Here is a 111,983-nt window from a genome sequence, read left to right as displayed (position 1 = left end):
GCGCAGGGAAAATGCTGCACCACTGAAATCCATTTGAGGGAAAAAGGGGGGCTCAAGGGGCGCCCTGCTCTCTGCAATGGCACAGCGGTCCTGGCTGTACATCAGGACCATGTTTTGGGGTGAGGTGGACACAAAGTGCATCATGTCATGGTCATCTACAAACTACCAGATGGATTTAGCAGGTTTGTGGCAGCCATTAGCTATTGCAAGGAGATATATAGATCTTAAGGCCAAAGGATTAGATAAAATCACTTAATATGAACTCCTGTAAGACACAGGCCACAGAATCACAAGTCCATAATTTCAGTTTGACCCCAGGCATGACTCTCAGAAAGATCTTCAATCTGTATTTAAAGATATTGAAGGATGGAAACCCTACCAAGCCCGAGTACATTAGTAGATAACCTTAAGCATTAGCAAGGGAGATGTCCCTTTTTTTGCCTGTCTTCATCTTTCAGGCGTTGTATGTTGTTATGCCTTTGTCCTCCAAATTAAACAGCCCTCTGCTCCCAGAAGTCTCATTCTTAAATAAGTACTTAGAGATGATGATCCAGTCACCTCTTAACCTTTCTTTTGTTATGCTAAATTAAACTTCCTTCATGGCTCCCTCCAGGGAAAGTTTTCCAGCCTCTGAACCTTCTTCTTTCCCTGGACAGCCCCTCAAAGCCCCTCGGCCACACTGCCCCACCAGAGGAGCCGGCTGATTGAGCAGGAAGTCAAGGCTGATTAAGCAAATCACTCTGGAAGGTAAGGAAACACGTTCCTGGTCACACCACTGGTTTCCAGAGGCCTCCACAAAAACCTTCCTTGTCCCAGCCTGGACATGCTGACACCCAGCCATCGGTCCCTCCACGAGCATCGGGCCGTTTCCCTGCCCTCTGCCCCTGCTGCTGCCACGGCCGCAGCCCCCTCGCCCCGAGGGCCCCAGGCGGTGCTGTGCACAACCGAGTCTGCAAGGCAAGCAATTAACAACGATAATTAACCTCTTCGATTACTTTTATATGGTCCCATCAAAACTCTGGGGTGCTTTTGTTTACTTGCTGTGTGACAACCGCTTGATGGATTCCAATGAAGTAAATTAATAAATAGGCAGTACCCACGGCAAGAAATAATTGGAAGGACTTAATGTCACTGATTAAATTATCCATTCAAAACCCAAGAGTTCTAGCAAAGCTTTTTTTTTTTCCTCCTACATCCACACACCAGGAGTTCAGTGCCTGCCAGGCCGCCTCTCTGTGAGCCTTCAGTCGCTCCTCAAAAGCCATCTCTACCGCAGCGCTTCAAAGACACATGGCAGTGGCTGGCGGCGAGGACGACATTTTTCACGCTAACCTTTGCCACCGCATCATTTACCTCTGCTGCCCCAACACCCGTTTTTCCGCCAGCTCCTTGGTGGCTGCCACCCAAGCCCCACGCTTCCATTCTTAGCTCCTCTGAGCAGGGGTTATCTGGGTTTAGCTGGAAAATTCAGGTCGCAGCCTGACCCTCGAAGGCGCCCGCCCGGCCTGGGTCCGGACGCAGGGTCAGCCCGGCCACCGCCATCCCCAGCCTCCCACAGGCTCCGCTGCCCGCAGGCGATGCCGGGGCGAGCGCCGGCCTGGCAGCACCGGCACGTCGGCCGGGGTAGCACCCGCGCCTGCTCCATCCTCCCGTCCAGGGCTGCCCAGCGGGCGAGGCGCAGGTGTTGCCCGCAGCCCCCTCTCCCCCGTGGCTCGGCTCTGCTGCGGGGGCCCTAGCCCGGCTGGGCCACCGGGGACATGCCGCCGAGGGAGGGCCGCGCCGGGCCCGGCCGGGCCGGGCCGGGCCGGGCCGGGCCGGGCGATCCGCCGTGGCGGCGGGCGGAGCGCGGAGGCCGGGGGCCGGTGCGTGAGGCCCGAGCTCCACCTAGCGGAGCCGAGCCGGGCCGGGCCCTGCGCCCGCCGCACGGAGTGGGGGGGCGGGCGGCCGTCAGCCCTCCGCAAAGTCCCCCTGGAAATGCCGGGGCTGAGCGGGTGGCAATAGGACGTCGCTGCTGCCAGGATCTCTGTCGGCCCTCGTCGCGATCTCCCCGAGAGGGCTGTGAATCAGGAGCCGCCCACCACTCGGCTGCCCGCAGGGCCCGCGTCTGCGGAGACGAGACCAGAAGCAGGCAGAGAGTTGGGGGGTTTAATCTCTAAGACGACCCCGTAAATACAGGTGTGAGAGGGAGCCCATGCTGTCAAGAAGGGAGCTGGGGGAAAGTCGGCCGGGGAGGTTGGTTTGAGCTGGCAACGGACCTTCCCCGCACAGCCGGCCAGAGGAGGAATGGCCTCCCAAAGACCGTCCACAAACATCACGCTGCCCTCTGGGCACATAGGCACGATGCGCCATGTGCAGGGCAGAGCTGACATCAGGGCGGGTGCGATAAAGTGAAGTACGTACAAGGAGTCCGGCCCGGGTGCCTCCTGTGCCTCGGGCAGAGTGAGCAAGTCCCAGGGTCGGAGTTTGGCCGAGGAACCCAGCGGGGTGAGGAACGCATGCATCTTCCTTCCTTCCTAAACCCCAGTGCTCCTCTCGTGACATAAAGCCAGCATTGATGCCAGCTGCGACCTTTGTAAATCACTCTTTCCCTCTCTTCTCTCTGGCTATCTTTCTTTCAAAGATTCCTCTCTAAAACACAGATGGAACTGTTCACGGGTTGCTTTCACGAGTTCATAGGTTACTTATAATCTGCTGGCTGTGCAAGTATAGCTCCCTAAACTTCCTTAGGTTTCATTTTCTCTGTAAACTTGGAGAAGGGACGCAGACAGATTCAAGGCCCAGGTGGCATTTTCAGACACTGTTCCAACCCAAAGGTCACAAGGTTTGAGCTTTGCACCCCATTCCCCAGGGAAAATTAACATGTCCCTCCCACCAGAGAGGGAAGGTTAGATATAGTTACTTCTGGCATTATGCCTTGCCCAAAGGCCACAGTATTTGGTGTTCCTATGGGTTCCTGAGTGCACACTTTACATAGAGTGAGAGGAGGAGCTGCTGTTCAAACCTAGTGCCCAGGTCATGCTCAGAGCCCACGTTGCAGATCGCCAGTGGGGGAGGTGGGTCAGCTCTCCTGGTTGGGTCTCCTTCCCCATCATCTACCAAAGCTTCCAGAAAACAAGGTTCCAACCCAGAACATCACGAGATTTGCCTTAAAAAGTTAAAGAAAGCAACAAAAATTGGGTTTACTTACCCTCTTTGAGTCTATGGGGCAAGAGTTCCAGTTTTTCTCTGCAGTGCTGAGATCAGCCACTTTTCTCCTTTCTAAGAGAGAGCAGTTTCTCGCTGAGACTTTAGGGAAAGTCCAGCTGTTGGAAGGACTGGGAGCAGAGGGGCCCGGTTTCCTGCAGGATGGAGAAGAGATGCGACCAGCCTCTGTGTTTCTCCAGTTTTGTGCTGACATTTTTATTCTGCGTTGCTCCTTATCAGCTCAGGGCCAGGCTGGCCCACAGGCAGCTGATGACATTTCCAGTCATCGGCATTTTTCCAGTTGAGCTGAGATTAAGCCAGAGCCTTCTCATAAGGGCTTGTACATTAGATGACTGAAAAAGCGCTAACAGCCTCATCAGTAACACAGGCTTTCCCATGGTCTTGCAGTGCTCCTGCTGTCGCGTGCGCTGTGTTTCAGAGCCAGTGCCACACGCCGTGCCTGCATCTGGAAAGGGCCGGGGGGGCTGACGGCCAAGCTAGCAGGGTGCTGCACCTGCACAGAGACCGTAAGCGCTGCAAACTCCTTGGCTGGTTGCTTCCAACTTGTGAATCACCTCCTCCGTGCACCTTTGTGCCAGGAAAGACAGCAGCAAGTGTAAATCTGGGTCTGCAAGAGCTTTGCCAATGGTGTTCCCACCTGCGCCCTGGCCTGCCACAGCAGCATTGGCTCTGACCTTGTTTTATGGAGGCTGCCTCATGGATTCCCTCCACCTACAGATCTCTCCTGGCCTGAGGCTCAACCCCATGCCAGCTAAGTCACTGCAGTGTCTTGCCTTGCTTTTAAGGGAGCCTGACCCCAGTTACCCTTGTCTGTGTGGTTTGGGGCATGGATGTAAATGTACATTGACCCTCCCTGTGAATAGCACCTGATTCCCAAATTGCCTTTGATGCTCCAAGGCAGGAGTCTCATGCAGAGGATGCCAAATGGTCTCAGTTAGGTTTTCTGCACCTGAAAACATCACCACTTTAAAGTCTTTTAGCTCTGACTTTCCACATACAGCCTGCAACCCTGTGAGACACCAAGGCTTGGGCATCCCAAAGGGTATGGAGAAATGCATTTCTCCACATACTGGCGCTCAGTTTTACCCAGTCTGGGCTTTGCAGTATGGAGGAAAGGGCAAGACAGTTAAGAAATAACAGTCTGACTTACAGATGTGTGCACACACACACTCCCACACGCTTGGCCCAGTTCATGCTGCGGAGCCCCCTGTGAATGCCCCCACATCAAGCATGCAGGCAGGGTAGGCTGTGGCTAGCCCAGATAGGTGCCCACAGATTCACAGCTAACAAAATAGGTGCAGGCATTTATGAAGGCAATAAAAATAGCTTGTCTGTCTTGGCAGGAGTCTGTAATAACAAATAATAGTAATAATAATGGCAACAATTACAATAATAGCAAGAAACTGTAGTAAAGGACCTTGTGTGCTGCCGGCTGGACTGTAGTGGCTGTGCAGAGCAGCCCATCAGCTCTCCCACTCCAATGGCAGAGGTGCCGCAACATCAAACAGTTCCTTATCTAGAGAGAGCCAACAAGCACGGGCTGCTCCCCCTGGTGTCCTCACCCCCAATAAAATCTTCTGCCAGCAGTGAACAAATCACTCACGTCATAGGCATTCACCAGAAATCAAAGCCCTGGCAAGTTATTATTGCCCTGACACTCTTCCCAAGAGGAGGCTAATGCTGAGCTCTTTATCCCTTCTGTGTTCCTGCTTTCCCTGACACGCTTTGATTTTTTTTGCATTTGCAGGTAATTCTGCTCCGTTTGATCACAGCTCGCTCGCCTGTCTAATGATTTCACATTGTCCATCTGTCCTGCGGGGCAGCCGCCTCCACAGCAGCTTGCTCTGCCTGTCCCACCTGCGCGCTAAGCCTGGCGTTTTCTCAGCAATTCAGCTTCGGAAATGTAGTTTCCCTCTCATCCAGCACAAGAGCCAGGCCATGAAGCTGTGAACGCCAGCCTTGCACAGCACTGCCCACAGCTGGACCACGGAGGAGATGGCAGCCTCAGCCATTTCTGAGAGGTGAGGAAGCCGGGGCAGGAGAAGGAGGGCAGCTGGCATCCCCCGGCCAAGCACAGGGCTGCTCTGCTTGGGAAACATCGCCGGCCTCAGCTGCAGGAGGAACTGCAGGCAGCCCTTTCAGCCATACCCCTATGGGATGGAGGCCAAGGGGGCTTGGGGTTCAAGCAGCTGCTTCAGCAACCAAATGTTAGAATTAAAATTAGGATGTGCCGTGTGTTGCACTCCACGTGGTCATAGCACTGAAGAGGCGATGTTTGTCCCTGATCCTGCCGGCCCCCACACTGAGCCCTGGAGACAGCCGTGTCCCTGGGGCTTCCAGCTCCCAGTGGGGCAGCAGAGACCCCGAGGGACGGGACAGTGCCACGAGCCTCTGCCTTTCCAGCCACCCACAAAGCAGACGAGGTGCCTAAAACCTCATTTTAGATTCAAACAACAACGTTTCCATTTCCCCAGGAAGTCCCTCTGTGCCCTTGCCCCAGCAGCCCCACAGGTGAGAGCTCGGGGCTGCCACGGGCATGGCTGCGCCCAGCTGCTGCCCTGGCCGGCGATGCAACCCCCTCCCCACACCGCTGCCGAAGCTTTGCTCTCCCTACTCTTCCAGGAAGCTGCTGTGGTCGCTGCCCATCTCTGAGGGGCACTTGGGGCCAGGGAGCGATCTCCACTCCTACTCCCTGGCATGAGGTCCCACTGGGAGGGCTGCAAGGGTGTTGGAGGTGCCTGAGCCCCTGCCAGCCTGGGAGCACCAGGGGACAGCTCTGCCCACTGCCCTGAGCCCCAGGACGTGAGAGAAAGCCATGTGTGCTGCCAGCGAGCGCAGCAAAGGCGTCCCTGTGTGCTGCTGGGATGAGGGTTTGGAGCTGTTATGTTTTCTGTATATAGTGAGATCAAAGTATGAGCTTTCAAAATTACTTCGGATTAGCTGGAGGGAAACAAAAGAGAGGAAGAGCAGCACATCCCTGCTCGATTTAACTGCTTGCACACCATGCACACGCTGCCCTTCTGCAAAGCTGAGGCAATATAGAGGGCCTGGTGGGCTCCAGAAAACTGCACCCTTGACCAAGAGCGTATGGGTGCTCTTCGTAAGTGGCCAAGGCTGTGCTGGGCTCAGCAAGGGCCAGGCACATCTCCTGGACCTAAATCTCACCTTCTGGCTGTGTTGCAGGATCTCAGCTGGGCTAGGGTAACCTGCTGCAAGGTCCAAGGTGAGTCTCAGGTCCTCAGCAAGGGAACTGCGGAGAGCCGTTCTCAAAGCTACTGGAGGACAGGGGAAGAACAGGAGCTGCTTTTTTGGCAGGAATCGCCAACAACACATGCACAACGCTGGACGCGCAGAGGAGCCATCTCCACTGTGCTGTGCACAGCCACACCAACCTGCGGAGCAAATTGCAGCTGTTTACATGCTTAAGATATGCAGATGCATGAGGCACAGGCCTCAGATACCAAAATACCTGATTGTACTTGCAAATGAAGCAGCTCAGTATTTAAGCGCTTGTAACTTGCAGGTGCCATTAATTTTCCCCACAGTTTGGTGTCTGGTTTTAACTGCAGGCGAAAGAGTTGTCAACAGGAGAGCACACCTGCAGGTTTGAGGCTGCCTTAAAAGCAGCGACAAAACAGCTACGAAACCCAGGACCAAACTAAGGCAAGCTGGTGAACCCTGCAGAAGAGCCACACCAGCAGCCGGTGCCGCTCACTGAGCCAGGCAGGCACAGTTGCTCTGTCCCTAAAAGGACCGTGAGACCCACATACCTGACAGCACACTAATGCTGAAGCTGCCGCTGGCCAGTCTGTCTTCTCTCCTGAAGTAGAGCCCAGGTGATGAATACCCAACAGGAGCTTTTTCATCACAAAAGAGGGAAAAAAAACAATCAGCAAGCAGTACTCTCATCTAGTAAAGCTTCTTTCCCATCAGACTGTCAAGGGAAACTGCCAAAAATGTTCAGAGTCGAAGATGAGACAAGGAGAAGCTCAGAGAGGTTCATTACATCTGAAAATGAGATACATGTTCAGAGTGGCGGTTAGGCAGGGAGTAATGTCAACACGTGTCTGCAGGTCTCCAGCGAATAAATGCATCTTACCCAGTGTCACCAGCAAAGGATTTGTTAAAGAGGGGGAAACTTTGCCATAAAACATGTAATTCCAGTGGGGTATGGTGAAAGGGAAGAGCTGGGAGCCTTTCATTTCCTCAGAGAGGCTGGGGGGAGCCATAGACTGCTGTTTTCCAGCTTGTCACCTAGAGCTGATGGAAACTGAAAACAAGGAGAAGCACCCTGCACATGGGATTTCTGCAGCAGACAGATGACTGACTGGGTCAGGACAGCCCCTAGGAGAGGTGGGGTGGCTTGCAGTCATGGCCCTTGTGCGGATGAGGTGAAACAGCTTTGAAAAAAAAACAGGCTTACTAAGGTCTAGGACTCAAATGCAAGATTCTCATTAAGTATAAACAGTCCCTCGTGTTGGTGTAGTGTTTTCTTCTTATGAACTGGTCTAGATTTCCACCTGTGTTGCTTCCTCCCTCATATGGCATGGGAACTCCTCACAGTCACATGCTTTCTCTTCAAGACGTCCCTGAGAGGTAGGAAGGTGCTATTAGAACAGGAAGCATGTGCACAGGAGCACAGGACATTTCTGGTTTAGCTATGAGATAAACAGGTGTCTCAGCATAAGGCCACCCTCCCTCTGGACCTGAGCCTCCTAAAACAACATTCAGAGCACGCCACAAAGCACTGGGAAAGGACCAGCAAGAAGTTGCTGGAGTTACTGAGCAAACCAGCACAGCGAGGGCTGTGCCAGCTCCCCCAGCTGCCACCGGAGAGGGGGCTCAGGGACGATGAGGTGTGGGAAAGGGGAAGCCCATCATCCTACATGCACAAGCAATAGCGCAGAGGAGGAAGGAGGGCGTTGTTCAGGCTGTTGAAGTTTGGGCTCGTCTGTATTTGGTCATAAGTGAAAGCTCTTGTGACAGCTCGCTGCAGGATAATCTGTGGTTTTTCCTCCGGATAGGTTAAGTGGTTCTTGGATTAGAAAGTGCTGAGGAGTGCTCCCTGTAGTTCATCTTTGCTAATGCTTTCTTTAAGATCCTGTTCCAGACAACACAAGTGATGGCTCTTTTTATAAAACTTGGCCATTAGCACAGGAATGGGTAATACAAGTTCACCTATGGAGATCTCTGTGAGTGTGCAAAGCAACGCATTACCTTGTCAGCGAGGGGACAGTAAACCAGTCTCTGTAAACTTTCAGAATTGGCATTGTAAATTGTGTCCTGACACCCACCCTCCATTGGCAGAGCTAAGAAAAGCTCCAAATAAAAGGTCCTCTCTAGGAAGGACATGATAGATGACAGACAGAGAAGTCTCAAGTTAAAAAAGTGTTTGCAGAGACTGCAGGAGCTTCAGCCAGCGAGTCTGGAGCTGTCAAAATCCAGGTTGTCAGGATAATTGAAGAAAAGCAATTTCCTAAAGAGTAATGAGCTAAAGTGAAGGAAATGTATTTCCTTAGCTCTGGAAACAGGATATACTGAATTATCACATAGTGGAAGAGCCTAGCGAGACATTTTGACATACGTCACTCAGGCATTAAAGAGCTGCAACCTCTTTAGGAAATTAAGTAATGAGGATGAATGGGAATAAAGGAAAGTGCCTGTTTGGAGCAGATGAAAGGACCCCAGATGTGTACGTGGCTGTGACTGCTTCATATTGTTTGGGACTTTCAGCCCTGAAAACAAAAGAGACAATCCTGATGAAATATGTAAGCCTTCACTTGAATGCTATCAAGACAGAATCCAACCTAATGTTAAAGCACAAATACAGAAAGGAAACGCAAGAGGAAATGAAAAGTGAAAGAGAATCTCCCCTTGCAAAAAGTAATAAAGATATTCCACTTCCCTACACTCTCCCTTATCTCTCACTGCTTGGGGAGCATCAGTTCTGCACGTGAGCCTCCACACAGACTATACCACATATTGCAGGATGTAATTTCTGGGTTTGAAAAGAACAATTGGAACTGAGGGCTCTGTCCTGCTCCTCAGCATCCCCTGCCTAGCCCCAGCCCTGCAGCTTACACACTGTCACTTCAATTCTGCCGGGTGCTCGCCAGCAGCGCCGTCATGGCTGCTCTGGAATAAACCCAGCGCAGGTCAGGAATGACTTTGGGTTGATTATTAAAAACTCAGGCAATACTTATATTACAAAAACCTCTTACAATGACCTGCTGCTCCTTGCAGAATTTGGGGAATGAAATAAAACCAGGAATGCAAAACTAAAGATGATGGACCAAGTAGGTCAAGTCACCCTCTATGGCAAGCTGCAGCACCTTTACCCCGCCCTTGGCTGTCTGCCTGCGTTCTTGCTGCTTGCTCCTTCCCAGGGCCTGACACCATGTTCAGCAGTTTCCACACGCTTGCTGGGAACCACACTTCTGACCAAGGTCCCTTCAAACAGTCCTGCCAGCCTGGCACAGGTCAGCGGTAGTGTCGGCACCAGTGCTGGTCTGGAGGACATGGCTCTGTTTGGGTGTAGTTCAGACATGGGGGGACTAAATGGGAGACCTGTGTTGCACTGCCAGCAAGTGTTCATCAGTGAAGAAAAGAGAAAATGCAAACCTTTTGATTTGAAGCTTTCTGATCCAACAGAGAGGTCTCGCCATCAGGGAGTGAGTTTGACAGGCGACCATGGTATTGTGGTGCTGTCTGAGACTCAATGCGGACTACAGCTGTAAAATTGGAACGATTCAAAAACATGGCTCTTGGGTACCAGTCTGGGGTTGCAGAAAATAGCCTGAATCTCAAGCAAGAATATACTGCAGTCCTGCCTTAGCTGCACCCGAATCTGTGATGATTATGCTCTTCCAGCATTTTTGTGGGCACAAGCAGGCCGCTTCCACCCAGAGAGCAACTCAGCAGGCATCCACCCAGGTCCTGCTCTGCAGCTGGGGCAAACAGACCTTTGCAGTTAACAGCATGAATGTTAGCTTACATCCTTTGAGAAACTGCGTCTCTGCTGACCATTGCATGCCGTATGCATCCACCAGGAAGGCAGCCGGGGCGACTGCCGAGGAGAGCAGGGCAGCTCTTGGACCTCTGCCCTCCTCTCGCTGCTGCCTTCCTTCTCCACTTCTACCCCGGGAACGGCATTTCTCTCCTGCATAGATCATGACAGCAGGATTATTATGAGTATGCCATGGACTCAGACAGGCCATTAGCAAGGAATGTTGCCGTGGTAAATAATTAGCAAATTACCTGTTTGAAAATAGAAGTAGAAAACGTAATTCTCAATTGTTAACAGTCTGGCATCTTTCACATAAAAATTACAGCCATAAACCAATTTCACAATACAAGCCTTGCACAGTAATACTTCCCCTTGCCAAGCCATTTTCCCAGAGTAAACAAAAACCTCTGAGAATGCTTATCTTGGTAGAAAACCTTGCAAGAAAAATAAACAGAACGATGTCCAAAATGAAAAATAAAATAGGATGTGTTGGTTTTATAGCACTGGGAAAGCCATAAAACTTAATACTCTGAGTGCAAGAGGTTGAAGCCGTTTGCTCTCGTTGGTGTATCCCTTCCGTCAAACACCACCTACCACTGCAAATCAGGTCCCAAACAGCTCCTGGAAAAAACAGAAGGCAGAAGGAAAACAAGGGTAAATTATGAATTATATGAATGAGTGGATTCATTTTTATGGCATTAGAGATGACCAAAGTAAAAAGAGGATTTTCTTCTATAGTTTTGATGTATTAAGAATTATGCACTACAGGCTGCATGTCAGTTACAGGACCAGAGAGTAACATGGAAGGGGTATGATGGTTAAAAACTACCAGTTTTCCAGCCAGGGAGTCTCACACCATACAGGACAGGCTGCCCATACAGGACAGGATGAGCAACGTGGGCTGGGGTGGCTGATGAGGCAGCAAGAGGATGAAAAATACTGTCTGTCATAGCTCCACAAACTGGAAACTGGAGCTTTGGACAAGAGATGAAAGCAGACCAGGGAGAGCTGCTAGCGAGAGCTTGGATCCACCAGAGTATATGTTGGAGTGTAAGACAGCAACATCTGCAGGGTGTCCACCAGAGGAGACAGCCACTGGGCAGCATACAGACAAGGAGAAAGATGTGGAGCGAAGAGCATGCAAGGTGACAGAGAAGCCAGCTGTGCTGCCAGGTGCCACAGGGACGGTGAGGTGCTTGGGGCAATGGAGAGCCTGTGAGATAGGCTTCCAAAATGCATGCAGGCACCAGAACAGAAAGATAAGGACAGTGTCTTTCTGCGTCACCCAGTGATGCTGAACAGATTCAGTCACACTCAGTCACTTGCTCTTTTCTGCTGGTATTCTCCATCATTTTCTGTACAGTTTAGATTACATTTAGAGCCACCAGAAGATTCATGCATTGTTTGTCTCTCACAGACTCAGTTTAGAGCAGCCAGATACAGATTCTGGCATTAGTTAAAAGCATCAGTCATAAAATCGAGGAAGAAGCAGGAAGAGACAGGTAGAAAGCTTGCGGAAAAATATCCCATGTTACTGGGGGGAAATTAAGGAAAACAGTGCCTGCAAGTATTCAATTAACCGAGTAAGAGTTAAGCTGCCACCCACCAGTCCGGCGCTCTGTCACCTGGCAAAGCAGATGGCAGCAGTGCTGCCTGTGGGCAAAGTCTGCCCAAAGCAGGGACGTACTCGAAGAGACACAGCACGGTCTTTGTGAGACACTCTGCTCCCCGTAGCACAGGGCTGTGTGAAAGCAGCCGACATCACAGCAAACCGGGAACCGATAGGAGCAGGACTGCTAGCTTTTTAAGCACTTTTAAAGGGAAACGGTGTCTGATAAAGGCATCATCACTTTAGTGTGTCATCGCAGGAAATTTGCTACAGGCAGCCAGCATTGCAGGGCATGTAAAATACCACAGCAGCTTTGCTGAATTTTTCTAGGAGAGATTACTTGTCAAGATCCTCATCTCCCTCATCTTTGAAAGGGCCTATCTCAGACCACACATATATTTGTATGAGACCTTGACTGATTCTAATTTCTTAATTAGGGGTATTAGGAGTAGTTCTGCCAAGCAAGGCCTTGTACCTGGGCAGAGCTGGTAGAGATAAAGGAGAGGAGTGAAGAGGATAAGGTCTGACAAGGAACAATTCTGAGTTCTAGGAATCTAATTTAGCTTACCAGAATCTCTTCAGCAACAATTTTAGTTGCAGTCTGAGGGGAAAGGAGATAAAGAAGACAAGACAAAAACATTGTATGGAATGGCCAAAGCACTGGATGAAAAAGGAGGAGAAAAAAACCCCCAACCAAACCCAAAAGCTAATATTAAACAGCAGGACCCAAGGGAGAGCAGAAAAAATGAGATTAATAACAGAGGAAACTGGCTGGCTCCACCGACCAAATGCTGTTTAACAGAAAAATTAAATTCTGTGGGATTAAACAAGGCATTAAACTGGTTGGGGCAAAAAAAAAAAAAAAAAACCAAACAAACCAGCAACCAAGTTCTCTTAGATATAAGTCAAATGGTTTTACTGACTTTAAATGCCCAGCTGGACTGGAAAAGCTCTTTACTAAAGCAGTCATAGCAAATGCATGCAAATTGTTGAGAGCACAAAGACTACACACTTAGAGAAGTATCGTCTGCTGATGCCAATACATGTCTCTTAATTCAGGCAGCAACTTTAAATGTCTGCACCAACAGGAATGTGCAGAGAAGAACCCCAGATGTCTCACGTGTCTTGGATTTAACCCATCTGTATGCTTCTAGGCACTTGAAGAGTCACCCTTTAAACCTCTCTCCCCATCCCAGTTGGGTTCATCCTAATGGAGTGATGGCAAAGAACATTTTTCATTAGCAAATGGAAAATAAAATACAACAAAGGTATTATTTTGAAGACCTGCCCAAAACTGGCTGTAGAAACTTCTAAGGCCCCCGCACTCAGGCAGCTTTCCCAGCACTGGAAGGGATCAGGACCACCATGGAGAGACACAGGGAAGCTGTAACTGGGTACCACGTGCCCTGTATAGAAACGGTGACAATAGTCAACTTTGGCAAGTATCTGTGAACACTTCCAGGGTCCAGTTCTGCACAAATTCCACTGGCACAAATGTGGACCAACTCTGCTGATGTGGCAATATTGTAACTGAGATTCACAGCTTGAAAACAAACTTTGGCAGAATGCTGGTCTAAATCTGGCATAAATCAGCCTCTCTATTCTTGCCTATGCTTTGGCACATGCTGAGGCAGAGTTGCTGTTACCCCTTCAGCTGGAGTTTGGGCCCAACGCATTTCTTCATGAGCGCTGCCACCCTCAGCACATGTAAAGCCTCGGTGCAAGAAAGCCACAGCTTGAAAAGAAATGCTCCAACACACTTAAAACCCAAGATTTTTTTTTTTTTTTTTTTTTTTGCATCCATATAGTTCTTTTTAGCACGAGCCATACCCTGTTGTACCAGGTACCACACAGATGCTCTGATGAAGGATTGTATAGACAGGGGAGGGTGCTGAGTCAGATGCCAGCTGTGCTCCTCGCAAGCCTTACTGCCCAATCTGGGGTCACAGCACAGGCTCACAGCACCAGCCTGCAGCTGGGAAGACCCTCTCCCCTCCCTCTCACCACAGCACTTTCTCTCCTGCTGCAAAGGGCCACAACTGCATCCAGCATGGCTGCAATGGGGAAGCTGGAAGTGGCTGAAGTCCATGACACCCTCCCAGGAAACATGGGCTTGCAGAACACAATGGAGCTGTGAGAAAATACTGGTCAGTGTGACAGCATTTACATCCGTACCAGCAGCCTAACCAGCATCAGCTACCTGGTAGGCATCACAGCAGTGGGCCCCACAGATCAGATTCGCAAGAGCCCCCTGGGACAGCTGCTGGCTGGTTACAAGGGGTTTCTTCCACCAAGAGTTGCACAGCATGAAAGCAAAGGCTTTTAATTTTAAATTGAAACAGGCAAGAGCCTGAAGCTGGTGCACAAGCTGAGCAGAAACAGGCATCAGAGCCAGACTGACTTCACATTACAGGACTCTCCACACGGGTGGCTGTGAGCCATCGCAAGTGAGCTGTGAGGGGTGATCAGGACATGCAAGCCTCTTGGTCCTAAGGACATCTGTCAAGGGAGTTACTGGATGCAGGCGTAGAAAGTCTGTACTGCTGTTCCCCTACAGGAGCACAAGAATGCATCTGAATATCAAAGCTACTTTGCTTTGGGGGACATTTTTAGCACACCACTTCAATTTTCTTACTAGATTCAGTGGTACCAAGACTCTTCACTGGCACCTTCTGCAAGTCATAAATTAGCAATAGCAGTAAAACAAGGCAGCCATTCCCGGGCTGAACCTCATGCCACTAAACACGACAATCACCTCTTAGCCCCTTAAAACAAGCATCCTGTATCATCTCCAAATCAGACCTGGCAGCTGCAGAGTACCAGCCCTGCGCTTGGGGTGTAGGCTCCAGGGAGGAGTATGGAAGATGGCCCCCATTATTTCCTGCAGAGGAGACAATTGCCCGTGACTATGGAAGGGGAGAGAGAGGTTTAACTTAATTCAGTAAAGGATTCTCCTTCCAATTGCTTTACGAATACAAGAGCAACACTTGCTCTTGGAACAAAATGTCACCTGCTTTTCAAGTACAAACTAAATGAGCTTTCCTGAGAAAATAATTGCCAACTATTAAAAGGCTACTGTTGGAGCTCGAAAGGGCTGTTAAAACACAAAGAAAGATGTGCCACATTCTTCCTGAATTGATACTTCAAACAAAACCTATTTGTGTTTTGAAATGTGGCACTAGAACAATGGTTGTTTACATTTGTAAAGTTTCAGACTGAGAGCCATGCAATCATTTTCTAAGAGCAGCATTTCTTTGTTGTTCGAGTAAATGCTGGAAAAACCCCCCAGGTGATTCAGTTGGTCTCTGCCTTAGTCAGCAGAGGAGTCTCAAGCCCCTCTCTCGTCAAGACCGTGCTGGAGAACATCCAGCTTGGGACCAGACCAGGCAACTCTGCTTCTGCCAGGGAGTCATCCCCAGGGAAGAGCCCCCATTTTCCTAACTTCCACTTTTTTACTCCCTATTGCGGCCTCAAATCTTACACCAAATAGCAACTTACTTTTGGTGTTTTGTTAAAAGCAGATTTTTAACAACTATTTTCTCCACAAGAATCAATTCTTTCACCTCTCACCATTTTGACTTTGAGTGCTACTTGAGATTGGAGCACTTTGAAGGATCAGCTTTGCAACATCCACATGCACAGCCAGAATTGCACTAAAAACAGCTGACAACTGCCTCATCACTATTACCCCTGTAGTGTCCAAATGCCTCAGGCCCATAACCTTGAAAATTCCCTAGAAGGGACAAACTTGGGGTAGATTTTCTCCAGTCATATTGCACTGAACTTACGCTGCTGCACCATCCTTTTGTTTACTTTAAGTGTCTGATCTTTTCTGTCATCACTCTGTCTTGACAGATGTCTGGAGGTGGCACTTTCAGTGCACTCCCATCTCTCAGGAAGGCAAAGCATTAACGCACAAACCAGTTTTGTCCTTTGCCATGAAACCTTTGCAGCGCGTGTTAGCGTGGAAGACTACATCATTCACTGACACCGCTTACCCCTTGGCCTGAATTGCAACCAGGCACTGTGAAATGCTGCTCTAATTACACTGTCAAGAATGGCTGGGCCTCTGTTCATTAAAAAGAAGTCAAATTACTGAATTCCCTTCTCATCAATCTCTGCTGATCGTTACTCTGATGATCAGGGCAGCACTAAGTGAGCCTGCTTATGAAAAACAGAACCTGGAAGACGCTCTCACCTAGGACATGCTTTTCCCTTGCAAGTCACAACCTCAAACACACTGGAGATGGAGACTAGCAAAGCAAACACCAGTTGAAGCACACACCCTCATGTCAGAAAGCAAAGGGGAAGACTTCACAAAACAAACGGTGAGAGGAAGGTGCAGCAGCCATCTACTTACTGCACGGTGTCCAAGGCATAGTTCTGCCTAAAGAGAGGGCATCCTTCAAGCTACTGTGGAAAGGCTGCTCGAGAGCAAACCTGGCACTGGAAGGTCAGTGCCAGCCAAGGCAGGCTAGTTCGCACCAGCCGCAGCAAGGTGGCAGGAATGGCAGCTTTTCCCCAGCGTGCAAACTGTCTGCGTCCAAACAAGGCAGTGGTGATTCCCAGCATCTGACGAACCCAGGTAGTTACCACGTGCATGCCCTGGCCTCGCAATCCTGCCCGAGAGCTGACCGGAGCCCTGCAGCACCTCAGCAACCATCATTTCTCATCCACATGCTAATCTTCAAAATAACGCCAAACTCCAACTTACCAGTTTCGGTGATGAAGCAGGTACGTATTTTTTAAATCTCAGCAAACGTAACAACAGGTAAGACAAAATTCTATTTTACACTCCTTAAATTATATTTCAAGTACAGTTCTGCAAACTCAAACCAGAAAACAAAATGAAGAGGATCTGGTCTCCAGGCCAGTGATCCAGAGCTAGAAAGCACTATAATTAGAATCAGGACTGAGACTGAAGACCCCAGCTTGTTTGCAAAACTAATTAGCTAAATGTTATTAGAAAACAATAGAGAATAAGCAAGAGCCGAATCAGACTCTACAGCTATCTAAACAAAGGACAGTTTAATAACTATACTTAGGATATGTTTTAAAAGAAAAACGAAATGACTTTACGGATTAGATTTCAGCCTGGGCGATATTCATACATCTCCAACTTAGCAAAATGGCTTGGAGAAGAGGGTTTTCATCATAGTAAACACGGCTACTTCACAGCAAGATTTATTAATACATCCAAAAGAAAGAAAGAAAATCATTTTGTCACACTATATACAGATAATACATACAGTGTTTTATACACATATTACATCAGTTTTTACACAAGAAAAATATACATAAAAATGTAAACTTTTGTATACAAAAACCCTTAAACAAATTAAACAAGGACCAGATAACAAAAGGAGACCAATCTATTATCATTTCATTGATTTTTTTTTTTTTTTAATGGTAATACAGTACATTCATTGAGAAGTATGAGGAACATGTGAGCCAACCTTTCCTATTTAAAGGGAAAGTACAAACACGAGCTTTCCTACCCGCCCCTGGAATGCTGTCCGTGAGCCTCCAGCACTAGAAGCAGTAGTGTGAGTTGCTATCGCTGCCGGGGACCCTGTAGGAAGCGACCCTTCTTCTCTGGGCATCCCCATGCACCGCACTCTCCGAAAGCGACGCATCCGCAGAAGCAACCTGGACTGGGCTTTTTGTGCGTATTAGCTAGTCTTCCAGCTAATATCATGAGACGGGATGCAGCAATGCAAGTTTGTATGTTCCCTTTAAGCAGTCATTAAGTGGATTTAGCTTGCTGGAGTAAGTTGTTTATTTTTCCCAATGTACGGTATGCTGAACACGTGTCAGGGATGAGAGGGAAGAAGGAAGGGGTGTAAGAGACTGCTAATCCTTGCTACCATGCAGTTACTTCAAAATCAGGTACGTTTGCAAGCTACAATTCACTGGTTCAAAATACTCTGCCTCACCTTTGCTTTCCCACTGCAACTTGTTTACATTTTAAACTCTAGTGGCCAAACAACTGTACGAAGCTCTTTGTTACAAGGCTGTTTCTGATATCAAAGCGTGATCAAGCTACCTTTAAAATGACACCAAACACAAACTTCTCTGAGACAGCCTTAAAGAGTGAGCATTCCCTCTAAGCACTTCAGATTGTCCATTTGCCACCTTCTCTTTTATTAAATCTAGGATAAAGATATTTAACCTTAACTACGAAAAGGATATTGGTTGAGATTCTGACATCTGTTTTGCTCCACTTGCAGGTAAACATTTTGGGGAATTGGAGAGAAAAAAAACAAAAACCAAACCCACAACAATAAACCCAAACCCTAAAACCTCAGGCATCAAATAAGGGAACTGCTTAATATCTTGGTGAGAAAACAGTTGCAGAAACTCGTGGGAAACAAACAAACAATAGATTCCAAGGAAGGCTTCTCACATTAAATAAGTTAAAGACTTGTTACAGATATCTTCAATAAAAACATCCATCCTCCACAAAGTATGTTAAAATGTAACACAATAGTGATGCACTGGTATTTCTCCTGAAAAGGACAGAAGGACATGAAATCTCCTTAGTGATGTCAGTACTATTGAATGTAGGAGGTGAACAATGATTTACAAAAGTAAAGTAACGAGGGCAAAAGCTGTGTAAAAGAAACCATGAATCATTAATTATAATTGGACAAAAGGGGGGATGGGGCAGAATGCGATTACCGTACACCTCACAACCCCCGAAGGAAATAAATACTCAGTAACTTGTGTTTCCATTTCTTTCGTATGTCCATCTAAGTGAAGGCGGGAGTAAGGGCTTGTCTGCTTGCTTTTGGTTTTTTGTTTTCTCTTTTTTCTTTTTTTTTCTTTTCTTCTTTTTTTTAAAATAACAACCCTTCTAGTAAAAATTCAAGACAATTACAAATGGCTTTAGATAATTAAGAGTCTCCTTTTTAAAATAAAACTTTGATAACACATTTCTCCATTTCTTCTATATAATGCAGCTTCAGTCAAAATATGTCATAAGGGACAGCAATTTGCAAAAAGTGAGAAAAAATTGCCAACCAAGGTTCATAACATATACACATGTATATGCAGGACATCTACACTCTATATACATATTTAATATACGTATGCATGAGTATATATCAGGAGAGGACCAACAGGTACATTCTCCACATACATAAACTGAAACGGCGTAATATATGTGTGCATATAAATATGTATTATACACACACAGTACACAGACATACCCATACACACGCCCAAACATATGTATTATAGAATTTGTCATGTATGATTGCATGAAAGCTCAGATGGAACAGGACACCGGTTACCTTTTTCTAATAGAAATGCAAGGAAGACAAAATTCCATGGCTGAATTGCGGCCAAGAAAAATCATGCCATATCCATACTGAAAACATGGAATGCTGTACAGCTCTAGGACAGAACTGGAGCAGCATTTTCCATTGAAACTGAAGCCCAAGTTAGCCAGGAGTTTCAACAGTGCTTAAATGTGACTGAGCAGGTTTCTGACAGCTGCTTTCTGCTAAAAGGATATAAAAGCTCCATTTAGTCAGAAAACAGAAAATAAAATACTTAAAACCACAATTTACTTGGATAAGCAAGATCATTCAATACACAGTTAGATGCAAAGTGCTAGCATGTTAATGGTCAACTCTGTAGCTCTTACTTTAAAATCTGTTTAATGGTAAAATATAACAAGCTGTGTTTCTCTTGATATGTTTGATGATAACCCCACTGTTCAGAACAGAGCACAGGCCTGCCTTCTGCTTAGCTTACTGCCTGCACTACAGGAAACACAAACCAAACTCCCTTTTTCTCCCTGGGGCTGAAAATTGAAGACAATGGGGGGGGGGGGTGCATTTTTCTCATTTTGAACATTTAGCTCTCAAATACGATGCTGGGTTAACCATTTAATATGCTAGGAAGCTTTGCATCAGGTTCTAAGAAAAGTTTGTGGTCATCTGCAAATCAATCACAGTCGTACTGGAGCACAATTGAATAGCTGGGAAATTCTGCATGTTCAAGCAAGTGCTCAGGGCCCAATTCAGCTGCCACTACAGTCACCAAGAAAATTTCCCTACCGCCTAAGCAGAGCTGGATTGGACAATTAAAGCTGATTGCTGGTAGGAAGAGAAACTGTAGAGATGCAGGGGTAAGGAGGAACTGGAATGGTGGCACGGGAGCAGAGAAGCAGAAGAGGTCGGCATTGCAAGAGGCCTAATATAGAATAAACAAAAGCAGAAACGTACCAAGGGAACTCCACTGTGAGGGTTGAGGTAACACAAGTCAATGGTGACCAAGCTCAGATCAGTCACTGACATAATCCAAATCCCTCAAAAGAATTAGAACAACCTTGTTTGGCACAAGTGCTTACCTGTTACACACATGTTACGTGGATAGTCTCTCTCTTTAGCTCACACACTTACTCATGTTACAACTAATGTACATGTGTGTGATACAACGTATATTCCATCTATACATCTGTAGGCATGTATATATAGATTTAGGTTGATTGCATCCATACATATTTATTGTACATCATGAGGGCAAGTCCACATTCAGCAAAGTGCTACCAACATCTCATATACAGATATATCTCTCTGTACAGGTATACACAAAAATGGGTTTATTCTTCCCCATAAAGGCATAAAGATTTATGCTGCTAGCTCCCATTACCACCAAATAAGCAGAAGGAAAGGCCTCTGACAACTTCCACCTCCCTGCCCTTTCACTTGTATGCGTATGTGCCAGAAACAAATTGTGGGGAGGGGGAAAGGGGAAGAGATGCCTGGGGGGTATCGACACACTGATAGGGAGGGGGATATAAAAACAAATTTTTGAAAATTAAGTTTTGATTTGCAACTGCTTAAAAAAAGCCTTCAAAAAATTCAAATGTCTGTGCAATACTGGAAGCTCTGTTTTTCTCAACAGATTTTTAAAGTCACCAGGATCATCATCATTAAAAGTGATACTGTATGAATAAATAACAATTAGGTTAGAACAGTATGAAGAGTAAGCCAATCTGTAAGAATGTTTATGACTTCTCACAATTTCAAGTGAGAACTCCCATAAAGATATCTTTCTTCTCCAATTATGAAAAAAAAAAAGTGGCCATAATTAAATTCAGAATTTCACAGCACAAGTGAAACTCCCTGGACTGAAAGTATATTTTGTTCTGCAATCCCACAACAGCAGATTTGGGGCAAAATTAATATATGCAAAGGAAGGAAAGAAAAAAAAATCTACTTTGAAGACAGTCACTCCACAAACAGTGCCCTTACAACCTAATTTGAAAACACAAGTACACTGATTGACAACATTTTCCAAGTCAGACCATAGGAGATTCGGGTATTAATTTGCAAAGACACAGCAATTCCCATGTCTCCCCATTCCACTGAATGCAAACCTTCCCATCTCAGTTTCTCCTGAAAAACATCACTCATTTCTCCCAGCTCTCCTCCTCCCCTATTTGTTTTATTTAAAGGCTGTCTTTGGGAGCTTGGTATTTTCATGGCATTTTAAACAGGGCTCAATGCAACTCATTTAAAAAACAGTAAAATTGACATGATATCAGAGTTAGCCTTATAACAGAAGATTATGTAGTAGAGAGTTTCAGTTATTTGTACAACAGTGAGGACATAACAACCCCCTACTAAATAATCACATTTCTACAATACATTCCATCACCTCTCGACTACTTTTCTCTTTACAAAACTATGACCTACATACAATATACACATTCGTATCGCACATACATCCCCCCCAATGCATATTTTTTGTGTGTATATATAATACATACATGCACACAAGCAGTCTAATTCTATTTATAAGTCACAGTGGGAATTCCTTTGTGAGGAAAGGAGGGAAAAAAATTCCTGAATAAGACACTGTAGATTCCTAATGTTCTGACTTTTCAAATTCCAACTCACAGAACTAACTGGAAATAAATACATTAAAAAAAAGAAAAGGTCTTACAAACTTGGTTCACAACTTCCAGCTACAGTAGTTGGATTTTTTTAAATTTGATCTATTTACCCTGTAACTAAATTTCTAATCATAGGTACAAACCACGGATAAATTATTGCAGAATGTAACACTCAAAATAAAATTTAAAAAGAGTTATAGGAACAGTAATATAAGGGTTAAAAAGAGTTCTATGCTTGTTGATACAGGATACCATTTTATTTTATTTATATATATATATCTATATATAGATATAGATATCTGCAAGGTAGCAAAGAATAGCTGTACACCTTGACACGGCAAAGATCCAGTGTAAAAAGGTGCTTCACTAGTTTGTTTTTCCAAAAAAGCTTGTATATAATTTTATAGCTATTAAAAACACATATGCAACATAATTCATTACACTCAATACAGCTTTAGTATAAAACTTATAATTTATGAGGTGATGTTAATAGCATAAATTAATATACCATTTCTCTTAAAATCTACAATAAGTATTCTGAAAGCTCATTGGGGAAGGGTATCTTTAAATAAAAAGTTTAAAGCTGAGCGTGATGAAAAAGATTCTGTATGTTGAACTTGACATGAGAGCCCCGAGAAGAGAAAGAGTCCCTAAGCCAGACACCATGGACTATAAAACTGAACAAAGATTTCTCCTTCTTGCGCTCTCACTTAGGTGACGCTCTACCTTAAATTATTATTTACTTTTAAAACTATTTACTTTTTTTTTTTTTTTTTTTTTTGTTAACTGCCCTTATTTCCACAAGGAATCCCTGAGACATACCCAAAACTGTACAGTGAAGGTCATCACTGTTCAGAGAAACTGGTTCAACCCCTTCTGGTAGGATGTAGCTATTTTGCATGAGAATTGAACTATCACTTCAGAATGAACCTATTTGCACCGGAACAAACTACACTGTTTAAGACGCAGGTTGGAGAGTTACTTCAGGGTAAATCTGTCCACTCCAAGGTGGAAGCCAACGCCATTGCAGTTAGCTACATCAGAGCAATCTGCACCAAAGTTAAAGTTTTCCAGAGGATATCTGGGAATGTTACCTATCCAGAGTTCACCTCTGTGGGCACCGGCTGATGATGACAGAAAGCAGGTAAAACATTAGCATTACTGGACCAAGTTCAACACGTGTATGTCGTAGATACACGGGTACGCTGGACATCTCACTGTGTGTGTGTCTGGGGGACTAGCAAGGGAAAGGAGTAGGAAGAATGCATTTTTCTACATCGAGTAAGAACAGTTTTAAGGTCAAAAGCCCAAGTTTCATCCTGTTCACTTCCAAACCGAATTCTACGAGCCAGAGTAGACTGAAAAGGTGCCAACACTTACTTCAAGAAGACAGGAAAAGAAAGCCTTCGCCAACTATTGCTGTCAATCTACAGCTAAGCCCACTTTCTCCTTTCAAGCTTCTGCTACCTTATTCCACAGTAGCCAGAGAACGAGTAAATGAAAGCAGAATAAAACAGGGGAAAGCAAAGAACCCAACAACCATGAGACATAGCAGAACAGCAAAGGAAAAAAGCTCCTAAAACAGTCACTACTGTTTTTTTTTAAAAAAAGGCTGAAGACATGAGTGAGAAAGTTGTTCCAAGACACATCTTTTGTAACTCCTTCTCCTCCACAAAGCTTTTTTTTCGCCAATAACAGTGGTTTTGTCTAGTTTTAAAGACAAAACCAAAACTTTACCCGATAGAGCTAAGGTCTCTCATGACCAGACCTCTCCTGAAGTCCCAGTTTAAGTTTAGTAAACACAAATGTAGATTTTTCCAGCAATACTCCTTACTTTTATTTGGGCTTGTGGGTACTAAAAAGAATAATTTAAATTTTTCTTCATGACTTTTTACTGATGCAGTTCTCAAAAGAAGAGATTGTGAGAAGGTAAACTCTTGTTAAAAACGCCTCCACATTCACTGCTAGCCTGTGCACTCCCATGATCAATGTTGTACTCTCAGCATCTAGTTTGTGACATATCAGCACGTTGTGAAACATCATCTTACTCACAGATCTAAGAAATACTTTCGTCTGTTGCACTGTCATTCTAGCATCCAAAAATGTATGTTATGAATTGCAGGAATCTCTCCTTCTTTTCATTTTACAGTCAGATTTGCCCAGGACCACCAAAGACTTATCAGTTGGCATTACTTACATTGGATAAATATCTGAGAATAGGAGAATAAAGGAAAGAATGATGAAAAATGTAGAAAGAGAGGAAATAAAGGAGGTATGTGAAACAGCCCACAACACCTTATCATGAATTGTGACCCAGAAGATCAGCAAGACTGTGACCAGAAGATCAGAAAGACCTAAAGATCTGGTCAACACATTAACCCAAACCTATTCCTTCCATTAATATTTCCACCACCACCGGACCTTGCAACAGGCCTGCACAGGAGACTCCTTCATATGTAACAGTGAAAACACAAAAGCAAAAGTAAACAACCCACCAGGGAAGCTACCCAGACACCCATACAAACACCTCACTGCAGACGATCACTGTAGGTAAGTTTTCTATTGTTTGTCTGCTGAAAGCATCTCCTACCACCCTCCCTGAACCGTACTACTCTTGAAAGATTCAACTGCAGGTAGCTGGCTCTTCTAAAAAATTTTCCCTCCTCCCTGCCCAAAGGCTCATACTGTTGAATTCACCAGTGGACTCAGCTCACTGCAGCACAGAGACAAATACTCCTGGAGCCTTGCCCATGCCTACAGTGAAATGCAGCAGCCACAATGCTGCAGGAGCTCAGGGAGGAGCTAGAACCCAGAAGCAGACTAACAACACCTGTATGTAACCACCAGGGCCAGCTTCTCAGGTAAGACCACCTGCCCACTGTTTATTGTACTCCTTCATGAGACTCTTCTTTCCTGGCAAGCAGATGCAATCCCAGACTGCATTTACATGCAGTTACAGCAAAATTAAGCTTCAAATTGAATTTCACTACTGGTTTGCAGGTTCAATCCTAGGCCCTTTGCCTTGGCCATGCCCCTGAAGCCAGTGGCATCACACTGTGCCTAACAGCTTACAAGAGAACTTACCAATTTTTCAATACTCATCTCCCTCAAAAATAAAATTTTTTAAAAATGTTTTAAAAAGCACCACTTCCCTTGGCGTCTCTTTGCTATTACGGATGACTGTCCTTTAACATTTTTTTCCTTGCATTTGTACTTCCAGTACCATCTCTGATTTTTGCCTAGCAGGTGATAAGCTTCTCGGGGCATTCCAATACTTTCCAAATGAGAACTGCAAATCCTCATTTCACTAACCTGCTGAATGAAGTAGGAAATCTAGCTGTTGCTATCTTCTCCGCAGTGCCTGAGGCAGACCTGCAACTGTCCTACCTCTCAGCATTATCGATTTAAAGCCTTTATGCCCAACCATAAAGAGAAGCATGTTACTAATCAGAAGGGAACTAAGCAAGAACCAGGAGGAACTGGAAGACAGGAGGAAACAAAAGGCGCCATCTTTTCCATATTCTTGCATCATACATCCATCTTCTTCTATTATAGTAATTACGAGGCCAAAGAACAAATCAACCTTGAGATATCTAAGTGCATATAGCTCCTCTCAAAGTTGGCAGAAAGTCTTCCCAAGTGAAAGAAGACACCAAAGCATGTCTTACAGAATGCCCTACCCACAATGCCAGCACAAGGCTGCTCCTGACGAGCCTCTGTACACTGTCAAAGTTCGTCTTGTGTTAAGTACTTTTGTACAAAGACTAATTGAGGTGCTACTATTACCAAAACCGAAGTTACTGGTATTCTAGTCTAACTCTAATTTTTTTTTGCAAGTCTTTAAAACTCAAATCTTGTGTAAAGAAATTAACATTTAGGTTCAACTAGCTTTATTTCATTTGTTAACATGTAAAGGGCACGACAGGTATCGACCATCTCAAATCAATGGACTGAAATTGCTACACTGGCTCTTTGGCGAAAGGGTGAGAGTGCTAATTGCTATACGAGGAGATGATACTCAAAAACCTTTGTGAGAAAGCATGGATTCTACTTGGGAACAACATAAATAACAGCCTCGAGGACTACCTTAACCAGACCTGCAGTATTTCCCAGAAGAAGAGGTGTGAAACATCTCTGGCTGCACATACCTCTCAGACTGGATCTCTCACATCCAACAGTAAGACACCAATTCACTGAAGTCAACAGGTTGTGTGGGTGTAGAAGCCCACCTGGAATGATCCACCTTGTAAAGCTAAGACCAAGACCCGTAACTGCTCGGTAGACTGTAACCATGAAATCAGCGGCAGTGAAAGAACAGGAGGTGAACCAGGAAAAGGCAAGAGTGGTGGCCCATTTCAGAACTCTGTGTCAGACAGGACAGAGGGATTCCTATTTCAAATGTATACAAACTGAAGTTTATTTTTAAAAGTGCAGCTTTATTGCAAACTTAGTTTGCTCATTGAAAAATGTTACGTAGTCACTTTTCAGGGAAGAGTCATCAAGGGATATACAAAGATTGACGTTTAAGTGGGGGAAGAGAGTTGATATCCTAGGCTGCCTTAAAGGAATGCAGGTACATAACGACCATTGATTTCACATGGGAATTATGGACCTGCATAGCTTTGACAGGTTTTGAAATTCCCTGTCTAAATCAATGCTGAGATTAGGAGCTGGGTTCTGTTCTGAGTTAGAACAGTACAAACTCACAGTGACCTTAGACTAAAAAGCTCCTCTGTAATTTATACCAACACGACCAAGCAGAACTTGGCACTCAGTTCCTCTATTCCCTTCCCCCTTGGCATTTGCTAAGAAAGAGAAATGTGATGTGGGGCAAACATACTCTGCAGTAGCCACAGCTTCATTAAAAAGTTTGATGGGCACAAGAATGATTTCAAGACCAAAGTCCTGAAACCAATTTATAGAAATTAACATCCTCTAAAATGACATGAATACACAAGTAGATTAAAGAATTAACCATTTGGTATACTAGTTCTCCACTCTTTTTCAGCCAGTCATCCAAACACATTGAAGAAGGTATACGGACACAACGAAAATCATTTGCAAATCAAACAGTTGTCTCCTCAACAAAGTATGGGGAACATAATACAAAAATAAATAAATGCCTTGTCAGATTTGCCTCATTTCACAATACCACTGGGCATTCCTCAATCAGCAGGACAATCACAAGCAGGATTTCATAGGCTTCAATTCAACTTTTTACATGATTTAAAAACATTTAAATGTTACAAACATATTTAAATCACCACTTAAAAATATTCGGCTTATATTATTAAGATCTATTTTACCAAGTATGAAATAAGGACTTCATAAACAACAGAAGCATGAAAATAATTTTTGTTTCCTCCACCCACATACACTTGCAATTTCAGAAAAGGACATATGCATCATCCATACTCCTTTATATTTAAGGAGGACAAATCTTTCAAGAAAAGAGGGATAGTATGATTGCTACGATAGTAAGAAGACACAAGACCTATCCCATTTAAATTCTGTTCCTTAGCAAGATGGAAGGAGAGGTTTGGGTCAGAGATTTTGGTGTGGGCCTGACTTCTAACAAAATCAATTTCTATAGCAACTAAACTTCGTTCAATGATCCCTTGCTCAAACAATTTATTAGGCCTTCCTATTACATGTGCTTGGTACCTCTTAATTTCCTGAATTAGACTAGAATACATGCAGGTAGGACATTTTACTGTAAGGTAGAATGAAATCTGTCTTCTACAGTAAGAGACTGAAATGTGGGATTTTCTATTCTCTCTCATGTGCATCTCAGAAACAAACCAAGAAGAGTAGAGACTTGTTATAACAAGTAGGAGCTACTTTTACAGTCAAAGTCAGAGTACAGTAGCAAGTTTGAGCCCTATAAAGTCACAAGCAAATTCCTTTTTTCCCTTCCTGATAAAGAGATGCAAGTAAACACCTCAGAACTTCTGCTGCTGCTCCCTCTTGGATTAAAAAAAACATAAAAAAAAATATCTAAAAGCTAGCAGACTCCTTTTTCAAGAACTGAAATTACTACTGAAGAGTCTAAATACTATCTTTAGCAGGGGGGCAGTAAAAGCAAAACTGTCCTGCAGACAGAAGGAATTCTTACCTCTCTCTTTTGCTTTAGTGATTTCTCTTTTGGTTAGTCATGACTGCTGATAGGTACCTGCTAGTTTCTTACATACATTCAGCTTCCCATAAAGAGTATCAAACCCTACAAGTGTAAAAAAAACTGTATGGCTCCTGGGGGAGGGGGGCGGGGGGGGAACTATCCAAAAACGTAGCTAGACATAATTTGAGAAATGTGTCCATTTGAAACTTAGCAAAGGGTCTGACCTAGGCTTGTGTGGATGGGCAGAATACCAATCAAATTCTTCCCGTTTCAGCTGGGAAATACCTGTCAGCCTGTCGGGCAAGGAGTTCTGGACAAAGCCACACTTGAAAAGGCAAATCATCAATGCTGCAAGGCCACAGTAATTCAGCAAGGGAGGGAATTTCTGCACAGGAATCTTCACTAATTCAGAATCTATTTCAATCCTTCTGTTTTTCTTTTTTTTTTTTTTCCTGGGCTAACTTCATATCAGCCTTCAGATTTCTGGGCAACCAGTCAACTGATCCCCTTGCTGCTCAATGAATTAAAAATCATCGTAACAGAGAAACAAAAATCAGCATGCAGTAAGAACAGTGACTAGTTCTGGAAGGGGACAACTCCCACTTCTTCACCAAAAGAAGAAAAGGAACTGCTGCTCCTGCACCCCAAACACACACACGCACACTGAGGAGGTCAAGAGACTATTTTAAGAAACTGCCAAACTCATCCTTGAACCACGATCTTGATTTAGGACTTCAGTGCACCATTCTCAAATCAATGTGTGCAGCCAAGTTTTCCATGCCGGATGCTACCTTCGGAAAAAAGTAAATAAAAAATAATAATAATAATAATAAAAAAAAAAAATCAAGAGACTTCTGCCCACTGGAAAACCTTCTACCAGATGCTAATGGGATGGCAAGCACTGATCCGAACCCTAGGAAACAGTAACATGCATCAGTAATCTGAGGTATCTTCCCATTTCTAGGTCTTACTGCTAAGGTCAATTACATCCAGTAACTGTGCTGTGTCCTTAAGGAATTACTGGGGAACGGTGAACCTGCCTGCAATAAATGAGCACCGGTGCATAACAAGCACATGTGAACGCTACAGCAAGGTTCACAGAGGGCTAACCCTGGTCAGTACTGAAGCAGGGGTTTTCTTCTCAACCCCCTCTTAAAAAAAAGGGAAGGGAGGACAGAAAAAAAAAAAAAAGAAAAAGGAAAAAAGGAAAGATAGAAAACACAGGTCCCCCATCTACCTGCACAGAGCCAGGCAGACAAGCTCAGTTGGAGGTGGTGAAGGGTGCGGATGCATTATTGGTACTGGTAGCGGTGGCACCGGTCACTGCGAAGCCCGTGGGAGGAGCTATGGAGCTGTGGCTGGGCTGCAGGTCCTTGGGGATGCCACTATGGGAGCTCAGCTGGTGCCCAAAGGCTGCGCTGAACTGAGGGAGCTGTTGTTTAGGGGAGGTGGAGGCCATGAGTTCAGCGGAGGCAGGACCCATGCCACTAAAACTGGTCTGCGGTAACCCCGGAAGCACACTGGAGCTGTTGGGGGTCACAGTGGCGAAGGCAGGCTGTGTGGTCTCTGAGTGCGAGGTGGTAGGTGGTGTGGACAGGGAGGTGGACAGGAGGTGTCCATCTGCACCAAGAAGGTTGCTAAACGGAGAGGGGTCCCCAAGATTGACAGGAAGATTTCCCCAGTGAGTTCTGGGGTTGACCACCCCGCTAAGTGGCACATCCAGCTGAGTTGGGAGCAAGTGCTGTGCCATCATGGGCATCTCTGCTGAGAAGGTAGCTGCCAAGTTATCACCAGAAAAGGATGTGGTGTGAGGGGATGTGATATGGTCACTGTAGGGAGACGGCACATGCTCACTATCATAATGGCTTCCATGGGGTGAGGAGTGTGAATGGTCACTGCTGTATTGCTGTCGTGAGGTGATCAGGTCATCTGCCTTGCTCAGCAGCTGGGCAGGGTGGGGCCTCTGGGAGGCATGGCTGCCATCATGAAGTCCATGAAATTGTCCTGGGAAGGCTCTCTCCCCAAGGCCACTCTGGTTTATCAGAGTGGCAGAAGTAAGGCTGACGTTGGCTGGGGCTGAGAATTGCCCCTGGATCTGCCCTGCCAGGGGCGTAGGTGGGTTAGACAAGGTAGCAGAACGGAGCAAGTTCTCATCCAGCTCCAGACCGGAGAAATTATCATGTACTATACGCCCATTCAACAGCTCCCCCAGATCCGTGTTAACCTCTCGACTCAAGGACTGCATTCCTGGAGCTCCAGCACCTGCAGAGAACACCCCTATCCCTCTATCTGACAGCTCCTGAACTGGCACACCATCTGTCTGTGTAAGTACTCCAATGGTACTCAGGCACTCAAGAGAAGTTACAGCCTGCAGGGCCCGTTCCAGTTCTTCAGCCTCTTCTGTAGTCGGAAGAAGATCTCCATTTTTACCTGCAGAAACAGGGACACCAGAAGTTAGTGTACTCCCCTCAGGCGAGCCTGGCACTGGCACTCTAAGGATGCAGATGTACAGACAGTTCAGTACAGAGCTGCACTATACGATAACCTTCCAGAATGGCTTGTGGCACACAGAAAATTTCATTCACCAGCGTTCACTAGGTAAGCAAGGTAAGAAAAATGAGAAATTACATCTTCCTCTTCAATGGAACTCCCTCTCTCCACCCTCCTCTTCTACATGCTACAAGATGCCTACCAAATCTACTAGACTTAAAGTAAAAACGCTTAAATAAGATTTTCTTCAATGCTGCAATAACATAATTAGTCCACGAACTCCCTCCTACTTACCACATTACAGCCTGGACCTAAAATTTACACAGTCAATACAATTTAGGTTAATTTAAACTCAAACACAATCTGATGTCACCTCATATCAGAAAATGACCAAAGAAATCACATACCCCAGCTCTGGGCTGTTCTAATTTCTTTGTTACATGTGATAGATACTGAGCTTTAGAATCAAATTCAGGCACAGTTCTGATCAAAAGCTAGTTTCAAAAATGTATTTAAAGATTTTATTCTTACTCTCTTCTCCTTTTATCAAAAGCCAACACTGACTGTGATTCCAGCCCCACTCGATGGCAGAAAGATGCCATTACTGAGAATACTCTTGATTAAACTGCAACACTGACAGGCAGTAAAAACATAAAATAAATTATTAAAATACTAAACCAACTAGGATTTTCAGAGCAGTAATTATAAGAGCAAGCAGAGAACTACACACATCAGCCTCCTTAAAGCCTGCTTTACTTCAGAGCTCACAAACAATAGAGCAAATGCATACTTCCTTGTCTAAAATTTATTACCTCTGTAGGAAAGCCAGCAACCTCTCAAAACACATTTTAGAAATACTCACTTCTTCAGTTCACTGACTGTGTTCACGTTAGCATAAAATAAAATAAAATGGTACCTTCAAAGAAATCAAAATCTTGCAAGTCATCGGGCAGCCGTGGCAGGACATCAGAGAAGTCCTCCTGATTCAATTCCAAGTCATGTGGAATGTCTGTGATTTCATTGGCGATATCATCAGGCAGCTCATCAGTACTCAGCTCTGGTGTGGAGGGGCTCCTGGACAAAAAGTACCTTTAGTCTCTGGTGTTCAACGACAACTACAAATGCTTATCCATCTATAATGGGTGTTTCCCCACACCTTTTTTTTTTTCCCCCATCATCTAGGAAAAAAATGCTTTTAGATAGTTTCTTTAGGAAGCCTACAGTTAGCCTACTGATTAAATACATCAGATGCGTCATCAGGAGCAAGACATTTTATCCATCAAACCCAATAATTGCTCAAATCTGAAATGACCCACTTTAAGGTTTTTGGTTTTTTTTCAACAGTCACATGAAGATGCAATTTCTAGCCCCGCTCTGGATGCTGATCAGCACAGCAACACCACACCTTTCTACAGTGTTCATCAGCAACACTCAAGCTAGCAGTGGGCAAACTGTGGCAGGGCTTCTACTGACCGTATGTGGGGCATCTCTACTGGCAGTGAGACACTGGCAGGCATGGTGAGGTTCCCTTGGGGCACTGCAGGAGGAATGGGCTTCTGGGGCCGGCGTGGGCCTCGCCTTCTCTTCTTCTTGTGTTTTTTAGTAAGTGCAGGTGGCTTCGTTTTTTTCCTGGGTTTCCTCTGCTGCTGGTGCTGAACTTTACGGGAGCTGTCCCCTCTCAAGAAATTGTCCTTTGGGAATAAAATAATACCAATGGGAGCATATTAAGAACAAGTATCACTTTCCTTGCTTTTTTCGCCTGGTCACTCCACAGACATTCACATGTAATGCAAGAGAGACTGCTAACTTACACCCAGGCAAGGTTACAAAAATTATGCTGTTTCCTTCCTCATTGATCCCAATGGCAAAAATCACATAGACCAAATTATGAGGTATGCTTAACAGGAGATCACGCAGTGTGACTTTAAAAATCACCATAGCAAACTCTAACTAAATCAGTGCAAAACTGTAACCTTTGGCAGCATTTCTGTAAGTATTAAAGATAGAACACTGTTGTGAGGTGGCAGTAATGGGGATAGCACACAGCAGCTGAAGCTAGCATCCTCAAGTACTCACTGCCATAAGAGGGGCAGCACTGAGGAAATGGAATTAATATTGTAGGGCTAGGGTAACGATGTGGGCAAACAACTAAGGTCTTATTGCTTTTGAACAGCAATCATTGACCAAATGAAAAATAAATCAAACCATCATCAGTTTTCAGTTGCCATCACACTGGGAGCGGCAGAGGATTGTATGTCCTACAGAAGTAAACCTTGAGAGACACACTGAAGATTGCCTGGGAGAGGGGGAAAATCCCATACAAATCTGTGTAGCACAGACTCTCGCATTTTAACCCAGAAAACTCCATAATTCTCAAATATTGGAGAAGCTGGACAAAAACAGTAACAAAAAAACCACAACAACCCAACAACAGAAAAAAGCAAAAAAACCCAAACAAGCCCAAAAATGCAGTTTTATGCCTAATGCCCTGAAGGATGGGCAAGACAGAAGTGGGTTTGTGAATTATCCCAGAAGTTTTGCTCTGGAAGATGGGAGGCATAGAAGGAGAGCAGAGGGCTTCATTTTAAATGCTTTTCCTCTGGGACCCACAGATCCCTGAAGGAGGTTAAAGATTAATTCCAATATTTACCAAAAGCTAAATAAAGCAGCAAAACCCATTATTTGTATGCTTGTAATTGCTACCTACATTTCCTCTAGAAAATATTTTGGGTTCCATGTACTGAGACTGCTTGAGATGCAGTCTTCTTACCATACCACATTCATACTATATTCAGATCCAAGAGCCAGGAGTGAGCCCAAATAAAACGACCATGGGATCTCTCCAATGATCTTCTATTTCTTGATTGAAGAGAGGAATCAAATTTCTTCCAGTGAAAGATATTGTCACGCACACTTTATTATATCCTCAAAAGTATGTAAAAGATTTTCACAACATACTTTATACTAATTGGAAATGTTTGTCATGTTTTACCCCCTTAAGAAAAATAAAAGGAAACGAGCTTTTAGGTTCATAAACTTGCTAATTGTCAAGCAAGAGTTCATAGAAAGACTGGGGTTAAAACTCCTGGTCATCCCAATACACAAGTAACTACAGTTTTTGCTTTGTACTTACCATTTTTTTGGCATGTTCTTCGCACAGAGGTGTCTGGTGTGTAATGTCAAAAACTGGCACAGAGCACTGCTGACCGTCTGCGAACTTGGCTGTGCAACTTGAGAAGAGCTGCTGAGAACGGTTCAGTAAGATATCTGTGCAATTCTGCATCAGGAATAACACATGAGGCAACGATGGAGGAACGCCCTTTGATTTATCAATCTGATGAAGATCAGTCTTCAACTCTACCTGTCCAGAGATGCTATTTTTAATGAGTACCCTAACTTTGTTATTCAAGTTCAAAGCTAGGTAAGGCTCAAACCCAACTTTTAAAGTGAAAAACTGCATTCACGCAGAATTTCTAATGATTTTATTATATACTGAGATAGTTTTATAGAAGCAGCCATTTCACTAATGAGTTCTTAGCAAAAAGAAGCCTTTTCCTGGAGTCTTAATCAATAGATCAATAGTAGCAGTTGGAACAGCATAGTCAACAGGACTATTTCCTTACAGACTAATGACAATCCATACTGAAACATTAAAGAAAGAGTATTTCTTAATTCAGTCTTTTAAGGTACATTCTTGGCATTTATCTTTAGAGCACAGAGAAAGAAATTTCAAGATCCTTCCTGCTCCTCTGAAAAAAAAGATGTGCAATCAGACAGAAAGGTCAAGTAAATCCAAATGTAAGCTTGCTGAGATTTCCTTCAGAAAAAAATCCCCTGCAGGAGTGAAAATGTTTCCAGACTCACAGCAAATCAAACAGATATTTCATTGTGTTTTTTCAAACAACATGAGAAGCACTCCTTCCATCTTGAACAGTTCTTAGACCTCACCATCACTATGTATGTTCAGAAAATGTTGAAACGCAAAAGAAAGGACAGAGAAAATGGAAAACCTGCAGAACAGTTCAGATGGCAGACTTGGACGGATGGGTCAGAACCAAGAGCCTGTTCATTTTAGGAGACACTGTTTCCATTGAGGAGAAATTGCAGAGCAAAAAAATGGGCACAAATGCAAAATCACTAGTCTTGACTTCTCTGCTCTACACACACCAACAAGCAACACCACTTAAAAAAAAAATAATATCAGAATCATGAGGCAAATCCCAAACACAGTTGCGCACCATGATGCTCTCTCACAGACAGGTTTTGAACTGCTCTGGAGACTATTTTTAAGGGGCCTGCAAAAATCAGCTAACATAAAAAAGGCACCTGCAAACAAAAAAAGACTGAAAAGGTGCTGCAGTCTGATAACGACTGGAACAGATCAGCACTAGTCATTTAAAATACCAAAACCAAAAGTTCCAACAAAAGGAGTCACTCCAACAAAAGTGCCAACAATTCTTTAGCTAAACAAAAAAGACAGAAGTCTTGCAGAATTCTTAGTATTCCACATCAGAAGTCTGCCTGTTTATAGTCTTCAGAATCAAACCTCACATCTAATGTGCTCCCTCCTTTCTGCGATCTTCATGCACTGACTCTTAACATCTTTTTCAGGCTTTGCTTGAGATCCTGAGCACTGTGAATTCTTCCTCATCTAGAATATGGATTCTGTGACTCCTCCTATTCTGCTTCTTTAAACAATGCAAAGTATCAGATTTCCATCCTTCTAGTCAGGGTAAGCCATCTTTTTATACTATGTGTAAAAACTTGTTCCCAAAAACCCTTCATAAGAAGTTAGTCTCTTGGAACCTACCAAGAACTGTATGAAAGCCATGAGGCTGAAAGCCAGGTGGTTTGTACCGAGTCATCTGTGAAAGATGATTGTTTTTGTAAAGGCTTCTTGTGCCTACTAAATGTAGCTTACAAAGTAAAATGATGTGACTATGATAGATACCAGTGGAAAACTACTTATCTTCACTGTCTACAGACCCAAATCACACAGACAAATTAAAAGCAAAGTAGTTGATGAGACACTAACAAATAGGTATTTCTTTGTGAAAACATATTTGTCAATGCACAAAGCTAACAAACAAAAAAACCTTAAACCAGAACAGCTTCCACATCTGAATGCAACTCCCAAACCGAGTTAAGAGGATACGCTGAAAACAATGCCTGGTGAATGGAAGGGCCTTGTTAGTGCACTGTTCTCCCTTCGAAGTCCCACTACAGGTTGTTGGTTCTGCATCTCTCTGCCTTGCTTGGCTTGCGCTGAAAAAAAGCATAGAAGAGTTTAGAGACAAAAACCCAGTCTCAGGTGGTTACTTAGCACAACTATTGCACGGAACGTGGCGTGGCAGAGTAGAATGAAAAACTAACACACTACTACCAGACTCTACGCAGGGATACAGAATAGATGTCAATGACAGGTGAAGGTGTGACTGCAGTAACAGGATTATTGTTTATTTCACAGGGCCTTAACTGTAATGAGAGGTGCTGTGTGCTACTACCATGTAACTATTACAACAGCCTGCAACAGATCCAAGGACAGCAGTGAGTGAGTGTCAACACAGGTGACCCTTAAAATGAGGTCAATCTTTAGAATACAATGTACTGGGTATGCCTACATGGGCAGTCAAGTGCACTTCCAAGCCTGTTCATAAATCAAAACATGCTGAGCATCCCCAGAGCTTACATGCAAGCATGTGCTCAGACAAACTTAGACTGAGCTCTGGAGGGGCAGAGCCTGAGCGTGCTCAACATGGGTAAAAAGCCCTCCTTCATCAATGTGCTACAGCCCAATCCACCAGCAGGTGCCCAGAGCTGAGCGCTTCCTCATCACAGTCTCAAAGCTTTGAGCCTGAGCTGCAAGCAGGCAACCAGACAGCAGTGTGGATGAGTACTGCAAGCATTACACAGCTCGCTTGTTGTTAGCCTGCTCTCAAGACATTTGTCACCTTCATGTAGATAAAGCTGGTGATTCCAGGACTGACTTTCACCTCTGTACACGTTGTTTTCTAGGGTGACAAAAAGCTGTCTGTAGCCTGACTGTTTTCCTTCAGCCATTTCTGTCATCGACTGCACTTTGACTGAGCAAAGTTCTAGTTAGCAATATTATTCCCATGAAAAATTTTCTAACTGAAAAGACTCTGTGGTTACTTAAATTAACCAGAGCAGTGATGACAGGCATATCTGGCTTTGCCAGCCTACCCAAAACAACATCATCCTTTTTGGGTAATAAAATGCAAAAATAATGGAAAAAAAACAGAAAGAGTTTGCCAGTTCTGGCAAGGTTTTGCTGTAGTTTAAGTTTGGAGACATTTACACAACTTTGTAAACTAGTAATATACTTCTACATTACACCTCTGAGCAGCTCTTCAGTATCATTCCACCTCCCCAACGATAAACCCTCCAACTGTGATGAACCACAGCCCACTGCCCAGGAACAAAAGCATCCCATAACCAGAATATACTCTCAGTACTCCAGCCTGCCTCAGATGTTAGCCCTCCTACCCCCTTGAGTCACACATCCTGTAAAGCAAAACCACAACAAGAAAAGGATGCTGCTGATACCCCAGACATAACACCAGGGTTCAGACTTACTGTGTTTCTGCACAAATATTAATCAACCAACTCTCAGTATGCCGAGAGCTGGAGGGATGTTGACATTATCTAGAAAGAATTCCCACAGAAGGTAACCTTCAGAGTTGTTAGAAGATATTTATTTTGTTGCCAAGTTTCATTTAATGTTAGATTGAGTTAAATCTAACAAAAAACATGAGCTTAAGTTTGATTTACTAGGAAGATAATTAACAGGAGATACAGGCTTTTCAAAAAAAGCTCTGAAAAACGAAATCTGAATTGAAGCAGTGAGCTGCAGACCAGACTGCAGAACTTCTGAAGAACTGGGCTTAGTAAAGTACCAGATATTTGAAGGCAGCCAAAATACATAGATTATTAATAAGAATAAATTTTAGCAGGCCACTAACTTCTTTTGTAGCATTGAAGAAATCCGGCCCAGATACTGCTGAACAAACAATCCACATTTTAAAACACAAAGCTGGAGAATGCCTGTCTTCATGGAAAACACTGTATGCCGTGTTTATTTTACTCCACTGACAGGCATTTGTGTGTCATGGTTTTTCTGCCTTGTGCATGCCTACCAGTTTCAGAGTTCAGCATTTCAGCTGCTGGATACTCTGCCCATCTCCACCCTGTCCCGACTCTGAACTGCAGTCACAGTGGAAGGTCTAACCTGGTATGAGCACATGTAGCTCTTCGGAGTTCTTGTATCAGCTGCCCAGCACGCTCCGGCTCTCTGCTGGCCGCCTGCAGCAAGGCTTTCCGGAGTGTATGCCGGCATTTCTTCTGACGAGATTCTGCCCGCTCCAGGCGGCAGAGGTGCTTGTATTTCTGCTGAAAGTAAGTGCAAAGTCTGGTCACCCTGGAACTCCTGTCATCTGCATTGTCATCATCGGACCTAAAGGAGGGAAAATAAAAATAAAAGGACCTTAAATATCTTTTTTTTCAAGGAAGCTAATTTGTCATTTTAATAGAATTGTTAAGTTGGGATCCATCTCCTAGCCCCACAAACATCCAAAGGCTGAAATCAGGCATGGATACTTGAGAAATGGTAAGAGCAAGAACCCTTTTGAATTCTAAAGGTACTTAACCTTCTTAGTATGTCATTATTAGAGATTACATCAATTTATCATCAAGTCTGACACATTTAAATGTCTGGAGCCTGCTGTTCAAAAGAAATCTATACTGTTAACCTTTATTTACTGTAAACGTCTCAGCAAATGAGACAAACTCTTAAATCAAAGTGCAATTAATGGAGAGGACAAGGGTGGGGAACTACATAGTGGAAATTTATTGAAGAAAGGTCATGCTGGAGAAGATGGTCAAATCCTAAGAAGTACCAAAACTTCTGACTTTTTCCAATTCCTTTTACTCCACCAGGTGGTGTATTCCTTTCTAAACCAAATAGACACAACAGCTAGCAGTTGATATTCCCCTTGCTGCAGAGTTAAAGTGGAATTACAGTACAGCCACAGTGAAGAAATTCACATTTAACTGCAAAGGTACTGAGGGAAAAATCAGACCAGGGCTAAGCAACAACCAGATAAAGGACTGATCCAATTCTTTGTTGCTTAAGAAAGCCTTTTTCCATTTATCTTGCCTTTCTGAACGTCCAGGCACATTATCAACAAGACCATCAAACCATGTCAACACATTTGGCTAAATGAAGTAAAAATCATGACACTTAATAAAATCATCACCGAGACTTGTTAAAACAACAAGGTCCAGGAGGCTACCCAGAAGTCCTCCACGACGAGCATTGGTTTGCAGAATTATTTTTTTGTTCATGGAGCAACAAAGACCGCACACTAAATCTAAGCAAAGCAGACTTTGCTCAGTTTTTCCTTTAAGTTTTTCCTTATAGAACAGACAAACTTTTTCCTAACTTTCCTATCTGTAAAACAAAAAAAGGGCAGGGGGAAGAAAACACGTCTAAACAAATGAAGCAAATCAAAAGCTCCCAAGGTTCAGGCTGCAGAGCTTGGCCAGCGAGATCGAATGAGCTGACATCCAAACCTGTGCACAGCAAAGCAGACCACAACTAGCTGATGATAGAAAAGATGCAAAATACCAGCCATGATGTTTACTAAATAAAGTAAGAAAGATCCAGAAACACAGGCGGAATAGCTGTCCCTGAAAAGCAATATGACTAAGACCTACTTTCCTTTCTGGAAACTCTTATTCCATCTACATGCAGGCCAAATTTAAGAAACTGCATCCATCTCCACTAAGGCTGCCCACAAAAACTCTGCAGGAATGAACACTGCCTTGACTCAAATGCACATTTTTATAAAGTTTTATGTAAAGTCAACCATACTATGTATTTTGTTTCTTACAACAGATTACAGATTATTTTCTGGAAGCATAAATTACAAGTAATTAACCTCAGCAATTAAATGCTTAGCAGCAAACACAACCTGTTAAAAATATTTAACATATGTAATGTTTAAAATATTTTCATATTGAAAATGAAAAGAAAAAACACTTTTAAGATCTCTTAGGGAAAAATGCCTACTGGGAAAAACAACCTGTTTAGAAAAATTTAATTGTGTGCTATTTAATATAGATTTTAATTTTTCCAATGTACTAATAGAAAACAGGAATACAGGGATGACATCACTTAGATGTAGGTAGGTTCAAGGTCTTAGATCTGGGCCAAGATTTTTTAACAAAGTTGCAGACATACTGATTTAGTTTTAATTATGGTTACAAATTAACTTTAAGAAAAGACAAGAATATCCCTTAGAGGAAAAAAAGTGTTTCTTCTGGGTGGAAAGAGTGTTTTTTCCTGCAAATGTCTTCATATTTGACACTTTTTACTTCCCTGCCATTGAAATAGACAGAAAAAAGTCATCCTATGTAAAATATTTTGAACTGCAGTTTATGAGATCATTTTTAAAAAGTAGATGAAGACATATATACAAGATGTAGAAAGAAATCATGCCTGCAATGGACAAGGGCTTATTTTGAGGCAAAAAATTCCTGAAAGCTTATTCAGAATTTTGTTTCCAGGCCAGTAAGATTAACCAAAGCATATTTATATGTTCAAAGAAATCAAAAATATCACAATAACACCTTCTTTTTTTCTTTTTTTTTTTTTTTTTTTGCTAGGCAAGGACTGAAAGTGAAAGGTACTTTTATTGTTGTCATTTCATAAGTAAGTTTAACAACTTCTATTTAGTTTATTCCCTTAAGCTGCATATATAACCTCTGAAGTTCAACTTAATGTGTAGCATTTCATGTTTTAAAAGATTTCTGAAAGAGCACGCAAACCATTTGATAATCCAAAATGCTTCTTCCCAACCCTTCCCTTTAAGACTGTCATGTGTAAACACCAGGGGAGTTATTGCTGAGTGCTCAGGAAGAAAACAAAGGCAGCACAAAGCAACAGAAAGGAAAAGCAAAAGGGTAGCGTGAGAAGTCAGGCACCATCAGGGAACCAGGAGATCGTGCTCTCTACTCTGAGACACCACAGCAACTGTACTTCAAAATCCTCTGTAAGGAGGGATTTGAAGAACCTTCCCCTCTTCCTCTTAGTTCTTCTTGTTATTGGGAGTTATTAAATCCAGCTTTGACAATACATTGTTGATATTTGCTCCTTTGAGTGAGATGGTATGAGAAGGGACTCCAATCCTCACACTCCCTTCTCAAACTCACCACTTGAAACGCTCATTTTATCTGTACTTCAGCATAGGAAGTGAAAAACTACTTTGTTTTAAAGTCATTTGTTTTCCAGTACTTTCTAAGCTACAAGACCCAGTAATCGAATCAACTGGGGGGAAGCTTCACTAATCAGCAGCAGGGAACAGCCCCTGCTTTCCCCCCCGAATTGCTGCTCCTGTGAGCAATTCCTCCCACCCCAGCAGCCTTCCCTGCCAGCCGCCCTGCCTGCACTGCGCCTGGTGCCAACTTCTGCGCTACTATTTGAACTCAAACTTCTGTGCCTGCCTCGAAGCGCTGCATCCTGGAATCCTGCGACCACAGGAACCCGATTTTCCAAAATTAAAGGACAGAATAAAAAAAGCAGACATTTGGCCTGTGTTTCCAACAGAAGATTGCAACAATATGAATTTTACAGATTAAAAGGCCAGAAGGCAAGTGAGCTCAAAAAGAGATTAATTTTAAACCAATTTGGTCAATTTTTGAGAGTTTAAGAGCAGCTAGAGTATCACACAAGAAGTTCAACAGAAAGTTAGAGGATTCCCCCCACAATCATACAACCAGAAATGCTGAGAACAAGCTGCCCAGTAATGCCCAGAAATTAACTGTTTGCTTTCTCTTACTCATCTGTTCTGAGAAGCATCCCTCCCACTGTCTTCCACAGAGACAAATGGAAAAGGACAGAATGGAGTTTGCTGGTGGAGAGTTATCCCTTTCACACAGGGATGGAAAGATCAGACACAGATGAGCAGAGAAAAAATAGCTTTAATTTTACTATGAAAAACAGTAAGTAAATTCCCATAAATTTAGGTATGTGATTTCAGAATCTAAAGGTTTTGGGAAACAATCTCCATTAGTTTTCTGGTAAAATTAGCCTCCAAAATTCAGAGCCGTAACAAGTCATTGGCTAAGTTAGGAGCCACCGGTTTGCACCGCCATATTAGCAAGACAGAGTCATTTTCACAAATCAGACCACCCAAGAAATAGCCTGAACTAATTCATCTTCAGCAGCAGACAGACCACATTGCAAAAGTGTCAAAGTGAAACATTTCAGGTAATAAAAACCTCTACAGAAGCTTACAGAATAGGAATTAAAAAGTTTTAGAAGGCTGACATCAAGTGAATGTATCAATGTTTGTCCATAAACAAAATTAGAAAAGATGTTGAAGAGCTAACACTGGGCAGGCTGATGGAAGTACAAAAGCACCCAGTGCCATACAAAAATTTATGCATCATGATTAGTTAAGACAGTGTTTAATTGAAGTGCATAAAATGCTAGAATAGAACAGAAAATGTCAAGACAAGGTATTATTTTCTCTCAATATGTGAAAAGAGTAGGAAGAATCCAAAGGAAGTTAAGACAAATAGAAGACAAAACACACAAAGATGACCTTCAAAAGCTGACAAAAAAATAGGAATCTATGGAAGAACCAGATCAAATGTCAAAGACAGAAGAGCGTAATAGAAGTTATTTAATAGATATATCTGCTTTGAAAATTATGTATGATTTAAAAGTCTGAAAGTCTGTTCACGTTTTCCCAAAACAGTTTATTTAAAAATTGCCTTTTAAGTTAAAACTAATGTTTGTGATGTAATGTGTGTCTCTCTGACTCCTGATGCCCTAAAAAACGACAGTCATTCATAACAGAAAAAAAACTTCCTTTTAAAAAAAGTTAAGTCTACACACTGCTAATAAGCTCTGATTCACTGAAGGCTCTCAGCATTTAGTATCCTGGTGTCTGTCCTGATGACAGAGATAGAGCTTTGTTGTTCACCTTGTGGACAATATTTAGACATGGTAAGAAGTTCTGGTAAGTTTCAGAATTTCCATGTAACAACAAAATAACCTTTCATTAACATCATTACTCTAATGGTGGTTTAAAAATTAAACAAATGGGAGAGAGTTGTATCAGAAAGTCCAGCTGCATAGTGAAAGAGAATCACATTATAGAAACTACAATAAAATCTTATTGAGATGCCAATTTCGCTGTCAACATGCTTCAGTTTCATTACAATACTATGCTTGGGATGCTTTGCTTTAACTTTGCACCTTAAAATTTACATTAATAGAAATATATTATCATATCCTGCTCTAAGTTCAGATTCATGACCTAGCAGTATATGGAGAACACCATAAGCCTTTCTGTACCAGCAGCTAATACCTGCTCTGCTTATATACTTATATACTAAGCATGACCTTCTATGGTATGGAATATCCCTTTGGATAGTTGGGGTCAGCTGTCCTGGCCATGCTCCCTCCCAGCTTCTCACACACCTGCTTGCTGGCAGAGCACGGGGAACTGAAAAATCCTTAAGACAAATGCTACTTAGCAACAACTAAAACATCAGTGTGTTATCAAGATTATTCTCACACTAAATCCAAAAGACACTGTACCAGCTACTAGGAAGAAAATTAACTCTATCCCAGCCAAAACCAGGACACTAAGTTAGGTAGAAACTAGGAGAGAAGGCGACAAGCTGTTTCATAGCTCTTACAAATGTATTCAAACAATCCTTTGTTTCAGCAAAGCACTCGAACAAACGCTTAGGTTCCACTGACTCCACTTGAAGTGAAGCTCATATTTACATGATTTATTCCATCAAGGCCAGCATGAATACTAAAGAATCATACTCACTCATGTCTCTCATAGCCAAGGGTTTCTCGGATAGACCACGCAACCTGGTAAGGGGAGGTTTGCTCTGAATCCTCCAACTCTTCTCCACTGTCTTCAGACCAATCCAGCCCTATGGGAATTGAAAACATGAAAGCTAGATGAAAAGTGTATACACCTCATGTTAGTCTCTGAGCAACCTATAGCACAAAAGATGAATGTGTAGTATAGTCGCAAGCATAATTATGTTTGATTAAATCATACAATATTCTCAATTACACAGTAAAAGTTACAGTAACAGCTCTATTACAGTGTGCAAATAGCATGCACCGATTTTTGTCAAATTTTAGTTTTCCTTTTAAAAACCTTATAGGCTTCTTTATCCATAAGCAGTGGGAGAAAAATCACCAGCTTTCTTACTCACAGAAAAACATTACAACTTTCATACCAAGCACATGGAATCTTCAGAAATGAGGTGAGAGAAGTCCCTGCTACGAAGAACTGACTGCCTGGTAATTTTTAAGACTATATGATCTAAATAGGCCACTTTAATTTCTGTTTATATTCTGACCCCTGCTCTGTGCCAAAACACAGGGAGAATAGGAAAACCATAAGACAGAGCAGCACAGACAAAGAGATGCACAGCTACACAGGATGTTCCTCTGCTCAGTCTCTGTAATTGCCTGCCAAACGTCTACATTAGTGTGAAAAGAGAGCTAAAGGGAGAGATGCAAATACTCCTGCACTTTTACTAAGCAGCATGCTTTTGCTTAATGATGATACAGTAGGATCAGCTTATTGTATGCACCAGCAGCCTCAGCTGGTCAAGCTAAACACAATCATTGAACAGGACAGCTACTAACGGCATCCAGTAACTTCTCAGGTGGAACATTTTAGCTGGAGCTTCATCTTTTGCAGTTTTTCCTATTCTCTCTCCCACATCCAGTGGAATTCTTGCCAATTCCTTGCAGCAGGTGGGATAAAATCCCATAGCTGCATTTACAAGCCAGCATTGTTTTTTCACTTTCTTGTGTGCTCCTTGAACATGGAGCAGCAGTTGGGATAGAGTTAAAGAGCAATTTATTTTTGCCAAAAATCAACTAAACAACTATATCTGAGATGATTCCGAAGAAGTCAGATGCTCTGAATTTGGGAAATGCATCAGTACTTGGTCACCTCCTTTCAGAGTTAGACACACACACACTTGGAATACAATCATCAGGAGTGCCTTCATCATTTAGAAGCAACACTTTAACATAAACCAGAAATATCAGAAACCCTATTTTTCAGGAACTTCAGGATCCTGAAAATTCTATTCTTTGTTCCTATTTTTAAGATACACATTTGAACTAAATTAAGGTATCTTAAAACACTTGATAAAATGCCAGAATTATACTTTCAACTTAAATGTTTTTTACTCTTGCCCCTTCCATAAAGGAATGAAAAAACAACTTAATCGTTGGATAAAGATGTCCACAGTTGATACCATGTAACAAATTATTTACCCAAAGTTTAAAAATAAAATCAGAGGTTGCGTTGTTTTGCTTCTAAGGGGCACTGCAGAAATGAAGGAATAAAATCTAATCCAGACTCCGCTATACTCACATTGAAGACTGCAGTTACATTAATATCCAATTATATGGCTCCGATGTGGGTACACATAAAACTGGCTGCAACTTTTTAAAGATTCTGTGCAGTCATCTCTAGTGCTACTCTATCATAAAAAAGAAATCCTTAAATTCTCTGAACCAGCATAACTGGTTTTTAATATTAAGGCATATTAGGAAAAAATAACAAATACATTTTCCACTCTCACATAATTAGTATGTGAATTCCATTACTTTGCCAAATGCAAAATGTTCTAATTGCACACACATTAGTTATGCAATCTGCATTACTCTACATTTATGGGTCTAATCAGTTTTTTTACTATGCCTCTTTTTTTAGGAAAATGTATGCTCTTCACCACTTGAGAATGTAAAACATTAAACACAGAAAGTGATCTTTCTACAGTCTTTCAAAACGCAGGTCACTTTCTAAGCTATTGGGGTCTGTGACACTCAGGAGTGCCTCTGGATCTGCCGTTCCTCAAAAGACCTGCATTATATATAGGACCATCAAAGCAATTTTCTCATGAATAATGTCCTTTGGAGGCATACTATGGGATGCTAATTATCTTCTGAACAAATAGTCAAGCTATCCCATGAGTGCCAAAGGGCAGATCTTAACAGCAAATTAAAAAAAGGTTAATTGAAATAGCAAAAATTACAGATGTTTGCAATTAAATAAGATGTTATATGAAGAACGTCCAGATTTATTTGAAATCTTTTTTTTTTTAAACATCATAAAAGGCATTCCTGCTCTAATATCACACACTGACTCCCTTTTCCCTGTCAGTATTTTATTTCTTAGGAAAGTACAATCTAAAACTAAGCAGAAAGTAAGGTAACTTTGGAAGGTGAGGGAGATAACAAGGACAGCTAGGTGTACCTAGGTCCATATTCACAATCAGACAAATAAGCCACAAGGTCAGCTGCCTTTTTAAAGCTTTATAGAGCACTACTACCATAGCAGCAAGTTGGTTATATTTACTTACATTTTCACAAGCAGCAATTGATTATTACGGTTTCTAGATAATAAGCAAGGAGGAGACTATTCTTGCACTGCTTTGTGGACAAGACTCTGCTTCCAATTACCTTCTGTAACAGTGCTGCCCTCCTGCAGCAGTCTTTTGCTTTTGTTCATCCACATTCTGTACACAAATAGGCCCACTCAAGAAAAATTCTCTTACGCTCCAATTTTCCCAGTCAACTGGAAATTTGGATCTGCAGAGAACGATGAGCCAAATCTCCAAACTTTTACTTGCACTCATTTTGTAATGTGCACTTGTCACATATCTAACATTCAATCTAACCTTGTTCACTCATGTAGGTACAGCTGGCGCCACCTTTACTACTCAAGTTGCAAATCTTCTATACAACATCTGTATCGTCCAAGCTATGTTTTCTACACTTCAGTTTGATTTCTCAAATGGTTAACAGAACATTTAAGAAGAATAAACAACCAAAATGCCATAAACCATATGTGATGGGTCCAGGCATTCCCTTCATAGAGAACAGGGCTAAAGAAAACACCAAGAGATTACCTAGTTCAGGGTTATTTTATAAGGACCACACATGAATGCAGGACAGGACTAGGAAGACATTCCCCTTTTGTCTTTTGGTTTCAGGTTAAAAAATAAGGCAGCAGTGCATCTATTATCTACCCACCTAAATGTGGAAACAGATCAGTGTCCAGCTGCTGTTTTCGAGTGCACAGTTTCACCAGTCTCTGTAGCCGGCTCATGCAGGATGAGTGCGGAGAGAAGGCTGTGGCTTTCATGAGGACCCGATCAGTCCTTGGAGGGTCCACGACAGGAGCCCTAGCGGGTGGCAGGAGAGGCAGAGGTCTCTTGTTAGACAACTGCCGGGCTTGTGCTATAGTGTGTGTGGTGGGTGCCACTCCCTGCATTGGTAGGCTGGTGTTCGGAGGTTGAGGTGACTTGCAGACTATGCCCTGCGGTAGCCCTGTCGGCTTTAACGAAGCTGATGAAGGTGGCAGATGGGAGTGCTGCTGCTGCAGAGGCTGCTGCTGCAAAGGTGCAGGAAGGGGGCTAAAGTGCTCTTGGCGAACTTTTAAAATCTCTGTCTCTCTCTGGCGCTGCCGGTTTTGAGCCAACTTGCTCTGCAACTTTTTCCTCACTGTTGCCCCTTTCCTTAGGTCATCATCCTCCTCGTTGAAAGCAAAGGGGTCTTCTAATTCTGCCTCCAGGTAGTGGAGAGGAAGCCTAGCCCCTGGAGGGGAGAGGGACATCCCATCCAGCCCATTCGGCATCTTCAAGGCCAAGCTGGGCACTGTCAGACTGAAGGCCATAGCATCCATCTGATGCCTGACCTTTACCTCCTCTATGGGATCATTCTTTTTCTTCCTCTCCTTTTTCGGTATAAAGCCAAGTACCTGCAGGTGGCTGTTGCAGTACCTTTGAAAAGTAATAGCATCCAGTTATTAACTCAACTCCTCTAAGTAAAATCTGAGGAAAACAGACATCATCCCCCCACACCAATCTCATGCAAATATAAATCGAAACACAAGACATTTTATGTGTACACAACTGCTTCTAATACAATAGATAACTGTGGTATTCCCAACCTGTAACAGAAAACAAAAACTTATACAAGTGACAATTTGCAATCTTAAGATATTAAAGTCTTAATTCATTATTCATAGGAGATTAACACACAACCATTCAAAATATTTACTCTCTAATATGGTACATATTCACAAAACAAAGCTAACAAAACAAATGGACTGTCTGATACATAGAACAGTAAGAACTCAAGCCATTAACTCTGATCATTTCAAAAACTCCCACGAAAAAGTACATTGAAAACTACTTCCTTTTATTTGGCTGTTCTTTCACTGGAAGTAGTTAACTTCTTCATCAACACACACATTTATTATTATGAATTCCACTGGAGTAGGGAGCAGTTTCTTGTATGGACAATCTCACTACAGATACCTGGTGAGAAGGGTTGCTATTTGCACTTAATGAACAAGTAGCATAAACATTTAAATTCTGTTTTAGTAGTTTAACATGATCAATTTTGCAGCCAGAGGATTAGCTGAATGTTCTTCAAACAAAAATCTAGTTTAAAAGAAATTCTCTGCTGCTACAAAATGGTTACACAATGCCAGGAATATGTAAGCATACAATCCACAAACATGGATTTTAAGCTCTTCTAATATAAAAAAAGGCTTTTAAAGTCATGTTATTAAAAGAAAAAAAAAAAGGAAAAAAAAGTCTTTGAAAGTTTGTCATGAAAAGTAAAAGGAGAAGAATTACAATTTATGGCCACAGATAACATACTAAGAAGTAAACAGTTTTTGTCTGATTAAAACAAGCAGGTGATAGGAATGTAGGAACCATGATCTGATCCTTTTCCTGTTTTACACAGGCAGGCCCTCCTGCAGTCAGACTTTTGCCCTTGCAGGATCCCATCTCTAACCTGCAGCTTATAGATGAAAACAAAGATATGAGGCAAGAGTGATGTCTACATCAAGGTATTTATGGACAAGATAAGGAAATACCAATGAAGGTATTCCTTAAAATCTTATCAGTATGAATCTGAAAAAAGTAAGTTTTGTTGAACAAATAGATTAAAATTAAATTATTCCTGGTCTTCATGGAGAAAAAAAATAGCAGAAAAGCCCAAACCAAACCCCCCAAAAGATTTAACACTTCAGTTTAGTGACTTTCAACTTATTGCTTTTTTTAGGGGTGGGTTAACGTGTGAACTGCTTCTAAAGGGTCCATAAAAGGTAAAAAAGAAAAAGCAAATTCATATATGCTCCTTAATGATCTCCATATGTGTTGTTTCCCAAGGGATCCACACCCATAAGGATTCACAAATCAGAAAAGGCTGAAAAGTACTGCTACTTATTATTGTCTAATAATTTCATTATTACATTAAGTTGTAAGTAATAAATCTAGATGAGGCAAGCTGAAAACCAGCAACGTGTGGAGTCCTTGTTAGAACACACTGGAATACTGTAAATTCATACTGAGAGATGTACTTCTAAAAATAAAATTATATAATTAGGGCTCAGTAAAACTTCCCTTAAAGTCAAGAGCACTATTCCCATAATTAAAACTAAGCACTTTTTAAATATTTTGTTTATAACAAGCCTGAGATCATTTACAACAGCACTTTTAGTATGACAGAAGAAAAAACAATAAACAGACAAAACAAACACAAGGGAAATTTTGTCCCCCTTATTTGAATAAAATGACAGTTTTACTCAATGTGAATGCTTCCCTCATATTGTTCAGAACTTAAATATTGCCACCTTGTGCTTGTGCTGATGTGAGGAGGTAAAACTGGCTAGTCTGTTTCCATCGTGAAAAACAAAGAGAAAGCAAAAAAATAGAAAAAGTGAATAAACCTATGAAAAGGTAATAAGCTTGCTCACATTCTCTGAGTTTTAGGCTATTAAGGGGTTTGCTTATTCATTTAACTCTAACAGAATCATTGTTATATGGCAGAGTATAAAGCTTTGGCTCTTTGGCTCTGACCATAGAGTATCACTGAAAGCCAACTGTATCTTACGCAGGCATCACCTCTGGACACAAACCCATAGATGCCAGGCTACAACATAATGAAAATACTGATCACCTGCACTTGCAGACTCCAGTACACATTGACTTGGCTCTATCAACTCAGTCTTCCAGCAGAACCGAGGCCGATACACTTTGGACTAAAAGGAACAAGAAGAAACTGGGAAGAGCACTTAAGTCTTCTCTGGGTAGAGGACTACAGGCAGGCAGTTTTGGCTAGGCATAATTTATCAGCACCAACTCAACCTTGGCCTTGTCAGGCTCTAGTTAGTCCCATGTGGAGCCAGGCAGGCACACGCACCACATCCGCTTCCCCATCCTTCAGGTTCCAGGATGGCTTTTTAGTTGTCCCTGGCCCAAACTGGCTCTGACTTTATGCGGTGCTGCAGAGCCTGGTGCAGATGTTAACCGACTCTGCTGGAACCAGTCTATAACCAGCTGAGTTAAGGCAATAAACTCTTTGAATCACATGTAATGCCAGGGAAGGCATTAGCAGTTCATGCTCCATGGAAGACAGATCACTGGGAAGACTGGAATAGCACCTGCAAGTAGCACAGTTCTTTTCACATGGCTTTGAGCATGCAACCCTTTAGGATCAAGCTGGCCCTACAAGAGCCAAATCTATGTGCCTGTCTTAGTGGCTCAGTTTGTCACTTCTATAACCTGCCTGTGAGTTCTGCTCAGCAGACAGTATCACATTGATTGTCTAATATAGTTTTTTCCCCCGCTTCCTTTCTCAGTGCCAAAGGCACTTATTCTGTGCAGGTGAGGTCGAGCGCAGTCAGCACATATGGTAAGAGTGGTGGTTGATATCCATTAAACCAATGGTAACATGAAGCACACATAAGGTGACGGGCTCTAAAGGCTTCAGCTGGACAGTTTCCCACAACACTGAGAGGGCAACAATCCAGACAGCGAGGTTTTCCACCTATAACTGCATTCTGCTTCCCAGTACATCCCAGATTGGCATCGAGTTCTGTCACTTAAAGGAAGATCCAAGTAAACTAGAGAGCATCTTGCATATTAACAAAATATTTAAAGATTCTTTTGAAAGAGGAGAATTAGAGATAAAATGATGTTTAACCCTGCTAAATTGTAATAACCCTATACTTAAAAATTAAGTTGAACTTCATTATTTCTGTATGCATTTGGATAAGAAAGGATTAGGAGACATTTATTCTGAGGAAATGCAGATCCAGAACCCATGTCTGTATCATCCTGTATATATTCTTTAAAAAAACCCAAGATAGTGAATAGAGAAACTAGACTTCAAATAAGGCAATGAAGTCATGCACTATTAATAGATTTAATTTGTAGAATGTTAATGGTTAATAAGAAATCTAATAATATGGCAGCATATTAAACATCTTTGTGGCCGGTAGCATTTCATTTGTCTGGGGTCAAGTAATAATTTTTTTTAATTATCTGTGGACAGACTATGAAGCTTTTGGCATACTATGCATGCATCCTGTTAAGACATTTTATTTTTATAATCTTTAAAAGTATATAAAAAGATAGCTGTCAGAGCATCATAAAGCCTGCTTCTGATCTTGTACAGTTACATGTCTAAAACTGTGACAAAATGACCATCTGACAGTAATTTTGTTCACAGAAAATTAAAAGCTACGAGTGAAGAACTCAAACGTAGCAAACATCTTTATTTCAAACAGAGTGTGAAAAAAGTCTCCTAAGAAACAGATACAGGTTTGCCTGCCAAAAAAAAAAAAGTTTAGAGCAGGCACAGTCTTATCACTAGCATTCATTAAATTTTATTGTTAAAATTAAACTCTGCCCTGAGAAGCAGTCTTTTAAAATATTCTTTCAAACTATCACATCCTCTCATTTGAAATTAAAAGTTTATCTTCTTCTTCAGACACCTGCTGTCCTCTTCAAGTACTGTAATGTGACACTCGACATGCAACTGAATTATTCTAATATAACATACACCAGATGTCATGACCACACTTCACTTTAACTTGAGAAAAATAAAAAAGAACAAAGTGTGAACTCAATTCAAGGTGTAAAGAAAAATCTCAAATTCCATGGAAACATATGAAACCTAAAAAAGTGTCATTAAGTACTATTATTTCTATTGTTTTTAAGTATGACCCCGGTAAACAGCAACTCTGGCTCAGTCAGCACTTGCATCTGAAATTACAGCATAACATTTGCGCTAACAATTTCCATGATCATTTCTGCGAGCTTACTTCCAAAGAGCCTCAACTGTACAGTAGCAAAGAAACAGTCACCGACTGTCAAATTACAGCTTAAAGTTATTCATCTTGTGCCATTTGAGCATTTGCCCTACAGCTTTTGACAAACATTCATGTTTTTTTCTCACTTCATCAGTCTCCTCAACTGAAATGGCAGGTGAAGTGCAAGTTAATTTAGAGCACAGTCCAACTGTTGTTTCAGACAAGAGAGGGAGCTGTGAGCTGAGAAGGAAGTTATATGCAGGGCACAGTGGGAACACTGCTAATAATGCAAAAGGTTAGTGAATGGCAGCTAATAATGTGAAAGGTCAGTGAATAGTGGTTTCATTCTTTTTTGGCACATTTTGTTTATATTTTAGGTCAAAAAAATAGTTTCTACCAGAACAAGCCTCAGATAGTTAACACACACACATTAACTAAATACTATGTTACTGGCAAAACCTGCAACGACTCTGAAAAATTAAAGTCATATATACCTGGCAGCCAAGATTAGACAAATTCTGCTATCTCAGCCCAAGCAACACCAATGAGACTGGTGTTCAGGCAGTCTTAAAGAGCAAGGAAGAATGTCCTTGTGGTTACAGTATGGGCTGTGATTCAGGAAATCTGGTTTGAATTCCCAGCTCTCCAGCAACCTCAAGTACTATCTCTTGCAAATCATTGAATACCTGGGCACCTTGGGCATCTTCATTTGGGCAGGGAGGGGGAGAGGAAGGAGGGGAGCAAAAGAAAGGGAGTGGACAGCACTTTCTCAGCTGGCTCATCTGTTATCAAGTAGTATGTATTTTATTCCAGTAATACAACACTACAGATCAGTACCAAATCACAAACATTGAATTGCAATTCTGGATTCACCCCTATGTGTCACTGCTCCCTATGGCCAGAAGGTATGCATTTTCAACCATTTGTCCTGAAAAAGCAGATGGGAGTGTGCTTTTGGCACAGCTGGCCAAACAAGCAGGCCTTTTTGAGAGCACGTATTGTGAGTGACAAAGCAAATTAATTAGAACAGCAGGTATTGTATAGCAGGTTTGATCCACAGTTTATAGTGAATTTGAGAAAAGCAATGGACTCTCCCAAAAACTTCCTTGGGAGTAGTTACTGCCCCCTTTCTAAGCACTTGACTCCCACAGAAAATAAAATAAAAGTTTACTGGTCTTAAAACAAAATCCTCAAAGGAACATCCTGGAATTCAATCCACTCAGGCCAGTTCGTCCCTCATACTGAAACCAAGCAGCAGCTTAAAAGAAAACTCATGCCTATGTCCCAGCCGCTTCCCTCTTTGCAGATGGGTAACCACAACTCACCTACGGTCCTCAGATTTGGGGATGGGGTTGGTGCAGCGTTGGCTGTTATACTTGGCCACATATTCACATTGCTTGAAGGGGGCAGTCTTGTCCTCCAGAACGTGTCTGATACAGAAGGCGTAGCCGTTAAGTCGCCTCTGCTTGCACAGTTTGGGGCTATATGAGCACAAGGGCTTATTGTCAACCTCAGAGAAGTGTATGTGTTTGCCTTCATACATCACGTGACTCTATTCCTTGTGAACATCAGCTGAAAGAACCAAAATATTAAGACAAATCACATATGAAAAAAATAATGCACTCAGTTCTAGACTGTGTTTCATTTCAGCAGGAAAGAGGGACTCGAAACAATACCTGATTTTAAATCTTCTGTACCATATCAATCTTAAGAGAGAGCCCCAAGGACACCACTATCCTGGAATGATGATGAATCAAGATGAAGCAGATTGTCTAAGGAAAATATCAAAAAGGTCAAAGTCAGTCAGAATAAAATAGGTATTATTACTGCTTAATAAGTAAAGTGGCCAGATGTAGCCACTAACCCTATGGTTCAGCTAGCATCCAATAAGCCAAATCCACTAGCACAATAGTTTTCAATCAGTAGTCACAGATCTTTGGAAACCGTGAAAGGAAAATTATTGGGGGAAAAAAAAATTTCTACTGCCACTGCACTTATAAACCTGTTAAACAAAACTCCACTCATCTACCAGAAAGTCATTAGGACCTACAAGTTGAAAAAGGTTAAGCATCAGATTAGATCACCTGCTTTCAGGAATCAAGTTGAATGATGATTAATCTATTTGATTGCAGAGATTTTACTTCAAGTATCTTTGCTTACAAAAACGCTGGTGACTATCCTTGCTCTGCAAAATTTTAATTTCATCAGGCAGTGCAAGAAAGTGGTTATTTTTTAAAAAAAGCTTTCTTTACCACACCTGACAAACAGTCTTCAGATCTTGTAGTTGCTCACAGCTTCTGCAAGCATCAATATGCAGTCCCTCCTGAGGTCATCATGGTTCTTCAGAGCTTTTTCTACCTTACCGTACTTATTTTAGGTAAATGTAGGCATTAATAATATCAGCAGTACTCCCATCGATGCTGGGAGGGCTGAAATTTAACTTCAGCAAGAGGCTGGGGGTTTTTTCCCCCCTAAAATAGACTCCTACAGTGCAAATCCATGCAATCATAAGGTACTTCTTCATTTCCCAACACTAGGGAGTCTTTGGCAATCACCTTAAAAAAAAAACATCAAACAACAAAAATGCCCCAATCAAACAAAACAAACAAACAAACCCCACCCCAAGTATCTTCAAATAAAATTAACAGTACATATATTCTGCAGCTACTCTGCTACACTCAGCTTAGCCTGCAAAAGGCAGCTTTTCTTCAGAAAGGCTATCCTGAAGCACTGGAATAAACTCTTTTGAACATGGTATATTCAGTACTCAGTTCAGTTTCATATGTGTTATATACCAAGCAAAGCAATGTACACAGAGGTGATATTCAGGAAATATGTAATAAATTAGAGGCATGTGGCAAATGTACAGATTACCACCTCAATCAACTTGTTCCCAAGGCCCGAAATGGCAAGAACAGGACTGCAAGGAGGGAGCCTACACAGACTTTGCAGGAAAGATGCATTTTCCTCTTGTGAAGGTACAAGCCTTCACCTCCCGCTGTGTAAAAGCACCTTGACAAAAATGACAAGCACTCTGGCACTGGGGGATTTAGAAAAGCAACTTTAAGTCACTAGGGCAAAACAAAACACCCTATCACACCTCTAACAGTAAACTGCATAAACCGGGCCTTTCTTTAGCATATATCTAGCTGTAGAAGCAGAAGTACAGAAGACTACTAAAAATTTAAACACTTAAAATTCATGAAACAGTTGTATATGCACATGTGCAGCATACACAGCATACAGAATGGAGACACATGCTACAGAACATAACTAGCACAAGTGACCTCATTAATCATTGGACAATATTAAGGATAATTTTGTATTTCCTCTTTATACACATAGTTCCCCTTCCATGTACACATGCAAGCACACACCCCCAGGGGCAGGGGCATCATGCTTTGTTTACACCTGACAGGCACAACACAAGCACGGACATCTAATCCAGTTCCCATCACCTTTCCCAACTTCTCTCAATGCATGGAAACACATGAAAGTACAGAGCACATACTACATACACATATATATATATTTGAAACTAATCGTTGGAGTATGAACCTTCACAATGTATCAGTCTTAGGAACAAAAAAGTTCATTGTTGGCTGTGCCCTTCAAAAACACAGAATGGGAAGAGAGAACTATCTCTTTAGCATGCTGAGAACCAAATAAACCTTTCAGACACCTCTACTAAGGCAGATACTGACATACACTTCAGTATTATCCAGCAACAGCATGAAAGAAAAACATAAATCCCATGGTGACATGCCCAATATGGGAGCTGTGATCTGAGTTTGGGTCCCATATGTTTGAGAGACAGCCTCCTCCATTACTATGGCAGCAAAGACTCAAATGAGTCTTAACTAATTGCATCTCATACACACAAAGAAGCTGACAGAAAGACTTTTCCTCTGGAGATTGCTTCTCTCAACAGTTAACCACAGTTTGTATTTGGTGGCATACTGGACGGGATGAAAAACTTGAAAGAACAAGTGCATCTTGCAGTTGGGGTGACTCACATGCTGCTCTCTGTTTCTTTCTGGTTTACTTACCACCTTCTTCTAAGCTACTACTATCACGCTTTGCAGAGTTTTTGATGGATCAATGACCTTCTCCTCCTTTGCACAACCCAGCAACATTTCTTTTCTGAAGGTTATCAAGCAACACACCAAAGAAAAAGAGTTCCTCAGAATGGTTCCAAAGTAAACAGCGAGAAATGCGTATCTGGTGTGCCTCTGTTAAGCTTCTGTAAAGAAACTGTTCCACAGTTCCCAGCCACTATAATCCTGGATTTATTCTTGTGCCCCCAGTCTTATTTTTGGATTTAACTCATAATTAAGTCTTATTTTTGCATTTAACTTGACCGTGTCAAGGCAGGCATAGTACTTTACTTCTCACTTGTCTGAAAGATACAGGACACAAGTACAATGCCATATGAAACTTTTAAGCAAAAATACTGACAATAACCCTCAGGGAAACCAATGAGCTTGAACATGAATTTTAGATCTATATATACACTAAGAGAAGCTCGTGCAAATATAACCATGTTAAAAATCCTGATAGGAATCAATTAGTGCAACTACAGTGCAACAAACAAAAAGAAAGCTAATATACCTAGCAGTCAATGTTATAAAAAAACCCCCAACACCTACAGCAACTCTCTCAAACTTGCAATTTTATCTTTCTTGGTAGATTGCTACACAGACTCCCCAAAAGACAGTGGCACTATGTGGATATACTGCCAGGATCAGAGTCTGAAGTTGTACTTAATCTAAAAAGAGGGTCGTTTGGGTTTTTTTTTTTTTTAACTTCCATAGCATACGAGAGAGAGAGAGAGAGAGATTAAAATAATGAAGACTTTTAAATCTTTTGATTTTTAATCTGATGCGGTATTTTATTTTATTTTGAATAAAATATACAGGAGTTCTTACCAGAGCTTTTTGCTGCTACATAAAAAGTAGCATAAGCATGGAATAGGCACATGTAGCTTAACTGAAGAGAACTGAAACTACAGTTAGCTAAATAGTGGGTGGGGGAGAAATTATTTTTGTCCCACAGGATTCAGTAAGAGATGACGGAAACATGGACTTCCCCTGGAAAAAATCAAATGCTTAAGCAGCTGTACTTCACTGCAAAAATATCAGGGTACAAAACTTTCTGGAAGCTGTTTCGGGTTTTGCATTTATACTCTACATTGAAGGTGTAGAAAGGTTCAACAGAAACATAATTTATGCTTGCATATGCTCAGACTAGCTTTAGCCACAACCCATGAACCAGAGACTGCTTCTTGAGGAACCTAGATTTTCCTTTAACAACTGCTTCTAAATAAAAGATTTTGAGCTAGTCAGAAGCAATGGGGCAAAGAACAGAAGAGAATCCAAAAACGTGTGCCATTGCCAAATGATGTAAGATATTACTGAGGTTTAAAAAAATCATGCTAGGGGATAAGGTGAATATAGAACAGTCATATACCATATCACACAATATTAAAGCTAGGGGTACTTGATGAAGCTAGTAAGAGTTTGACTCAAAACATATTAAAGTAGTACTACTTCTTTTTTACTATTCACAGGTAGTGAACTGCTGGAACTTGCTGTCAAAGAGGCTGTGGAAGCAGACAGTATCATCAGCTTCAAAAAGACAATAGAAAAGTTCACAGACAGTGGGGACATAAATGATGTACCTGCTAGCATGCCTAATGTAACAAACAGGGATAGTGGAGGAGTAAGAGAAGAAAACACTAAGAAGTGGCTGGGCTTTCAGGCTTTTCCTAAATAGCATCACTTACTCCTACTGCCCAAGACAGAACACTAGGTTGGATCGACCCCTGATCTGACCCAGCAGGGTACTTCTTGTATTCTTATGAGGTTATCACTAACATTTGTAATTTGATAACACATTCATTTCTTCCTTTCTCCAATTTTTTATTCCTGAGCAGTTGACTGGAAGAAAATCTCCTCCCTCTGGCAAAAGCCCTATCTGGACATGTGAAGAGCAACAAACTTAGCTTCCCAGCAAGGTTTTATAGCCAGGATAGGCAGGACACAGAGCAAAGCCACACTCTGGGACATCACCACTTAAAGCAGAGCTACTTGTTCTGCTGAGTGCAGCCACTGGTGGTCCATAAGGCAACAGAAGGTGGTTTGCAAAGTGACTGTAAAAAGAGAAATGAAAGACTTAATACACACAGGCACACACCTGCGCAACTGCCAGTACCTGCTGTCAGGCATAGGAAGAAGCCAGCTCCCAACTGCTTTTAGTACTGGCAAGCAGGCATAATCAGTTCCCTTGCAGCGCACATCAGCTCCAAGACAACAAAGCCGTAGCTCTGCACTCCATGTACCCTCTCCCAAAACAGTTAAAGAGTCCTTCAGAGAGGCTGGGAAACAGTGCAGCAGCAAACTTGGGGAGGCAATCTTTGCTAGACCATACTGATTATCAGCATTATGTCATACAGAAATTTGGTACCTGACATCATCTGTAGTCTACAGAGAAGTTAACGGCCTACTCACTATTAGAAAGCCCAAAGCATTATAGCCTCAAAACTCAATTGGTAATTTTGAGAAAACACCGTGCTGAAAATATTAGAGTATTTTAAATCATGTGGGTTGGATACATTCTTAAACATATGCTCAGAACTTGACATTCAACATACATAAGACCCTTTTAGGCAATGGAATCCCCAAATGTGTTGTAAATTGCAAGGCAATTATATATCAGTGGTTAAAAGATGTATAATTAAGAGGACTGAGCTCAGAGCTTCACACGTTGCATCCAAACAAAAGCCACGATTAAAGAGGTCTTAACTGTGTTGTTTTGCATTTGCTAATACCAGCACAGACTTTATGTTAAATTGCTCAGTGTGTTCATGATATCTCACAGACAAGGTACAATCATCTACATATGCTTCCAAAACCATCAGCTTGGGGCCAGAAATGGAACATGGATCTCCAAGAACCTCAGCTTTTCCACAAACACACATAGCATAACTAGCAGTTTTGTTGATTCCTCAACTTGACCAAGAACAATTCCCTCCATTGCCACTGTCTGACCCTTTTGCTGAGACTAACAGTAAATACACAGACTTTAAGATGTTTGGGCAACGTGGAATTTCATCCACTCAGAGATGAACAGAGACCATAAAAATCATTGCAAAAAGACACACATTTAAAGCTACCTTACAGTAAAATCTTTCAGTCAGTATTAGTAAAAACTATACTATCAGAGAGAAAGCAAAAACATTCCTTTTTTCTATTTCATATTAAGACTTCAGGCAACTAGTACCTCTTCTGTGAAGTGCTCTGTGCTATCAAGAGAAGCTGCACCACATCTAATTGTGGTCAACATCAACACCACAAAGTTGTAACTTCTGTCCCCGTTCTGTGATCTAACCATAACTTTGGCTTAGTTCTGGTCATTTAACAGCTCAATTCTCTACTACACTCAGCTACCAAACCAAGCCTGCTACAATTCTGGGAACAAGAGTCTTTTTGTTAGTAAAAGCATCCAAACTGAGACAGAAAACACTGGGAAGCAACCAAAGTCAACTACAAGAGTTCCTGTAGGGAACACTTCTATTAACTACAGTACAATCCTTACCCAAGTCCACCTCTGAAGACCCCCACACAAGTCAAGGTACCGCACACACATGCAAGTACCCTGACAGATCAAGGCACTTAACATGTTAAATCTTACTAGACATTTTGAGTTACCACCTGGAATCATAATTTGGACTACTTTTTTCATATGTTAAAATCTACCTAGGAAGACAGAAGCAGCAACGTTGTCCTCATTCTGCCTTTTTAGAAAGCTTATTACTTCAACTCTGCAAAAAGGCAGTTTATATTGCATAAGGATGTCCGATATATTAACAGAAAAGCAGCAGTATATTTTAGGCAATACTGGTAATATAGATTATGCTTCAGAATACAATGCAATAAATATAGAATTAAATTTATGTATTATTCCTAATAATGGCTAGAGAACTTATAAGACTTGTAAAAAGTTTCAATCAACAGCAGAAAACATAACTAACAGGAGGGAAAATAACTCTTTTTGTTCCAAAGCAGAACAGGTTCTACTTTTTGTTTTCCCACACAAAATGAACTTAAGCAGAAATTTTAATTTCAGCTGATTCACTCATCTGATAAATAGTGCCTTAAAGAAAACATGACAAAGACAGCCCAAAGCCTAAAAAACCCCAAACATTTAAGACTCTTGGAATTTCAGAAACTTCAAAGGACTTCTAGAGAGAAAAGATGTTAAGTAGGAAGATTAGTAACTGTTGCTAAGTGCACACTCCTGTAGATTTCAATAAAATCATTTCCTAAATATGGCTATTCCTGACCTAAGGTTCAAGATGGGCTCCACATCTTTGGAAGTCTTTTGAACGAGGATTTCTCTATTTGAGCAGAAGGTCTCAGGCCCCAGTACTGCAATCACATCCTCACACGCATATTCTCATGCTTGCACAGAAGCCCACTTATTTCAGTGTGGCTATAAACAGGCCCAGGTTTTGCCAGGGCAAGAGGGGCTGCAGAAAGGCGGCCTTCAGATGCAACAATAAATGGAACACTTAGGCCATCACAACGTCGCAGAAATGCACTTTAAAACGTTATCTCAAAATATCAAAACCATGATCCTGAGAGAAAGCAAATACTAAACATACCACAGCATATCTTGCATCTGTACTTTAAGGAAAAAAAAAAAAAAAAAAAAAAAAAGGCTGTACATCCAAGCCTTTTATTTATTTGAATAACAGATAACCTGCACTTGCATATGCGGTTAAACAAAATGCCTTAGTCTTATTTTTAGTCCCAATACTGCAAAGACAAACAAGCTTATTTTCACACAACATAGGAACATCATTCTTGCTTCAGTAGGAATACTCAATAAAATAAAACAGCAGAGCTCCTCACAGAGCAGCCTTTTAGCAGGTATAAGCTACTGAAGTTCAATATAGTATTACAATAAATTCATACGTGAGGATTTACCGTACTGTGAGAACACTGTACATGCAACTCTGTACAGGACCAGGCCCTAACATACAAATTCATTCACTCACCATAATAATATTGAAACATCAAAATAACTCCCACTAAGTAAATTTCAGGTTGCTTTCTATAAATAATTTAGCTTTACAATTAATAAAACTTGTCTGATGTACATATATATTACAAACAAATCACATAAGAGGCTGAAGATGGCTGCAAAAATGTTACCAGGTTATAAGTGACAGCTTCATAAAAAACCACGAGCGCTCCAGCGCAGCAGTCAGCAGCGGTACCTGGTGGGTACAGCCTTAGTGTGCAACACTGCCAGTACAGGGGTGCCCAGAGGAGAGGGCACGCGACTACAGGGGAATGATGTGTTGCCCTAAATTTGCCAGTTTTCTCTTTAAGTCTACCAATTCTCAAAAATTGAGAACAGCCTTAAAATAAACCTTCATCGTATGTTGTTAAGCAACAAAGTTAGAACTAACTATAGATCTACATATTTTAATCAGATAGTATAATATAAGGCTTTAAGGTAAGCGCTACTGTCGTTTCCAAAATTCATTTGAGGTTACCTGTACAAAGCCATTAGCATTTTCAGCTAAAAGACATACTAAGGAACGTTTGATCAAAACTAGACGCCTCCCACATTAGATAGAAACCAGAGAGCTATTTCACCTGTGCGGGGTGAAGCGCGTTGGTGGGTTTTCCAGTGGGCTCACTTCACAACTACCAGACGTTCTTTTCCCTGAAAAAAAGGATCCTTTCATTTTCAGGCCTGGGCTCCAGCGGCACCTCACGGGGACCCCCCCACCCCAGCCGGACCCCGACCCGTGGGCACAGCTAGGCTCCTCCAGCGGGGGACACGAGAGGGACGAGGGCCCAAGTCCAGGCACGGCCCTTGCTGGGTAGGGGCCGCTGAGGCGATCCCTTCCCCCGGCCGCGGGGCCAGCGGGCTGTAGCCCCCGTCCCGCCGACGCCAACCGGCCCTGGGGCGGTGGGGGTGGCCGAGGGACCCCGGCCCAGGCGCTGGCCCCGGCAGGGCCGAGGTGGCTGCCGGCCCCAGCACGTGGCGGGGCGCGAAGGCGAGGCCAAGGCAGCCCCCGCTCCGGACCCTCACTCCCACCTTCGGGGGCCAGGCCGGGGCCCCCGTGTGCCGGCGCCTTACGGGGGGGGGAGGGGGGCACTCTGACGACCTCCACACACCCCCAAAACCGCCCCCTCCCCCCCCCCAACAAAAAAGTTGTGAGGCGAATCAGCCCGCCGCCAGCCCAGTCGAGGGGGGACTCCGGCGGCCGGGGGGGGGGGGGGGGGGGGCGGAAGGACGGGCCGGGGGGGGTGGTCGCGGCCGCGTCCCGGGGCGCCCCTCGCCCCGCCGGCCCTGGCCCCGTGGGCGCGGGGCAGGCGGCAGACGGCGAGAGGGGGAAGCACCCTAAAAACGCCGCGAAACTTTCCAGGCCTTGGCCGGCGCGGCCCCGCACGCCCCGCGGGACCGGCACCGCCTCCGCGGCCCCGGACCGGGCTGGGGGCATTCCCCCCCCCCCACCCCTTCCTGCCACCACCGCTCATTAAAAGTCATTTCGGCAAATTAATGCCGCCCCCAGCCCCCCCGTCCCGTCCCGCGCCCCCCCCGTCCCGTCCCGCCGCTCGGCGCGGGGCTGGGGGGGGGGGGAGCGGCTCCGGCCGAGGCACCCCCGCCGCCTCCCCCCAGCCGCCAGGCTCCGGCGGCAGCGGGGCTCGGCCCGCTTTGGGCCCAGGGCCCGGCGCGGGGGGCCCGGCGGGGCGGGGAGCGGAGCTGCCGGGCCGCGCCGCGCTGAGGCCTAGCGCCCCCCCCGCCCCCGTTCTCCCCCGCCGCCCTTCACCTCCCGGGCAAAGGCGCCGCGGCGCCGCGCCCCGACCCTCCCGCTGGGCTCCGCCGACCGTCTCACCCCCCCCTTCGGTGTTCCTCTCGGCGCCCGAAAGCCTCAAAACCCCCCCCGGTTCCCCTCACCCCCCGCTGCGGCCTACACCGCCCCGGCCGATCCGCGGCCTCGCGTAGCCCGCCTCCCCGCCCGCCCTGCACCCTTCGCACCGCCTGCCGCGCTACGCGAGCCCGGGGATGCAGGCCGGGCCTGGCTTACCTTTCCAGCTGCTTTTTTTTTCTCCTCTCTCTCCTCTCCCCCCTTTCCCTCTGTTGGGCTGACAGATCAGAGTTTCCTCCCCAGCAGAGGGACTGGGAATGGGCTCGGGCTCTGTGCTGAGGAGCTGCTGCCCCCCTGGCTCTGAGAAGATCCTGCTTTTTGTGGGGAGGAAGCTTTGGGGGCTCTTTATTATTTTAAAACTACAAAGTGCTCAGAGGGTAGGTGATTATTAAGGGGAATCCCTGAATATATTCTCCAGCAAAGAAGGCAGGGCTGCTGGGGCTGCTCAAGAAGAGAGCCAGCAGCCTCCTACAGCACCACTACAGGCACTGAGAGGACATAACATCAGAGAGCGGCTCCTCTGCCCTCCAAAACAACAACTTTCCTACCATCTTGGAGGTAGTAGAGAGGGAGAGAGGGAGGGGGAAAAAAAAGTACAGAAGGTTTTTATAAAGTGTCAATTTGGGGGAGGGAGCCACATGGCCAAAACCAATTTTTTTATAATTTATGTGACTTTTTATTTTAAATAAAGATAAAATACAAAGGCATGTGGCTGAAGAAATAATTTTCTTTATAACCTGTTAAGATCAGCTTTCTGGAAAAAAAAAATTAAAAGGAGGTACGGTAAAAAATATATTTTTAGTAACTTTGTTTTTCTTTAAAAATTAAAAATTCGTGGTTTTCTCCTGTAATCTGTAAAGTTGATAACTTTTTTGTCGTTGTGTGGTAGTTCTAAAATTAATGTGTAACTGTGAAAGTTAGTGTAACTTTTTTTTTGGTACTTCTACTCTCAGTAGAACAGCTGAGATTGATGTGGGCTAGTTTGGTGTAACTGTACCATTACGTCTTTCTCTCAAGGCATTGTAAATAAAACTGAATGTACTGGTAGGAAAAAACAGCTTTTTTTTTTTTTTTTTGCCTTTTTTTTTCCTAGAGTAGGCCATATAGAGAAGCTATGGGGGATTTAATGCAAGCGAGTGGAACCTGTGATATATATCTGAGAAATTCTGCTAATCTGTCATAAATTTAGCAATTGTCTGCCCTGCAGGATGGGATGTGAAAAAATAAAGCTCATAGCAAGAAATTTGGAGGCAATAGTTGAGTTTTGGTTTTAATGTTTTCAAAGCACTTTGCAGGCTTCTAAAGCCTCTTTTGGTTCTTTTTAAGTTACTGTTTTGATTTGGGGGCTTTGTTCCTGATATTTATGAATACTATTATTCCTGACTTCTTTACAGAATTGAGAAATGCATTAAATTTATACTACAGTATCTTGTAATATAAAACAGCCGTTGTGTTTTTCTTTGTTGCAGATGTTTTTATTAGATTGTAAAAAAATATATGAAATGCTGTCAAAACAACGTGAGATGCTACGGTTTATCTATAGGTGAAGACACTGATCACTGTATTCAGCAGACCTATGATAATGTTTCTTGCAATAGGACTATGCACAGCCCTGTTCAGAGATGAACTGCAAAGGTTCCTTTTATTTGTCCTGAAGGAAGAGGAAATAATTAGGAAACTAATGAGCTATACATAAAAAAAAAAAAAAAAAAGTTTTTTCCATTGTAGAAATTATTCAGGTGCTATAGCCTAATTGAACTGCAGTCAGACTAAGGTCATATGAATGAATGTATTGAATTACTTAGTATGTTACCAACCTCTCTCCCTCCTCTGTCAAATTTAAAATATGTTGTTTTAGCTCAGTTACTCTAATCTTAAAAAAAAAAAAAAAAGTAAAAATCCTGAATTTAGATACATTCCCTTCTCAAAACATACTTTGTGAGTTTCCTTAGCTAGTATAGTGTGTTTATAGTGGGTTTTTCATTTAGATAAATTAGTTTGAATTAACATATAAGTCAGCTGGTGTTTGTGTCAAACTGTGTATTTTTTGTTCAGTGGGAATTTTTTAAAATTATGGTTAGTCTACCTAGCACATTCTAATAATCCAGTGTTGCGTTCTATGAAGTTATTGCATAGGAGGTGCTTTTCTGTATCATATTATTAATCCATTAAATGCATTATTCTGCTTTCACATTAGAAAAACAAAAAATAATCAAATATGTTGCTCTTATCGTATTTTAAAAGATTTTGTATTTTGTATAGAAGTAATGCGATAATTAGGGCACTTCATAATCTTACCAGTCATTATTGTGTGCTTTGGAGCATGGAGTATAATGATTCTTTTTGTAAGATATTTAAACAAAAAATACTTCTATATATCTAAAATTCATACAGGAATGACAGGGATTACAAATGCTGGTCATATATGAGATGATTAAAAAACTCCTTTTGAAATATTACGAATAAATTATCTCAATGTATTCAGAAATTCAACAAATGCAGCATAAACTAATATTTCCTTTTCTTTTTTTCTAAATAAATAAAGGACCAAATTCTGAGACCCCAGTTTTTCAGGTGCTTGCAGGCCTGATTAACAATTCAGAAGTGTTTGAAGAATCCCTCAATACTTACTTGCGTAAAACTCTTACCAAGTCGGTAGGGTTTTGCTAGAGTACTGAATTCAAGTTTCTGCGCTAAGTGGTCTTCTATCTAGCACTGTGTTAAACAAGAGAATTGCTACTTTTAACTGTAATTCAGTAGTTCTCTATAATTCAACTATAATTCAAGTTAGTTATTTTTATTGCACTATTAAGAAATTTGCAGTGTTTTAGGAAGAGGCATACCATGAACAACTGGTCTATACTGTCTTTCTGTGGTACTCTTGAGAATATCTGTACAGCACACTGAGGGGTATCTTAGTATTTTTTTTAAATGGGATGCGGATGATACATGTTAGAGAAAGGTCTATGAAAGCACTTGAGAACCTGAACACAGAAACAATATTAAACCCTTTATTTGGCTTATGTGCTTGACTTCGCAGATACTGACTTTAATCGCATTACTTGCATGCCTAAATTTAAACATGCATCATAGTAGCATTACACATTTTGGTGACATCCTGAGATCTATTTAATGTGTGTTAGTTGCAAAGCCAGAAGCTTTAATGCTAAGGGAAAGGAGCAACATTTTGAATCTAGTTTGGAATAGGAAAACTGAAATGGGCTATTTTTTAGTGTCTTGTGTGAAAAATCCTGAATCTTTTTATGGAGGACAAAGTAAAGAAGAAAAATTCACTAGATCTTAGTTGCATGGACTATTGTGTAATCATTCAACAGAGAAGTTAAAATCTGTATGTTATGAATGGAGGATTTTATTTAATCAAACTTTGTTTATTTACCTGAGAGGATTAAAAGGATTTGCTTTTCAGTAACTTACTAAAAATTGCAAATATTATTTTGTTATGCTGACAACAGAATGTTACACAGTAACACCTAGAGGAGCAAAGTCTGCTAGCTTTAATAATGGGGAATTAAAAGAAGATTTTAAAAAAAGATTTGTTTGCCTTATCGACAAGACTTAAGTTGGGAGATACATCATTTTGATAGAGTAGAGCAGTGCTCTGAAATTATGTTGGAGAACAAATTGGACTCCAAGATTCCTGTACAAGAACAGTGTGTAAACCCAAAGCAAGAAACATCCCCTGTACAACATGAAGAATAGTATTCTAGAAATTCCATTTCTTAGTTACAGAATAGATCTGTCTGCCTTGACTTTAAAGTGGCCACATCCCTGGACCAACTGTTCCAGCCAATAAACCTACTGTACGCTTGAGCAGACAGTGGTCAAAGAACATTAATTTTCCCTAAATCACTGGTTTCTGGCTAATGAGGCATACTTCGCTGGTGTGTCTCACTGGTACTAATAGTGAGACAGAGGGCAGTGACATAGTGAATAAGCTTTGTGAGTCTAATAAAAGTAATGGAATAGATGCTTTAGGTGGTATACCAGTGACCTGGAGGAAGCTGCATCAAGAAATGAACCTTGACCGTCTCCCAAGGTCAGATGCACCCCAAGTCCAGACCTCAGGAATTTCTGAAGCGTGACTTAGACTCTATGCATGTGGTAAAGAGTCTGGAGTTTTCCGCAAATAGTGTTATAATGTCAACATCTTGCTGTTACTCCTTGAAAGACACATACATTCTGAGGAGACAGTTCCCATGTCTTCAAATGCTTGTGAAGGGGATCAGTTTCTTTAAAATGCAGGTGAATATCGTGAAGGGGAGGAACAACTCTAAGCGTGTACATGTTCATTAGACACTTTTGTATGTAGAGCCACATTTGTATAGAAGATCTTGTTTTAGGCATTTAAACACTGAAAAAGGTGACATTAAATAAAAGCCAAAATTATGATGAGATACATTCTTCTAAGCAATGTCTTGAGCCGCAGTTTTATGTGGTATTGGTCTATTTAATTGTGGTCAGTTCTGTGGTCAAGATAACCATTAAAGCCCAGCATATTAGTATTACTGAAAAATGCTTATTCTTACTTTTCAACAATTCTTTAACATGGAAATTTTATTGCAGTGGTTGTCTCTAGCATATCTGAATTTCAGTTACCCTGTCTGCTGCAGTAGTATGTATTTAATAACCAGCATGCTTTTTGCCACTTTTCAAAACATCAGAGTCCCTATGCTAAAACCATTGTCTACCGTCCAAGGATTTTTCTCTAGCAAATATACCCAAGTTATGGCATAAATTCAGCTCTAAACTCCTTCAAACCCATGTTTTAGCGCACTCCTACGTGGCAGATAGCACAGCTGAAAGTATAGGAGAAACCGTATGTAGAACAGAGTAACTTCGCTTTACTGCATTTAAAGTCATAAATGCTAGCAAAGCAACAAGTACAGATGACTGGCCTTGTTTTCCTGAGTCTTAGGGGCTTCATTAAAGCTTACTGGAGCAATGGGAATTTTGCTGTGGACTTCAGTAGGAGTATAGTTGCAGAAGTATTTAACCAATGGGGAGCAGACGTATGCTAGCTATTGCATGATAATATAATTAATTGATAGTGAACTGTACTGAAAATAGTAATTAACTAAGACTTAACTAATCTGTTCTTCATTATCAACGTGTATTTCAATGTGGAATTAAATACATGGTATTGTCTTCCTAAAGCTCAGCAAAGACAAAATAGTAAGTCTATTAATTGTGGCAGGGCTGTCCAGAGTACATGACGGGCATCTGTGGAGACTTCCTTAAATAGAAAACGAATGAATGGAGTAAACTGTCCCAGCAGAATGCTGTAATACAGTCCCATTTTACTGGGAAGCCCACTGTTAATTCAAGGTATACTATTGTATTTTTACTGTCTGCTTCTGTCTATTGATGTTTCATTAACTGTAATCGATTGTAAGCAGTTAAGAAGCTACACACTTTATCACCAGTCCTTCTTTCTGCTGTTAGTTCAGTTACTCATGTACATTAAGGTTAGAGTGGGTCTTCGGCATCACTGCAAATTGTAAAGATGAGAATTCCCACTCTGGACCAAATCAGCAATCTCTTAGGTATTCTGAGAGTAGCCAGTATAAGATGCTTCAAACACAGGTGTGGAACATCCTGTGACGGATAATTCAGAAATTAAAAGCATGCGGGACAGGATTTTTCAAAATAGTTGGGAGTTGAGCTAACATCAAAGCATTAAGGCTTAATTAGCGTCTAGGGTCATGAAATCCCAGTGGATTTTGAAAGTTACTTGTTATACACAAAGCTTTTTGCTCTTAGTATGTTTCTTTTTGATGCATGGTTCTCCTCTCTGATCCATTTCAAACACAGAGGTGTACAGAAGGTGACAAGAAGAAATAAAATTATTTCTTTGAAATATTAGTTAAGTGTTCAAAATTCAGTATTGGCATCACAGTGAGATGTCTCTACCAGCTATTGTGTCTTACTATGCAAAGAGGCCTCTAAATCTCAGTAGGCTTCTCAGCATTAGGAACTGTGAATGGATGCTTGCATGTAGCTGGAGGAAAACATTTATTAACAGTGGTTAGCGTAGCAGGCTTTACTGATTAGAGTCACTCAGAGAGAGTTTGAATCGCAAGGTTTTATATACATCGCGTATGACTGTGCCATTTCTCTGTTGTGGGGAGTTGGGAATACCCAGGTACTTTGGGACACATTGCTGAGTCATTCCATCAGCTAATATGCATTACTGTAAAGCGTCTTTTGCACAAAACCTTACACAACAGAGAGGACCATGACTTGTGTGAGCCCCGCCCCCCCCCCCCCCAGTGAAGGACTGAGGGTTTGTTTCTGCACAGTTTTCCTTGTGACTCTCTGTAAACTTCAGTGTTTCATTCCCAAACATACTTGTGCCCATTTGACATTTTATGAAGAATAATAATGTTAATATCTATTAATAAATGAATAATAGGTTGTGATGGTTTTTTTTAAATAGGAATTTAAAAACTGCTTCTTGAGCAAGGCAACTTCTCAGGTAACTCTGATAGAACTTACCCCATAAAACATATTCTTGTACTCCTGATAAAAAGCTTACTTCAGTTGTCAGTGAAGTCCTTAACTTTTAGGTGCTCTCCACAATTCCCCACCTACTTATGGCTAATTTCTGTCCACGATGGTAGTCGTAATTAAGTCCTCTTCTATCAGTTTATTTGTTAGCACTTTCTCTGCTCATGTCCTGTCAGTGCCTTGAAAGAGTCAGTCTTTCAACCCTTCATCACTGAAAGTGATTTATTCCAATTGCATATTCAAAGGACAACACAACAAATCATTATTAAGAGACTGTCTTGTTTTGGAAGAGGATGTTTTGGCTTAGCCAGTGTTGTGAGGAGCAGGCATAGAGATGAGGTTTTTATTACCTTTTCTCTTTGGATTAAGGCTGATGCCAGGCTGCTGCTCTGCTTTTTCTTCAGCTCTGTGAATCTGAGCTGCCTTTCTATCAGCTTCAGCAGTAATATACAGCACATCCCTCAACCAAACAGATAGCAGCCACTGTCTTGCAAGAATCTGTCAGCCTCAGAAGAGGCACTGATCCCAAATCTTTTACTTCATGGGGAAATGATAGGCACTTCCTTTTTTGCCTTGAGCTAGACTTCAAAATACATTAAAAAAAATGAGTCAATTACCACAATTTTTATGAAGGGCCTAGTTTTGTTGGCTGTTTCAGAGTCTTGCTGAGAACATACCTCAGTTTGACTCGACTTTCATTTGGGACCACATAGTCTGGTAAGAAGCTCACTAAATTGCCCAGAATTTAAAGCAGTCTCCCTCTGGAACTGCAGGAATGCTGGTGCTTCCAGGAAGGTGGCTATTGAACAGGGTTTTTTAAAAAAAATTTGTTCTAAAATCCCAGCTTTAGACTTAGATGCTTAAATCTGCCTGCAGTATTTTGACAAAGTTCTTTTCTCTTTAATCTGACTGCTGGTGTTAACCTGGCCTAAACTTGCTTGAAAATGGCAGTGCTTAGTAGGGTTTTACCTTGAATTAACACACCCTCTTCCTTCTCCAGTCCCCATAACCTTCTGCTGAAGGCAAGACTACATAAAGGCAAAATTTAATCTAAGCCATGTTTGGGGTTAATTGCTTGCACACAAGAGCTATGTTTATGCAGTGCTGTGTTGAGAAGATGCTTAATGACTAAACCCATCCATCTCTCTCCCAGACACATACCTGTTCTTTGTCCTGCTGTTAGTGCAGGCAGGAGTGTACAGGAATAAGTGAGATGAAGGCTACTGGAGCATAATGGGCAATCCAACCAGTGAGAAATTCTGCCAGTTGGCCACCAGGTGGTACTAGGGCTGCACTTGGGGAATTAAACCTCCTTCAGTTCTGGTCTTTGCTTTAAAATAAAAGTAAAATAAACACCCTGCCCACCCCCCAACAGTCTGGATAAATGCACCCACCAACGCTGCATTTGGAAGTGAGCTGCATCAGCAGAACTGACCATTCAGGCAATGTATCACCTAGCTAACAAGTTCGCTCTTTAACAGTCAAGAGCAATACTTGGGAGCATGTTCATCCCATCATCCCAGCTCTTCATTGCTGCCTTCTTAGCATGCTCTGCTGTAATCCGAGATTGCAGCTTCAGAACCAGCAAGTAGTAGCACTAACCATAAACTTTTTTTAAATAAACAGGACTAAGTTGCATGAATAGCCCTTTTTCTGTAATTTTTGTTCCAATACTTTGCCCAGCCTACAGCAACTACCTTCCTTTGCAGACCCCTACTATCCTTTTATCACTAGCTGGGTGAAAGTCCACATGCATGCCGACTCTCCAGCCACCAGAGCAAACAGAAGAGATAAGGGAAGGGCTACACTGTAAACTCAGTTGATAAGAATGCTAATTTTGATATCTCTTTACTATCTAGTTTCCAATAGTCAAATTTATAGAGAGCCTTGTTGCTATTACCAAGTTTGGCTGAAAAGTTCTATACTTGGTGACTAGTTAGGTGGGAAAGAGGATAAAAGCAGGACAGACAGCACCACATGTACTTCTTATCCTGTTTGCCTTTCAAGGTAAGGGCTAGACACTTCTTGAATAGAAATAAGGATCTCCTATACACACTAACTGAAGGATGCAGAGCTTTCAAAAAAATAAAAAGTCTGTGTGCCAGAGCTCCCAGAGTTAAATAACGCTATAACATTTACAGAAAAAAAAAATATCTCTAAAGCTTTTGAACCTTTATAAATTTTGAAGAAGTGACAACTGGCTTGTTGCACAGCTGAAATTATTCCTCTGTGTTTGTACAACATGGATTTTCAGGGAAAAAAAAAAAGGTTTTCATCCTAGGAACCTGAGAACCAAATGTTTTACTGAATATAGGATTCAGTTACACCCTTTCCTCTTAAACCTACCATCTGTGAGAAAAGCCAACTGCCTTGCTTTTGGCATATGTTCTCACATACATTCTTCTTTTGCTATGTCCCTGCCATAAACCCCTCTTCCTCCTAAAGAAGTAATGTTCTGCAAGGACAACATGGAAGTTTTAGGCTCTACTTGGTCACACACATGGACATACACGCTACGGGGTCCTGTGAACTGCCACATTAAAAACAGACTACAGTATTTCTAGATCTATCATTAACATGCATAGTAGTACCTTTGAATTAAGTGAATAGTTGTCTTTATTTTGTACCACCAAGAGAACTGACCCCATCAGTAACTGGAAGATGGCAGGTGAAGTCAAACAACGTCCAAGATTTAAGACTTAGTCAGCTACTGTAATGACACTGGACTATACCAGGATAACCAGGAAGAGTTTTCTTCCTGGGCAGAAGGAAAACAATTTTTTAAAAAATTACTTGCTTGTTACTGAAAAATTCCAAGCATGGAAGAAAAAAGGAATTTTACAAAGCTAAGGCTTTTACAGCAGCACTGTCATGCACTTAATATTATTCTACACTGAAAAATGTAGCTTTTCCTCATGCAAAATTAACTTTTTTTTTAAAATGAAGTTGGAGTGATGGCTTTATGATACTGTTACTATTTGCATGATTCCTGTAAGGATTATTCTAAACCTTATTACTCTAGTAAGCCTGTTGAAGAGGAAGCTATCCTTCTTCCAAACATACATTAACCAACATAACAAAGTCGCTGTTCTGAAGTAATTCTAAAGCTTAAAAAAAAAAAAAAAAAAGACACCACCACACACAACCCCTTCCCTCACTTTGCTATGAAAAGATCAGCACACAGAGAAACTATTCCAAGATCTTTTCTGTATTTGAACTGGTGTTGCTGAAGGCCTTTATCTTTATGCTAAATTTGTTAAGCAGTTCAATATGAGAAAGCTGTGTGAAAACTGCTTTTCTTTTTCACGCCATGAAAATTATTTTTATTTCCTCCATGAGTAGTTTCTCAGCTGAAATGAAATGGAGAATCATACAAATATCTAGAGCAGTAGCAGGTCTGAACACTGACATAAAGCAGGTATGTTTGACTTAAGAGTGACAACTTGCTCTGAAAGTGCAAAAATGGCACGTTCATACTCTCACCAGTGCTTAAAATTAAGATACTGGAATACTCTGGAAGAAGTTACAACCTAGTATTTTTGCCATGTAGACCTGTTCCTAGCAAATCAAGACTTACTAAGTCCGAGTTGCTTACTGAGTTCTTTTCATGCAAGCAGCATGAGCTATATGAATTACATCAGTAATGGATTGTTTGGTATTATAATTTATTTGTATACAATCATCATGTACTCTGCCTCTGGGTACATACAGCGAGTTGAGTGCTGCATGGTCTCGCAGACACAACAGTCCTAAAATGTTATGGGACTATTTGAACTGATGAAAATGTGAATGAAGAAAAATACAATGACCTAGCAAATAGATTTTGAAAACAAACAAACAAAATATCGGTCACAGCAGGGAACTGCAACAAATACTTGGATGGAGGTGGTAGCAGACTGGTTAGTCTCTAGCAGCTGGCTGGCTCTTCTACTGCATGAGCACCTTCAACAACCGCTTTCACACACTTGGCCATTGTCTGGGATGCTCTACTGATTGAATCTGAAAAAAACAAACAAAAAAACAACCCCAAAACAAACAACCACCACCAAAAAACCCCAGTCAGTGTGTTATAACGGTTCATTTTCAAAATTATACAGACATAATATAAAAGAGATTTAGTACAGGACTGCATACGAAGAGGAAAAAGAAAATGGCTTAGTTGACAAAACAGTCCAATAGTGTGTGCTTTATGCAATTTCCAAATCATTTTACTGGAAAATTTTGTTTCTTCAAAAGACTCAAATCCTACATATATTTTAGTGGAAAGCTTTATATGCCTCATAAGAATCTTTCTGTAAAGCTGAGTAAAATGTATGGCTGGTTTCAGAATGGAAAGGCTATACTATACATACCTGTCATATAAAAGTCTTTTATTGTGAGCTGAGGTGGAACAAGAGGATCAGCAAGAAGCTGTTGCTTCACTAACTGTGGCAGGAAAAAAAAGAAAGTCAGCTTTATGATAGGAACTCATTATCAATGCATTTGTTCAGTAAATTCTGCATTCACTGCAGGTCAAAGAATGCTCATAGTACTACATATGAAGGAGACCTATTTCTTTAAAATGCATCCAGCTATGTAACAGCACTAATCATGCTCAGATGTTTCAGGTTTGGTTACCTTTGACAATTCATTTGCCTGGCTGAAGTAGTTAGCCTCTTCCACATCATCGTATCGAACCAGATTAGGAGATACTTCTTCTAAACGCTTCCGTATTTGATCAAGGTTCTCATAAGGCAAGGTCATACCAGCCAACTAAGAGATTCACAGAAAGAAATGACATCAAGTCTAGGGATTTAATACATAGTGGTTTAGATTACCAATCCATTAACACACCTAAAGTAAAACCAGGAAAAATCTGCACTCCTGAAAACACAGGCAATTATAATATACAAACAGAAGCAAAGTCACAGTATTCTGTTGGACTTCTGATGCCTAGAGTTAACCCCATGTTAAAAAAAAAAAAAACAAAAAACTAGGCTGTCCTGTTTGCTCTACAAATGAAAAAAATAAAAGACGAGAAGTACTTTTCTTTTTCCATACAGATGTCACTTGTACTTTCCCTAGCTTACCACCAAATGACATAAAAGTTGATGCAATTCTCAATGCATCTTGTTCCCAGTGACTAGTAAGCACATACTTGAACTTATCTAATGATACCAGATCCTGTCCTCAGAGTTCATGTTGTTTTATTTCTAAAAAGCAACAAAGTGCATCTTCCCACCAGTTTCTGCTAAAGCGCTTCATGAAGACGAGCAGAATTTGCAGACAGAGCTTCACCTATTATGTGTTCCAATAGCACACAGCAGCTACAATATTAGTGCTATCCTCAAAAGGAAAACAATATGATTTAACTCCCAGAATTAACAAAGGATTCAATACAAAACATTACTTCTTAAGACTACGGTCATGTATTTTCCTGAAAATGTACCTCCTTTTTGGAAACACTTTCAATATATAAGCAACTCAACCTCTCAGTATACTTTTATTAGAAGCAATCTATAACAGCAACAGTACCTCAGACACAGCTCTAATAATTCTCCAGTCTTCCCTCGCCATCCCAGGAGGTGTCACTGCTACTCTTGTCTGCTGGGCCCTACCCTCCGTATTCACATATGTGGCTGCCTTCTCTGTATATGCTGCTCCTGGGAGAATAACATCAGCCATGGGAGCTCCCACATCCCCATGATGTCCTAAATACATAGAAGGAGGAAACAGTATACAACAATGTAAGACATAAGTAAGTAAAAATCAAAATAAATGTTTTACTAACACAATACAGAATTTCTGTGTTCCCAGAAAAAAGGAGTTTCTAAGGTTCACTTAACCAGTAATATAAAACCTATTACACTGACTGTTCTGAGGTCTGTCTTGGCTAATACTTTGGGGAGAATGAATGGACTACAAGCAGTAGTAAATGGTAGTTCAGTCTCTATAGCCACTCAGCTTTGGGGAGCTCCTGGAACAAGGATGCTTAGTGAATTAGGCTAAGACCATGTTTTGTTATGACAGAACAGTTGGGAACCAACGTTGTTTTGTCTGCCAGGTTTGAAGCTATGCTCCAGAAGACCAGACTGGTTTATATTCCCTTATTACTCATCAACAGTTTCTCAGTTGTACCTAAGGAATAGGTTACCAGTATCTCAGTTATGTGTTGGAAGTTCCATTTCTTGGCAGAAAATAAAGGCTAGAATTTATCAGAGGGTCAGGTATGTTTGTAAGAATATGCCACTGTTTAGGCTTTCTCTCCATCTATTAGATAGCAACATTTCTTCATTTACATCTACTAAGTACCTTGATAGATGATAAAACAATCCTTTGGCAAATCCTGACGTGTTATACAACCCGAATCTGCTCCCAAGAGATACAATACTTTGGGAAGATTTTTCCTAATTGCCTCCACTCCTGGTTTGAAACCCAGATCCAAAGCAGCTACCTGGCTTGCAACCCTGTAGGAACAAACACATTACAACTTCAAGTTATTTCAGAATTCTCCCTCTCCCATCAAAACAGACCTAACTTCTTTTTTTAACTAAACATTTAAGAGGTACGTAAGATGTGTCTAACGGTAACAGGACAAAAATGAAGCATAAAGGCAGCTGAAAATTTTGACAGAGTATTTGACAGAATATCAGGCTGGTTTTCCATTTTGACAAAAACTAATGCCATTTGAAGTTTTCACGGGGTACCTCACCTGTTTAAGATGGGATAGCAAAATAAAGGCGGACATTCCGGGTAAGGGCCTACGGGCAGGCAACTCACTTGTGAACCTTGATGTTCCAGATGACATTTCAGCTATGCATTGAACTCAACAGGCCTTTAATTTAAGGCACTCATGTGGAAGATGAAAGACCAGTTACTGGACTGTCAGCTACTCTGAAGCATCTAAGACTTAAGACCACTATTTCAACACTATTCATTTATTCATAAATAAAAATACTTTTAAAAGAATGAAATAATCATTCTCATTTTCTGGCAGTCTTTTTCTTTTCCAAAGAAACAATTTTGCATAATCCTGCATAATCAGGTGCCAGACTTACAATTATATTTAAACGAAAAAAAGATTCTCTCCGTACAGATCTTTCAATGTTACTCGTGTTTGTCTGACCTAGTCAGACATATAGGTTCCAGTAAGTTAAGTTGCTGTTTACACTTAAGGTAGAGAGGATGGTGTACCAAAAGCATGAAAGTTGGTAGCATGAAAGACTGCCAAACCACATGTGAAAAAGGTATCATGAGTGTTCTTTAACTCATCAGTGTTTTGGTATTAAATCTTTTAGTTTCAACAGCAGGATTTTATATTCAAGTTTCCTTCAGAGGACCAAGCCCTGCTCTTGCTATACTAGTTTTACATCACTGAAGCTGCTTTTGGCAGAAGGACTTTGTTGATTCTCTGAATCTGAGTGCCACTACATTTGCTGAAATTATTTTTCCTTTACAGAGATTGTCAATTTGACAAATGGAGTTTTAGAAAGAGAGTGGGAAAGGACTGTCCCAAGAGAAGCTTGCCTATTAAAAGGAGTAATATCCCAATAAACTGAATAACTAAGATCAAAAGCCCTAAAATGAAAAGCTTTGAAGCTTTTCTATTAACTGTTCACTTAAAAGTACAGTAAAAGGAATATTATAAGAAACCATTTTATTTAAATACTTTTGCCATTTTGTTTGTTTTTCTTCCCCTAGCTAAAAAGCAATCATTTAGCAAGTGACACTGGTCTGCTGTGCATTCTACTGAGCACTGTGTTATGTTATTAAGCTCTCTTGTGTTCTATACCTGTAAATTTAAACTTTAAATTCTACACTTAAATATAACAGAATAGCAAAATTGCATGGAGAGCCTGAAAAGTTTGCCAGGTCAAGGAATACATTTTTATTATGAAGTTTCTGCTATTTTGTACTTCCATTTTTTATATTCCCTACAGGTTCTAACCTGATAAGCCCCTTGTGTGTACATAAAGAAATCCGCATAGATACAGTGTGGTAACTTGTGTAGGCCCAGCGTGAACAAAAGCGGCTCCCAAAAACGCTTTAAAGCAAACCTGTGGAGGATGTTCATGACTTTCCAATCAGAACCAACACCGCTCTTAGTCCTGGCATTTTGTGCAATGGTGGAAACGGCAGCATGGATAGCTGCTCCGTCACTGCGCTGCAGTGCTGCACTACCTACCACCACCATTGGCTTTCTGGCCTGGTCGAGGACCTGTGCAAGTAAAGAATCAAGAAATTAATTTCACAGCTCTGAAGACAATTCTTGATACACACAATGTAATAAACTCCATAATTTCTACATAAGTCTTTCATGCAAAGCTACAGTTCTGAAATGGTCTTTGTTTCATTTAGAGATAAAGCCAAGAGAAACTGCTAAAAGCAGTACACTATCCTGTCAATACAGAACTATACTCTTGATAACCAGACATTTAAGTGGAAACAGCAGCAGCTGAAACAGCCTGGTTTATATCAAGAAATATTCCAGGAGTTTCCTGTACTGCGAAGTTTTACACACCTGAATATATTAAACAGTTCACACAGACTTGGTGCATACTAATCATTACCTCATCTCTGCATTTGATTAAAAGCCAATAACCCCATATAAAACATAGTACTTCTCTTCAAATCTGTCTTTGTGGGGAATTCAGATTATTATTCAATACATCTGAAATTTAACAGTCACGCTCTTAGGTTGTGTGTACCTTGGAGAATGCATGTTTTCCAGAAGCAATATCCTCGAGTATCTGTGGGGACTCTCCTAGATGATCATACGTGTAGGTCAAATTCACAGGAGAGCCAACAAGGGCCACTTGCAAGTCATTGTGAAGCCAGCTGAAAACACAGCAAACATTTTATAAAAATCAAAGAAATACAGAGTTTTACTCAACCAAAGCCACTAATTATAATTTTAGCAATAACTTGAAATAGGATGCAAATTCTTTCAAAGGAATTTAAACAGCGTTCATTGCTTTGGTAACATGCGGTTTAGCATTATTCTGACTGTTAAGCAAGTTTAAGGGTTTTTTAGAAGGCCTTTTCTCTACATACATTCTGGGACCAGTGCAGCAACACACCTTACATGAAAAGTTCATAATTCATTTCCCTCCTCCCCTCAAACTTTTGCCAATTCAGTGGAAAAAAAGGTTGCACAAAATGAGGTGCTACAGCTTTAAACCACTTTTTCCAGTGTTAGGCAAAGACAAACAAAACAAAACAAAAAACACCCCATACCTACAGCTACTATTTTCTTTAGCTTGACTTAACTCTTAAGTACTTCAGAACTGAAGTTAAAGTCATTTGTAGGAAGAAAAAATTCTGAATTTGACAGTGCTTATGGTTTTAGAAATCCACTGTTTCTTAGATAAACAGAAAAATTTAGCTGGTTAGAAATTTTTCCTTTTTTGCAGTTTCTTATAGCACAGACTTATAAAAAATATATGAATAATTCATAAATTTCATTGCATTTTTTCCTCTCAAAATTTTAAGGCTACTATTGTTTGAAATTATGTATTTTGGAAGAACCCAGCATTAGGAAGGACAGGGCTTTTATAAACCTCAGTTGTCTCCTGCTGAAATATCTTGTTAAAGTTCAATTAGCTACGTTCAAAAGTTTGGGAAAGCCACATTACTTGAATGACTGCTTCTAAAATCAGCAAGTCTGATTTTTTACAACGACAATACAAAAACCAGCAAACTGATGCTGAAATTAATTCTTTAATGAATATGCTTTAACAAACTTCTGTAAGACAGAAAATCTGAGGTGTCTGTGTAATGTAACAAAGGGATAAATGTCTGAGTATATGAACTTATGTAAAATGTCAAAGTGAGAATGAACAAAACATAGCTATACACTACAGGGAGAAGAGACCCCCCCCTTTTTCTATACATATATCACCATTCCCTTTACTAAAAGGTGAACTAAATCCACTGAGACCATCTGAATGAACGCTCTCAACTTACTGCCTACAGCTCCACCTGAGCATTGTATCAAATCCAGATGGATCTGCATGCTTATTTACCACCAAGGAATACAAACCTCTTTCGAATTCTAGCATTGAAAAGTGGTGCCTCAAAGCGTGGATTAGTGCCAACCAGAAGCAGGACATCTGCCTCCTCCACTCCGGCAATCTTGGTATTAAGCAGGTAGTTAGAGCGTAAATCTGTGCTATAACAAAATGATATAAGAAAGAAAGAGGATGAGAATTCAGTAAAGGGAAGGAATAAAGATATAGTAAAGATTCTAGATGCTCAAAATGTTTTTTCATCTCAAGAAGAAAAAGGGAAAGAAGAGATTTCTCAAGCCGAATTACTAACCCAAATAAAAAGAGCTTCTCCCTTTCATGAATATGAGAGACAGCAAAATATTGAAGGAATTGCAATGTGGCTATTTCCCACAGTTCCAGTTATTGACAGCCTTCACAAACTTCATCTACTATTACTATTACACAGTTTACAAGGTCATAATTGTACTATAGTTTTCACGACACAAATAGAAATAGACTAAATTATCCAACTTACAACAGAGTGTAGCTGGCTTTCAGTAGCCTACTGTTAAACTGCAGCAGCCTGAACATAGTGAAGTGTGCAACCCTTGCTGTCGTAGTCGCTATGTATCAACTCACGATCCATAAATACTCTCTATAAATGAATATTGTAAATTCAAACAAAACCTGCTAATGCATCAGCAATTGCTATCCTTGGTCATTTCAGAATCTTTCCATAAGTCTATTAACATACTAATTATAGACAAACTTTGCCTGAACTCTTACCCAGCTCCGGCAGTAGGGAAGACCTCTTCCGTGCAGAGCGTATCACAGTTTACTCTATTCAGGAGGTCTTTCAGAGCTATTAGCGCTTCTGCATCCACCAGTCCTCCTACAATTGCCGCTACTTCCTTACCTTTGACAGCCTGTAGCTGGAGAAAGTATAAACATAAGCAAAAGAAACCATTTAAATAAATTCCCATTTGGCCCAGGTAAACGTTTGTAACGTTAGGATGTGCCAAAGCCAGCAATGCAACCGGTGGCCTGGAGTAGCACAAACTGATCAGCAGTGTCTGACTTCTGCAAGGCAGCAACTCCAGCTCCTTCAAAAATCATGATAAGCAAAGTACAGCTCTCTATTCTGTGCAGGTCTCTCCCACTTGAGTTATTGCTCAGATGTGGCTAATTCTCAATTGGTGTGGTGAGGAGAGAAAGATCGGTGAATGCTTTTATTTTAATGAAGCTAGAGTCCAGACAGAATACAAACTTCCATAACCCAAGCTCGGGTAGTAAACTCAACTCAAAGGCATTATCTGAGAAGCAATAGCTTTCTTAACAAACCCTGCTACTGTACCATGGGTAAAAACATCCTTGAGGAAAGTTCAATTACACTTACTCAATTCTACTTCATCCCACATAAAATTTTTAATCAAAATCCAAAGCAGTCATGCAGCACTTCATTTGAGCAGCAGAATCAATCACCACACAGAGAAAGCACTGAGGCAAGCAAAATTCAGATATAAGTAATACAGAATTAATGGCTTTGATGGCAAAAGTGGCAATAGCACAGATTATATAAATTTAAAGTCTTCAGATAGATCAGAGTAATTGAGGGAAGTTGCTTCCTCCTAAATTTCTGAAGGAACAGTTTAGTTTCCTATTTAAATAAAAGTAATTTCTCTCCCAATGTCCCAAATGAAATCATGATAAGACAAAGTTCTTGAGATGGTCTAATCCATTAAACAGGAAATAATACTCAAAAGAAGTTTAAGTGGAAATACAATGGATTAGAAGTCAAATGCTCCCTTCTAACCTTAAAGAAAAAAGCTCTTTTCTATATAACTGCTTTCATTTTATTCATTGTAGTATGTCCAGCTTTAGAAATTAATTTTACACTACATATTGAAAATTGTTCTTACCACACCAGCAACACGAGTTAATACATCCTCCCATGAGGCATAAACAAACAGTCCTTTCTCATTTTTGATCATTGGCTGAGTAAGTCTCTGACGCTTCAGACCATCATAAGCAAACCTAAGTGAACACCACTAATATTATGAAAGAGCAAAGACAAAGATAATTGTGTATACTAAATATTTTCTACGACTGAGGTTTTTTAACAACTTGCAACAATTAGAAAAGAGAAACACATGAAATATTTCCCCTGAAAGTTTAACTTTTCCTTCTCAAAAACAAGCAAAAAAAATCCACAATACAAATCAAAAAGTTACTGTTAAAAAAAGCTACAAAAATGAAAACATTAGAAAACTCAGTAGCTTCAGTTACAGTATTAAAAACATGTTTTACCAGTTATTCTTCACTATAGCTTTACAATATTAACAGTGGAATCCAGAAGTCAGTGCTACCATCCACATTTTTGGTTCCACAAAGCGTGCCTTTAATGTGTGCGTAAAGGTACACATGGGTTCAAACACCTCCCACAGACCTTGTTTTGTCAGATATCCATTCCTCGTTGATATCTTCATGCAGCCTTGGCAAAATTCTCATCACTTCTCCAGTTCTCGTGCTCACTATGATGTTGCTTCCAACTGCATCAAGAACATCAATTGACTCTACCTTCCTGTGTAGAAAAACAAATAAACCATTTGCAGTGTTCTATATACAAGCAGCCACAGACTGCGTAACAAACAAAACAAGAACAACAAAGTGCTGTAGGTTTAGCTTTAGATATGCATGTAAGAGCTTGGTTTCACAACATTATTTTAAGCAAGATCCTCAACAATTACTGAGTTAATGAATGTGAATTTTCCTTCATACACATTGTTTTTACTAAGCAATCAGCACAACCTAGAAGTCCAAAACATTTTAGAGTAAAAATAAGGGAAGAATAGTCTACAAACTATAACATTCTTCCTTTCTTGAATAAGCTGTGAGTAAATAACAGAATTTATCTTAGATTCAGTCTACAGAAAAGTCTACAATAAAAATGCAGAGAATGAAAATCAGAGAAAACCCTTGGTATCATAGATAGACGCAAGATAAAGTGTATGACAGAGAAAGCTGCATCTTCAGTATGAGTTAAGATACATACCTTGTCTCCCATGGGCGTGCAGTAAAGGCATATGGCTTGGAGGTAAGAGCACCAACTGGGCAGATGTCAATAATATTTCCTGATAACTCGGACATGAACATTTTTTCAACGTAAGTACCAACTTGCATATCGTTTCCTCTTCCAGTCGTTCCCAAGTCATCTACCCCTGCAACCTCACTAGCAAACCTGGCAGATGCAAAAAGAATGAAAAACAAATCTGGAATGTACAATAGCAACAGAGCACATTTTTCAGCCCTTATCTCATTTTCTTAAGATAAAACATTAGCCTTAGTTCATACACCTGAAAGAAGAAAACAATTGTTTAGATGCATTAGTCAGTGCCACCACATACAGGATTATACATCTCCAGAATTTCATTCAGATGGGGCTACAAAAACTAGGTGGGAGTTAAATCAAAAACCAGAGCAGTTCAGTGCTCATTGAATTTCACAGTCTGCATCCAAGATCAGTCCTAACTAACAAGTTATTTCTAGAACTAGGCGGGTATATTGTATTCTTCTCCATCTGGCTCAAGTACGCTGGTACTGAATCTCAGGACTACAGAACAGCATAAACATAACTACTAGAGGTTGTCAAAAATAAATACATCTTGCAACCATACCTGAGGAAGTCAATATTTTTAAATCCATTCTGGCACTAACACCACAGGACCAGTTCTGCCCTGTAGACTTTCACGTTTTGGCCATCTCTCTCTATTTCCTGTATGACAGCTGTCTGGTAGCTCTGGTAAACTATCAGTCCCTACCAGAAACAAAATTCCTCAGTACAGTCAGAAAAGAAATTTTAAAAAATTGACTGCCCCTCATGGAGTTTCTTTTACAAGTAACAAACTGATATAAATATGCCTGCTCAGTAGTCTCTCCAGTGAAAAATAAAGGACATTACCTGATACATCGAGTGCACTGTATACACCGTGTCATGATTGTTTTGACTAATGGGCCAATGTTCTTGTCCTCCACAGCACGTTTTCCCTCTCTAAATCTACTCCTATCACTGCCAAACATCATTGATTGATCCTAGAACAGACAACAGAAAACAGACATATCCAGGCTGCTGGAAAGCACAATTTCACCTAAGACAATAGTATTAATACATACACAATTTAATTGGATGTTGTACCTGTAGATCACATTCTCCACCCTGATCACAGATAGGACAGTCCAGTGGGTGATTTGCCAACAGGAACTCCATTACACCCTCTCTGTTGGGTTCAGGAATTAAAGTTCAAATCAATTTTACATCATTTAGCAGCTAGTAAAACTAATCAGCTATAGGAGGCTAAAAGAAAGGCACCTTGCTTTCCTGGACTTCTCAGAGTTTGTCAGTATGTTCCAGCCCTTCATAACTGGCATGGCACAAGCAGCAACTGGCTACAATAATCATAAAAAGCAAGCATGAACACAGCATATTTCTCCTCAATGTGGGCACAACCCCCAACCTCTCCCTCCCCCCAAACTCTTACATAGGCATCTGTTATTAATTTAACGTGTTGTAGAAATAAAAAGGTATCTGCAAGGAAAAAAAAGAAGAAAGTCTAACCAATAAAGTCACTAGAAACCATATTTATTAATAATCTGCTATAAAAAAGGTTAAATTAGTTATGATTTAAAGTTAAAAATTTTACACTTTCGGGTTTCAATTCAAGCAGTTACAGCAAGAAGAAAGTCAGTTGTAACAGATATAAGGCAATGAAGACAGCGTTCCATCCTGAAGTCAACTATCATTTTGCAACAGACATCAATGATACATAATGCATTAAAATATAAACTAATAAGTAACTACAATCTCTACTTAGCTAGAACAAACCTGCAGACACTGATCCTACAGCTGAATCATACAGTATCTGAAGTTTACCATTTGTGTCATATCAGCTGAAAATGTGCGGCTGAAGGCTGAATTACAGAACAAAGATATATCTGACTGAAAACACACAGCTATCTAATGCTCATGTCCAGCAGCAAGATAACCCGTAAGAACCCAAGAACTGACTTTGATCCATAGGCAATCACTGTGGTCCAGTGGGGAGAAGGGAAAAAACTGCTCTGAGCAGCTGAATGACAATTTGTGTGCTACCAATAGTACAAACAGTTACTTACAAGATTTTAAACTAGGCCCTAAGCACAGCATAAAATTGCTATTCCTATGAAACACACACAATACCTTTGGGGCTTTCTCTATTTCCACAAGACACATCCTACAGTTTCCAGCAACCGAGAGACGATCGTGGTAACAAAAACGAGGTATCTGAATTCCAGCCTTTTCACAGGCCTATAAAGAATAAGAAACAAAGGAAAATTAAATTTTAGTTAGACCTTTCAGTTTCACCTCATAAAACATTATTCAGTTTTTCAAAGAGTAACAGTGTTAGTGCTCAGGAATATAGCACATTTGACCTTTCATCTTAAGAAGTGACCATAAATAAAAATTTGTTATCAGGCAGAAACATGTCAGGTTATCAATCACAAATATCTTTTTTCCAAAATTTGTACCTAACTGAGGAAATGAGAACTGACCTCTCTTTCATTCTTTCCTCCAAGAATAGAGAGAATCCTCTCTAATAGATAGGACACTAGCAATACAAATATCTTTTTAAAGTACATATGCACTATTTAAAGAAAAGTGCTTAAAAGGAACATTTGAAAAATATAAAGGAAACAACAATGGGCATAATGATTTCTGATAATTCAACAACATGGATACTCTCTATAAAGGTACTGGAGCATAGTCAAACTTCAACTTCAGTAGAACCCCAAACTCAAGGAAACATACTTCCATGACATGTCTGAAGAAGAGTTAAGAGGAGAGAGAGATGACAAATTTCCAGAGAACAGATAAAGACAGCCTTTCCTGCGTAAAATCCCCATGGCTGATGGGATCTACGCTATAGCACTAGCTATGCCAGCCAGAAGAAATACCACTAAATTCAATAAAAATGAACTAACAAGATCTAATTTTACTCATGATTTCTGCAACAAATTATCACATGTAAGCAAAACTAAAAAGCTAATAAAAAATAGCATTTAAGAAAATTTTACACTAGACTCCTGCTGAGGGTATTCTAATGCCTAAATAAATTTGTAACTTGTATCCAAAGAATGAGGGATATACTTTTTAAATAAACACTATGTGCTTTAATGTTCTAACTCACTGTACCACATCCCCATTTAATGGCTTCTTAAAAAGAAGTTAGACTGGAAAAAGATCTACGTGAAATTTTGGCCTGGAAAGCAACAACGCTGAGTACAGGCTGGGAGATCCAGATTCTATTTCTTCCCACACCAAGATGAATAAAAGCAATGAAGGATCAGCATTCTGAATCATAAGAACTAATAACCAAAAGGAGACAATGCCTCATTTACCAGAGACACTGCTTTAGTAAGATACAAAATTAACAGGTTCTAAAAGACGACCAGGTCACATAGAGTTCAGAGCTAGAATTTCAACTAGAATTTATCAGTGCCTGTTATTGCATTGCATAGGTTTTTAGTCAGGATTGATGCTGCATGCATCTTCTTTCAGACAATCATGGCAGATGCTTCTTTTTCAAACACTGAACTCCCCAAAGGATTTCTGCCACATGAAATTGCATCACAGTCAGTGAAAACACCCCTAAAGAATTGCAAGAAACAACGTAAAGGGTTTGGGGTTGTTTTTTGGTTTGTTTTTTTTTTTGCCATATAGAATAGAACGTGCTGGCAAGAAGCACAACGGGGAGTCCAAGAAAAATTCAGCATGCCACTCCCCGCACCTGAAGTACTGTGGTTCCTGGGTTCACCAATACAGGATGCCCATCCACAAAAACCTCTATTTGGTTGCTGGCTGCTGTCGCAGTTGTACGCCCTGAGAGTCGTGGAAAAAGAAAGCAAAAACTTCCAGTTACTGCTAGATGCAAACCATCAAATCCCATACTCCTTATCTTACAGTTATACAGTACTGATAGAACCCCAGTTCTAGATACAGCACGACATAGAATTCCAGAGCTGTGAACAACGCACGCGTACATGCCCTTCAGTACGTTAATGACACATACATGAATTTTATCCCCATACACACACGCACGAACTAGAGACACTTACCACACACTCTGGAGGACTGGGCGACCCCAGCTAAGGTCCTGCGGACAGCAGGTAGTCGAAGCATGGTGCTTTGGCAAGAGAGGAAACAGCACAAAGCGTTCATCAGTTCAAGCGTTTGCCGATAGGTTTTAAACAGGCAGAGTAAAAACTTCTATACCAGTTACAAAAAAGCACGTACGCACCTACGTGCGCAGAGTTATAAGAGAATAAGAAGCTACGTTCTGAAACTGCAAGATACGGTTCTCTTCTTCTAACTACCTATACTTCGTACGTACGTATGCCACCTTACGTTAAAAATGGTGAACGTCACGCTGATAAACAGCTGGCAGCCCAGCTCAAGCCACTGACTCTGCAAGAGCTGCCAGGAGCACGGACGAAGGGCGAGCAGCCCCAGAGAACGGGTGGCAGCTCCGCTGCAACCGGTCCGTGTTTACGAACGCACGCAAACCTGCGCACACGCACACACACACCCCCCCCCCCTCAGCCCCCCACAGCCACACACCCCCCACGCGCTTCGCCGCCGTCCCGCGGGGCGGCTGCAGCCAGGAGCCAAGCGGGCTCTCCGCCTGCAGCGGACCACCCCGCCGGGCGCCTGCCCGCCCCGTCCCCCCCGGGCCCCGCTCCCGCAGGGACGGCGCCGGGGGCCTCGCCAGACGGCGCAGCTCGGCGGCGGGCCCGCCGTCCCCGGCCCCGCCGGCGGGGCTCTCCGCCACAGCGCCGGGGCCGAGGGCAAGGCCCGCGGCGGGGGTCACCTTGGAGGCGCCTCCGCCGCTGCTCGCCGGGCAGACCCCGGCCCGCCGCCGAGCCCGTCAAGGGCACCGGGAAAACGGCGCCGCCGTCCCTGCCGCGGACGTCCGCCGCTACCTGGCGCGGGACGGGCGGCGGAGGCGCCTCGGCCTTCCCCGCCGCTGCAGGGGCTGCCGTCCGCCTGGGCCTCTACGGCGGCGGCCTCGGGCCTTTCCGCCGCTCCCCGAAGCCTCCTTCGGTAATCTCCGGAGCGGGCAGCCTCGGCGACGTGCGTCGCTCTGCGACGCGCGCGTTCGGCAATCTTCGGGACTAGCCGCTTCGGGGACTTCCGTCAGATTGTCGGCGAACGAAGGAACTCGGCAATTTCCGCCGTTCTCCCGGCGCCTTCTCGGCCACCGTCGGACACCCCACCCTCGGCAAATTCCGTCTCCTTCCGCTTCGCTCCTCACCCAACTCCGGCAACTTCCGCTGCTGCCTGTGGCGCGGGGCGGGGCTGGGGGGGCGTGGTGGTGGCGGAATGGACACGGCAGTACAGGAAGTGTTACGGTACCCCCGTAACGCTGAAAAGCTTCCTGTGCTCTGCCGTTAACTTCGCGTTCATCACTGCGATCCTTCCCCGCAGCGCTGACGTCCCGTCTGCCGCACGGCCCGCGCCGGAGCAGCCAACCCGTGAGGAACTACCTCGCGGTTCGTTCTTGCGGAGGGATCTGTGGGCGTGCTGGAACGCGGAGGAATACCGGCCGCTATATAAAGGCGGCGCAGGGGCTGCTGGGCCTCTTTGCGCGGCGGTCGGGCTCGGGGCGCGGGTGGGAGCGTGTGTGCCGCGCCGCCGCCGTCATGGGCTTCGGGGACCTTAAGTCCGCTGCCGGCCTCCGGGTCCTCAATGATTTCCTGGCTGACAGGAGCTATATCGAGGGGTGAGAGGCGGCTGGGGGAGCGCTGGGGCTCGGGGGAGGCGAGCCTGGCCAGGCCGCCGTGAGGCCCGCTGGCCTGATGGGAACCAGCGGTGGGGGCGGGGGGCCGTGCTCTGCCGGCCGGGGGGAGGGGGATGGGGGGACGGCGGCCTTTAGGCACGCGCGTGTTCCGATCCCCGGTAGCTGCCGCTGTGGGTGGCCCCGCGCCGGAGCTGGCCGAGCTCCTGGGCCGCTGCAGCCCGCCCGCGGTGGCGAGCCCGCCTGGCTTCTCGCACTTTCTGCGGTGCTCGCCGCCGGGCCTAGCAGCAGCCAGGCGGACGCGCTGAGCTGTTGCTGCGGCGCGGTCGTCTCTGCGCTCAGCGGCTGCTGCTTCACGTCTTCCTGCGTGCGCCGAGGAAGGGGGTTAACTTCGGCTTATTCTCCGCAGGTACGTCCCTTCTCAGGCTGATATAGCAGTCTTTGAAGCAATCGCTGCCCCACCTCCTGCAGACTTGTTTCATGCTCTTCGGTGGTACAATCATATTAAGTCGTACGAAAAGCAAAAGGCAAGGTATGGTTAAATGGCAAAGCTGGCATATACATACGAACTAGCCTGGGAAGTGTTGCATTTGGTTTTCCGAGTTTGAGCAAAACAGTTTTTCCCTGGTACCACGTGGCTTTTTGTGTTGCCGTTGGAACAGGAACAGCTTGGGAAGCAGAGCAGACTTCTGTCAGTACATCACACTTTTCACTTAGAATTTGGGCAACCTGATTCTGTCTCTGTTTAGTTGCTGACATTTCTATTAAAGCTTATAAGAAAAGCTGGAGTCTTATTGCTGCCGTTTTCACAGACAACTATCCTGGAAGCTGAAAATAACTTATCAGTAATTGACCCCATAAAGGCAACATGAAGATGGGTTAGAAAGTATCAGAGGAGCCTTTAGAGATAAATACACAGTACACAGATGATAAATAAGGAAAGTGTTCGTTCAGGTTTTTAGTCCTGGGAGATAAAACAAAATATGATTTGCAATGCAGAAGCACATATAAAGAAGGGGAAATATGAAAGCAAATGTTATCTTTTTTTCTTTTTTAGTGATTTTAGTGTTCATGAAAGGTGCTGTATTGACATCCATGGAGACTGCAGGCCTCTCTAAAAAGGTACAGCATAGGTAGTGTCAGTATTGCTACACTGCCTCCTCTATGTGCCTCAGTCCTGTTTGCATAGAGTTGGGTGGCTCAGTCACCAGGCCATTTCCAAAGCTCTTAAAATGCTATAAGGGGACTGAGAAAGTTGCTTCACAAAGTCCATTCTGGAAACTACTAGTTCCTGAAAACTAAAGCTAGTTTTATGACTCTCATAATGGCAGTTCACAGAAACAGAACTATGGGCTTATTCGAAGACAGAACTATAGGAGCTATAGGAGCATTAATTCAGGGGGTTCTGGTCCCTCGCGTGCTGTTGAGAGCTAGCTTTCAGAGTAAAGCATTCACTGACACTTGCAAAGTCACAGGATCAGTTAACTTGCAATAATGTGTTTTTTGTCACTATTCTGAAAATATTTTTAGGGAAGCATGAACAAGAAGTTGATAACTTCCTACACAGAATGTAATGCAGATAAATTATTCCAATAAGAAAGCTTTTTCTAACCATATACTTAGGTGGAGCAGCAATGTTGGCCAGGATCATGTCAGCTTATTGAATATGGGATTTGCTGTAGTCCCAGCTAGCATGTCAGGAGCATTGGGGATTGTCTTTGGGGAGGTTCTGTTTTCAAGTAGCAGAATTAGATAGGGTTTTTTTTTTTTAGGACAGCATTTTTACTATGAATGCACTTGTAGGTTTGTTGACAAATTGGCAGTATTTACATTGATGTTTGAGTAGGTTCTTAATATCTGCTGTTTTCTTTCAGCTTGCCAGGAGTGAAGAAGGCTTTGGGGAAATATGGTCCTGCTGATGTTGAGGACACAACAGGTGCAGCCACAGATAGCAAAGATGATGATGACATTGATCTTTTTGGGTCTGATGATGAGGAGGTACTTGTGACCTTTTGGTATTATATTTGCGTTTTTTAGAAATACCCAGGTATGCAGATTTTTGCCTTAACTAGTTTTAAGTTAAATTTGTGACCTTAATACCAGATCCTAATTGGGATTCTTAAATTTAGCTGTGTTTGCAAAACAGAAAAGCTTGGAAGGTAAAAACTCAAGAGTTGGAAAGGAATGTGTTGCAGTGGGGTGAACTGTTTCCTTTAACTTTGACTGGTTACATGATGAATAAAACAAAAAATCACCATCTTTCGGCTGACAGTTGTGATGATTTGTTTTTGCCTGAGCAGATGCCAGTCAATTTCGTAATGCTTTAAAGATGTGGGGTTTTGGTGCTTTTCTGTAACTTTAGATTTTTCTTTCAGGAAAGTGAAGAAGCAAAGAAACTGAGGGAAGAACGTCTGGCCCAGTATGAATCAAAGAAGTCCAAAAGTATGTCTGGCAAGAACTTACCTTTTATGCTTTGGTTAATTTTCATTCATTTGAACAGGATGGCTAGAAACACTAATTAACTGTAACAGATAAACTTGACTGGAATGAGATGGGAGTAATTCGCTTCACTTGAATTGCCTGTGAGCTTAGCCTTTCCCATAGCAAATGGGAACCTTAACACAGTTTTTTGTCCTGCTTAATACACTCTTGTTTGTCTTACCCAGAGGCTGAGCTTTCTATATAAAAAAATAACCCCAGATTTTCTTTTAAAAGTTTAGAGAAAAGGCTGCAATGTGCAAGTCCCTCCACAGCTACTGGTCTGGAACTGTTCAGAACTGTAGCAGTTGCAGTATTCCCTCTGTGGAAAATAAACTGTTACACAGCATGAAGCTCCTTCTCAGATCCTCTGAAAAGGACTTCCTATGTAACAAACAATGTTAGCTTCTTAATCTGTGTTTTCTTATGAGACTGCTTCTCAAGAACACAAGTATGTATGTCTTGAACATTGGGATATGCATAGCTTAAATACTTTGGAAACTTATGTTGGAACAAGAGGCCTGTGACAGCTATGCAAGGAGGTTCTTGTTCATGAAATGGGAAAAGTTGTTCTTGTAAAGCTAGTTTGCAAGTATATTCATAAGTTTTTGAAGATTTCCTAGCTTTTTTTCCCATCTTCCCCCAGAACCAGCTGTTGTTGCCAAGTCATCAATCTTGCTTGATGTGAAACCTTGGGATGATGAGACAGACATGGCCAAACTAGAGGAGTGTGTTCGAAGCATTCAAGCAGATGGCTTGGTCTGGGGATCGTGTAAGTAGGAGAAAATTTCAAAGCAGGGAGAGGGGAGAAGTAATGCAGTCTCTTAAGATAATGTATGAATAGGTAGACTTGTGGTCATTGTTTGGTGATGTGTGAAAATGCAAGTAGCTAAAATAGCGAGGAAATTACAATACTACAGTACTTCAGTATCTTGACATAGTCAAAAAGGTGCAGCAGCCAGGCTAAGATTCAAATAGAGGTTTTAAAAGCTTTAAAACTTTGGCTCTGCTATCCTGCATGTCCCTGTACAGTTCCTGATGCAGCAAGCAAACACCCATACAACCACATTGCTGGTTTGGGGGGTGGTGGGGAACCCACAAAAAGAAACCCCTTTTGACCACCTTGTAATGAATGCTGTGGTGTTGATTAGGCAGTTGATAATATGGAACAAACTGGTTTTTATGTACTCCTGCAAACTACTTTGGTTAGTTCAATCTTAGATCTGCATTTTTAAGAGATTCCATCAATCAAGTACTAAATGCTCTTTTTTTCTTTTTTCTTTTTTTTTTTTTTTTGCAGCCAAGCTAGTACCAGTTGGCTATGGTATCAAAAAGCTTCAGATCCAGTGTGTTGTTGAAGATGATAAAGTTGGAACAGATATGCTGGAAGAGAGAATAACAGCTTTTGAAGATTATGTACAATCAATGGATGTAGCTGCTTTCAATAAGATTTAAGTCTTGATATATCTAGAATAAATGTAATTGCAAAAATTGGGCTGTGTCTGGTTAATTCAAAATCATAGTGTAATCCAACTCAAATATAAAATTGGTTGATGGGTAAAGCAGAAACTAAAACTGAATTTCAGGGTTGCTGCAACACCCAACTGAAGCACCCAAGAGTATGAGCAGAGGTTACCATCAATCCAGATTTAACATTTACGTGGCTTTAAGAATCTGAAATGGTCTTTGCTTCACTTTGGGGGAGTCACATCTTTAGAAATTTCTGTAATTCTTCTGGAAGGAGTGATGGCTTTAAGGGAAGAGCACAGGGCTCGGGCATGGTGCAAAGTAACTTCTTTCAGCAGATAAACAGTAGTATAAATTCTTTTTGCTTAATAAGGGTGGTGACTAACCTGTATTTGGTTAGTGGCTTTTGCTGAAAGCTAAAACTCTGCTTCACTGAGAGAGTGGAGATGAAGGTAGGTTAGAAGCAACTGGAATGCACTGGAGGGTGATGAGGCATAAAATAAAATGGGCTACTTCTTGGAGCTGATACTACCACGCTACCTTCTCGCCTCCTGTTGTTTGGGCTTGCAGCTCTTTTCCTCCGAGGTATGAAAACGTTTGCTTCAGATTTCACATCTTTTCTGGGGCTTCTTAATTAGTACAGCAAATAACAGTGTCGGTAAAAGCTCCTCCTTTTGTATTCCATGGTCCTTGGTGCGTCCTGCACCTTGAAGAGCCTGGGCACGCACCGCGGGGAGCGGTGTTGTCCTTCCTGAAAGGTGCTGGGAGCTCCGAGGCGACCAGGGGGCAGCACTCGCCTTGCCATAGGGACTCCTCACCATCGGCTGCCTGACCCCGTGCTGTGGTACTGTGGGGCTACAGCTAATGCCGGTGGATAATTTTCTTAAATACTACGCTTGAAGCGTGCTCCAGGCTAAAACCAACAAAAAGTAAGGGTTCGATTAAAAGGCAAAAATAAAAGTGGCATAATTAACAGCAATTTGAGCTGCTTGCTTGGCTCTAGATTGATTTTGACATCTTTTAAAGATTGAAGAACCTATTGACTAAATTGCTTTCCAAAAATGATCTGTAGGAATGATACAAATGTAAAAGCTGTCACAAGTTAATGAAGCTTCTAGAGAAACTCACATTTCTGGGCCTTCTGTTTGAAAGAATTCATTGTGACCATGAAATGGAAGCCTTTTATGTGCCACATTGGTCACTCTGAGATGAAGATGCTCAGTGCTGAAGACTGACAGCAGCAGCTAAAATAACTCCTTTTGTTCTTTTTTTCACAGAGCATCTGCGTGTGGTTATCTGGCACGGCAGGTCCTGTTTCTCTTTGCTGAAAGGTCTGCCAACTTCAGATTACAGAAGAAGAGCTTTGTTTTATAATTCATCTCAGAAAAAATTCTGCCTGCCAGAGGTTTAAAGCGCAATTAAAGAATTGGAAGTAAGTGTAATTACAGGCTTTGTTCCCACACTTCCATAAACTTAACTTCCAAAAGATCAGCTTCATCCTGTGTGTGATTAATGCACAGTACCCTTTCTGTGGCAATTCTCTAGCTGTCGCTTCTGCTAAATCATTTAGCTTAGCTTTAGCTACTGTCATGGTGCTGTTAAAAGCAAGAAATTAGCAAATGCCACACCAGAAAAAAATGAAATAAACATTCTGCCACAAGAAACATTACACAAAATTGTAATTTTTATTATCCTTGGCCATCACTGTTTCTGACCTCCCGTTCAATGTGCTTCTTACCTTTAAACTCTTTCCTTGACCTTGAAATTAAATCTCTAAGTGGATAAAATTGTTTGATTTATAGACTTGTAACTTTGCTAAAATACAGCGCTATAAGCCATCCATCTCACCTGCCAGACTGGATTTTTATGTGTGTTTCAGTTATGTGAAGCATGCACGCACAAACTCTTCAGTTGTTAGCATTTCATTTGTTTGGTTTTTTGTTGGTTTTTTTTTTCGTCCTGATGTTAGAAGGAAACTTGCTGCGTAGAAACAAAACAAAAAAAAAAAAGCTAGAGAGCACAGTCTCCCCAGTTATAAAGTAGATGGGCAAGAGAATTCCACAGTATCCACATATATCTACATTAGGGGGTTTTGTGTAGTATTTGGTTATGTGCGGGTATATTACTGTGCCATCATGCCTGTGAAAAATAAGCATCTTGGAGTAAATGAGTAAATTCTATCCCAAGTGCATCGCACAACAGAAAGATCACCAGAAAGTTCTAGAACTTAAATATGAGATACATAAAAATACTGGGAAAACAGTTTCAACAAAAGTATTGGTTACAAACTAACCTACATAACAATGTGCAAAAGTACAAACTGTTCAGGAAGCAGGTAAGAGTAAGTAACCAGAACCTGTCCATTATGAAATGTGTCAATAGGTATTTTTCTTGAACAAATGGTTGATCATAGAGCTATTTCCTATGAAGTGTTTTTCTATAGTATCTTTTAGCATGATAAGAGAGATTTCCCCTCATCTGGCTTTTTTTTCCACTGTGGTGGGTTGAATGAGCATTCCTGAGTCCAAGCAGCATGGAACTGTTGGTGTTGTTTTGGAAACAGAAACTTAGAGAGTTATCTGCTTTGTTCAGGTATCTTCCACACATTACTCTTGCAGAAATGATTTGGAGATAATTCTGTAACTGATCCTGGTGTGAATGAGGTAGTAGTTATATTGCAAGATTGTTAATCCACTTAATTCCATAGAACAGGACTGACTTTGGCCTTATTCAAGTCTATTCTGTATCTCTGTTGTCTACTTCAGAGGGGGCTTTGATAATTTATGCAAGACAGCATATATATGTTCTTTCAGTTGAAAATCAATCTCTTTACAGTATATAGCAATATGTGTGCTCACATAGCTGACACGCAAGAAGAAAGCTGACATAAACTTTAATGCCTGTAGTAGAAAGGGTCAGGCCTTGCTTACATCTTCTGAAATCTTTGAGAAGGAGCTGTTTTAAGAATGGACAGTCACTGCGTATTGCTGCTGAGAAAAGCAAATGAACATACTCTTTGGAACAACAAAAATTTATTACTTCACTTGGAGTACAGTCAGGAGAGTAGTACTAATACATCATTCTTAGAAAGATGTCAGGGAACATGTGAAGAAAAACTGCAAAATGTTTGCTTTAGGCACATTCAGCAGCACTGTGCCAAAATACTATGATGAGTCACTATGTACCAGGCAGCAAATGACTCAAAGGAAGAGTGCTGCTTACCAACTTTCCAGTCCAAACTGAAATACGTTGAAATTCCACTGATTCTCCCTGACTCTCCCAAACTCTGAAACCAGAGCCCAAAGGAACAGTTACAGACCACAGTCAGACTGTTTCTATTTCTACAGCTACCAATACTGGATGTGCTTATGCATGCATATATAAATATATATTTTATACAAAAGCAAATATATTTACATATAAGGCCTCAATGGCAGTGTAAGTGCTGCTTGTTTGTTAGCAGGCCATAGGAACTAGGTAGATTATTTGAAAGGCAGTTTTACTCTGTATACCTAGGCCAATAACAAGGAAAAACCTGTTCAAATTTACCCAGAGCTTTATGCTTTTACTTCCAGTGGAGTTTTATCGTACATTCAACTCTTTAAGTTATGTGGTATTGCATCATAAATTGGTCCACTCAGCATATATGTCTGCATTGATGCATGTGTGATTCTACAGCAAGCAACAAGTTGGAACAGAAAACAGCATAACTGGGACTACTTTGTCTTTCTTATGGGAGTGGACTCCATTTCCTGGATGTACTCATTGCCTCTCATTTGGTAAAGTCGTCCAAATTTGGTTCCAGACTTGCAACCGACTATTATTTAATTCACTCTGCTCATTTTTTGAAGATTGGCATTAAGGCAAACAAAATGTTACATTATTTCTTTACCTTTGTTTGGCAGGGCAATAAAGAACAACCAATAGTTGTAAACCTCTTTGAGCCTGGAAGCTTAAACAGAAAAAGAACAAGTGTGGCAGGGGGCCTTTAATCTCAGCTTCTGTCAGAAACCATTTCACTAATTCTTTGCACTTTTCAGAGGAACCAAATACCTATATGAAACATCTGCTCAGTATTTTGCACCCAACTGGTGCTAGAAGCACAAGAATAAGTGACCAGGAAACACAGGATCTCCTGTCTTACGTTTGAGTATAAGACAAAAGAGCACTGGGAAAAAACAGAATTTATTTCCATATTCTTCTTTTTTGACAAGAGAAGGCAGTGATTCAGTGTTCCCTGTCTTGAGATTCTTCTCCAACCGCAGAGTGGAGCCACAGATAGCTTTGCTTAGCTGGGATGTAGCTAAGTGATTCCTACTTAAGGCAATACTAGACAATCAGGAGACTCATGACCCAGTGATATATGGCCACAACCTCTTCGATGAGAATGCCTCAATCAATAGTGTTATCAGTGACAGCAAGGAGGAATATTTTTATTATGTGCTCTATTGATATCAATGAGGTATGGAATCGCAACAACACAACAGGATTACAACACCATTCCTGATCAAAAACCCCATTAGAGCAATTCCACTTATGCTGACAACTTTCAGTTCAGGCTGTGTGTGCATTGCAAGTACACCACACCCAAATGATGTGTCCTTTAAAAACCTTTCAAGGAAAGCAGCAAGTGCAATTAAGCCAGCTGTTTACATAAAACTGTATCTGCAAAGATACACATCTGACTGGCAGATGTGAAGTCAAGTACACCTCCAAATCTCCTGTCAGCTGCTTTGGAGAGGGATGGTGACAAGAGCAGTCACTGAGCAGTTTCACAATAGCGCACAGGCGCATGGGTGTTGTCCGAGCTCCACAGCTGCTCACTGACAGTTCCTGAGCGGCTCACCTCCCACAGTGCCAATTTCAGCACCTCAGAGACTGTTGTCTTGACCTGGGCCTGGAACTTTTTGCTAATCAGAACATACAGGATTGGATTGAGGCAACTGTTGATGAAACCAAGGCCAGTGGAGAGGGGAATGCCATCCTGCAGTAAGTCATGCAAGTTTTCATCATGGTGAGCAGACAGCTCCACAATGCTGAATATGTGATATGGTGTCCAGCAAACAAAAAAAGCTACAACTACAGCAATGATGGTCCAGAAAAGCCTGCTGGAAGTCAATACAGTTCTCCTCTTCACTTTGACAATCAGCAATGAGTAGCAAATGACCATGGTCAGTAGAGGAAAGAGGTAACCGAATGCAAGCCTCACCCAAATGAGAATGTGATGTGTCAGCAAGATAAGTTCTCTGTCGTGCACATGGAAGTTGTTGTAGCAAATGGTGACGTTGTTGAGAACCGTAGCCGTGTCTCTAAAGTATAAGGCAGGGCCACCAATAACTGCAGCTGACATCCAAATGATTCCACTAAGAATGAGGGTGTTCCTTACAGTGCGATACTTATAGGAAAAGACTGGGTGGACTAGGCGAATGTAGCGGTCAAGGCTGATGAACGTCAGGAAGAAAACACTGGCAAACATATTAAGTAGTGCAATGAACGAGTTCATTTTGCAGAGCCACTTCCCAAACGGCCAGTGGAAGCCCATTGCAACGTATGTAATATAGAGTGGCAGGAAGAGAACAAAAATGAAATCTGCAATGGCCAGATTGAGGAACCAAAGTGTAGAAACAGATTTATCCCACTTAAAGCCCATAAACCAGATGACGATGGCATTACCTGGCACTCCCAGCAGAAATGCCACACTGTAAAAGGAAAGGGAAATCATATGGGCAATGCTGAGCGAGGACTGGGGTGATTCATCTTCCTCAGGCAAGTCGTAGAAGTAAGAGTAGTTCTCAAAATCTTCAAATGTCATGTTGCACAGTTGCTTTCTGGGGAAGAAAAGAAATGGAAGAGTCAAAGGAGAAATGTTTTACTGCACTGCAAATTGCAAACCTGCAATTCCTTTACATTCTTGGTCATTAAAAAAAAATCTCAAATCATTGACTTAGTTTCACATATCTATCACTGTTTAGCTGTCAGTTGCTAGCACCAAGCTTGTGGAGTATTTTGGTCACAGACACCGATTTCTCCAGCAACTGAAAGTTCATGGGTTTATTCCTCTCTATCATGTATCTGTCTTTGTATCAAGGAATGGTGATTTTCAGACACATTCAATATATTAGATTTCCTTAACACAGCAAAGGATGTAGAGAAGGAAACATACAGAACATATTTCAGGGACAATACATACAATTGCAGTATTCTTCCACTAATGAGCTGAGAAACAGGTAATAGATGAAAGAAAAGAAAGCTTCCCAGGAGAGTAAGACGTGCTGTAAGAGCTATAGATGAAAATATGTGTGTCTCCTTTTTTCTTTAAGACAGAACAACAGTCTCAGTTTTTTTCTGTTGCAAAAGCTTCTGGAACTTACAAGTACACATGATTTTTCACATAGGAATTTTCTTCTAAAATGCCAAAGGAAGAGCGTGGGAGGGAGGCAGGGGGGTGGAGGGGAAGGAAAATATAAACCAAAAGAAAAACCCAGAATAAAAGAAATGACTGAGAAAACAGATAGCAAAGAGAGGTTGAAGAGGAAAAAGCACTCCGAAGTTACGTGTCCATTCCACAGTGCAGACAATGCTGCAGCACAACACAGATGGCCACAGCCTGACAAAAGCATCTGCCATGGTCAAAACAAAGATTCTGCTAAATTCTGTTATGTTATATTGTCTGGCTGGACTCAGCTGCACTAAAACCTGTCCCTGAGAGCAGGATGTGACCAGCCCATTAGCTGTACTACAGATGAGCTCACCAGTACACTTCTGAGCGCTAGCTCGATTCAGAAACTGAAATTCAGCCTGCCCACTTTTGGAACCCAGCCCTGCATTCCTATAAGTCCATTCATTTTAGCACACTAAGGACAACAGGACAGGGGTCTCCAGAGTACACTGCCTGCAGAACCACATCTGCAAGCTTGTATTCATAGACATACCTTTCCTGCAAAAAAAGTAGTTCACTTATTTTGAAAGGATTACTCACACAAGCGAAGATACGCATGTGCACACACATTAGCAGGATTAGATTTCTCATTTGTAGGCGGATAGGCAAAGGGGAAAAAAGAAAAAAAAGAAGTTGTGTGATTTTATATCTCTTGATTAAAAAAAAAATCTAATAAGAGTCAATACAGCTTGTTCTGTCAAGAGGCTATGATAACATTTGCCCTTAGTAATTTACATCAGGCTGAAGGAATGTTATTTGGTTTGCTGTCCTGATAAATGAAGCCCAATAAATATAATTTTATGTAATTACATGCCCCTTGGGGGTAGATTCTGCATCAAATACCAGTACCACCCATCTGAGTCATTTTTTTCTAATAGCTTAACAGCTGCTGAGAAATAGTATAAACAGGGAGCAGTACCACTAACATCTGGAACAACATTACATTTGGACAGTTTCAGAGGACAGTCAGGTTAATAATTGGATTTTTAAGGGTCTTTGCCTATATACAGGACTATACCTTCAAATCAAATTTATGCAATTAAACAAAAAAAAAATCCAATTTTTCAGACTCTTTCTGATTTACATCCTGTGTTCCAGTCACTAATTAATTATGCTTTTACATTTCTCAAGAGCTAGCACAACACAAAAATACTTGGATTCAAACATTTGCTCCCAAATCCTTTTTTTTTTCCTAATAGTGCTAAAAACCATATTGACAATAACAAACATTTCCCTACCACCCAACAATGTTAATTTTATGTTTAGAATTCCAAAGATGAAGCATAGCAGGAGAAAGAAAACATACCTAAATAAATACCAAATATTTACCAAGCCTCCTGTAGTTTAAAACTCCCCTCCTCCAAAGAAGCACACCTTTACAATGCAATTATTTTTCCAAGCTTGTATTTTTCCTTATCTCTAACTCCTAGTCTTCCAATGCAGTAACTCTTTAGCAGTGGGGGCAAAAAAGCAGGAGGAACATTGCTTGCCATTGCTCCTAGTGCACAGATGCTGAAGGGCATCTCTATGACTTGGGTTCAGCAAAGACTGACAATTACATTTGCAAAGCCCAGAAACTTTTACCTCTGACATCCACATAGATGAAGCACTTCTATAACAGGACTCATAGTGTTAAGCCCTGCCCTGAAAAAGATAAGCGGTAGGGGATTGTCAATGGTGCTATGCTGGTTTACATCAATAAGGACCCAGATTTTTTCTTCTGGGATAAACGTTAACCATCATTCAGCAGGGATGTTTCCTTGTGTTCTTGAGACATGCATAGTCTCAAATACATGAGTTTGGGTTTGATTTATTAATAGACTTTCAGAGTCAGAACTGTCTTACAGTTCAAGTCTAGGTCTTGAAAGTGAAGAAATCTAATTCTATTCCTTATTCTGTCATTAATTTCCTGTACGATCTTTGACAAATGGTCTAATTTCCAGACTGGAAAGAGTCTCATGAACCTGTCTGCAAACAGAGGCTTAATAGAGAAAACAAGACTTTTTTTGCCAGCAGTTTCCACTTGGCTTTCAGGCCAACTGCTAGAAAGGGTAAGGGAGGTTTGGTGCAGTTTACTGGCTCGGTCCCTGCTGGTCCAGGGTTGCATAAAAGATCTAGAGTGAGGAAAATATTTTTCAATAAACAGGATAGTGTGGTTAGAGGCCTGGCAATAGGACTTGGGGGCAGCCACAGGTTACAGAACAGTGTTGTATTGCATATGGATGAATATAACCAAGTTTAGACTTCATGTTGTCTTTTTTTTTTTTAATAGTAAACAGCCTGTGTAAAGTGTACGCTCAGCAGTTGTTTGACTGGAGTCTGTTCCTGTTTGCTGAGGTCACAAGTAGCTCTGAAAACTGAGCCTCCTTGATTCAGCTGCTTGATTATGAATATAGTCACTTAATTTTAAGCAAATAGGTTTCAGAACATTTGACCAGGAGGTTTCATTTCCTGTCCCCTTCTGTAAAATAAAAGTTAGTTAGTGAATGACTTCATAGGAATATCACAGGCAGGCACTTGGTGCTAGTACATTATAGATCCTGGGACAGAAAACAGAATTACCAAGAAACATAGATCGTTAGGAAATATTTCTAAAATACAAAAGCCACAGAACTGCTGGGAAGAGACTTTACCATGTGCTACATGAACTGTCTTTCTCTGAACTCCAGCAGGGAATTACAGAATCGGATCTCAATTGACACATTCATAGTTTTTTACTACAAGTACTTAGAGTTTGTTTTCTCTGCCACCATTACAGTATTTCATAAAGTTGAGCCATAATGACAACTTGGACAAATGATTTTATCTGCTTAAAACAGAACAGCTTTTGTCACCCTAAGAATGGCCTTACGGTTATGACGTGGGACCAGTACTTTGGACTCTGTTCATGGCTATGCCACATGCATCCTGTTTGACCAGGGGAAGTCGTTTGACCTCTCCACGCCTCAGCCCTGAGGTCAGTGGAATGGCTTTGGAATTAAAATTATTGGGTTTTCAGTCTAAAATAGGAGAGAACAAACAAAACAGTTGCAATTCCTACTCACTTGATGCAAAGTCTTCCTGAGGGTTCATAGTTCTCTGGGCACCACGCAAGTTAGGATCCAACTTAATTACACTGCTAGTTTATGCCACATGTTTGGGCTAGAGCCCACACAACCTCTGTCTCACATTTGGTCCTCATTACTTTCAAAATTTACAGAGAGGTCCAAGGGAAGAGCTTATTCATTGCCTATGTTAGTTGAATGTTAACACAAATATTTAAGCAGTAGTCCCAAGATCTGTTTGTTCAGTGTGATAAACAGTGCTCAGAGCCTCTGGCCAGCTAAATTGATTTCAGAGGTCACAACAGTGGGTCCTGACTTAATAGGAAAATTATGGTTTGCAGAGTTGGCTGTCTCAACAGTTAACTTCATAGAGGGAATATATTACACAAACCCTCCTTTTAATGTCTGTAGGAGTAATTTGGAGCGTATCACATTCCATGTGTATGATCTATGGCTAAAGGAAAGTGTATTTGATTGATTCACTTCAACTTTTGTCATTTACAAGAGTCAAATGTTGGAAAACAACTAGTTCCTCAAAAGGTCACCTAAAGTCTACTTGTCATAGCGTGTCTCAGCAAGTTTGTTTGGATATTGAATTCATTTGAGAGCCCTCAAAAAAATTTCTTGGAACTTTTGAGGTGCTAAATTTTGAATTTATCTAGCTTCAAAAACATAACATGAAATTCACCAAGTAGTTTATCTGTAAAGTTCAAAACACAGAAGGCTGAGCAAGTTTTTTAGAGGTATATACATATTTCTGGCAAGTATTTTACAAAGACATAAGAAAAGATCCTAAAAATCACAAGGAATACTGATGAGATTACAAACTGTCATAGATTCATACTTCTACCTCAAAAGAACAAAGCCAAAATGACCACTTGTCTCCATGTACAATTCCTTTAGGAGGAAGTGCCCGATACACCCATACTACAAAATTAAGTCATAGCTATGCTATAATTTAAACTTAAAGCTGGGCCTGCAGACAAAGCTACTAGGAAATGAGCACTTTAAGCTAGTATACACAAAAGCAGAATCAAGGCTTGTGTGTGTGTTTTCTCTTTCACAGACACATACACAAACACCTATCTCTTGGCTATCGTTTTAATGGTCATTAGACATATGGTAACAAAATTATTTTGTAAGCCATCCTGAATTCAACAATGGGTCATAACGACACATAGAATGGGTCATAATAGATGTGATATGTGACTGGAAACCTTTACAAGCCATGATATAGATGTATTTGTTCTAGCAGACAAGACAAGAATGCAAATAACTGTAATTCTCCATCACACCTCTCAGTGAAGCAGTGTTAGAAATGTATACACAATGTACTAGCTAGACATCTCATAAAATTTATACCAAAACCAACTTTGAGCAAGGCCAAACATGACCCTGTTAGTCATAACACACCACTTCATCTGTGGTATTGCAGTCATTTGACCAGATAATAGCCTCATAACTTTTCACACAAAGTGAGTGCTACAGCGGGATTAACAAACGCTTATAAAGCAGACTCAGTTAATATTGGTAAAGCAATGATTTCAGACCAGCATTTTTGCTGCCACAGAACTGTTAAACAACAAATACAAAACCCAACTTAATATCTAAATAATGCTGCTGTAATAGGAAAGGTACCTACAGTAGGCCTGGCCTGAATATAACAAATCATCCAGACAACAGCTGAAATTGAGCAGCGTACCATTTCCACAATCAGGTAACTCATAAATGTCTGCAACCAGCCACTGCATATAATCAAAAAATGATTTATTTTCGTGCTCATTGCAAGCACCAAGACTTCCATCTCCAAAGAAGACGGGGGGGGGGGGGGGGGGGGGGCACTTGGCAACTTTGTAGTTAGCACTTGCTCCTACGCTTATTCCATTCCATTGATATATGTAAAAGTAGAAATATATTTTTTTAATATTCCTTTTGAACGTAAAGAGTGCCATAACCACTGCAAGTCTGTCATGTGACAACAAATACTACAGACAGGTGATATCTGTGAAACACTTCAAGTGGCCCCATTCTGGGGGGAAAAAAAAAGAATAAAAAAATCTAAGCATTCTTACAAGTAGGTGAAAATAGAAGTTTAGGTAGACAGTGCCACCTGAGATTTAAAATATGGTCTTATATTCTATGTGTCAGCACTGCTGAAGTATTTACATAACCAGTCATAACATCTCAGTATTCATAACCCTTAGTGAATGTGGACTCAAGTAAGAAGTATCGTCAGTCTGGTTTTACAGACGAGAAGGCTGAGAATGATCTACAGGAAGTCTCTGATAGAACCAGGTGCTAAACCTAGAGTCCCTGCCTAGTGGTTCGACCACAGTCTTATCCTCCTTTCTTTAACATAACACTGTCCCCTCAGACATGACGGAGTGGAGAAACCACAGCTTCACCTCTAGGAGACCTTCCCCTTCCTGAAGAGACACTCTCCCCTGTGCTGTCATGCCCACTGTGATGGAGGGAGACAGCACCTACCTGGGCAGCCCTTGCAGATTCTGGCCTGTTTGCTCTATGCTGAAAAGAAACGAAACATGGATCTCCACCATTTGCTTGTCATATATAATCTGTCTCTGCAGGCCCAGGACATACCTCAGGACCATTAAGCACACCTCTCAGATGACAAAGCCAAGCAGGTACACCATATATCATATTGGCTGTGTCCTCAGCATGTAAGATATGCACACTAATGAAGTATTGTTCCAGGGAAATTTCACATGTTTTCTATTCCTCTACAAATGCCAGCAGTATTTTCTTTGGCTATAAGCCACCATAATAACAACACACCTAACGTAATGGAGATACCCGATTTAAAATTTTTAAGTGCCTCAGCTTCACAGTGACTGGATTGTTAAGATAATGAATGCTTGTATTTCTAATCAAGCATAGCGTTTTAAATTTTTCATGTATTTGTGATGACAGAAAAGTTTGACTAGCATTCATATGACCATTACATGATCATGCAGCTCTGAGCATGTTTTTCAAATGGTTGTACTCCTTCAGCAAACACATGCTTTAACCACAGCTCACTCCTAACAGGAAGTAGCAAAGTGAGAGCAGAGAATAAAGAGTGAATGCAGAGATTTCCTTCAGACTATCAACTGTTGTCTCAGCAGACTGATTAAGGCCAATTAAACATATGTTAGATAACAGCCATTCTAAAGTTACTGCAGGGTAACAACAGGCCATTACAGAAAAAAATAAAATAACTGTCTCCAACAAGATACAAAATCTCTATCAAATAACAGATTAAAAAATAGCTTACAATCTGTTATACTTAGAGTCCTTTTAACAAGAAGAGTTAAGAGCTAACCCCAGAGAAAATTAGCAACACAACTTATTCCTCAAACATGCCTTCTTATATCCTATTCTATTTCACATATTAATTTCCCAGTCACTTCTAACAGTATGCTTAGTTATGTACTGCCCTCTAAATTTTCTCTGTTCTAGGTTTATTCTGCTGCTCATTAAATCTACATCAGCAGTTTCTTCTAGCACAGTTGTAATATTGCTATGGTTATATTACTTTTGACACATACTCTTACATGAGTATATCAGAACATCCAATTCCAAAACATAGCTAGTATATAACCAAAACATTCCAGCTGATAACATACTTTATTTTGTCCTCACAGTTAATATACTAGGATCACTGTGTACAGTAGATTAAGCATGTCTACTTCTGTATCAGTGTTACTCTAACATTCCTACTCATACAAGGTCTTTTATTTACTTTAAGATCAAGTCTAAAATAAGCACTGCCTGTATTCCTGCAAAACTGAAAAAAATCATATTGTTAGTACAATTTCAGGAGGGCTGCATATCTGTCTGTCTCCCTACTATGGCATTGGGAACACTCCCTAGCACTGATAAGAATAGATTGCGCTTATGATTAAGGTGTTAAATTAGGAGCTTGGAAATACTGGTTTTACAGGCTTCCCATATTACCTTTGCAAATCACTTCTCACTTGACTCCACCAGGTACGGTACAACACCCTCAGTTAAGAGTTTAGGGCCTCAACAACACGTTACTCAGTTTTTTTAAATGGACAATGGTTCCTAACATTTCCAAAACGTCCCATTAAAATGATGTGGGGCTGAGCTCATTATAAGAGGATCACTAGGTAGAAGAAATCGGAGTGTAGAAAGTGATATTACATTGATGGTACAGAAGTTACTACTCACCACTTTCTCCCTCTCATCTAGGCAGCTTCAGAAGAGAATAAAACTCCTGTGCCAGGCTCACTCTTGCTGAAAGAAGCAAGTATTTTATGTTGGGAAAGTACCCAAACGCCCTAATCTTTGAGATCAAAGCCCACTGGATCTAGGCACTGTAAGCACATAATGAGAGACAATTCCTGCCTTGTTTATAATTAAACAGAATAAACAGACACAAGAAGAGTAGGAAAAGGAACAGAAGTACCTTGCCCAAAGCCAAATAGTAGGTTCAAATGTAGAGTTGGAGGCAGAATTCAGATCTTGCCAAAAGACTGAAGAGACAAATATCTTTTGTGAATAGAGGCAAAAGGTGCTGGTTCTTCATACTTGTGCCTTGTGATTCTTGAAATACTTCCTTTGAGCAGTATCAAAAAGGGGCAAGAGAGCCTGGGCTGGGGAAGAGAAGTAGAAGGCAGCAAACTCTTTGCCAGCTAATGTCCCTGACAAGGACTGGAGACTTCTAGAGTGCTGGCCTTTGCAGGTAAGCCTTGCAAACAAACCTGGCTTGTAGAAATGGGTTTTGTTAGTTTCCCTTTGTGCCAACTAAAGAAAAAAGTATTGTATCTGCAGCAGGTCTGTCCAGTCAATCTAAAGAGTTGTAATGCAGTAAAATGGTGGGCCAGGTATAAAAGAGCTGCAACAAGCCAGCAAGAATTCTCTCTGGAAAAGAGCAGCTGTGGGCTGATACAGGGCTTTTTGCTCCGTCTCCAGGCCCTCAACCTCTGGAACATATTGAAGATACAAAGAGCACAGAATTAGCTGAACTCCCCTGGAAGTACTATATGCTTCTTTTGAGGACACTTTTTTTTTTTTTGTCTCAGGAGCCTCAAGCACACTGTAAAAGTAGTAGCAAGTGTGGGAGACTTGACCTGTGCACGATGACACCTTCCCTTCTAAAACCAAATGTCTCTTGGACGCTGCCCACCCCAGTCACTGCAATCCCTTCATCTGGTAAACAGGCCATGAGAAACTGTTCCTCCCACTCAGCTTGCTTTTGCAAAGCCAGAAACAACAGAGCCCCGCACTGTTGTGAAAACTGCTAGCTTCAGACTGAATGAACACAAATCAAACCATTATCAGAAATAATGAGTGAAAATTAGCCAGACAACCAGCCACCCCAGTAAGAGACAGCTGAACTGTTGGCACATTCTAAAAGACAAAATGAATACATAAGCAAACAACAAGACCATTCAACAGACTACAGTCCTCTGCAAAAATAGCTGCTTAGTACTTAGAGTAATACAGTTATTAATAAAAAATTAATATCTAAGAACAGATCATAAACTTCAAGTGGCTTTTAAGAAACATAAGGAGAAGAAAATTCTTTAAGGCAAATGACTTTATTAGGAAACAAATATCAATTTTCCTCTGTCAATCTATCAGAAACAAACACAAATCTAACAGCATTTCAGAAGTTGCTCATTGGGTTGTCAGCAGAGAAAGAAATTCTTAGAATGAAAAGGAAGAATTTATAATGTATAGTACATACAAATTGCATTATTATCATGAACAGTTTTCATCTTCCCCCACTGGTGCAGTAAAAATCTGTAGTCAAATCCTGCTTAGGAATCCTTACAGAGTTTCCCTGACTTATGATCCCTTTCCACAAAGGCAATTAGAGAATCTAACTATAAATTCATTCTCCAGAGTCAAATAACTTCCACTATGCCACACTCAAAGAGATTCTAAGTGCCACAGAAGTGGACTTTACTATCACTTATAGCATATATAAAATCCCTAAGATTAAAGTAAACTTGGTAGGACCTCTATCCTGTCTGCCTGGCATAAGCGGTTGATAATGTTTTACATTTGGGCAGAAGCTGCAATGACATTAAACAAAAGTAAATTGGGTTATCAAAATATTTGCATTTCCTAGTTCAGCTGAGGCAAAACAAGAATACGATGCTAGTGAAAGTAAGCAGTCATAAGCAAGTTAATCCTGAATCAGTTTCTACAAACCTGGTCTGACAAATTCCTTTACCATGACGTACCCTCACTCACTCTCGTCTCCTTAGCTATGAATTAATACACATTTAAAATTATCCAGTAATATAATTTTATTCAGCTAGAAAGTAAATGTGTTTTAATTCATAGATGATCTATACAACTTCTGTAAATATACAAAACCAGGTCTGGGATATTGTTTGGCTTTGCAAGATCACATTTAGAAAGGCTACAGGTGACAATGACATGGTTATCACTAAGTCTGAGTAGGAGGTGGAATCTAGCCCTGCCTCATTGTGCAGTAGTATATAAGGCTTCAGATCTTCTTGTCAATTCCTAAGAAACATGCTCCCATGCACTTAATGAAAGCTAGATCCACATCCTACCTTATTACATGGTGGTTAGGAAAAACACACACACCTGCCAGCTTGGATCAGAGAAGCGTTTTTTAATTCTGCAAGGCTGTAATTCTTCAGAATTATTTTATTAATCTGCTACTTAAATTGAAATGATTTTCCAGTTTCAGTTCTAGAATCTGGTCAGATCAGAACTGATGTACTTATTTCTAATAATACTGGGAATTGCTATAGCTATAGGAGACCTACTATCCCTAAGCAAATAAAAAAAAATTAAAACCAACACACAAGGGGAGGTGGCAGGGGAGGGGGAGAGATTTAAGTCAAGGTCACTTACCATTCTCTGACAGGATAAAAGAGTCCTTGAAGTGTGTATAAACACATTCAAAAGTAATTAAAAAATAAATTCACACATAATTTCATATCTTTTCTTGCTGCAGGGGTGGTTCAAAATAATCTTTGAAATAAATTAGTATCACAGTTTTTCTTCCAAAAAGCTTTTAGCCAGTATATGCTACACTATCTTACAGGATTTGCCTGCAAGTGGTGTTGTAGCTGTAGAAACACATTATTTAGAAGGGAGGGAAAGATTTAAAATGTAACAGAGAGATTGACCTACCTTGTTTAGCTCTTTGGAATGAAACGCACTGTAAATCAGGGATGTGAGCTCTGCAGCAGAAGGAAGAATGATCTGCAGAGTTCAGAGTGACTTCAGTGTGATTCCAGCTGCTTCACTTGGCTACTGCCTTCCTTCTAATAAAGCTGCAGAATGATATAGCACTGTGTTTGTTTTCAGCTGAGGAAGTTGTTTCCAACTTCCCTTGGTTTTCTAGACCCAGTTTTGAAATATTGCCTTTCTGTATAATCCCAGTATTTCACCAAAAATAAATTAGACATGTGAATGAATCATTTTGGTCAGTGTCCAAGCAAGCAACAGATGTGGTAGCTGATGAATGGAAAGAGACCTTACAGTTGTAGGCTGCTTTTTGTTACACAGAGAAGAGGTTGAACAGTATTTCTTTGTAAGCACTCTGGTGTATAGAAAATAATGTTGAATGAGCATAAAAATGCTTAAAAAGTCACACTGAAAGCATAATTTTGTAACCGTATGGTGAGATATATTCATTTTGTATTTATGATTAGTAGATTAATCTCCTTTTGTGTAAGAGAGAAGTGAGCTCCACAAAACATCACGAATTAGTGCCTCTGTCTGTCAGTCAGTGCAACACTGGTCTGAAATTTGAACTGGGTTTTAGGAGACTTGGCTGGATTCCCAGTTCTGTAAAGGGACTGCTGAGTTTTTGTGGCCAGGCCTCATCTTCATGTTGCTTAGTTTCTCAGTAAAATGGGAATATTATTCCACTAGTATCCACACACCATAACTTCACCTGACTCTGATGGTACCACACTCATCATACCATTTTAAAATCAGCTAAGCATGTCAGTCTACTCTTAACCAAAATCAAGTCTTCTAGTGGAACCAATAATCTAACAGTGGTACTCCTCTGTCATGAATACAAAACATGTAAAATGTTCAACACTGATTTAATACAGTCTATTCCAAATTTCCTAGATATCAACTCTATCAATTCCATTGACAATTAGGAAGAAATAAACAAAAAAACCCATGGAAGACAGAAGTGCTTAGTGAGAAGCAGCAAACCTGAAATTTCTGCATCTGGTTAGCAATTTAAGCACCTTTTTTATGGTCCACAGATCACAGATTCTCTTAACAGGAACCAAAACCTCCTTCCAGCAAAGCTACCCTGCTTTATCTTTCCTCCATGACAGCTCTTCCTGTTCTGCCAATAAAACTTAAAATGCTGGTAACCTGTACATGACGGGGAAAAGTATGAATGAAAGGAGTACAGAGATTATGCTACGGTGGGACACAGCCCTAGACCATGACAAAAGGACAGGGGGGGCATGAGTCTTGTGAATGTATGACATAGGAGAAGAACAGGGGGTTTGTCTGAGGAGAAAGTATGGAAAGACTCAAGGACCTCATAATTTGGCACCTCACTTGTTTATTTCTTGCATTTTAAAGATTTTCTGTTTTCTCTAGGTAACTGATTGGTGAACCTTCACTGATAAAAGCTCTTTTAATAGCAGTTATCTTCTTTTGTAAATATTGGGATAGGGTAAATATAGGCACCATTTAACAGCCAATCTGCCGAGGTTTTTTTGCTTGTAATGGCACGGGTCTGTATGTCTCTAGGTACTTGCCAAATGAAGCTATTGTAAGGCAGTTAATTCAAGGGCTTGCTCAGTACTGTTTTGGTAGGACAAAAGACAAAATTACTGGGTAGATAACCCTCACACATGATCTACAGTAAAAGAAAAAAAACCTCAGCAAGCAAAGTAGAATCACACATTTGCCAGATGCTCTTCACCTTCTTGGTGAAGGAAGCATTCTGGAGAGTGCAATGGATTCTAGCCATTTTGCAGTAGTGAGGAATTGTCCTTAAGGGGCTGTCTCCTTCACCATAAACTAAAGCAGGCTTGGGACTACTCTAACATGTACTGGGGATGATAATGATAGTTCAACTCCTCCATCCTTCAGAGCCAAAGGAGGATTAAACTTCACACAGCAATTTTCCTCACCCTTCCTACCACTGTACCAAATATGAAATCACAACTGCTAAGGACCCAGAAGCCATTTTGTGGAGACAATAGCAATGAGATGGTTTTTTTCCAAGAACAGCAGATTACTGCATTTAAAAGAATTTTCTACCTATCTGTCCTACCTACATTTGCTCCTTTTCAATTGAAAGGGACTTTTGCTCTGATGAGCAGCTACCCAATTTGCACAGTATAACCAGCATATGTAATGTATCTGAGAGAAAAAAAAAAAGAGAACAGAATTTTACAGACAAAATTGCATTTAATCTGAAAGGATTTTGTTCTGCTTGTTTTCTGTTTAGAGCTAAATACAGCATTTTATTCTTCTACAGTTTTGATTAGCCACAGTGGGAATCATAAGTCCCTGAAGAATGTAGGTTTGGGCCCCTAAACCTTTCCTTGTTTTAGTTCCTTCTATGCTCAGACACAGTAAAACTGGAATGGTTGACTACCAAATTACAGGGCTTTTTAATATACACTTTCATGCAACCCATTAACCATTGACATAATTTTACAAGTGTGATCTTTTCAGATAATTTTGTGGAAGTTATATGCTTGGAAGAAAATTAATGAAAACAAAAAGGTACCTTGTTTGCTTCCATGTCTTCTTTTTCTACTTAGAAGTTGTATTTTATTTTGCCATGTCATTTGTGCTTTTCCAACAGGTTAAGTTAATGAAGTCTTGCAGTTTTCACTCTACATTAAATATGGCAATATGCCAGAGCTGAAGACAGACATACATTCATGAACATACACTGCATGTGGGACTTGCAGAGCAGAGAAATACTATTTTATATCTGATGGAAAAAGAACAAAGGAGAGCATTTTCATACAAATAATAGATATTGGGTTGTCCAGCAGTGAATAAACTAGGTCTACTGAAAAGCAAATGAGTTTTAAAAGCACTTCTAATGCTTTGTGGTATTTTTAACCCTATAAAACAAAACAAAGGCAGAGGATGTATGGAAAAAAGATATAGAGGAAAAACCCTCAGAAATACTTTACCAGTATTAACCAAAGCACAAATTACAAAGCAATAAACAAAAACAAAGTAGGTTTAATTTACCTGGATTACCAACAATTGCCTGACAGTTCTGATAATTATTTCCCACTGCTGGGACCACCGGATCTTGTCAAGATGCTTATTAGTGTGTGCAGATAATCTCAGCAGTAACACTCCAGACTAAATTCAATGTGCATTAATTCAATTAAGTTGTACCAACCATAAATTTGCAAATTAGGTCAAACAAAAAGTATTTAGTTTTTCTCAGGGTTAATTTAAGCAAAACCACACAAAAAAGAAATTACTTACCTTTTGAGGATTCAGCTGTTTACAGTTCTGTTCTTTTTTAAAAAAAATAAAAATCTTCACTGCTCCTTTGTCCTCATTGTTTGAATTAACACCTCATCGATTAAAATCCACTCTGGAAAGACAGAGTTTAACTACCTGACAATCAGGAAAAGGGTAATTCCCTCCCTTCCTGTGAAACGAATGACTTATTCATGCCTATCCTTTTGGTAAAGCTGTAATGTTTACTTGTGGCTTAAGTGCCCACTATATACCATAGTCAGCAACTACGACAAAACTCTTCAGCAA

The 111,983-nt window shown here is 41.4% G+C and overlaps 4 protein-coding genes and 2 non-coding genes across 10 annotated transcripts; 3 read left to right on the top strand and 3 right to left on the bottom strand.

Annotated features, from left to right (window-relative positions):
• Window positions 1-19,647: 19,647 nt before the first annotated feature.
• On the bottom strand, window positions 19,648-64,192 carry INO80D (INO80 complex subunit D). Of its 3 annotated transcripts, XM_049807719.1 has the most exons (13): window positions 62,645-64,192; window positions 61,203-61,272; window positions 53,211-53,306; window positions 52,860-53,106; window positions 46,455-47,203; window positions 43,210-43,318; window positions 37,587-37,811; window positions 35,493-35,602; window positions 33,471-33,604; window positions 31,811-32,028; window positions 31,254-31,411; window positions 29,085-30,277; window positions 19,648-28,638 (listed from the first exon to the last, which is right to left on the bottom strand). In XM_049807719.1, exons 4-12 carry the CDS (start codon window positions 53,075-53,077, stop codon window positions 29,109-29,111), a joined length of 3,090 nt encoding a protein of 1,029 aa, XP_049663676.1. In that variant the 5' UTR covers window positions 53,078-53,106; window positions 53,211-53,306; window positions 61,203-61,272; window positions 62,645-64,192; the 3' UTR covers window positions 19,648-28,638; window positions 29,085-29,108. The 3 variants fall into 3 exon arrangements, with proteins under 3 accessions (XP_049663676.1, XP_049663666.1, XP_049663685.1); XM_049807709.1 differs by having other exon boundaries at window positions 19,648-30,277; XM_049807728.1 differs by lacking the exon at window positions 62,645-64,192 and adding an exon at window positions 62,387-62,444 and having other exon boundaries at window positions 19,648-30,277.
• An 8,011-nt stretch (window positions 64,193-72,203) lies between these two features.
• NDUFS1 (NADH:ubiquinone oxidoreductase core subunit S1) lies at window positions 72,204-87,328 on the bottom strand. Its single transcript, XM_049807850.1, has 19 exons — window positions 86,995-87,328; window positions 86,131-86,198; window positions 85,803-85,894; window positions 84,215-84,322; window positions 83,348-83,424; window positions 83,174-83,255; window positions 82,940-83,070; window positions 82,034-82,219; window positions 81,428-81,562; window positions 80,901-81,015; window positions 79,768-79,913; window positions 79,035-79,163; window positions 77,701-77,830; window positions 77,050-77,210; window positions 75,305-75,459; window positions 74,528-74,703; window positions 73,631-73,765; window positions 73,366-73,438; window positions 72,204-73,012 (listed from the first exon to the last, which is right to left on the bottom strand). Exons 2-19 carry the CDS (start codon window positions 86,192-86,194, stop codon window positions 72,921-72,923), a joined length of 2,187 nt encoding a protein of 728 aa, XP_049663807.1. The 5' UTR covers window positions 86,195-86,198; window positions 86,995-87,328; the 3' UTR covers window positions 72,204-72,920.
• Window positions 87,329-87,636: 308 nt separating this feature from the next.
• On the top strand, window positions 87,637-91,780 carry EEF1B2 (eukaryotic translation elongation factor 1 beta 2). The gene is made up of 6 exons (XM_049807894.1): window positions 87,637-87,794; window positions 88,219-88,341; window positions 89,684-89,807; window positions 90,185-90,251; window positions 90,934-91,059; window positions 91,588-91,780. The coding sequence occupies exons 1-6, from the start codon at window positions 87,715-87,717 to the stop codon at window positions 91,740-91,742; spliced, it is 675 nt and encodes a 224-aa protein (XP_049663851.1). The 5' UTR covers window positions 87,637-87,714; the 3' UTR covers window positions 91,743-91,780.
• Window positions 90,033-90,109, top strand: LOC126045616 (small nucleolar RNA SNORD51). Its single transcript, XR_007508122.1, has one exon. It is a non-coding gene; the product is annotated as a small nucleolar RNA SNORD51 (small nucleolar RNA).
• LOC126045621 (small nucleolar RNA SNORA41) lies at window positions 90,555-90,688 on the top strand. The gene has a single exon (XR_007508123.1). It is a non-coding gene; the product is annotated as a small nucleolar RNA SNORA41 (small nucleolar RNA).
• Window positions 91,781-94,801: 3,021 nt separating the features above from the next.
• Window positions 94,802-111,719, bottom strand: CMKLR2 (chemerin chemokine-like receptor 2). 3 transcript variants are annotated; one of them, XM_049807872.1, is made up of 4 exons: window positions 111,699-111,719; window positions 110,974-111,183; window positions 108,384-108,526; window positions 94,802-97,582 (listed from the first exon to the last, which is right to left on the bottom strand). In XM_049807872.1, exon 4 carries the CDS (start codon window positions 97,564-97,566, stop codon window positions 96,514-96,516), a length of 1,053 nt encoding a protein of 350 aa, XP_049663829.1. In that variant the 5' UTR covers window positions 97,567-97,582; window positions 108,384-108,526; window positions 110,974-111,183; window positions 111,699-111,719; the 3' UTR covers window positions 94,802-96,513. The 3 variants fall into 3 exon arrangements, with proteins under 3 accessions (XP_049663829.1, XP_049663820.1, XP_049663837.1); XM_049807863.1 differs by lacking the exon at window positions 111,699-111,719 and having other exon boundaries at window positions 110,974-111,235; XM_049807880.1 differs by lacking the exons at window positions 108,384-108,526; window positions 111,699-111,719 and having other exon boundaries at window positions 110,974-111,235.
• Window positions 111,720-111,983: the final 264 nt, after the last annotated feature.

This window comes from Accipiter gentilis, chromosome 1, assembly GCF_929443795.1.
Source record: "Accipiter gentilis chromosome 1, bAccGen1.1, whole genome shotgun sequence".
Classification (NCBI taxonomy): domain Eukaryota; kingdom Metazoa; phylum Chordata; class Aves; order Accipitriformes; family Accipitridae; genus Astur; species Astur gentilis.
Note: the sequence above shows the minus strand (reverse complement) of the source record. Positions and strands in the feature narration are given on the sequence as shown.

Excerpts from the sequence above, each read along its gene's own strand:
- INO80D (XM_049807709.1), bottom strand. The coding sequence starts at position 53,077 with ATGTATGAAGGCAAACACATACACTTCTCTGAGGTTGACAATAAGCCC. Across the intron at positions 32,029-33,470 it reads AAGAACATGCCAAAAAAATG|GACAATTTCTTGAGAGGGGA; the intron begins GTAAGTACAAAG and ends TTATTCCCAAAG. Across the intron at positions 30,278-31,253 it reads AGATTTTGATTTCTTTGAAG|GTAAAAATGGAGATCTTCTT; the intron begins GTACCATTTTAT and ends CTGTTTCTGCAG.
- NDUFS1 (XM_049807850.1), bottom strand. The coding sequence starts at position 86,194 with ATGCTTCGACTACCTGCTGTCCGCAGGACCTTAGCTGGGGTCGCCCAG. Across the intron at positions 85,895-86,130 it reads CCAGTCCTCCAGAGTGTGTG|GGCGTACAACTGCGACAGCA; the intron begins GTAAGTGTCTCT and ends CACGACTCTCAG. Across the intron at positions 83,256-83,347 it reads GAGAAGTCCAGGAAAGCAAG|AGAGGGTGTAATGGAGTTCC; the intron begins GTGCCTTTCTTT and ends TGAACCCAACAG.
- EEF1B2 (XM_049807894.1), top strand. The coding sequence starts at position 87,715 with ATGGGCTTCGGGGACCTTAAGTCCGCTGCCGGCCTCCGGGTCCTCAAT. Across the intron at positions 89,808-90,184 it reads TTGGGTCTGATGATGAGGAG|GAAAGTGAAGAAGCAAAGAA; the intron begins GTACTTGTGACC and ends TTTTTCTTTCAG. Across the intron at positions 90,252-90,933 it reads TGAATCAAAGAAGTCCAAAA|AACCAGCTGTTGTTGCCAAG; the intron begins GTATGTCTGGCA and ends ATCTTCCCCCAG.
- CMKLR2 (XM_049807872.1), bottom strand. The coding sequence starts at position 97,566 with ATGACATTTGAAGATTTTGAGAACTACTCTTACTTCTACGACTTGCCT.